The 139,048-nt window shown below is 51.8% G+C and overlaps 2 protein-coding genes and 2 long non-coding RNA genes across 4 annotated transcripts; 1 reads left to right on the top strand and 3 right to left on the bottom strand.

The window, feature by feature from the left end:
• Positions 1-20,478: 20,478 nt before the first annotated feature.
• On the bottom strand, positions 20,479-26,067 carry LOC142915848 (uncharacterized). Its single transcript, XR_012936131.1, has 2 exons — positions 25,224-26,067; positions 20,479-20,620 (listed from the first exon to the last, which is right to left on the bottom strand). It is a non-coding gene; the product is annotated as an uncharacterized LOC142915848 (long non-coding RNA).
• A 12,622-nt stretch (positions 26,068-38,689) lies between these two features.
• On the bottom strand, positions 38,690-41,420 carry LOC142915847 (uncharacterized). Its single transcript, XR_012936130.1, has 2 exons — positions 41,324-41,420; positions 38,690-40,955 (listed from the first exon to the last, which is right to left on the bottom strand). It is a non-coding gene; the product is annotated as an uncharacterized LOC142915847 (long non-coding RNA).
• Positions 41,421-61,631: 20,211 nt separating this feature from the next.
• LOC142915856 (neuronal cell adhesion molecule-like) lies at positions 61,632-120,079 on the top strand. Its single transcript, XM_076061486.1, has 14 exons — positions 61,632-61,808; positions 63,780-63,982; positions 64,607-64,712; positions 77,242-77,465; positions 77,634-77,756; positions 78,452-78,619; positions 80,757-80,865; positions 84,287-84,471; positions 84,963-85,097; positions 89,284-89,427; positions 89,832-89,943; positions 91,409-91,575; positions 92,930-93,418; positions 119,877-120,079. Exons 2-14 carry the CDS (start codon positions 63,895-63,897, stop codon positions 120,077-120,079), a joined length of 2,253 nt encoding a protein of 750 aa, XP_075917601.1. The 5' UTR covers positions 61,632-61,808; positions 63,780-63,894.
• Positions 120,080-122,752: 2,673 nt separating this feature from the next.
• LOC142915876 (induced myeloid leukemia cell differentiation protein Mcl-1 homolog) lies at positions 122,753-127,507 on the bottom strand. The gene is made up of 2 exons (XM_076061510.1): positions 126,840-127,507; positions 122,753-125,457 (listed from the first exon to the last, which is right to left on the bottom strand). The coding sequence occupies exons 1-2, from the start codon at positions 127,461-127,463 to the stop codon at positions 125,320-125,322; spliced, it is 762 nt and encodes a 253-aa protein (XP_075917625.1). The 5' UTR covers positions 127,464-127,507; the 3' UTR covers positions 122,753-125,319.
• Positions 127,508-139,048: the final 11,541 nt, after the last annotated feature.

Genomic DNA, 139,048 nt, shown 5'->3' with positions numbered 1-139,048 from the left:
CACAGAGACCCCTACTCACAGAGAACCACACTCATAGAGACCCATACTCATAGAGACCCACAGAGACCCATACTCACAGAGAACCACACTCACAGAGACCCATACTCACAGAGACCCATACTCATAGAGACCCACAGAGACCTATACTCACAGAGACTCATACTCATAGAGACCCACAGAGACCCATACTCACAGAGACCCATACTCACAGAGAACCACACCCACAGAGACCCATACTCACAGAGACCCACAGAGACCCATACTCACAGAGACCCATACTCACAGAGACTCATACTCATAGAGACCCACAGAGACCCATACTCACAGAGACCCATACTCACAGAGACCCATACTCATAGAGACCCATGCTCATAGAGACTCAGAGAAAACCACACTCACAGAGACCCATACTCACAGAGACCCACACTTATAGAGACCCATACTCATAGAGACCCATACTCACAGAGACCCATACTCATAGAGACCCATACTCACAGAGACCCATACTCACAGAGAACCACACTCATAGAGACCCATACTCATAGAGACCCACAGAGACCCATACTCACAGAGACCCATACTCACAGAGACCCATACTCACAGAGACCCACACTCACAGAGACCCACAGAGACCCATACTCACAGAGACCCACACTCACAGAGACCCATACTCACAGAGACCCACAGAGACCCACACTCACAGAGACCCATACTCACAGAGACCCACAGAGACCCACACTCACAGAGACCCACAGAGACCCATACTCACAGAGAACCACACTCACAAAGACCCCTACTCACAGAGACTCACAGAGACCCACATTCACAGAGACCCACAGAGACCCACAGAGACCCACACTCACAGAGACCCACAGAGACCCACAGAGACCCACACGCACAAAGACCCACAGAGACCCACACTCACAGAGACCCACAGAGACCCACACTCACAGATACCCACAGAGACCCACAGAGACCCACACTCACAGAGACCCACAGAGACCCACACTCACAGAGACCCACAGAGACCCATACTCACAGAGACCCACAGAGACCCATACTCACAGAGACCCACAGAGACCCACCCTCACAGAGACCAACCCTCATATGGAACCATACTCACAGAGACCCACCGAGACCCACACTCACAGAGACCCACAGAGACCCACACTCACAGAGACCCACTGCTTGTGACACAGGAGGGCCGAGCGAGAATCCGAGCGGTGACAACCGCCGGCCATGGACAGGGGCCGAGGCGGCGGCGGAGGCGGAGGAGGCGGAGGAGGCGGAGGAGGCGGAGGAGGAGGAGACCCGAGAAGGATCACCGACATCTCGGCCAGGCTGAGGCAGCTGATTGTCCCCGACAGGGGGCGGCCACTGGCCAGGGAGGGCCGGCACCCGGAGGGCGCCGGCGGAGCCACGGGCCGCGGGGAATCGAGGCGGGAGAGGAGCGAACGAGCGAGGCAGAGGGACGCGGCGGAGCGGGCGAGGGAGGCGAGGGAGCACGACGCCTTCCTGAGGGAGCAGCATGCGATGAACCAGAGGTTCGCCGAGAGGCGACGGGAGCTCGTGAGCCGGGGGGTCAACGTTTACTTCAATCCAGCGGAGGAGGCGTGGACGGCCGCCGGGGGGGGCATGGCGGGGCGGGGGGGGAGAGGGGGGGGGAGGAGCAGAGCGGGGGGAGGGGGGGTGAGAGAGGAGGCGGCGAGAGGAGGGGCGGGGGGAGCGGAGGGAGGGGTGGGGGGACGGGCGAGGGGGGAGGCGCAGAGAAGATCGGGGAGGGAGGCGGGGGGTGGAGCGGGGGGAGGAGGGAGAGCCGAGGGAGGAGGGGGCAGGGAGAGGGGTGGGAGGGTGGGTGAGTGGATGGACCGACTGAGACAGGTCGTGACGCCGAGATGGAATCGTCATTCCGGGAGGGGGGGGTCAGGAGGGGCGGGCACTGGGTGAGGGAGGGGGTTCACTCTGACATGGGAGAGGCCAGTTCACCATGGGGGGGAGGGAGGGGGTTCACTCTGACATGGGTCAGGCCAGTTCACCATGGGGGGGAGGGAGGGGGTGTAGGTGTGCGGCTCGCTCCAAGCGTCTCGGCTTCGCACCGTGCTGTTTGGTGTCGTGATGTCTCCAAGTTCTTTCGGTAAAGTCATCACGTAGGTAGGTATAAAATCAAATAAATTAAATCACGTGACGTTTTGGGCGCAACACAACAAGCGTCCGTCATCAGGTGGGACAACCATAGCAAGAGACAATTGCTGAAGTGGGCAAAAGGGTTGCCGTGACAAGAGGCTATGTAGGTAAGAGGGGGGGGAGGAGCCAGGGAGGAGAGATAGAGAGAGGGGGGCATGGGGTAGGGGGAGTGGAGTGCTGCTAGAGGGATTAAGAAACTAGCAATGAAATGCCGGGGGGGGGGGAGTGGGCGGGGCTGGGAGTGGGAGGCTGAAGAAACTGGAGATGCGGATATGAAGGCAACATCCTTCCAATGATTGCTCAATTTGTATCCATCTTCTCGGTTGAAGTTACGTCTAAGTTTATATATCTGGACGGCTTCATGAACAAACCTTTGATAGTAGCCTGAAGGTTTGCAGAGTACCGTGTTCTCGGAAAAAACGAAATCATGAGAGCCCACAGCGTTATAGCAATGGTCAGCCACGGCCGTGTTTCAGATCTGACTTGTGCTCGCGAACACGGTCCGAGATATGTCGTTTCGTTTCCCCAATGTAACAGCCACCACAGGTGCAACTTCGTTTGTAGACTCCAGGATATTGCATGTCAGGAATGACATCCTTTACCGATGGGATTAGATCACGGATTTTGTGTGCTGTACTGAATTGGACCTGGATCTTGTGTTTAAGATTTTGGAAAACTTTTTGGTAACGCCTGCTATGTATGATAACGTGATGGTTTTGATCGGCGTCTCAGGGGGTTGTTGCTCCATGGTTGGAGAAACATGATTGGAGAAACACGGTTGGAGAAACAGCTTTGCGAGTACCCATTCATCTTGAGGGCCTGGTGTACGTGTTCCAGTTCACTGGCTAGGTGGTGTTGGTCAGAAATACAGTGGGCCCTATGGTGTAGTGTTTTGATGAGGGAATGGGTACTCGGACCGTATTATTCGCAAAGTTGTTTCTCCAACCATGGAGAAACAACCCCCTGAGACGCCGATCAACACCATGACGTTACCATACATAGCAGGCGTTACCAAAAATATTTCCAAAATCTTAAACACAAGATCCAGGTCCGATTCAGTACAGTACACAAAATCCGTGATCTAATCCCATCGGTGAAGGATGTCATTCCTGACATGCAATATCCTCGAGTCTTCAAACTAAGTTGCACCTGTGGTGGCTGTTACATTTGGGAAACGAAACGACATATCTCGGACCGTGTTCGCGAGCACAAGTCAGATCTGAAACACGGCAGAACCAATACCTCCGCCGTGGCTGACCATTGCTATAACGCTGTGGGCTCTCATGATTTAGTTTTTTTCCAAGACCAAGGTACTCTGCAAACCACTATCAAAGGTTTGTTCATGAAGCCATCCAGATATCTAAACATAGACATAACTTCAACTGAGAAGATGTATACAAATTGAGCAATCATTGGAAGGATGTTATTAACCAGGTAAAACCTTAACTGCTTTATGGTGTTGCCTTCATATCCGCATCTCCAGTTTCTTCAGCCTCCCACTCCCTGACCCGCTCACTCCCCCCCCACCCCCCCCCCGGCATTTCCTTGCTAGTTTCCTAATCCCTCTAGCAGCACTCCACTCCCCTACCCCCCACACCCCCCTCTCTATCTCTCCTCCCTGGCTCCTCCTCCCTCTCTTACCTACGTAGCCTCTTGTCACGGCAACCCTTTTGCCCACTTCAGCAACTGTCTCTTGCTGTGGTTGTCCCACCTGATGACGGACGCTTGTCGTGTTGCACCCGAAACGTCACGTGATTTAATTTACTTTATTTTATACTTACCTGACATTATACCTACGTGATGACTTTTACCGAAAGAACCAAAGGGTGTGGCTCCCCTGCAGTCACGAAAACCTAGAATCTTGATTGAATGCCTCCAAGTGTCCCCAGGTCTCCGCGTGGAACCCTGAGGAGGTTTCCGCCTCTTTGCGTTCGGTCGCCTCGGACGTCGCATGGCCGCCGCCGTCGGCGGTCGCCGCCGTTGCGAGCCGGCGAGGGGGCCGGAGCGGGAGAGGGGTGAACGCGCCGATTGTCGCTGGGCGCGCGTTGATTAAAAGCGGTGCAAAATGTGTGGAGGGTAGAACTAGATTGTGTTCGTTGTGGACACGAAGGCCGCCTCGTTCCTACGGTGGGGCTGGTTGACTTCACTCGCAGAAAGTGGTGCTCGCTTCGCGACGGCCGGGAGGTGTCGACGACGGTGACGATGGCGGGCCGAGTCGACCCCCGACCGGGGATTGAACTGACACCCTTCATCGTCGTTCGACGGTTATCATTTGTTGACGGCGATTGTTTTAACGTCACGTTTGAAGTTGCCTTTGCTGAACGCGCCGATTGTCGCTGGGCGCGCGTTGATTAAAAGCAGTGCAAAATGTGTGGAGGGTAGAACTAGATTGCCGATATGGAGTTTTACGTAAAACCTAGGGAGCATAACCCCAACGCTCGACTTGATGTTCAGGTTAAGGTTCAGAGGAAATTATTTGGTGGTTGCTAAAAACTATTTTGAGTTTCAAATATTCTGTCTTCAAAAGGTCGACCGAACATGCAAAACTGGTGGCCAACTACAAGAAACGTCTGACCTCTGTGATTGCCAACAAGGGTTTTGCAACCAAGTACTAAGTCATGTTTTGCAGAGGGGTCAAATACTTATTTCCCTTATTAAAATGCAAATACATTTTTGACATGCGTTTTCTGGATTTTGTTGTTGTTATTCTGTCTCTCACTGTTCAAATAAACCTACCATTAAAATTATAGACTGATCATTTCTTTGTCAGTGGGCAAACGTACAAAATCAGCAGGGGGATCAAATACTTTTTTTCCCTCACCGTAAGGAGGGGTAACACTAACAGGAATGTGCGCTAACGCAATTTACCTAACAGGGAGGGCTACCGAACGTTCGAAACAAAAACCCTTTTAACGATTAACCCCTGAACCGCGAGGGAAGCGTAACAATTTCCGACGGATCAACCAGAGGCCACGGCCCGGCTCGCGGCTGCGACCACCCGCCAGACGGCGTGGGAACACAATTGAATGACAGGAGGGAGCGGTCCAGCGGACCGAAGCAACTCTTTGCACGAGCCATCGCCGCCAGTCCCCCCATCTCGAGCAGGAACTTGCGCGCTGGGGACCACTGGGACATTACGCAGATGGCCTAATGGGCGCAGCCCCTGCCTTGGAGGAGAAGATGGCAACCCGGCCTCCACACGTGGTCCATCACAGGGAGTGATGGGATCCTGCGGGCGACGCAGCAGAATCCTCCTGAAGCACAACTTCCGGGCTCACCCGCCCCGGCACGTCGGACGCATCAGACACCCGCCGCTCTGGAGCCGGAGACGAACCGTCTACATGTGGCGGGATGTAGGGGGGGGCTTTAACCACGACGGAGGCACAAACCAGCGGCGGCAAGCGACCTGCGTACGGACGCGCTGCGGCCCCTTGGCCTCGATCACCTCGACAGGGCCCTGCCACGCTCGGTGTAATTTAGGCGATGTACCCAAGGGCACCTGGGGAAAATGCGGCCCCGCCTTAGCCCCAGTGGTCCACGGGGTCCTGGACCTCCCGCGGTCCCACCGGCTTCTCGTTTGCGGCCTGCCGTTTGGCCGAATTCCCCCGAGACGCCTCCCACGCCTCCGTCAAACGCCCGAGTGTGGCCTGCATGGGCATGACGGCTCTCTTCCCTCCCAAATCCATGCCCGGCTGAGCTTGCATGGGTGGCTCATTCTCCCTCCCATACACGAGGTAAAACGGGGAGAATCCTGTTGAGGCATTAATGGGCCATGCTATATAGTGGGCAGGACACCGGGAATGTGCAAACCCCAGTTCGCCTCATTGATCCGTTGGCACAACGTGGACGTATGGGTTCTGTGGAAGCGCTCCGCCACCCCGTCCGTCTGAGGATGGTGGGGCAGGGTCCTGATTTGTTTTTGCACCCAGGGAGTTGCACACCTCCCGTAACAATCGAGAAGAACAATTCCGCCCCTGGTCTGCAGGAAGTTGTTCAGGAGCCCCCTTGTCCATGACGTAGCCGTGCAAGAACGTGTCCGCAATGGATGCGGCTGGCTGGTCTGGCAGAGGCGATGCCACCGGCCGCCGGAACAGGTATTCTACCCCGACCAGGATACATTTGTTTCCCCTCTGAATGGCAGGGAACGGCCCGAGAATGTCCAGTGCGATGAGCTCATTGATATGAGACACCGTGATAGATCGTAACGGAGGCTGGGCCTGCCTCGTTGGTGGCTTGCGGGGTGTGCAATCAGTACAACCTTTTACCATGTGGTATACTTTGTCCGTCACCAAGGGCCAATAGAAGTCAACGCTTTAGTGTCAGCAAGGTTTCACGGATTCTGAGGTGCATTAATTTCTCATGGGACCACCCGGCGCGTGAGTTTACCCTGCAGAGCATTCGGCACCACCGTGCAATAACACTGTAGCTCTTCAACCCGTCTTATCAAAAGTCATTCGTGGAGGACTATTAGGGACATGCATCCCCGATGGCTTGCTTTTACTGCCTCTCGTACCAACGCGGTGGAGCAATTTCAACAGCGAGGCGTCCTCCATCTGGAGGCGTCCCCATTCAGCGCGCGTGAGACCCAACGTGCCGTCACCTACGTGCATCCGCCTCGGGTGGCGGCGCGTCGACAGATGCCACTACAGCACGTGGCAACCTCGCGCACGATGGCTTACGTCAACCAGCACCCATTAAGCACGCACGCTGGTCACTCGGTGGTAAACGGCCACCGAGGGGTCGGCGCGCTGACGAGGCCTTCGCGCGAGGCGACAAACGCGGCCTCCTCCCCCCACCCCCCCCCCCCCACCGAAATCTCTGGCCCTTAGCAGCGAGCGTGTGGAGCGGTTTTGGGATCGTCGCGAACTTGGGGAACAAAGTGGTGATAATGACGTGAAACCCCGACAAAATTGGGAACTTCACCCACCGACTTGGGGGTTGGCCATGTGTGCACGCGCGCCGTTTTGTCGGGAGCCATGGCTAACCCGGACTCGCTAACGATGTGGCCCAAATACTGCATCGATGTTTGCAAGAGGTGGCACTTTTGCAAGTTTAAATTTGAGATTGGCTGCCTGCACTTTGGCAAACACGGACCGCAGTTGCTGCAAATGCTGCTGATACGTGTGCCCGAACATAATGACGGGCGTTCGATACTTCATGCTGCCTTAACGTGCACTTAGCCTGGCACAAGCGCCGTGGTGACGTCACCGACACTTGTGGCGAATGGCGGTTGTTGTTGTGTATAACCAGCGGGTGGGGTGTAACTGAGTCGCAGACATCTTAGGAGCAACACGATTATTAACTATTAACACAACACACTCCAGGCTATTGACACAACACACTCCAGGCTATTAACACAACACACTCCAGGCTATTAACACAACACACTCCAGGCTATTAACACAACACACTCCAGGGCTATTAACACAACACACTCCAGGCTATTAACACAACAAGCTCCAGGCTATTAACACAACACACTCCAGGCTATTAAGACAACATACTCCAAGTATTAACACAACATACTCCAGGCTATTAACACAACATACTCCAGGCTATTAACACAACACACTCCAGGCTATTAACACAACACACTCCAGGCTATTTACACAACACACTCCAGGCTAATAACACAACACACTCCAGGCTATTAACACAACACACTCCAGGCTATTAACACAACATACTCCAGGCTATTAACACAACACACTCCAGGCTATTAACACAACACACTCCAGGCTATTAACACAACACACTCCAGGGCTATTAACACAACACACTCCAGGGCTATTAACACAACACACTCCAGGCTATTTACATAACACACTCCAGGCTATTAACACAACACACTCCAGGCTATTAACACAACACACTCCAGGCTATTAAGACAACACACTCCAGGCTAGTAACACAACACACTCCAGGCAATTAACACAACACACTACAGGCTATTAACACAACATATTCCAGGCTATTAACACAAACACTCCAGGGCTATTAACACAACACCAGGCTATTAACACAACACACTACAGGGCTATTAACACAACACACTACAGGGCTATTAACACAAGACACTACAGGCTATTAACACAACACACTCCAGGCTATTAACACAACACACTATAGGGCTATTGACACAACAAACTCTGGGGTGGTGACCACCCAACTAACCACGCTACGGCAGAACTAGACACGGCTCCACTATCCCGGTCCGGACCAAAAGCTGGGTCCCGGACCACGTGGCTGGAGGCTTCTTCAAGCTTGACGTGGATCTGCTGCCTCTCCAACAGTAAGGGCCCCGAGCCCCTCCCAGGGCCCCCCCCCCCTTATATGGGGCTGGCTCCGCCTCTTGCCCCGCCCACCTTCTAGAACTCTCTCGCCCTTGCCTGAAAGCTCTCGAGAGTTCTTCCCGGACCACGTGACCACCCATTGGCCCCCCTCCGCCGGTGGCCCCCCTCCAGTATAATCCGGTCACGCGTCCCCAGGTCAGCCAGAGGTACCACGCCCCCAACGTAACCCTGGCTGGGCTGACGCTCTCTCGCTCTCTCAACGGGAGCCACGGCGCTTAACCAGCGCTCACCCGAGCCCCCCACTAGGGCTGTGCTACACCACGTGTGTCCGGGGTGTACCCACGACAGTGTCCATCCCGCCGTGGCCTCGCAGGCCCGGCACCACACACAGTGACATCTCCAGTCGCCGCACCATTATACTTTTTATTTTGTTGATCATAACGCTTTAACTAACGTAGGGCGGGCTTGGGAGCGGCGTTGACGATGTGTTTTGGCGTTGCACCAACCCAGCACCTTTGCATTCAGAAGTTGGAGGTGCTTTGATTGTTACAGCGAGAGGTGGAATCATCACCGCCATGGGTTTAAGTGGGCACGGAGCCCGTCAAGGGAATGGGTAGGTAGAGGAATGGGGTTGGAGAGTATACACAACTTGCATTTCTAGTCATTTCAACAATTTATGGGCATGCGCATCATTAACAGTATCCTGATTGATGAGCAAAACAAAATCGCAATTTAATCGTGAATCTATTGTCATAAATGAGTCTGAAATATCAATAGTCATGCTCAAAACCGCATTCCTATTATAAAAAATAATTGAACTCCCATTCATGATGACAATTCCAATATGGTCATTATGATGCTCAGAATTAGTTATATTCTCAGAATCATGAACATTTATTAAAACAGCGGTATGCTCAAAATGCAAATTGACCAATTTCAACATGTACACAATCAATTCCAAGATTCTAATCAAAGTAAGTCCTATGTATCGTGGTGTTTTCATGCTTATCCATTATTTGGGCCCCCCCCAAAAAAATATATATACAAAAGTGTATTTTTATGTTTGCATGGTGTACAGTCTGGAAATTACCCACATGGCAAATTTCAAGCTTGGTGCGTATCGGCAAGTACGCTAAACATTTTGAACAGACACACATTCACAACTTGCCTTTGATATATATGGAGATTGGTAATAAATTGTTAATTTAACTACTTTCATGTTGACGGATTAGAAATACGAATAGCACTGGCTCACCACGGGGCTTATTGCGTGGTATCTGGGCACTTTATTTGAAACGTAAACCCCACAGTTTGTGAGTACAATTCCTCGCAAGTTTCGTCCACAGAGACAGACAATGACGTTTCTAGGTAAGAGTAAGAAATGAATCTACGTGTCGAGGAGAGACGAGAGAGCCAAGAGGTCACCTCGGGAGACGGTGGCGGGGCGTCAACCTTAGTCACGTGACTGAAGGAGTGTGGGCGTGCCGCGCGTGTGTACCGTGCGTGTGTGTCGTGCGTGTGTATTGTGTGTGTGTACTGTGCGTGTGTGTGTACTGTGAGTTTGTGTGTGCGTGTGTACTGTGCGTGTGTGCACCGTGTGTGTGTACTTTGTGTCTGTGTGTACCGTGCATGTGTGTGTACTGTGCGTGTGTGTGTACTGTGCGTGTGTGTACTGTGTGTGTGTACTGTGTGTACTGTGTGTGCACCGTGTGTGTGTGCTGTGTGTGTGTGTACTGTGTGTGTGTGTAACGTGTGTGGCGGTAGTCTAGCGGTTAGCGCTACGCTGCTCTACGAACATAACGACCCGAGTTTGATTCCCGCTCACAGCCAACACCCAGTGACGATTATTTGAACCGGTTCTGGGCCTCCCCTAGGTCGAGTCAGCCTCAAATGAGTACCCGGTGCGGTGTGTAAATATCATTACTGGGGAGACAAAGGCGGTCGGGCACGGTGCTGGCCACCCACCCCCTCGTGTACCGTTCCGGCCTTCATAGGTGGTGCTGCTACTTGCTAACAACACTTGCCCCAACAGTCTGTTAAGGCTACACGGGGGATCTTTGTCTTTGTATCACCACCCAGAAGTCACGGAGCTTTTGAGGCTCCGAGCCACGTGGGGATCCACAACAGCGTGAGGCGGTGCCACTCAGGTGAGACTCGGGGATATGTGATTTCTAATCGATAGCCATCCGTCAGTTAACCCATCGCAACTGCTGAGACTGTCACGCGACTTCCTCCTTCCAGCGAGCCTTTGACGCTTCACGTGGCCTCAAAGTTTACACAGTGTGTACGTATACACAATAATGTCCACGTTGTTGTTGCTGAGTTCACGCACTCAAGGGAGGGGGCAATGGAAAATTAATCTAAATCAACTTAAACTCCATCCCCATGACCTCATCGGCATGAAGTGCCAGCTGGAGGTGTACCTCGCTAGTGACGTCATGTTACCAAGGTATTCACACTTCCCCAACCCCGTCCACGGCGCTCTTGAGCGTGACGTCACCTCCGCTTGGGTCACTGCCGATATCAATCCAGTGGCAATCCTTATTTGGGCAAAGCTACGCCGAGTGACTGGCGGTTCATTAACATAATGTATTTGAAGCCGTGGAGTGTTTATTGCGACGGGTTCAGCAGCCACGCCCCATCACTCGACATATGGGCCGGGTTCATTAACATAATTTATTCAGTTACAGTGCGGCTCATTGTGGGAGGGGCGTGTCCCTTACCGCGGAAGTGACGTCATGTTACCTGCTTACACGCGTTATGTCGCGAGGTAACAGGAGGCTGCCGATCTGCGCTTGCACTGAAATCCGAGGTTAGAAATTCTCATGCTGGTGGTAGTGGTGGTTGTTGTTGTGGTTGTTGTTTACCAAGGTAGAGCCTCTCTCGTAGGGATGTCAGTTGAGTAGCAGCGAGCATGGGAATCGACGTCCAGGTTGGAACTTTACAACGCGGGGCCTAGCCACGCGGGGCCTTGCCTCCTGCCCTCGCCTGATTGCGCTCACTTTAATTATCTCGCTTAAGTTTAATTTGTCTTCACCCGGCTCGCCACTTTGTAACTTTGTTTTATTGTAAATATTCACACAGTTTTTATTTTCTTTTGTTACCAGGCCAAGCCCGCTTGAGCTGCTATACCGCTCTTGTTATCAGAAGCGACCTGCCCACAACAACACAAGGTGAGGCTTTGTCAACGTGTGTGAATGTTTTGACTTAAAACTTTGGTGACTGCAGGAATTAATATTCTTGGTTCTTTCGGTAAAGTCACGTAGATAGAAAATTAAATAAAAATAATAAAATAAATGAATAATTCCAAATAAAGCAAAAAACTCACGTCGTTTTGATCGCAACACAAGTGGTCTTTATTTAATGTAATTGTATTATCAGTTATTGTTAGTTTCTATCTACGTAACTTTACCGAAAGAAACAAGAATACGTGTGTCAATGTCTATCGGTCAAAGACACTCAGCGGAGAGACTCGCAAACTCCAAATATACAGCAGGCGTCAGGGTCGGGATCGAACCCACGACTTCCTGTATACCAAGTGAGGTAGCTAACATCTCACCACGGAGAGAGACACGCAAACTCCAGTTAGCCTCAGCTATGTTCGTTGATCCTCAATTCATTACTTGGTGGAGTGAGGAAGCATTCATGCCAAGCAGATGAAGGTGGCCAGGCGTGATTCTAGACACGCCACCACCTGTTTACCCAGTGACATTGTACAGTTTGTGTTTGCAGTAACGTCTATTAACTCTGTTGAATACGGAGGTTATAGCGTAACAATAGTTTACTTTTGTTTTCCTCTGGAACTCTTTATAAGAATGGAAACAGGAGGTGAACACAGCACACACATGCAGCTGAAGTCGGAACTGTTCATCCCAGCATTTAAGGACATCTGAGCCTGGATTCACACCTCTAAGTTGCGATTGAACATTAATTTATGCATAACACAATTAGGATTGTTTTCAACGAGACCCTTGGGGTGCGAGCCGCCGGTAACATTGCGGGGTTGGTGGGGGGCCAAGTGGTGAGCGCCCGGACCCCCCTGGACCCCCTTTGTCTCCCCGGCGAGCAGTGCGGCGTGACCCCCGCCCCCCCCGCACGGAGCCCCTCGACACCCCGCGGGGGTCAAGGTCACCGTGACCTTGACCCCCGCGGGGAGCGGCGAGCGAGGAGTCGGTCCTGGGCCTCCCCCTGGGGTCGACTCAGGCTAAAACTAAAATAGAGACACCGGGGGGCGCCGTGGCGAAGTTGGCGGCCGGGGGGAGACAAAGGCGGCCGGGCAGGGGGGCGGCGCCGGTGGCCCCCTTCGTAAGCGCCGCTGCTGCTGCTGCTCGCCACTAGCGGCACTCGCTCCGACAGCCTCCAAGGCTACGTGGGGGATCTTTGTCTTTGTGTTTGCCTCTAAAATCTCATTCATGGACTACTCACACAGAGACCCACAGACTACTCACACAGAGACCCATAGACTCACCACACAGAGACCCATAGACTACTCACACAGAGACCCATAGACTACTCACACAGAGACCCATAGACTACTCACACAGAGACCCACAGACTACTCACACAGAGACCCATAGACTCACCACACAGAGACCCATAGACTACTCACACAGAGACCCATAGACTACTCACACAGAGACCCATAGACTACTCACACAGAGACCCATAGACTACTCACACAGAGACCCATAGACTCACCACACAGAGATCCATAGACTCACCACACAGAGACCCATAGACTCACCACATAGAGACCCATAGACTCACCACACAGAGACCCATAGACTCACCACGCAGAGACCCATAGACTACTCACACAGAGACCCATAGACTACTCACACAGAGACCCATAGACTCACCACACAGAGATCCATAGACTCACCACACAGAGACCCATAGACTCACCACATAGAGACCCATAGACTCACCACACAGAGACCCATAGACTCACCACGCAGAGACCCATGGACTACTCACACAGAGACCCATAGACTACTCACACAGAGACCCATAGACTCACCACACAGAGACCCATAGACTCACCACACAGAGACCCACAGACTACTCACACAGAGACCCATAGACTCATCACACAGAGACCCATAGACTCACCACACAGAGACCCATAGACTCACCACACAGAGACCCATAGACTCATCACACAGAGACCCACAGACTACTCACACAGAGACCCATAGACTCACCACACAGAGACCCATAGACTCACCACACAGAGATCCACAGACTCACACAGAGACCCATAGACTACTCACACAGAGACCCATAGACTACTCACACAGAGACCCATAGACTACTCACACAGAGACCCACAGACTCACACAGAGAATATTAGACTCACACAGAGAAATTAGACTCACAGAGAGAAAAATTAGACTCACACAGAGAAAATTAGACTCACACAGAGACCCATTGACTCGCATAGATACCCATAGACTCACACAAAGACCCATAAACTACTCTCACAAAGACCCATAGACTACTCACACAAAGTCCCATAGACTCACACAGAGACCCATAGACTACTCACACAGAGACCCATAGACTACTCACACAAAGTCCCATAAACTCACACAGAGACCCATAGACTACTCACACAGAGACCCACAGACTACTCACACAGAGACCCACAGACTCACACAGAGAAAATTAGACTCACACAGAGACCCACTGACTAGCATAGAGACCCATTGACTCACACAAAGTCCCATAAACTCACACAGAGACCCATAGACTACTCACACAGAGACCCATAGACTACTCACACAGAGACCCATTGACTACTCACACAGAGACCCACTGACTAGAATAGAGACCCATTGACTCACCCAAAGACCCATAGACTCACCACACAGAGACCCATAGACTACTCACACAGAGACCCACAGACTCACACAGAGAAAATTAGACTCACACAGAGACCCATTGACTCGCATAGAGACCCATTGACTCACACAGATACCCATAGACTACTCACACAGAGACCCATAGACTACTCACACAGATACCCATAGACTCATCACACAGACACCCATAGACTACTCACACAGAGACCCATAGACTACTCACACAGATACCCATAGACTCACACAAAGACCCATAGACTACTCACACAAAGTCCCAAAAACTCACACAGAGACCCATAGACTACTCACACAGAGATCCACAGACTCACACAGAGACCCATAGACTACTCACACAGAGACCCAGACTCACACAGAGACCCATAGACTCACACAAAGACCCATAGACTACTCACACAAAGACCCATAAACTCACACAGAGACCCACTGACTCACACAGAGACCCACAGACTACTCACACAGAGAAAATTAGACTCACACAGAGACCCATAGACTACTCACACAGAGACCCACAGACTCACACAGAGAAAATTAGACTCACACAGAGACCCATTGACTCGCATAGAGACCCATTGACTCACACAGATACCCATAGACTACTCACACAGAGACCCATAGACTACTCACACAGATACCCATAGACTCATCACACAGACACCCATAGACTACTCACACAGAGACCCATAGACTACTCACACAGATACCCATAGACTCACACAAAGACCCATAGACTACTCACACAAAGTCCCAAAAACTCACACAGAGACCCATAGACTACTCACACAGAGATCCACAGACTCACACAGAGACCCATAGACTACTCACACAGAGACCCAGACTCACACAGAGACCCATAGACTCACACAAAGACCCATAGACTACTCACACAAAGACCCATAAACTCACACAGAGACCCACTGACTCACACAGAGACCCACAGACTACTCACACAGAGAAAATTAGACTCACACAGAGACCCATAGACTACTCACACAGAGACCCACAGACTACTCACACAGAGACCCATAGACTACTCACACAGAGACCCATAGACTACTCACACAGAGACCCATAGACTACTCACACAGAGACCCATAGACTACGCACACAGAGACCCATAGACTCACCACACAGAGATCCACAGACTCACACAGAGACCCATAGACTACGCACACAGAGATCCACAGACTCACACAGAGACCCACTGACTCGCATAGAGACCCATTGACTCACACAGAGACCCATAGACTACTCACACAAAGATCCACAGACTCACACAGAGAAAATTAGACTCACACAGATACCCCTAGACTCACACAAAGACCCATAGACTACTCACACAAAGTCCCATAAACTCACACAGAGACCCATAGACTACTCACACAGAGATCCACAGACTCACACAGAGATTATTAGACTCACACAGAGAATATTAGACTCACACAGAGAAAATTAGACTCACACAGAGACCCATTGACTCGCATAGAGACCCATAGACTCACACAAAGACCCATAGACTACTCACACAGAGACCCATAGACTACTCACACAAAGATCCACAGACTCGCACAGGGAAAATTAGACTCACACAGAGACCCACTGACTCACACAGAGACCCATTGACTCACACAGATACCCATAGACTCACACAAAGACCCATAGACTAATGACACAAAGTCCCATAAACTCACACAGAGACCCATAGACTACTCACACAGAGACCCATAGACTACTCACACAAAGACCCATAGACTCACCACACAGAGACCCACAGACTCATCACACAGAGACCCATAGACTCACCACACAGAGACCCATAGACTCACCACACAGAGACCCATGGACTTAACACACAGAGACCCATAGACTCATCACACAGAGACCCACAGACTCACCACACAGACACCCATAGACTCACCACACAGAGACCCATAGACTCATCACACAGAGACCCATAGACTCACCACACAGAGACCCATAGACTCACCACACAGAGACCCATAGACTCACCACGCAGAGACCCATAGACTCACCACACAGAGACCCATAGACTACTCACACAGAGACCCACAGACTACTCACACAGAGACCCATAGACTCACCACACAGAGACCCATAGACTCACCACACAGAGACCCATAGACTACTCACACAGAGACCCACAGACTACTCACACAAAGACCCATAGACTCACCACACAGAGACCCATAGACTCATCACACAGAGACCCACAGACTCCCCACACAGAGACCCATAGACTCATCACACAGACACCCACAGACTCACCACACAGACACCCATAGACTCCCCACACAGAGACCCATAGACTCCCCACACAGAGACCCATAGACTCATCACACAGAGACCCATAGACTCACCACACAGAGACCCATAGACTCACCACACAGAGACCCATAGACTCACCACATAGAGACCCATAGACTCATCACACAGACACCCATAGACTACTCACACAGAGGCCCATAGACTACTCACACAGAGACCCACAGACTCACACAGAGACCCATAGACTACTCACACAGAGACCCATAGACTACTCACACAGAGACCCATAGACTACTCACACAGAGATCCACAGACTCACACAGAGAAAATTAGACTCACACAGAGACCCACTGACTCGCATAGAGACCCATTGACTCACACAGAGACCCATAGACTACTCACACAAAGTCCCATAAACTCACACAGAGACCCATAGACTACTCACACAGAGACCCACAGACTACTCACACAGAGACCCACAGACTCACACAGAGAAAATTAGACTCACACAGATACCCATTGACTCACACAGAGACCCACAGACTCACACAGAGAAAATTAGACTCACACAGAGACCCATTGACTCACACAGAGACCCATTGACTCACACAGAGACCCATAGACTCACACAAAGACCCATATACTACTCACACAAAGTCCCATAAACTCACACAAAGACCCATAGACTATTCACACAGAGACCCACAGACTCACACAGAGAATATTAGACTCACACAGAAAATTAGACTCACAGAGAGAAAATTAGACTCACACAGAGAAAATTAGACTCACACAGAGACCCATTGACTCGCATAGATACCCATAGACTCACACAAAGACCCATAAACTACTCACACAAAGACCCATAGACTCACACAGAGACCCATAGACTACTCACACAGCGACCCACAGACGACTCACACAGAGACCCACAGAATCACACAGAGAAAATTAGACTCACACAGATACCCATTGACTCACACAGAGACCCACAGACTCACACAGAGAAAATTATGCTCACACAGAGACCCATTGACTCACACAGAGACCCATTGACTCACACAGAGACCCATAGACTCACACAGAGACCCATAAACTACTCACACAGAGACCCATAGACTACTCACACAGAGACCCATAGACTCACCACACAGAGACCCACAGATTACTCACACAGAGACCCATAGACTCATCACACAGAGACCCATAGACTCACACAGAGACCCACTGACTCGCATAGAGACCCATTGACTCACACAGATACCCATAGACTACTCACACAGAGATCCACAGACTCACACAGAGAAAATTAGACTCACACAGAGACCCACTGACTAGCATAGAGACCCATTGACTCACACAAAGTCCCATAAACTCACACAGAGACCCATTGACTACTCACACAGAGACCCACTGACTAGCATAGAGACCCATTGACCCACACAAAGACCCATAGACTCACACAGAGACCCATAGACTACTCACACAGAGACCCACAGACTCACACAGAGAAAATTAGACTCACACAGAGACCCATTGACTTGCATAGAGACCCATTGACTCACACAGATACCCATAGACTACTCACACAGAGACCCATAGACTACTCACACAGATACCCATAGACTCACACAAAGACCCATAGACTACTCACACAAAGTCCCAAAAACTCACACAGAGACCCATAGACTACTCACACAGAGATCCACAGACTCACACAGAGACCCATAGACTACTCACACAGAGACCCAGACTCACACAGAGACCCATAGACTCACACAAAGACCCATAGACTACTCACACAAAGACCCATAAACTCACACAGAGACCCACTGACTCACACAGAGACCCACAGACTACTCACACAGAGAAAATTAGACTCACACAGAGACCCATAGACTACTCACACAGAGACCCACAGACTACTCACACAGAGACCCATAGACTACTCACACAGAGACCCATAGACTACTCACACAGAGACCCATAGACTACTCACACAGAGACCCATAGACTACGCACACAGAGACCCATAGACTCACCACACAGAGATCCACAGACTCACACAGAGACCCATAGACTACTCACACAAAGATCTACAGACTCACACAGAGAAAATTAGACTCACACAGATACCCATAGACTCACACAAAGACCCATAGACTACTCACACAAAGTCCCATAAACTCACACAGAGACCCATAGACTACTCACACAGAGATCCACAGACTCACACAGAGATTATTAGACTCACACAGAGAAAATTAGACTCACACAGAGAAAATTAGACTCACACAGAGACCCATTGACTCGCATAGAGACCCATAGACTCACACAAAGACCCATAGACTACTCACACAGAGACCCATAGACTACTCACACAGAGATCCACAGACTCGCACAGAGAAAATTAGACTCACACAGAGACCCACTGACTCACACAGAGACCCATTGACTCAAACAGATACCCATAGACTCACACAAAGACCCATAGACTAATGACACAAAGTCCCATAAACTCACACAGAGACCCATAGACTACTCACACAGAGACCCATAAACTCACACAGAGACCCATAGACTACTCACACAAAGACCCATAAACTCACACAGAGACCCATAGACTACTCACACAAAGACCCATAGACTACTCACACAGAGACCCACTGACTCACACAAAGACCCATAGACTACTCACACAAAGTCCCAAAAACTCACACAGAGACCCATAGACTACTCACACAGAGATCCACAGACTCACACAGAGACCCATAGACTACTCACACAGAGACCCAGACTCACACAGAGACCCACAGACTCACACAGAGACCCACTGACTCACACAGAGACCCACTGACTCGCATAGAGACCCAATGACTCACACAGAGACCCACAGACTACTCACACAGAGAAAATTAGACTCACACAGAGACCCATAGACTACTCACACAGAGACCCACAGACTACTCACACAGAGACCCATAGACTACTCACACAGAGACCCATAGACTACTCACACAGAGACCCATAGACTACTCACACAGAGACCCATAGACTACGCACACAGAGACCCATAGACTCACCACACAGAGACCCACAGACTCACACAGAGACCCATAGACTACGCACACAGAGATCCACAGACTCACACAGAGACCCACTGACTCGCATAGAGACCCATTGACTCACACAGAGACCCATAGACTACTCACACAAAGTCCCATAAACTCACACAGAGACCCATAGACTACTCACACAGAGACCCATTGACTCACACAAAGACCCATAGACTACTCACACAGAGACCCATAGACTACGCACACAGAGACCCATAGACTCACCACACAGAGACCCACAGACTCACACAGAGACCCATAGACTACGCACACAGAGATCCACAGACTCACACAGAGACCCACTGACTCGCATAGAGACCCATTGACTCACACAAAGACCCATAGACTACTCACACAAAGTCCCATAAACTCACACAGAGACCCATAGACTACTCACACAGAGACCCATTGACTCACACAAAGACCCATAGACTACTCACACAAAAACCCATAGACTACTCACACAAAGTCCCATAAACTCACACAGAGACCCATAGACTACTCACACAGAGACCCATAGACTACTCACACAAAGACCCATAGACTACTCACACAAAGACCCATAGACTACTCACACAAAGTCCCATAAACTCACACAGAGACCCATAGACTACTCACACAGAGACCCATAGACTACTCACACAGAGACCCATAGACTCACACAGAGACCCACAGACTCACATAGAGACCCAGTGACTCACACAGAGACCCGTAGAGTATCTTCTTTGGTTCTTTCGGTATTAAAGTCACCATCACCACGTAGAATGAGAATAATAAAATAATAAAATAAAACACAATAAAATTCTCACGACGTTTCGGCCACGACACAAGCGGCCTTCTTCAGGTGAAAGGAACAAACCTGTCGGGACGACAGAGCCACAATAATGACGGAGCTTCAATAATGAAGCCCTTAGCACAGACTGACGTTGTGACACGTGGTGCACGTGGTGTCTGTGTGTGTGTCTGTCTGTGTGTCTGTGTGTGTCTGTGTGTGTGTGTGTCTGTGTGTGTGTCTGTCTGTGTGTGTGTCTGTGTGTGTGTCTGTCTGTGTGTGTGTCTGTCTGTGTGTCTGTCTGTGTGTGTGTCTGTGTGTGTGTCTGTGTGTGTGTCTGTGTGTGTGTGTGTCTGTGTGTGTGTCTGTGTGTGTGTGTCTGTCTGTGTGTGTCTGTGTGTGTGTCTGTCTGTGTGTCTGTCTGTGTGTGTCTGTGTGTTTCTGTGTGTCTGTGTGTCTGTGTGTCTGTGTGTATGTCTGTCTGTGTGTGTGTCTGTGTGTGTGTCTGTGTCTGTGTGTGTGTCTGTGTGTGTGTCTGTGTGTCTGTCTGTCTGTGTGTCTGTGTGTGTGTCTGTGTGTCTGTCTGTGTGTCTGTGTGTATGTGTCTGTCTGTGTGTCTGTGTGTGTGTCTGTGTGTGTGTCTGTGTGTCTGTGTATGTGTGTGTGTGTGTCTGTGTGTGTGTCTGTGTGTCTGTCTGTGTCTGTGTGTATGTGTCTGTCTGTGTGTCTGTGTGTGTGTCTGTGTGTGTGTGTCTGTGTGTGTGTCTGTGTGTGTGTCTGTGTGTCTGTCTGTGTGTGTCTGTGTGTGTGTCTGTCTGTGTGTCTGTCTGTGTGTGTCTGTGTGTGTGTGTGTCTGTGTGTCTGTGTATGTGACTGTGTGTGTGTGACTGTGTGTGTACTGTGTGTGGGGAGCGATAGTGTAGCGGTTAGCGCTACGCTGCGCTATGAACCTGGCGACCCGGGTTCGATTCCCGCTCACGGCCAACACCAGTGACGATTATCTGAACCGGTCCCGGGCCTCCCCTAGGTCGACTCAGCCTCAAATGAGTACCTGGTGCGGTGTGTAAACATCGCGACTGGGGAGACAAAGGCGGTCGGGCGTGGTGCTGGCCACCCACCCCCTCGTGTACCGTTCCGGCCTTCATAGGTGCTCGCTAACAGCACTTGCCCCTACAGTCTGTTAAGGCTATATGGGGGATCTTTGTCTTTGTGTGTCTGTGTGTGTGTCTGTGTGTCTGTGTATGTGTCTGTGTGAAGAGCGGTGGGACAGCGGTCAGTGCGCGCGCGCAAATAATTAATTAATTATTAATTATTGATCTATTCGGGGAACCATTGGCTTGTTGACACAAGGGCTTAGTAGGAGTTTTTAATTAACTCTGAGCAGCCGTCAGTCAAACCATTACGTCATCCGCGCGCGGTTGAAGCGCGAGTGGGGGGATGACGTCATTGACCCTCCCCCCCCCCAAATGGCGGGTGGGGGGGAGGGCATCGGCCCCCACCTAATGGGGAGTGGCGAGTGGGGCATTAGCCCCCACTCACTCACCCATCCACTCACCCCCTCACTCACCCCCTCACCAACCCCCTCACTCACCCCTCACCAACCCCCCCCACTCACTCACCCATCCACTCACTCACCCCCTCACTAAACCCCTCACTCACCCACCCCCTCACTCACTCACCCCCTCACCAACCCCCTCACTCACTCACTCACCCCCTCACTCACTCACCCCCTCACTCACCCCCTCACTCATCCCCTCACCAACCCCCTCACTCACCCCCTCACTCACTCACCCCCTCACTAAACCCCTCACTCACCCACCCCCTCACTCACTCACCCCCTCACCCACCCCCTCACTCACCCCCTCACCAACCCCCTCACTCACTCACCCCTTCACCAACCCCCTCACTCACCCCCTCACTCACCCCTCACCAACCCCCTCACTCACCCCCTCACTCACCCCCTCACCAACCCCCTCACTCACTCACCCACTCATCCCCTCACTCACCCCCTCACCAACCCCCTCACTCACTCACCCCCTCACCAACCCCCTCACTCACCTACCCCCTCACCCACTCACCCCCTCACTCATCCCCTCACCAACCCCCTCACTCACCCCCTCACTCACCCCCTCACTCACCCCCTCACCCACCCCCTCACTCACCCCCTCACCAACCCCCTCACTCACCCCCTCACTCACTCACCCCCTCACTCACCCCCTCACTCACTCACCCCTTCACCAACCCCCTCACCCCCTCACTCACCCCCTCACCAATCCCCTCACTCACTCACCCCCTCACCAACCCCCTTACTCACCCCCTCACTCACCCACCCCTCACTCACCCCCTCACTCACCCCCTCACCAATCCCCTCACTCACTCACCCCCTCACCAACCCCCTCACTCACCCCCTCACCAACCCCCTCAGTCACCCCCTCACTCACCCCCTCACTCACCCCCTCACCAACCCCCTCACTCACTCACCCCTTCACCAACCCCCTCGCTCACCCCCTCACTCACCCCCTCACCAACCCCCTCACTCACCCCCTCACTCACCCCCTCACCAACCCCCTCACTCACTCACCCCCTCATCCCCTCACTCACCCCCTCACCAACCCCCTCACTCACTCACCCCCTCACCAACCCCCTCACTCACCTACCCCCTCACCCCCTCACTCATCCCCTCACCAACCCCCTCACTCACCCCCTCACTCACCCCCTCACTCACCCCTTCACCAACCCCCTCACCCCCTCACTCACCCCCTCACCAATCCCCTCACTCACTCACCCCCTCACCAACCCCCTTACTCACCCCCTCACTCACCCACCCCTCACTCACCCCCTCACTCACCCCCTCACCAATCCCCTCACTCACTCACCCCCTCACCAACCCCCTCAGTCACCCCCTCACTCACCCCCTCACTCACCCCCTCACCAATCCCCTCACTCACTCACCCCCTCACCAACCCCCTCACCAACCCCCTCACTCACCCCCTCACCAACCCCCTCACTCACCCCCTCACTCACCCCCTCACTCACCCCTTCACCAATCCCCTCACTCACTCACCCCCTCACAAACCCCCTCACTCACCCCCTCATCCCCTCACTCACCAACCCCCTCACTCACTCACCCCCTCACTCACCCCCTCACCAATCCCCTCACTCACTCACCCCCTCACCAACCCCCTCACCCCCTCACCAACCCCCTCGGTCACCCCCTCACTCACCGCCTCACTCACCCCCTCACCAATCCCCTCACTCACTCACCCCCTCACCAACCCCCTCACCAACCCCCTCACTCACCCCGTCACCAACCCCCTCACTCACCCCCTCACTCACCCCCTCACCAACCCCCTCACTCACCCCCTCACTCACCCCCTCACCAACCCCCTCACTCACTCACCCCCTCATCCCCTCACTCACCCCCTCACCAACCCCCTCACTCACCCCCTCACCAACCCCCTCACTCACCTACCCCCTCACCCCCTCACTCATCCCCTCACCAACCCCCTCACTCACCCCCTCACTCACCCCCTCACCCACCCCCTCACTCACCCCCTCACCAACCCCCTCACTCACCCCCTCACTCACCCCCTCACTCACTCACCCCTTCACCAACCCCCTCACCCCCTCACTCACCCCCTCACCAATCCCCTCACTCACTCACCCCCTCACCAACCCCCTTACTCACCCCCTCACTCACCCCCTCACCAATCCCCTCACTCACTCACCCCCTCACCAACCCCCTCACTCACCCCCTCACCAACCCCCTCACTCACTCACCCCCTCACTCACTCACCCCCTCACCAACCCCCTCACTCACCCCTCACCAACCCCCTCAGTCACCCCCTCACTCACCCCCTCACTCACCCCCTCACCAATCCCCTCACTCACTCACCCCCTCACCAACCCCCTCACCAACCCCCTCACTCACCCCCTCACCAACCCCCTCACTCACCCCCTCACTCACCCCCTCACTCACCCCTTCACCAATCCCCTCACTCACTCACCCCCTCACCAATCCCCTCACTCACTCACCCCCTCACCTACCCCCTTACTCACCCCCTCACTCACCCACCCCTCACTCACCCCCTCACTCACCCCCTCACCAATCCCCTCACTCACTCACCCCCTCACCAACCCCCTCACTCACCCCCTCACCAACCCCCTCAGTCACCCCCTCACTCACCCCCTCACCAATCCCCTCACTCACTCACCCCCTCACGAACCCCCTCACCAACCCCCTCACTCACCCCCTCACCTACCCCCTCACTCACCCCCTCACCAATCCCCTCACTCACTCACCCCCTCACTCACCCCCTCACCAACCCCCTCACCTACCCCCTCACTCACCCCCTCACCCCCTCACTCACCCCCTCACCAACCCCCTCACCAACCCCCTCACTCACCCCCTCACCTACCCCCTCACTCACCCCCTCACCCCCTCACTCACCCCCTCACCAACCCCCTCACTCACTCACCCCCTCACAAACCCCCTCACTCACTCACCCCCTCATCCCCTCACTCACCCCCTCACCAACCCCCTCACTCACTCACCCCCTCACTCACTCACCCCCTCATCCCCTCACTCACCCCCTCACCAACCCCCTCACCCCCTCACCCCCTCACTCACCCCCTCACCAACCCCCTCACTCACTCACCCCCTCACTCACTCAGCCACCCACCCACTCACCGTCGTGGTGTGTTTATACACGAAACAATGTCCTCTTGTGGAGTGCAGGAGGTCCGACGTTCCGTGCCGCTAACACGGACAGGCGACTGCGCGCGGCTGTGATCACGTGACGCATTCGCAGGGCGGCAGAGTCTTCCGGAAGATGTCCCGCGCCACGCGTGAGACGGCCGGAAGAGTCTTCCGGAAGATGTCCCGCGCCACGCTTGAGACGGCCGGAAGAGTCTTCCGGAAGACGTCCCGCGCCACGCGTGAGACGGCCGGAAGAGTCTTCCGGAAGACGTCCAGCGCCACGCTTGAGACGGCCGGAAGAGTCTTCCGGAAGATGGCCCGCGAGTCTTGAAGGGCACGTGACACGTGAGACAACCCGCTGGGAGGTGTAACAGCAACGATAACAACAACAGCAGAAACAACAACAGCAGAAACAACAACCACAACAGCAGAAACAACAGCAGCAGTAGAGGCGCCGTTCCACGTGTGGAACGGCCGAGTGGGTCACCCACGTGGATAGAGCCTGGGGCGGGCCTAGAACTGGTCGGTGACTGTGTGTGTGGTGTGTGTGGTGTGATGTGTGTGGTGTGTGTGTGGTGTGTGACTGTGTGTGTGGTGTGTGTGTGACTGTGTGTGTGGTGTGTGTGGTGTGTGTGTGGTGTGTGTGTGGTGTGTGTGTGACTGTGTGTGTGGTGTGTGTGTGTGTGGTCTGTGTGTGTGTGGTGTGTGTGTGGTGTGTGTGTGGTGTCTGTGAGTGTGTGTGGTGTCTGTGTGTGGTGTGTGTGTGGTGTGTGTGTGTGGTGTATGTGTGGGGTGTGTGTGTGACTGTGTGTGTGGTGTGTGTGACTGTGTGGTGTGTGTGATGTGACTGTGTGTGGTGTGTGTGTGGTGTGTGTGTGTGATGTGTCTGTGGTGTGTGTGTGATGTGTGTGACTGTGTGTGTGGTGTATGACTGTGTGTGGTGTGTGTGTGGTGTGTATGTGTGATGTGTCTGTGGTGTGTGTGTGATGTGTGTGACTGTGTGTGTGGTGTGTGACTGTGTGTGGTGTGTGTGTGGTGTGTGACTGTGTGTGGTGTGTGTGATGTGTCTGTGGTGTGTGTGACTGTGTGTGGTGTGTGACTGTGTGTGGTGTGTGTGTGATGTGTGACTGTGTATGTGGTGTGTAACTGTGTGTGATGTTTCTGTGGTGTGTGTGGTGTGTGTGATGTGTCTGTGGTGTGTGTGACTGTGTGTGTGTGGTGTGTGTCTGTGTGTGTGTGTGTCTGTGTGTGTGTCTGTGTGTGTGTGTCTGTCTGTGTGTGTCTGTGTGTGTGTCTGTCTGTGTGTCTGTCTGTGTGTGTCTGTGTGTTTCTGTGTGTCTGTGGTGTGTGTGACTGTGTGTGTGTGGTGTGTGTCTGTGTGTGTGTGTGTCTGTGTGTGTGTCTGTGTGTGTGTGTCTGTCTGTGTGTGTCTGTGTGTGTGTCTGTCTGTGTATCTGTCTGTGTGTGTCTGTGTGTTTCTGTGTGTCTGTGTGTCTGTGTGTATGTCTGTCTGTGTGTGTGTCTGTGTGTGTGTCTGTGTCTGTGTGTGTGTCTGTGTGTGTGTCTGTGTGTCTGTCTGTCTGTGTGTCTGTGTGTGTGTCTGTGTGTCTGTCTGTGTGTCTGTGTGTATGTGTCTGTCTGTGTGTCTGTGTGTGTGTCTGTGTGTGTGTCTGGGGAGCGATAGTGTAGCGGTTAGCGCGCTGCGCTATGAACCTGGCGACCCGGGTTCGATTCCCGCTCACGGCCAACACCAGTGACGATTATCTGAACCGGTCCCAGGCCTCCCCTAGGTCGACTCAGCCTCAAATGAGTACCTGGTGCGGTGTGTAAACATTGCCACTAGGGAGACAAAGGCGGTCGGGCGTGGTGCTGGCCACCCACCCCCTCGTGTACCGTTCCGGCCTTCATAGGTGCTCGCTAACAGCACTTGCCCCTACAGTCTGTTAAGGCTATATGGGGGATCTTTGTTTGTCTTTGTGTCTGTGTGTGTGTGTATGTGTGTGTGTCTGTGTGTGTGTCTGTGTGTCTGTCTGTGTCTGTGTGTATGTGTCTGTCTGTGTGTCTGTGTGTGTGTCTGTGTGTGTGTGTCTGTCTGTGTATGTGTGTGTGTCTGTGTGTGTGTCTGTGTGTGTGTCTGTGTGTCTGTCTGTGTCTGTGTGTCTGTGTGTGTGTCTGTGTGTCTGTCTGTGTGTCTGTGTGTATGTCTGTGTGTCTGTGTGTGTGTCTGTGTGTGTGTCTGTGTGTCTGTGTATGTGTGTGTGTCTGTGTCTGTGTGTCTGTCTGTGTCTGTGTGTATGTGTCTGTCTGTGTGTCTGTGTGTGTGTCTGTGTGTGTGTGTCTGTCTGTGTGTGTCTGTGTGTGTGTCTGTCTGTGTGTGTGTCTGTCTGTCTGTGTGTCTGTGTGTGTGTCTGTGTGTCTGTCTGTGTGTCTGTGTGTATGTGTCTGTCTGTGTGTCTGTGTGTGTGTCTGTGTGTGTGTCTGTGTGTCTGTGTATGTGTGTGTGTCTGTGTGTGTGTCTGTGTGTGTGTCTGTGTGTGTGTCTGTCTGTGTCTGTGTGTATGTGTCTGTCTGTGTGTCTGTGTGTGTGTCTGTGTGTCTGTGTGTGTGTCTGTGTGTCTGTCTGTGTGTCTGTGTGTATGTGTCTGTCTGTGTGTCTGTGTGTGTGTCTGTGTGTGTGTCTGTGTGTCTGTGTATGTGACTGTGTGTGTGTGACTGTGTGTGTACTGTGTGTGGGGAGCGATAGTGTAGCGGTTAGCGCTACGCTGCGCTATGAACCTGGCGACCCGGGTTCGATTCCCGCTCACGGCCAACACCAGTGACGATTATCTGAACCGGTCCCGGGCCTCCCCTAGGTCGACTCAGCCTCAAATGAGTACCTGGTGCGGTGTGTAAACATCGCGACTGGGGAGACAAAGGCGGTCGGGCGTGGTGCTGGCCACCCACCCCCTCGTGTACCGTTCCGGCCTTCATAGGTGCTCGCTAACAGCACTTGCCCCTACAGTCTGTTAAGGCTATATGGGGGATCTTTGTCTTTGTGTGTCTGTGTGTGTGTCTGTGTGTCTGTGTATGTGTCTGTGTGAAGAGCGGTGGGACAGCGGTCAGTGCGCGCGCGCAAATAATTAATTAATTATTAATTATTGATCTATTCGGGGAACCATTGGCTTGTTGACACAAGGGCTTAGTAGGAGTTTTTAATTAACTCTGAGCAGCCGTCAGTCAAACCATTACGTCATCCGCGCGCGGTTGAAGCGCGAGTGGGGGGATGACGTCATTGACCCTCCCCCCCCCCCAAATGGCGGGTGGGGGGGAGGGCATCGGCCCCCACCTAATGGGGAGTGGCGAGTGGGGCATTAGCCCCCACTCACTCACCCATCCACTCACCCCCTCACTCACCCCCTCACCAACCCCCTCACTCACCCCTCACCAACCCCCCCCACTCACTCACCCATCCACTCACTCACCCCCTCACTAAACCCCTCACTCACCCACCCCCTCACTCACTCACCCCCTCACCAACCCCCTCACTCACTCACTCACCCCCTCACTCACTCACCCCCTCACTCACCCCCTCACTCATCCCCTCACCAACCCCCTCACTCACCCCCTCACTCACTCACCCCCTCACTAAACCCCTCACTCACCCACCCCCTCACTCACTCACCCCCTCACCCACCCCCTCACTCACCCCCTCACCAACCCCCTCACTCACTCACCCCTTCACCAACCCCCTCACTCACTCCCTCACTCACCCCCTCACCAACCCCCTCACTCACCCCCTCACCAACCCCCTCACTCACTCACCCACTCATCCCCTCACTCACCCCCTCACCAACCCCCTCACTCACTCACCCCCTCACCAACCCCCTCACTCACCTACCCCCTCACCCACTCACCCCCTCACTCATCCCCTCACCAACCCCCTCACTCACCCCCTCACTCACCCCCTCACTCACCCCCTCACCCACCCCCTCACTCACCCCCTCACCAACCCCCTCACTCACCCCCTCACTCACTCACCCCCTCACTCACCCCCTCACTCACTCACCCCTTCACCAACCCCCTCACCCCCTCACTCACCCCCTCACCAATCCCCTCACTCACTCACCCCCTCACCAACCCCCTTACTCACCCCCTCACTCACCCACCCCTCACTCACCCCCTCACTCACCCCCTCACCAATCCCCTCACTCACTCACCCCCTCACCAACCCCCTCACTCACCCCCTCACCAACCCCCTCAGTCACCCCCTCACTCACCCCCTCACTCACCCCCTCACCAACCCCCTCACTCACTCACCCCTTCACCAACCCCCTCGCTCACCCCCTCACTCACCCCCTCACCAACCCCCTCACTCACCCCCTCACTCACCCCCTCACCAACCCCCTCACTCACTCACCCCCTCATCCCCTCACTCACCCCCTCACCAACCCCCTCACTCACTCACCCCCTCACCAACCCCCTCACTCACCTACCCCCTCACCCCCTCACTCATCCCCTCACCAACCCCCTCACCAACCCCCTCACTCACTCACCCCCTCACCAACCCCCTTACTCCCCAAACTTTGGAAACCTCATTTGCCAGTAACAAAATGATAATTGGTTTTTTACCCTTTTATCTGGCAACAAAACTGACACCTTTTTTACAAGGAGTCATGTTTACATTGACCACAATACCTGCGGTCAGAATGCAAACAAAAAACAACAACTCTGATAATGTATGTGGCACTGTCCTTGAAATTGATTGGTCCACACCCGAGACAACTTTCTTTAGAGCCTCGTCTCATGTTGGTGTTGGACCAGAAGACGCCAAAAAGAAAGTTGTTTCGGTGTAAAAAAACAATTATCAAGTCCCACCTTGTTGTTGTTATTGTTGTTGTGGGCAGGTCGCTTCTGATAACAAGAGCGGTATAGCAGCTCAAGCGGGCTTGGCCTGGTGGAAAAAATAAAAACTGCTTGAATATTTACAATAAAACAAAGTTACAAAGTGGCGAGCCGGGTGAAGACAAATTAAACTTAAGCGAGATAATTAAAGTAAACGCAATCAGGCGAGGGCAGGAGGCAAGGCCCCGCGTGGCTAGGCCCTGCGTTGTAAAGTTCCAACCTGGACATCGATTCCCATGCTCGCTGCTACTCAACTGACATCCCTACGAGAGAGGCTCTACCTTGGTAAACAACAACAACCACCACAACCGCCACACCACAATCGCAATGAGAAGTTCTCACCTCGGATTTCAGTGCAGTGTTACCTCGTGACGTCACGCGGCAGCAGGTGACGTGACGTCAGATCCGGGGAACGATACACGCTCCTCCCACAATGAGCGGGTCCGTAACTAAATAGTGAATAAATTATGTTAATATTACTTGTCCCATGTGTCGTGGACAATGATCTTGTCGGCTTTAACGAATAAATTATGTTAATGAGTTGCCGTCACTGGGCGTAGCTTTGCCCAAATAAGGATTGGCACTGGAACGCAATCGGCAGTGACACAAGCGGAGCTGACGTCACGCTCAAGAGCGCGGTGTAATACCTTGTTGACATGACGTCACTAGCGAGGTACACCTCCCCCTGGCGTTTCACGCCGATGAAGTAATGCTGAGTGGTGACGTCACAGAGCGGGATTGGAGTTTAAGTTGATTTAGATTCATTTTCATTGCTCCCTCCCTTGGGTGCGTGGGCTCAGCTACAACAACGTGGACATTATTGTGTGTACACTGTGTGTATATACTGTGTGTACACTGTGTGTGTGTACACAGTGTGTGTGTACACAGTGTGTGTACACTGTGTGTACACTGTGTGTGTACACTGTGTGTGTGTGTACACTGTGTGTGCACAGTGTGTACACTGTGTGTGTACACTGTGTGTGTACACAATGTGTGTGTGTGTACATGTGTGTGTGTACACAATGTGTGTGTACACTCTGTGTGTGTACACTGTGTGTTTACACTGTGTGTTTACACTGTGTGTGTACACTCTGTGTTTACACTGTGTGTGTGTGTACACTCTGTGTGTGTTTATACTGTGTGTTTACACTGTGTGTGTACACTGTGTGTGTGTACACTGTGTGTGTTTACACTGTGTGTGTACACTGTGTGTGTACACTCTATGTGTGTTTACACTGTGTGTGTGTACACTGTCTGTGTGTGTACACTGTGTCTGTGTACACTGTGTGTGTGTACACTGTGTGTGTACAGTGTGTGTGTGTACACTGTGTGTGTGTGTACACTGTGTCTGTGTACACTGTGTGTGTGTACACTGTGTTTACACTGTGTGTGTGTACACTGTGTGTGTACACTCTATGTGTGTTTACACTGTGTGTGTGTACACTGTCTGTGTACAGTGTGTGTGTGTGTACACTGTGTGTGTACACTGTGTCTGTGTACACTGTGTGTGTGTACACTGTGTGTGTACAGTGTGTGTGTGTACACTGTGTGTGTATACACTGTGTGTGTACACTGTGTGTGTGTACACTCTGTGAATGTACAATCTGTGTGTGTACACTGTGTGTGTGTACAATGTCTGTGTGTGTACACACACAGACACAACCTCTACCGTCAGCAGTGGATGGGTGTAGCGAGGTGCAATGCCCCCCCCCCCCCCATCTGTGTGATTAAAACACACAAACACCACTAGCCTATAATAATAATAAAGTGACCAAAAAGGACAAAGAGTACGTTTGACCTGTCAACTGATATAAATTCCACATTTATATGGCGTAGCCCAGTCTCTCCATTGGATGACTCCTGTTAACCTCACACAGAGTAGTACTCAATTTATTGAGCTCTGATGCCCAAACTGTATTTTGAAATTGCAACCTTTAAAACTGCGAGACAAACGTTTTAACCACATCACTTTCCAGCCAGATATCTCTGCCCAAGTTGGAGCACTCTACCAAATGAATCCAGTCATCTGAAATGAACGTTATTGTAACATGCATTCGGAATTCCTTTGGTCGCCCAAATGAGCCTCCGCACCTTGGCATGGATAGCGAGTCCTGCACTCACATCAGAAGCAATAACGTCCAGATATTTTATTTCAGCATGGCAGATTTTAAGCCACGTTGACTTGGGATAAACCTCCCCAGGTACTTGGTCCGATTGAAACTGTAAAAATAAAATTGTACCCTTAGGGGTTAGCGTAATGCATCAAAGCAGCACTCCCATCTCGCTGGGTTTGTACAAAATATCTGTGCTATACACCATACTACTTTACAGTAATATACTACTATACTTTAGCTGGAATGTAGCATGTTTATGGTAGAGTGGATTATTTGTAAATTTTGATTGAAAATCCAAAGTGTCTTCAGTTATAAGACTCCATCATTCTTCAAGCTGCATACCAATGTTGAACAAACATTTACATTGCTAAAGGACATTTGCAGATAATACATTATTAATGTTTGAGACAGAGGGACATGCCAATGCACGTGAATGTTTTTCAATAAAACATATCAAAACTATACAGTTGCAATGATATTAAAATTAAATCCAAGCAACATTACCATTTTCCCTGCTCCTTGAGTTTGTGCTCAACACTTTAACGTGTACAGGGCCATGGCGGTGTGGGGGCCGACGTCCACCCCACCGCCCTCGCTGGGCAGGTGGGGCGCGACGTCCGCCCCTTCCGCCGCCTCCTCCACTGCGTCGGTCGGCTCCCGCCGGGCCCCCGCCGACCGAGCGATCGGGCCCCCCGCGCTAGCGCCCTCTCCGAGGGACAGACTCGTGCTGCTGGCTCACGGCCGCACGGAGTAAACCCACGCACCCCCGCGCGCACCGCAGCCGTCCTTAACATGGGGCCCGAACGGTCTCGCACCTGCGGGCGATTATCTCAACGCGCGTCCGTGCACGCCGCGCGCCCACTACGGCTGACGCTGACGCAGCACGCGGCGGCCCACTCGGGTCCACGCCGACGAGCGATGATCTCAACGCGCGAGCTCCGGCCGCGGCTCCGCCCTCGCTCTCGCCGCGCATCTGCCCACACAGCCGCTCCGCACAGGGATCACACACGCACCACACCGATGCTCTCTTCTAACTTTTATTCGTGGCGCAAACCCCGCACCGCCCGGAGGGAATATTCTACGAGTGGAGCCTAGGCCTACCGCTACCCAAGTCCGCAAATGCTCGCAGGCCCCATCACGTACCTCGCGGCCGTGCTCACGGCGTCGCGCGGACGCCGTGAGAGTCGGAGGGACGAAGACGAAAGGGAACTTTGCCTATCGCCGCCTCGTAGCGGTGCTCGCCGGCGTCGCACGGATGCCGCGAGCGGATCGAGAAGGCGGGGAGCGTCGCGTGCGACTCGTCGCCGCCGACCCGGCGAACCTTCGCGCGCCCAAACAATTTGAAGCCAACTCAGGGGTGCCGCAATGTGACTTGCTCTGCGAGGGTCGGCCATTCTCCTGGCACCGGGAAACCGCGGGACTTTCATCCCAGAGACCCTTCGGATGAAAACCCGTCGTGACGGGCAAACCCCCGCCAGGACTCTACGTGTGCGCGCTGCAGGTGCGTGCTCGGTGTGGGGGGCCACGGGGGAGTCGAGGCGATGGCGGAGTTGCTCCGAGACCGTGGCACCACAACGGATCGGGAATTGCGTTTAAATCCGGCTCACGCAAAAGCACAAAAGGGGCGACCCAACGGGACCCGAAATCAAATCGATTCGCCGAGTCGACAAATGTGCATATTGCCCCGGGGATGGCAACTGACAGTCGAGTACGGAAAAGCGTGATGTGCACCGATTCTGTTTATGTGCGACACAACTTCACGCCACATGGTCCCACGGGGAAAGACGGTGGCATAAGTAAATACAAAAACGAACCAGTAAACCATTGGTGATTGATCAAAGCTATGAAGGTGATGATCCAGGAAAATTATATTATGATGCTGTGGTAAAAGGTAATAAGTTACTCTAAAGTGCATGGCCATGGGAACGTTGGTAATGATCAGGAAAATGCCCTAACAAAACAGGGAAGTCTGAAATATGTTGGCATGCAAATCAGCATATCAGATTAAATCCACAGAGGAGGGAAAGAAGGATCCCAAGCATGCGACACTCAGAACCAAAAGTGGCAGAGACTCGGCCGAGAGAGTGGAGAGAGAGAGAGGAAGAGACTTTTCAGGACTTTATTTCCACTAACAAAAATTAACAAAAAAACAATACAGAAAAAAAACACCTAAATTGAAAATCAATAAAACATCAAACTCTTAACAGCGGTATGTGCATGAAATACAAATGGCACCGGGATAGAGGCTGTGGAAACGAGGCGGTGCACGGACATCTCCGTGTGCAGCAAAGTTGTTCAAGGGTTTTTCAATTTTATAAAGAATCAAATGTTTTGACATCAGAATGCGATGTGCACAATATATATTTTTCTCCCCTACATTTTCAAAACGAAATGGCGTTGACATCTCAAACACATGAATTCGTTTTTTCTTCAAGGATTCTGTTGTCGTAGCTACGTATGCAGTCTGCAAGATTTTTACGTGGGCACGTGCAAATATTGTCTGTGTCCTAGACACTATATTTGTAAATTAATAAAAGTAGAATTTAAACATTAACACAATGTAGATTTGTATATTGTAGGGTAGAAATATATTTATCATAGCGATGATCTAATATTGGTTTAATACAATTTATATTTTTACTTAGAAGACTTTAGACATGCAATAGACTAAATATAATGCTTGTGTTTTTAAATAAATAATATATTTACCAGGATTAAAGTTGTGCGAAATATGTTATAAAATCTGAGGCTTGGAGAATTGCATGCTGGGAATTAAATTGAGACAGAAAGGGGTTAATGCATGCCTTGCAGAGCAAGCGCACGTTTCAGAGATCATTGACAAAACAGAATGCGATGTGAACAATATATATTTTTCTCCTCTACATTTTCAAAACGAAATGGCGTTGACATGTCAAACACCTGAATTAGTTTTTTCTTCAAGGATTCTGTTGTCGGCTTTCATTAAAGTGCAATGACAGGGTAACACCTGCTGACATCACAGGGTGACACCTGCTGACATCACAGGGTGACACCCGCTGACATCACAGGGTGACACCTGCTGACATCACAGGGTGACACCCGCTGACATCACAGGGTGACACCTGCTGACATCACAGGGTGACACCTGCTGACATCACAGGGTGATACCTGCTGACATCACAGGGTGACACCTGCTGACTTGACAGGGTAACACCTGCTGACATGACAGGGTGACACCCGCTGGCCTGGGAAGAGCTTCACGGGTACGGCCACAGAGGTAACAACCAATCAGGGAAGGAGGCGTATCTGGGGCAAAGGCAACAGGTGGGGCTAGCCGAGTTACTCCGGTAACCTGCTGGAAGGTTTCACGAGAGGGCGTGGCCGGAGGCGGGGCCTAGCCACGCCTCTGGCCACGCCCTCTCGTGTAACCTGCTCCAAAGGTTCCACGAGAGGGCGTGGCCGGAGGCGGAGCCTAGCCACGCCTGGGGGGATATAAGGGGGAGGGGACCCAGAGCTCAGGGCTCGTGCGTGGGGTCCCGGGTCCTGGCGTGTCACTGTTCGCCGGCATCTCTCTCCGTCGCCGTCACGCCGCCAGCCGGAATCATGGCCAAGAAGGGCCGGCATAGTCACGAGATGTTAACGTGGAAAGTCATTTGGTGAGACGTGCGTAGCGAGCGAGGTAGCGGCGCGTGGTCCGGTGAGAAGGAGCGAACGAGGACGCGTGCGGGGCGACGAGTCAAATGAGAGAGGCACACCTCCTCCTCCACCACCACCACCTCCTACTCTCTCTCTCTCTCCCCACACCTCCTCCTCCACGACCACCACCACCACCACCTCCTCCTCTCTCTCTCCCTGCACCTCCTGCGACCTTTCCCTGGCCCCTGCTCTCAACTCGCCCCTCCCTCGCCTCTTTTCCTCCCCCACCAACCCCTGCCGCCCACGGATATGACGGCTCCGCTATCTCGCGCCGTTGTTGCCGAGGATCGCTTTATAACGACGATGACGACGTTATAATGGGCACGGGCGATGTCTAATTAACATGCTAAGAGATGTCAGCATGGGCATTCAAAACACAAACACGTTTCAACTCTGGATTATACGAGTCCAGATATCCTCCCTGAATGCCCCCCCAAAACAGGAACCATTTAAGCCAGGAAAACATCATGGCACAAAGTGGGGATGACCCTGCTGAGGCTGCGGTGCCTCAAATATTGGAAGAAGTCACCCCCTGTGAGTGGCTGGCTGAGGTGCCATCTGTTGAGGAAGTACTGAAGGCGATCCGGAGTCTGAGACCAGGAAAGGCAGCGGGCAGAGATGATCTCCCAAGCAAAATGCTGAGGGAGGGCGGCGTTTGTGCACAGACTGCCCTATATGACATCATAACAACAGTCTGGACCACTGGATGGGTTCCGCAGGATTGGAAGGATGCCCTGGTGGTCCCCCTTTTCAAGAAAGGGGACCGCACAGACTGTAACAACTACAGGGGCATATCACTCCTCAGTGTGCCGGGAAAGGTCCTGGCGAGGATTATTCAACATCGCCTTGCCAGGCACGCTGAGGAGAGGCTTGCGGAGCCCCAATGTGGTTTCAGTAAAGGGCGGTCCTGCACAGATGCCATATTTTCTGTCCGTCTGCTACAGCAGAGGTGTAGGGAATTCCAACAAGACCTACATCTCTGCTTTATTGACCTGGTCAAGGCCTATGATACCATCAGTAGGCCTGGGCTCTGGGTTGTTCTTCGTGCTTTTGGAGTACCTGACCCTCTGCTCACGATCATTAAGGACCTTCATGATGGTGAGCGGGCCCGGGTAAAACTACGTGGCCGGGAGTCAGAGCCATTCCCTGTACACCTTGGGATGCGACAGGGATGTCCTCTGGCTCCCACATTATTTAACATCTATTTTGACAACGTAGTTCATGAAGCCTTCAATTGCTGTACCGGGGGAATCTCCATATGGTACAAATATAATGGGAGGCTGATCGTAGCCCGGGTGCGGTCAAGGGATGGCCTCTTATTGCTTAACCACGTTATATATGCTGATGATTTGGTAATAGCTGCTCATTCAGAGGAGGAGTTGGAGACGCTGCTGCTGAGACTGGAGCGTGCCACTAAGATATGAGGCCTTACCATCAGCCTCACCAAAACTAAGCACCTTCCTGGGTATTTTGTACCATCGGACACTCCACCCCCACAACTCCCAATCGGTGATGGGGCAGTTGTGGAGAGAATGGAGAGTTTCCCATACCTGGGCAGTGTGCTTATGACCGGCTCCAGTTTAACAGCAGGGGTCTCACTCCAAATCAGTCGAGCGGCAATATCTTTTTATCGGTTGCGTAACGCTGTGTGGAAGCTACCTGGTCTGTCGCTCCGCACTAAGCTTCAGGTCTTCTCGGCCACGGTCATTCCCTCCCTTCTCTACGCTTGCGAAACGTGGACCCCCGTAATGGAACATCTTCGCCGGTTAGAAACATTTAGGCTGGCCTGCCTACGATCCATCCTGGGTTTAACCAGACTGGAATGTGTGAGGAGCTCACAAATCCTTGAAAGATCTGGGCAAGGTCCCATTGGTGAGCTCCTCTGGCGGGCAAGGCTGCGATGGCTGGGTCATGTAGCCCGCATGCCCAGCCACCGCATGCGGAAACAGATTTTGCTCGGCCGGATCGAGGGGGCTAAACGGGCGCGGCACGGGCTAGAGAAGAGATGGAGTGATGTGGTACAGGAGGACGTGGAGCTGAGTGGACTTGCCGATGACTGGTACCAGCGGTGTCAAGATCGGCCTCTGTGGAGGAGGCTCGTGAAGGACGCTACTGGGCAGTTGGAGGTAGTCGCCCTCCAACAACAACGGAGGGCGGAGGAGCGACGCTCACAACGAGCGGAGCGCCGGGTGGCTAAAGCACAGCAGGTTGGCACAGTAGGGGGCACAGGTGGTGCATCAGCCAGTCATCTCAGTCAGTCGACCCATGGCACCTGGGTCTGCCCCACGTGGCCTCAAGGTGCACATGTCCTGGCACAAGGGTCGTGGTGACGTCACCGCCACTTAGTGGCGAATGACGGTTGTTGTCACTGTGTGTCTGTACACTGTGTGTGTGTCACTGTGTGTGTGTACACTGTGTGTGTGTCACTGTGTGTGTGAACACTGTGTGTATACAGTGTGTGTACCCTGTGTGTGTACACTGTGTGTGTGTACAGTGTGTGTACACTGTATGTGTACACTGTATGTGTGTACACTGTGTGTACACTGTGTGTGTTTACACTGTGTACACTGTGTGTGTACATTGTGTGTACACTGTGTAAAAACTGTGTGTATACACTGTGTGTGTACATTGTGTGGGTGTACATTGTGTGTACACTGTATGTGTACACTGTGTGTGTGTACATTGTGTGTGTGTACACTGTTTGTGTCCGCATTGAACCGAACCCCCGGCAAGGCCATCTACTTAATTACGAAAGAAAATTCACACGAAATGTCCTTTGCAATGAAGTCTTCCAGATGTAAATTGATACAAGCTTTTAATGAAGAAATTAAAATCATCTAATTCAAAACACAACACAATTCAAAGATGTTTAATTTTAAATCTTCAAAACGGAGCAAGGGGTACTTGCGTGAATGCGTCCTTCGTGTGCAAATGTTGTGACTTTCCTGGCCTGAAGGCCGTCAATGTGATGGACCATTAAATGGTGCACAGCGTCTCAACAACAGCAGTGGGGTTTGCTTCAACCGATGGTTACGAACATCCAGACGTCAATCAGCAAGGAGCACTTCTAGTCCTAGTTAGACAAAATCTACGTCAACACGTAAGAAAAAACTACAATTCGTGTTGTAGAGAATGTACCTCCTCCTATACGTGTAACTTTCAAGTGGTATGCCTTGTAACTGATGAATGATCCGAGCGTGCTCACTATTTCAAAGACAATGAGTTGCTCCAGAGGCAGACGCTTCGTGAAACACAAAAGTACCCTTTGACCTGTATCACAAGAACAACGGGTCTCACCTGAGTTCTCTGTACAGGTTACTTCCAAAAACACACACACACTTTGTCCTAACATCACTTATTCAATGTTTGACCCCCAGACAAAATGTTACATGCACACGCACAATCAGACAAGTATTCATTCTAAATTATTGACAGGCATTTTAACAAAATTGAATTACTGCAGTGAAATAGACTGCATCAGGTTACATCGTATTAACAATAAGCTATTTTTTTTAATATATGCGCCGTCTGCTTAACAGTGTATGTACAACGTACTATTGCCATTTTCACGCTGGCATCTCGGTCACAATTGATAACATTCCAAACATTACCTACAAAGTCACGTAGAAGGGAAATAATTAAAAAAACAATAAAATAAAATTCTCACGACGTTCGCAAGCAGCCGAAACGTCGTGAGAATTTTATTTTATGTTTCATTTTTATCTCATTATTTCCCTTCTACGTGGTGACTTTACCGAAAGAACCAAGAAGATGAATCCCTGCAGTCACGAAAGCTTTAAATCGAAAAATTACCTACAAACTACACAGCTAAGATGCCACATCAACCAACGCCCCCTACTGACAGGCTCTTGTTCACATGCAGGCCGGTGCAGGGCCACCACCTTGTACCACACAGGGGCAGCTGCTACTTGGGGATGCTCTTCGAGTGTTTGAGACGGGATACAAAACTCCGAGTTGCTGAGACAATCTTGATTTGAAGTTTGTGGCTGCAGGGATCCATACTCCTTGGTTCTTTCGGTAAAGTCACGTAGAGGCGATTAAGCAGGCACCATATAAATGCAATTGATAAAATGGTGAATGCTTGGGAGCTTATTGGCTCTCGCTCCTGGTTAGAGATCAACCCAACCCACAGGTCCACAAAGACTGGCCTCTCTTACTCTGCAGGTTGAACCTAGGAATTGAGTGTTCAACTTCACATTCTTGTCATTAAAGGCCTGTGACAAAGGTGCATCTATTGGGGCAACATCGTCTCTGGCTTACACATCTACCGGGTCTCCACTTGACTTTGTATTGTCTAGGAGCAAGTCCACCCACACCTCCACTTCCACAAACTGCTGGGAGTTGCCTCGCTCTGCCTCAGTCAGAATTATCCTGCTTCACGTTGCCTCCATCGATGTGAAGGTCCCATTTTGGAGTTGAATCTTCATCTTCACATTTCACCTTCACTTCTTCCATCTTCACCATCACTTCTTCACTCTTCACCATCACTTCTTCACATTTCACCATCACCTCTTCATATTTCACCTCGATAACTTTAAAAGTGTCCAAGCTGGGATTTTTTCCGGTTCGTGTTTCATGAGGGATGGGCTCATGGTGGCACTTTGACTATCACAAGCTGATTTCAGACTGCACTCCTTGTGGATCTTCTGATGCGTGTGCGTTCTCTGGTGTACTTGAAGATTTGATGAATGTGCAAACGCCTTCCTGCACAGAGTGCACTTGAAGGGTTTCTCTCCTGTGTGTGTTCTCTGGTGTATTACAAGATTAGACGAACATGCAAATGCCTTCCCACACACAGTGCACTTGAAGGGTTTCTCTCCCGTGTGTGTTCTCTGGTGTTTTTTAACAACAGATGAACATGCAAACGCTTTCCCACACACAGTGCACTTGCAGGGTTTCTCTCCTGTGTGAGTTCTCTGGTGCCGTGTCAAATTTCCAGTCCGATCCGTGCTGTATGCACACCGGTCGCATTGGAGCCTTGTTGTACCGAGCTGCTGTGCTGAGTGCATTTGCTCCATCAGACCAGCATCAGCTGCAGACAGAAAAAAATATCCACACCATCTACACGACAGTATCGAGGCACAGAGGAATGCATATATAGTCACATGTGACTTACACGTCTATACTTATTCATATATTCAGGATGTAGTAAAAACGTTTCCCAAATTCATCACAGGGCTGTTATGGCACACAATGAGAGGGCAAATGGTTAAAAACATGCCTGGAAGCCCTCGTATCTTCAAAATGAATGTTCACCAAAAACTCCGAGCACACAATTTCAGCTGTCTGGCTACAAAAGGAATATTTATGAGAGCTAAATTCAGCTGACATAGCAAAGGGTGTTGAAAACAAAACTATTTGTGTTAGGCAGAAATGCATGAATTAATGTTCAATCGCAACTTAGAGGTGTGAATCCAGGCTCGGATGTCCTTGAATGCTGCGGATGAACAGTTCCGACTTCAGCTGCATGTGTGTGCTGTGTTCACCTCCTGTTTCCATTCTTACAAAGAGTTCCAGAGGAAAACAAAAATAAACTACTGTTTTGATATAACCTCCGTGTGCAATAGAGTTAATAGACGTTACTGCAAACACAAACTTGACACTGTCACACACTGCCGTGAGTAAACAGGTGGTGGTGTGACCAGAACCATGCCTGGCCACCTTTATCTGCTCAGCATTAATTCTTCCTCACTCCACCAAGTAATGAATCGAGGATCAATCAACATAGCCGAGGCTATCCGTGTCTCTGTCTCTCTCTCCCCGTGGTGAAGGTGTTCCCCTCCACACATTCAGAGTCAACAGCGGCACGCGCTTAGCGTCTTTGACCGATAGATACATTGACACACGTATTGTTGGTTCTTTCAGTAAAGTCACGTAGATAGAAAATAAAAATAACAGATTAAATTCAATAAGATAAAGACCACTTGTGTTGAGATCGAAACGTCGTGGGTTTTTTGCTTCATTAAAAAAATACCTATTTTTCATTTAATTTATTATCTGTTATTTTTATTTTATTTTCTATCTACGTGACTTTACCAAAAGAACCAAGAATATTAATTCCTGCAGTTACCAAAGTTTTAAGTCAAAACATTCACACACGTTGACAAAGCCTCACCTTGTGTTGTTGTGGGCAGGTCGCTTCTGATAACAAGAGCGGTATAGCAGCTCAAGCGGGCTTGGCCTGGTGAAAACAAAAGAAAATAAAAACTGCGTGAATATTTACAATAAAACAAAGTTACAAAGTGACGAGCCGGGTGAAGACAAATTAAACTTAAGCGAGATAATTAAAGTGAATGCAATCAGGCGAGGGCAGGAGGCAAGGCCCCGCGTGGCTAGGACCCACGTTGTAAAGTTCCAACCTGGAAATCGATTCCCATGCTCGCTGCTACTCAACTGACATCCCTACGAGAGCGAGGCTCTACCTTGGTAAACAACAACAACAACCACCACCACCACAACGATGAGAATTTCTCACCTCGGATGTCAGTGCAAGCGCACACACGGCAGCTTCCTGTTGTCTCGCGACAGCAGGAAGTAGTATGACGTCCCTTCCCTCCCACAATCGACTAACTGGATAAATTATATTTTGATTTAAAGCTTTCGTGACTGCAGTAATTCATATTCTTAGTTTTTTCGGTAAAGTCACGTTGAAGAGAAACAACAAAATAATAATTTTTTATTGTTTTATATATATTTTATTATTTTGTTGTTTCCCTTCAACGTGACTTTTGTGTTCTCTGGTGTACTTGAAGATTTGATGAATGTGCAAATGCATTCCCGCACACACTGCACTTGAAGGGTTTCTCTCTCGTGTGTGTTCTTTGGTGTAATACGAGATTATATGACTGTGTAAACGCCATCCCACACATCGTGCACCTGAAGGGTTTCTCTCCCGTGTGTGTTCTCTGGTGTACTACAAGATCAGATGACTGTGCAAATGCCTTCACGCACACACTGCACTTGAAGGGTTTCTCTCCTGTGTGTGTTCTCTGGTGTTACAAGATTACATGACTGTGTAAACGCCATTCCGCACATCGTGCACCTGAAGGGTTTCTCTGCCGTGTGTGTTCTCTGATGTTTTACAAGATCAGATGACTGTGCAAATGCCTTCACGCACACACTGCACTTGAAGGGTTTCTCTCCTGTGTGTGTTCTCTGGTGTTTTTTAAGAGTAGATAAATCTGAAAATGCCTTCCCACACACACTGCACTTGAAGGGTTTCTCTCCCGTGTGTGTTCTCTGGTGTTTTTTAAGAGTAGATGAATCTGAAAATGTCTTCCCACACACAGTGCACCTGAAGGGTTTCTCTCCCGTGTGTGTTCTCTGGTGTTTTTTAAGAGTAGATGAATCTGAAAATGTCTTCCCACACACAGTGCACCGGAAGGGTTTCTGTCCTCTGCGAGTTCTCTGGTGCTGTGTCAAATTTCCAGTCCGATCCGTGCTGTATGCACGCTGGTCGCATTGTTGACTTGTCGTAAGAAGCTGCTGTGCTGAGGCCCTTTGCTCCAGCGTCAGCTGCAGACAGAAAATAAGAATATCCACACCATCTACACGTCAGTATCGAGCCATGGAGGAATGAATATAAACAGTCACACGTGACCTACACGTCTATATTCATTCATGTATTCACGACTAGCTGTACTATCCGGCTTCGCCCGGGACTTGGATCCACCACGTCCGGCCGCCTTTGTCTCCCCAGTGGCGATGTTCACACCGCAACAGTTACTCGTTTGAGGCTGAGTCGACCTAGGGGAGGCCCAGAAGCGGTTCAAATAATCGTCACCGTTGGTGGCCGTGAGCGGGAATCGAACTCGGGTCGCTGGGTTCGTAGCGCGGCGTAGCGCTAACCACTACACTACAATGAGTTACGCTTACACACACACACACACACAGACACACACACACAGACACACATAGACACACACAGACACACACAACAACAACCGCCATTCGCCACTAAGTGGCGGTGACGTCACCACAACGCTTGTGCCAGGCTATGTGCACCCTGAGGCCACGTGAAGTGTCGAACGCCCGCTGGCAGGAGGTCACGGGGCAGACCCAGCAGGTGCCACGGGTCGACTGACTGAGATGACTGGCTGATGCACCACATGTGCCCCCTATTGTGCCAACCTGCTGTGCTTTAGCCACCCGGCGCTCCGCTCGTTGTTCTGAGCGTCGGTCCTCCGCCCTCCGTTGTTGTTGGAGGGCGACTACCTCCAACTGCCCAGTAGCATCCTTCACGAGCCTCCTCCACAGAGGCCGATCTTGACACCACTGGTACCAGTCACCGGCAAGTCCACTCAGCTCCACATCCTCCTGTACCGCATCACTCCATCTCTTCTCTAGCCCGTGCCGCGCTCGCTTAGCCCCCTCAATCCGGCCGAACAAAAGCTGTTTCGGCATGCGGTGGCTGGGCATGCGGGCTACATGACCCAGCCATCGCAGCCTTGCCCGCCGGAGGAGCTCACTGATGGGACCTTGCCCAGATCTTTCAAGGATTTGTGAGCTCCTCACACAATCCAGTCTGGTTAAACCCATGATGGATCGTAGGCAGGCCAGCCTAAATGTTTCTAACCGGCGAAGATGTTCCATTAGGGGGGTCCACGTTTCGCAAGCGTAGAGAAGGGAGGGAATGACCGTGGCCGAGAAGACCCGAAGCTTAGTGCGGAGCGACAGACCAGGTAGCTTCCACACAGCGTTACGCAACCGATGAAAAGATATTGCCGCTCGACTGATTCGGAATGAGACCTCTGCTGTTAAACTGGAGCCAGTCATAAGCACACTGCCCAGGTATGGGAAACTCTCCACTCTCTCCACAACTGCTCCATCACCGATTGGGAGTTGTGGGGGTGGAGTGTCTGATGGTACAAAATACCCAGGCAGTTGCTTAGTTTTGGTGGGGCTGATGGTAAGGCCCCACCTCTTAGTGGCACAATCCAGTCTCAGCAGCAGCGTCTCCAACTCCTCCTCTGACTGAGCAGCTATTACCAAATCATCAGCATACATAACGTGGTTGAGCAATAGGGAGCCATCCCTTGACCGCACCCGGGCATCGATCAGCCTCCCATTATATCTGTACCATATGGAGATTCCCCCGGTACAGCTATTGAAGGCTTCACAAACTACGTGGTCAAAATAGATGTTAAATAATGTGGGAGCCAGAGGACATCCCTGTCGCAGCCCAAGGTGTACAGGGAATGGCTCTGACTCCCGGCCACGTAGTTTTACCCGGGCCCGCTCACCATCATGAAGGTCCTTAATGATCGTGAGCAGAGGGTCAGGTACTCCAAAAGCACGAAGAACGACCCAGAGCCCAGGCCTACTGATGGTATCATAGGCCTTGACCAGGTCAATAAAGCAGAGATGTAGGTCTTGTTGGAATTCCCTACACCTCTGCTGTAGCAGACGGACAGAAAATATGGCATCTGTGCAGGACCGCCCTTTCCTGAAACCGCATTGGGGCTCCGCAAGCCTCTCCTCAGCGTGCCTGGCAAGGCGATGCTTAATAATCCTTGCCAGGACCTTTCCCGGCACACTGAGGAGTGAGATGCCCCTGTAGTTGTTACAGTCTGTGCGGTCCCTCTTCTTAAAAAGGGGGACCACTAGGGCATCCTTCCAATCCTGTGGAACCCGTCCAGTGGTCCAGACTGTTGTTATGATGTCATATAGGGCAGTCTGTGCACAAACGCCACCCTCCCTCAGCATTTCGCTTGGGAGATCATCTCTGCCCGCTGCCTTTCCTGGTCTCAGACTCCGGATCGCCTTCAGTACTTCCTCAGCAGATGGCACCTCAGCCAGCCACTCACAGGGGGTGACTTCTTCCAATATTTGATGCACCGCAGCCTCAGCAGGGTCATCCTCACTTTGTGCCACGATGTTTTCCTGGCTGAGGGATTTTCCCTCCCCCAGGACCTCACAGAAATGCTCAGCAAATCTGCAAACCTGTTCCTGGGGATCGGAGATTGGATCACCGTTTTTTCCCCTAATGATGGTAATAGGTGTGGCGCTGCAGGTTACTTTTTTGATGGAGTTAAATAGAGATTTGTGATCACGGGCCACTGAGGCAGACTCCATCTCCTCAGCAACCCGCGACCACCACCCATCCTTGCAGCGCCTCATGGCTCTCCGAACCTCCGAGCGAAGGCTGAGGTAGCCGATGACAGTGGGCCTGTCGCTTTTTCTCAACCATCCTGAACACCTCCTCTGTCAGCCAGGGTCTCTGGGGAGGTCTGGACCACGTACCTAAAGCAGCAATTGCAGCTGCATGAGTCACAGTCCTAAACCTCGCCCATTTACCCTCGACATCAAGAGGAGTCGGGGACGATGCCAATCCCAGCCGCAAGCGATGGTGAAATTCTCGCTTGCAACTTTCATCAGATAACTGAGACCAGGCCACTTTAGGTCGGAATGGGGTCCTGGGTGTACACCCACCACCGGAGTGGAAGAATGGCAGGCGCATCTTACAGATGACTAGTCGATGGTCAGAGGGCAGATCAGCTCCACGGTAGGTCCTGGTGTCAAGAACATGGGCTCGCATTCGCTGGTCCGTCACTATGTAGTCCAGCAGATGTTCTTGCTTGGACCCGGCATGCATCCATGATGTTGTGTGGATGCGCCGATGCCGGAACAGCGTGTTGGTAATTACAAGCCCATGGGCTGCACAAAAGTCTAGCAGCCTCCTACCATTGTTATTGAGCTGATCTGGCCCATGCCTTCCAATCACTCCAGACCAGGTGCCAGTATCATGACCAACTCGGGCATTGAAGTCACCCAACATGATGACTCTATCCCGAGGGGCCACTTTAGCCAGCACCTGTGACAGGTCATAGAAGGCATCTGACTCATCAGCTTTGCCTGCATCCCTCCAGACACACCCAGACACACACACACAGACACACACACAGACAACGCTAACCACTACACTACAATGCGTTACACTTCCACGTGCGAGGGTCACGTGACAGATTTGACGTCACAGCTCACTTGCCGTGCAAAAAATCTATATATTATTGAGCTCCCCTCCCCCCCCTAAAAAAAACACAAAAGTGTATTTGTATAATGTTTGCACGGTGTACAGTCTGGAAAGTACCCATATGGTAAATTTCCAGTTTGTTGCATGTCGGGAAGTACGCTAAACATTTTGAACAGACACACACAATCACAACTTTGCCTTTTATATATATTTGGAGATGCAGTGAAAAACTTTCCCAAAATTCATCACGCGGTTTCAGTTTTCACACACACACTGCACTGGAAGGGTTTCTCTCCCGTGTGTTTTCTCTGGTGAATTTTAAGAGCAGATGCCTGTGAAAATGACTTCCCACACACAGTGCACTTGAAGGGTTTCTCTCCTGTGTCTGTTCTCTGGTGGGTCTCAAGAACTGATGGCCATGCAAATGCCTTGTCACACACAGTGCACTTGAAGGGTTTCTCTCCTGTGCGAGTTCTCTGGTGCCGTGTCAAATTTCCAGTCCGATCCGTGCTGTATGCACGCTGGTCGCATTGTTGACTTGTCGTACCGAGCTGGTGTGCTGAGGGCCTTTGCTCCATCAGACCAGCCTCAGCTGCAGACAGAAAATAAGAATATCCACACCATCTACACGTCAGTATCGAGCCATGGAAGAATGAATATAAACAGTCACACGTGACTTACACGTCTATATTCATTCATATATTCACGACTAGCTGTACTACCCGGCTTCGCCCGGGACTTGGATCCACCACGTCCGGCCGCCTTTGTCTCCCCAGTGGCGATGTTCACACCACAGCAGTTACTCGTTTGAGGCTGAGTCGACCTAGGGGAGGCCCAGAAGCGGTTCAAATAATCGTCGCCGGTGGTGGCCGTGAGCGGGAATTGAACTCGGGTCGCCGGGTTCGTAGCGCGGCGTAGCGCTAACCGCTACACTGCAATGCGTTACGCTTACACACACAGACACACACACAGACACACACACACAGACACACACAGACACACACACACAGACACACACACACAGACACACACAGACACACACACAGACAACGCTAACCGCTACACTACAATGCGTTACTCTTCCACACACACACAGACACACACACACAGATACACACACACAGACACACACACAGACACACACAGATACACACAGACACACACACACAGACAACGCTAACCGCTACACTACAATGAGTGACGCTTCCACATACGAGGGTCACGTGACAGATTTGACGTCACAGCTCACTTGCCGTGCAAAAAATCTATACATTATTGAGCTCCCCCCCCCGCCCCCTAGAAACAAAAGTGTATTTGTATAATGTTCGCACGGTGTACAGTCTGGAAAGTACCCACATGGCAAATTTCCAGTTTGTTGCATGTCAGGAAGTACGCTAAACATTTTGAACAGACAACACACACAATCACAACTTTGCCTTTTATATGTATTTGGAGATGCAGTGAAAAAGCTTTCCCAAATTCATCACGCGGTTTCAGTTTTTTGATTTTCAATTTGATTTATTTTGGTTATAGTCCCGTGTGCCATTCAGCTCTTGAATCGGGTGCAACCACAACAAGCAACGAAACAAAAACACGATCAAGAAAAACATCTTACAGTGACTATGTGTGACTGTGCAAACAGCACTGTCATGGCACGCAATGAGAGGGCAAATGTCATAAATATTCCTGTAAGCCCTCGCATCTTCAACATTAATGTTGCATCATGCAGGGGAGCGATCTCGGCCCGGGGGGTCGGGCCGACCCGCCAGGCCAGATCCTGCTTGTCCTCGGGGAGGCCAGGGTCCTCCGCCCACAGTGCAAACACCGAATCGTTAGAGTGGTGCGCGTGCAAGGGGTGTATGGTGGCTACTGTGGTGCGTCGTCGTAGCATCGCTGGGGTACTGTGTGGGTTAAACACCCGCATGAACAGTCGGCCCCCATCTGCGTTTACCAGCGTGGCTGACCCTACCACTCCGTACCGTGCTGCCAACTCCGGGTGAGGAGTTAGCATTACCTCGCCCGATGGTCGGTGTGGGGGGTCGGTGGAGGGGGTTGCCACTGGCACCAGCATCTCGGCGAGTGGCCCGATGGTGACGGCCGACACCAGCGTAGCGGCCACGGGTGTGAAGCGAGGGCGATTCGTTCCGGGTCCCAGGAACGGAATCCGCTCCCCGCTGCCCTCCGCGGTGGCGTCTCGCTGGCGGGGCTGCACGTTGAGCCCCAGCTTTTCCAGGAGGTCCGTACCTGCAATACACTCGTGGCATAACACATTCGAGACGTAGAATTCCTGGGTGCACACCTGGTTTCCGAGACGGACCTCGAGGGAGATCCTTCCCAGCAACCCCATCCCGGCTCCGCTCGTTGTGTGCAGCGCGCGATCCGGGGCCTGCAGGCGGCTCACGTCAACCCCGAGCACGCTGCAGTGCGCGGCGCTCACGAGTGAGGCTACGGCCCCCGTGTCCAGTAGGATCCGGGTGCGCTGCCCTGTCCTTCCACCAGCGACGTGGCCCCCGTGATTCCTGCTACCAGCTCCCGCAGCCAGTCGCCCGTCCTCACCGCGTCCTTGGGTGTTGTGGTCGGAACCTGTGTGGGGGTCACTCACTCACCATTATTATTATTGCCGTTTTGTTTCGGGACCTCATTGATTGCACCCCTAGGTGGTCCATTCTCTAGGGGGCATTGGTGTTTTAACTCTGGCGCCTTTCTAGCACGGGCGATCTGGGGACAGTCCCTCATGAGATGCCCTCGCTGGTCGCACAGGTAACATGCTCGGGGAAGGGCGGCAGCCCCGTAGGAGCCTCCCTGCCCGCTCCCTCTTTCCCCTCCCATACGCCGCTGCCCAGACTCCGCCTCTAGTCGGGCTACCCTCCCAGCTAGCCCCCCCACCGTGGAGCGCAGCTCCCCCATCTCGGACTGGATGGTCTCGGCGGAGGCCTGCAGCTTGGTCATATCTCGGCCCATTTTGTCCTCCATCCCCCCCGATGCTGGCCTGTATCCCGGCTACCCATCCGGGTACTGTCTCCTGGGGTCTCGGGGGCTCCCTTGCCTGTCCCCTTGTCGCGATGGCGAGCTCCTTCTCCTCCTCGTCGGAGAGTAAGCTCGCCACGGCGCACTCCCGTCCCCGCCCTCGGGGCTGCGTGCGTTCACCAGAGAGCTTCTCACATTTACGCGCGCGCTCGACAAGGGTGTCAAAGGGGAGGCGCGCCCCGTCTACATTTGGTTGCCACCACGGGGTACGCACCAAATATCGCTGTACCTTCACGGCAGCGAGGTCATCAATTATTTTCGCCTCATACTCCGGGTGCGCGATCTGGGTTAGCATCTCCAGCTGCTGCAACGCCTCCGCGTCCGTCCAAGCATTAAAATTCTTTGCACCTCTGATGCTGCGGGCAAACGATTTCCATGACGGAATCCCCTTGCCCGTGAACGTGCATTTTATCTTAGCCTGGGGTGGGGCGCCTCTCTCCCTTGGAGGTGCGGGGGATCGTACCAACTCTGACACCATTATGTGGGGGCTACCGTCCCCCGCCATCACTGAATTGTCGGGGCCGTTGCCCACCGACTCCCCCGTTGCATTCATACCGCTACCTCCCCGGCTGCTCTGTCAGGTCTAGACTACCGACCCCTAATGCCTCGTCCCCCTGTACCTCTGCCTGGGGTGTCGACCGCGTTTGCGTAGCTTAATTAGCGGCTCGTGCGCTTTGCGCTCGCGATGCGCTACCCTGTTCAACGGCGGCGTGTCGCGGTGAGCGCGCTCGCAAAGTAAAACCCCGTCCTGCACGGGAATAAACAGGCGCGGCATGCCCCCGTGGGATTCCCTCCCACCCACGCTCCACGCGCTTAAGCCAAAACAAACATGCTGCGATTACTTTGCTCCGATTTAACGGGTTGTTTACACAGCTGCGTATTCGCACACACCAGGCGCTTAATTCGCTATTAGACAATAGCGCGAGTGCGCGCCCGCCACCCCGTCACACAGACGCGCAAGCGCAAAGTGCTACTGTAGGCTATTGCGCAGGTACACGAGCGCTGGGCACCACCGAAGATATTCGTGTAGGTACGCGCGCGCTGAACAATACTGTAAACGATCGTACATGTACCGGCACTAAGCACGTTCTACTCCCTTATTCGCTGCAAACAGCCGCGTATGCGCGCGAACACAAAACACTCTGTACACACTCGTACCGATATGCGAACACCAAACACTCCGTCTCCCGCCTCGCACTCACAGTGACCACGACACAGCTTTATCCTATTAGTGGTTTTATTCCCCGCGAGTATCGAACTAGACTGTGCGTGTCAGTACGGACCAGCAGGACAGGTCTAACCTATCTCGCTACTGCCTGATACTTAATGGACCTGTCTGCCCTCTATTTTCTCTCCGAATTTCGTCCCTTTGTCTTACCTCTCTCCCTCGTACTTACGGTCCGACCTCGCAGCGATGGAGGTCGCGGATAGATGATGCTGTAAACAGAATCTGGCTGTTCTCTGCCCCGTCACCTGACTGCGAGTAACAGTCAGGTGACGGCTCCGCGATCCCTCCCTCCTGTTGATCTCCAGTCAAATGAAAATGGCCCCGTGCTTCCCCAAAGCGTCCCTTTTTATGCTCCTTTCAAAGCCACCGCACCGCCCATCCGCGGTGCATCACGGGTCAGGCCATTAATCCGCGGTGCATCACGGGTCAGGCCGTTAATCCGTGGTGCATCATGGGTAGGGCCGTTAATCCGCGGTGCATCATGGGTAGAGACGCTAGTCCGCGGTGCACCATGGGTAGAGACGCTTAACCCACGCTGCCCCGCTCCCCACCTGTCTGCTGATCCGTGTGTGTCTTGGGCATCTCCTCACTGCGGTTCTCAGTGGGTTTGCCGTGGTCATTTAATTCTAAGTTAAGCCACGGCGCCGCAGTGCCATTTGGCCTGGGGGGGGGTGCCTGCCAATTCCCTGACCCTGAGAAACCGTGGAGCACCCCCACGAGGGGGCCTCTTGGGTAAAAACTCAGGGCAGGTGCCCCCCTCCCCTCCCTCCCCATGAGGCCCTACTTGAGTGTGTGTGTGTTTAGGTGGGGGGGGGGGGGTGGCGGGGGAAGTGCTGTGATGGGAGCCGGGTGGCTTCTCGGTCGCAGCAGATGGCCCGATGGCTGGCGCAGCTGCAGGAGTACAACCTGCAAATCGAGTACTGTGCTGGACGTACGCGCACCAACACGGACGCCTTGTCGAGGCGGCCCACGGTGTGCGCCGAGACAAGGGTGGAGGAAGCTTGCCCGTGCTTCACGGGGGGCCGTTGTCGGCAGGTGGTGGACCCCCAGGAGCGCACCGAGACTAACCCTTCCCTGGTGAGAGGCAGTGCAGTATGTGCCAAAGGCGGACACGGAGCCCACACCCCGGGGCCCGACGGGTCGCTCAACCCCACCCGATCGGATCCAGGAGGACGTCGGCTGCGCCTTCCCGAGCCTGGACGACAAGCAGCTGAGGCGGATCCAGCTTCGGGATCCAGATCTGGCGGCGGTGGAGGCGGCCCTACGGGAGAAAGAGGACACCCTACCGGGGCCCTGGAGTGGTTTGTATGCCCGATTGTGCGTGCAGAACGGGGTGGTATGGGAGCTAACCGAAGCTGGCCAGCCGGAATGCATCTGCGTGCCCGCCCAGGTGCGACCCCAGCTGCTGAGACTAGTGCACGACCACCCGCTCGGGGGCCATGATGGAGAACGGCGCACTCGTGAAACCCTGCGCCGCCAGTATCTCTGGCCCAAGTTGGCACAAGACGTGGCCGCCTGGGTGCAGGGCTGCCGCGCGTGTCAGCAATGCGGGCCGAAACCGGCGCGATACCAGGTATCCCTGAGGCCGTTCCACGTCAGCCAGATGAACCAGTTGGTCGGGATCGACCTGCAGGGGCCATTTCCGCGATCCCACCGGGGCAACCAATATATTCTCGTAGCGGTGGAGTACTTCACACGCTATCCCGTAGCGGTAGCCATCCCCGATAAGACAGCCCTCGTAGTAGCCCGAGCGATCGTGGAACACTACGTACTTAAGCACGGGATCCCCGAACGAGTCATTACTGACCAGGGTAGTGAGTTTGAGGCAGAGCTATTCCAGGCACTGTGCCGGGAGTTCGGGATCCAGAAGGACCGAACTACGGCGTATCACCCCCAGGCAAATGGGATAGTAGAGAGAATGAACCAGACTCTAGCAAGGAAGCTTAAACGCATGGCGGCCACGAATCAACGGGACTGGGACGAACACCTCCCCTATGCTCTGTTCGCCTACGCCACCAGAGTACACACATCCACAGGACAGACCCCGCTCGTAATGATGTTTGGTCGCGAGTCTCGCCTGCCTACAGATCTGCTGTTCGGTGTCCCTCCGCCGCAACGGGAGGAAGGGAGCCGCCCCGTGGAGCACCTGATGGGGACCCTGCGAGAAGCTAGGGTCCGTGCCTACCCGCAAGGCGAGACCGCACACCGGCGGCAGGAGCAGGGCGCCCGACCCCGGATGGAGCCCCCTTTCTACTCGGCGGGCTCTAAGGTGTGGCTGCACACCCCTCGCGTCGGGGCCGGGCAGGTGGGGAAGTTAACCACCTACTGGCGGGGACCCTGGACGGTTGGGCGACAGATCTCCCCCTGGACAGTACTGATTCAGGGGGGAGAGAGGGGCCGGGAGATGGTAGTTAATATTCGGCGACTAAAACCATGGAGGGCGGCCCCAGCGAGGGAGAACCCCGCCGTTCGAGGACCCCGAAACCCCGGGGTCCCCACACCCCCGATACCCAGGGGCCTCGCACGGTATATGGGCCCCACGGGGTCCCGGGCCCCAGGGGGTCCCGGCCCAAGCCAGGAGAGACGGGGACGGCGCCCCCTGAACCCTACCACCCCCGAGTTTGTCTCCCAGCCCGCAGGTAGCCAGGGCCAGAGGGAACCATTGAAGTGGAGAAGGAGACTGCCGCTGAAACCCCGAGAGACGGAGCCACCACCCCCGAGACACAGCCACGAGAGCCGGGCGAGTCCCGCGGACCCCGCGGTGCTACCTTGTAGGGTCAACCCAGGCGAGGTGCTCCAGCCAACCCGGGACGGGGACTGGCACCTTGGGGGGCTGTGTGGTGCCGCCGCAGCAGAGCCGCTCCAGCGGAGCCGTGCCCACTGCCGCGACGCCGTCACCGAGGCCTCGGATTTCCCGCCACTCTCCCGTGGCCGGTGCCTTCTCAGACGTCCGCGTTTTGCCCACTGCACAGTCGTGAGGCCGCCGCAGCAGAGCCGCTCTGCCAAGGTCGTGCCCACCACCGTGAAGCCGCCACCGGGGGATGCCGACGCCGACGCGGAGCACCCTCGCCACCCCCCCCCCCCCCCCCCGCACGAACGCACACACGCCCCACGTAGAGCCGGGAGGGGAGGTCACCCGGCCGACAGGTTTTTGTCCAGAAGTCCCTAGTGGGATCGAACTTCATGGTTTCCTGCGGCCGGGAAATTGGGCGATCTTCCCCCTGTAGCTGACATGCACTGCGGCGCCGCGACCTAATATTAAAGTGGCATAGTCACGGCAAGGGCCATCGAGCCACCGCGAGTGGAACCACACACGCACAAGCACGGGTCAGTGGACTGGTAGCGGGAGAACAGAGAGCGGACGTCGGTGAGATCACTGCGGCGACGTCACCCGAGCTGGGATCCGGGTATCGAAAGGGCGGGAAAATCCGAGCCCCTGATTGGACGGGAGGCCAAGAGACCGAAACGGCGAAATTCCTTTGTTGTAGGTAGGATAAAGGGAGGGGGATTCAGGTAGCAAGTCAGTTCTTCTTCAAGTTCATCGCGGTTCCAGGAGCAGCAGAGTAAGCCGTCCGAGACGTCCGTGAGACGTAATCCAGCACCGCCAGGCTCGCCCCTCTACAGAGACAACTCGCCGCCTCGTCCCCTTACAGCGGTCAGCACAGCAGGGTGGAAGTAAGTGCGAGGGAGAGAGGCGTAAGTTTAAGTGTTTTTAATCCAGGGTAAAGAGCGGGGCGATCGGTAGGAGAAATTGAATCGAAGACCTCCGATGGATAGACTAGCGTCCACTGACCCACACCATCACACTTAGATTAAATTGGTTACTCGCGGCAAATAAAATCGCTAGCTGGAGGATAAAACTGCGTCGTGCGGTCTTTGAGAGCGTGGAGCGTGCTTGGTGTCCCCGCATCTGTACGATCACTTACAATAGTGCTTAGCGCTCGCGCTCCGGTGTGACTGGGTTACGATCGCTCGCCTGTACGAGTGTCTATAGCGAGGTAGCGAGCGACGCGCCAGGCATACGCGTATTCGCGCGGCGGTTTAAACGGCCCCTTTAAATCAGAACGCAGGGATCCCCTTCAACCAGCGTAGCGCGCTGCAAGCGTAGAGCGTACCGCCCCGCTAATAGAAATATGCCAACGCGGGCAGCAACAAAGGCAGGGGTACAGGGAGGCGAGGGAGTTGAGGCCGGTAGCCCGGACCCCACAGAATAGCCAGGGGGTAACGGTACGAGCGTCACGGGGGAATCGGGAGACAGCGGCCCCGACAATTCGGTGATGGCGGGGGACGGTAGCCCCCACACATCCACAGCAGCATGTACAGTTTCAGTTTTTTTTTTAGTTTAGTATAGCCCTGTGAGCCATTCGGCTCTTGAATCGGGTGCAGCCACAACAAACAAAAAAACACGAACAAGAAAACATCTTAAAGTGACTACTACGTGTGACTGTGTAAAAACATAAAATCCATGAAAAAAACCCCATCAAAATATTCACCAACAATGCTGTGTGCAAAAAAATCCCCAGCTGGTAAATGTCACACGCACTCGCGCACTCACGCAGCGCTCAGCTGCAGTGAGTGCGACTGGTTATGTTTCTATATTTTACAAAAATTGTATTCCGATTGTACGGGCCAGTTCGTGACACGGGGAAGGAGTGTCCGTTCAGAGGACTAGCAGGGCAGTGCTAACAACGTGTTTTTCGAGAACGGCCTGTGGAAGGAGATATCACAGAACTACTGCTTAGATCCCTTCACATTCCCACATGCCCTCAAGAAGAGGTTCATCGCATTGCAGTAAAATCTTTTTCTTTTAAATCTCTGAGCCGGATATTTTTTTCGCCAATTTAAGAAAAACTAATTTGATAGCGTGGAATGATCTTGTGATGTCATTGGTGACCGGCCCGAGACCATCTATTCCCTTCACTTAACAACATTTGAAAATGGGCCGCTCAAACCCCACGTTTGACCCCAGGAATTTGAGCCTGGGCCACTCAGCGCTCAGATCTGTGACCTCCCCGAACACCTCCACGCGCGGAAATTCATCTCTCACAGTGCTGGTGCCAGTCCATGGGGGGGCTTAAGCAGACATTATTTGGGCCACCTCCCTTTGTCTTCAACATCCAGGTGTCCAACCTGTGTCAGTTCCTGCCTCAGGTGAGCAGTGGTGGTGAGGGTGGTGGTGGTGGTGGTTAGCGTGGTGGTGAGGGTGGTGGTGGTGAGGGTGGTGGTGATGATGTTAATGACGATGGTGTCGATGACGATGTTGACGTTGGTGATGATGTTGATGTTGATGATGTTGACGATGTTGACGTTGACAATGATGATGTTGATGATGTTGCAGGAGAAAGTGAGAGAGTTTGCCAAACTCTCTCGCGTTGACCGTCTAAAAGCGATGTAGAAGTCCGTGGGATCCATTAACCTCTACGATCTCCACCAGAGACTCAAGGTCCTCCAGAAGTCACGCGGCAACACCGCCATCACCACCACCGCCACACTCTGGGAGCGATTTCTACGCGAGTGTTTGGGGGCGTGACCCCCCCCATCCCGCACCGTTGGGACCGTTTCGCTCGGCGTTAGAGATAGGGCTCGAAGCATGGCATCCTGAGCTACCCGTAGTGGTAGTAACGCGGTGTTAGCGATAGTAATGCGGTGTTAGCGGTAGCTACGCGGTGTTAGCGGTAGCAGCGCGGTGTTAGCGGTAGCAACGCGGTGTTAGCAGTAGCAACGCGGTGTTAGCGGTAGCAATGCGGTGTTAGCGGTAGTAACGCTGTGTTAGCGGTAGTAACGCTGTGTTAGCGGTAGTAACGCGGTGTTAGCGGTAGTAACGCGGTGTTAGTGGTTATTCCCATGACTTGCTACCTTTTTTAGGATTTTAGTTACTTCCTTTTTTTAGGGGTTTTTCATCATCGTGTCTCGTTTAAAGGTTTGTTCAGCTCGCGATTCTCGTTTCGCCGGTATTCGTTTGACGCTGTTGCGCGGGTGTAGTGAACTATCATTTTTTTGCCAGTTAATAATTAAATTGATAGCCTCGTGTCATCGACTGTGATATTAGCAGGGCTTGAATCATCAGACACCAAATCCTTTCTTTTTTCGTTTCGTCAAAGCGGCTTACACGGCCCATATTTTACAACAACAACAACAACTAACACAACTGTGTGGGCATACATGCACTTGTATCGATGTGCAAATGGAGGAATATTTAACGCTCAATGTGCGAACCTCTGCCTCAAAAGTACAGAAAGTGGCTGCTATTATTATTCCCCACAGACTTTGCTTTTGCGACCAAGACAGTGATATTTTGAAATGTACCTATTTTCAATGAGAAAATGGGCGAATAAAAATTAACATGTATTTATACTAAAGTAAGAACAAAAATTGCTACAAAAGATTTATAAGCAAGTAGTTTTTCGAGATTTATGATTTTACTGTCAATCACTTTCACGAATCAGCCCCCAAAATATAGTCTCCCATCATGTTCTCGTTATACTGCTGCGAAGGGTCGGGCCCTCTCGACCACGTGTTCGCCCCCTCCCTGACGAGTCGAGGGCGGGCACCGTCGCCGTGTGGATTCACTGCCGGCGAGCGCCCCCCCCCCCGCCCCCGCCCCGGACGAGGTTCTCGGCTCTCGCCGCCGTTAGAAGCCACGACAGCGCGAATCGTCGGTGCTGCTGCTGGCGTGATGAACACTCCGCGCGCTCCGCTCGGCCCCCCTCCGTGGCGTCGCGGGGGGCACTGCACCCGCGCCCGAACTCGGCGAGTCACCGGGGTGACCGCGTGCAGGTGGCCGCGCTCTATGCTTTAAACGCGTCTTGAAAAACGGCGTCGAAATTCGTGCAATCGCGCCTCGAAATGCTGCTGAATTTGTAACGTGCACGGTTTTCGCACCGAGGCCACTTGCGTGAAAAGCGAGAGGCAAGCTAGAAGGGAGCCATATCCAGTGAAATAAATGTCCAAGCTCTGCGCTTCTACACTGCGACGTTCAGCCAAATCCATGAATGACTATACACTACTATACACTACACTACACACTAGTGCTGTACTAGTACACTACACTATACACCACTATACACTACACACTAGTGCTGTACTAGTACACTACACTATACACCACTATACACTACACACTAGTGCTGTACTAGTACACTACACTATACACCACTATACACTACACACTAGTGCTGTACTAGTACACTACACTATACACCACTATACACTACACACTAGTGCTGTACTAGTACACTATACTATACACCACTATACACTACACACTAGTGCTGTACTAGTACACTACACTATACACCACTATACACTACACACTAGTGCTGTACTAGTACACTACACTATACACTACACTATACACTACACACTCGTGCTGTACTAGTACACTACACTATACACTACACTACACACTAGTGCTGTACTAGTACACTACACTATACACTACACTATACACTACACACTCGTGCTGTACTAGTACACTACACTATATACTACACTACACACTAGTGCTGTACTAGTACACTACACTATACACCACTATACACTACACACTAGTGCTGTACTAGTACACTACACTATACACCACTATACACTACACACTAGTGCTGTACTAGTACACTACACTATACACCACTATACACTACACACTAGTGCTGTACTAGTACACTACACTATACACCACTATACACTACACACTAGTGCTGTACTAGTACACTATACTATACACCACTATACACTACACACTAGTGCTGTACTAGTACACTACACTATACACCACTATACACTACACACTAGTGCTGTACTAGTACACTACACTATACACTACACTATACACTACACACTCGTGCTGTACTAGTACACTACACTATACACTACACTACACACTAGTGCTGTACTAGTACACTACACTATACACTACACTATACACTACACACTCGTGCTGTACTAGTACACTACACTATATACTACACTACACACTAGTGCTGTACTAGTACACTACACTATACACCACTATACACTACACACTAGTGCTGTACTAGTACACTACACTATACACCACTATACACTACACACTAGTGCTGTACTAGTACACTACACTATACACCACTATACACTACACACTAGTGCTGTACTAGTACACTACACTATACACTACACTATACACTACACACTCGTGCTGTGCTAGTGACGAATTGGCACGTTCTGTTTACGTGACAACCCTTACTCGTTGGCTGTGTCGGGTGGTGGTGGGTTTTTACGACGCAACATTTATCTATTTCCGCGATCTAACCAAACCAACAGAAACCTCTGTTGTGGATGACGGAGGCCTTTGCCCAGCAATGGGAATGTACTGGCTGACAACAATAACAACAAACAAACAACAACAACAAACCGGATGTCTCCGGTCAATGTTGCCCCAGAGCCCCATGCGGTTCTGACCTGCACGGTTGGCTACACGCGATGCGAAAGACGTTCCAACGTCCACGCACGGAGCAGTTGCATCGCCTGTCACATTCGATAGCTACGCCACTGCTCAAAGTTCAGCTCCAGCTGTTTGTGTCGGGGTCAGCTGCAACCCCACACTGCCCCCTCCCCACTGCACACACCCACACACGAGAATTCCCCACACACTGCCCCCTCCCCACTGCACACACCCACACACGAGAATTCCTAGGCGGGGGTTTCGATGCCCTTTTATTTTGCATCTCTTCTCTACGTGGGCCGAGATGCCTGCTGTGTCGCAGCTGCGGTTTGACTGTGAAGAGCCACGTGGCACGATAGATGTTGTGCACGCTACCCGCTTGCCGACAGCGCTTTGACGAACCGGGGGGGGGGGGGGGGGGGGCTCAGGGGCAATGCTCTGAGGCTGCACTGCTCAGTTTCTGCTTTTTAATCTGAGCAAGCTGCCCGTGATCAAATTTTGCTCGCGCAAGGGTTGTGAGTGAATGGTCACTGCCTGGTCACCAATGACTCAAACACACACACAATAATACGTCATCATAATCATGTACGTTTGTATTCTTGGGTCTTTCGGTAAAGTCACGTAGACTTTTTTGTCATTTTCTTTGAAGCTATCGACGTGACTTTACTGAAAGACCCAAAGAATGTGAATTCCTGCAGTCACGAAAGCTTTAAGTCAAGATTTAATGTATGTTTGTTTCACCAATTGTGGCTTATTCCTGCTCTGAAACGAATGTATATGTACACGTTTTATTGACATGTGGCGGACACAGCAGGGCACGTAACTAGTGTGCCCGGGGCTTCATCTCTCACCAAAATACTTTCCAAGCTGCTGGTAGACTGGAGTGGGTGCACGACGACAAGAGACGGAGCTAAATAGAGAGGTATACTGGATGTGGTGTGCTGGGTGCAGGAACAATGTCTCTGCCGCCGATCCGGACACACCCAGATGAAATGAAGTCCTCGTGTGGATACAGTCCAGTGCGGATGGATTAAGAGGCCAATTCCAGTGATTTCAGCAGTAGTTCTGACGTCATCTCTCACGGTCCTTGTCTGAAGCGGAGTGATGATTCATTGCTCGCTATACAATATAACAGAATCGAGATTGATATCGCGACTAAAAACCAACGCATCTTTGAGCTCCAAATGGAAATGTGTTAGTCTCAAGACATAACGTCGATATTACAATTGCAATATGAATGTCAAAAAATTTAAAATTATACTCCTGCGTAGGTTTTGTTTTTGCTTTAAGGGTTCTGCTGTAGAGCTCTCAATTATATTTTCCGGTTGTGCCACGTGTTGTGGGGCACGGTGACCGACGTTTCGCTCCACGCGCTGGCATCTTCAGGAACTGGATGCAGTTCCTGTACAGCATGCGGTAAACAACCCACAAAACGGATAAGGCCCCAAAATATGCATATCTCTATATATATAAGACACGAGCTTTACTACTACACGGCTTCGCCCGAGACTTGGATTATTGTCTTGGATTAATACAGGCCCTACGCGGAGGGGGGGGGGATGCGTGACGTCAGCAGGCACACTGCGTGACGCTGTCGCATGCGGGTGACGTCACAAATGTGACGTCACAGATGTGACATCACCGCTCACTTGCCGTGCAAAATATATCCATTGTTGCGCTCCCCCCCCAAAACAGAAAAGTCTATTTTATACTTTTTGCATTGTGTACAGTCTGGAAGCTACCCACGTGCCAAATTTCAAGTTTGTTGCATGTCGGGAAGTATGCTAAACATTTCGAACAGACACACATTCACAACTTTGCCTTTTATATATATAGATTATAGGTTCACGTTAATCCTCGCCTACTTAAACAGTTTTTTTCTTCTTGCTGTGGTTGTCCCACCTGATGACGGTTGCTTGTGTTACGATCGAAACGTCGTCATCTGTTATTTTTCTACCTACGTGACTCTATGGGGCAGTGTTGTCAATGGGCGGTGCTTATCAGTTCTACGGATTGTGATTCATGCTCGCCCTCACGTGTTCTCCTATCCGCGCTACGTTTTCTAAAAGCGCCCTGCTAAGGCCTCACGTGATCACAGCCGCGCGCAGTCGCCTGCCCGTGTTAGAGGCACGAAACGTCGGATTTCCTCCACCACCACCACACGAGGACACAGAAAAGAGCTCAAGACCCCCCCCAGACATCTACGCAGCGTTGCGCTGGTGAGGGCCGCGTTGCGCTGGTGAGTGCCGCGTCGAGGCCTAGTCCCGGGGAGTGATGCCGCTCTCGGCTAGATTGCCCAGCCGGCCGAGGTGGCACCCTGGCCGGCTACGGAGCCGCTGTCACTCGATGAACCCTATTAGAGACCTGTCAGATGGTCTAGGTATGTAGCAGGGAGCAAGCTTCTAAATATGTATTAAGGCTGCTTATAGGCTTTTGTAACGAATCGTAGCTGCATTTTTTAAACTTGCATTGTTTGCAATGCACACGCATAAATGCGTGTGCATTGCTCAAATACTTCACTTGAGCACGTCGTGTTCAAACTCACTTTGTCCTATTCATATTCTTAGTTTTTTCGGTAAAGTCACGTTGAAGAGAAACAACAAAATAACAAAATATATATAAAACAATAAAAATTCTCACGACGTTTCGACCATAACTCAAACGGTCATCATCAGGTGTGTCGGTTTGCATAATTTTATTGTTTATATATATTTTGTTATTTTGTTGTTTCTCTTCAACGTGACTTTACCGAAAAAACTAACCGACACACCTGATGATGACCGTTTGAGTTATGGTCGAAACGTCGTGAGAATTTTTATTGTTTTATATATATTTTGTTATTTTGTTGTTTCTCTTCAACGTGACTTTACCGAAAAAACTAAGAATATGAATTACTGCAGTCACGAAAGCTTTAAATCAAAATTCACTTTGTCCTATTTAGGAGCTTACAAACTGCCGCCTATAAAGTCACGTAGGTAAAAAATAAAATAAAAATAAATGAAAACAACTAAATTAAATCACGGCGTTTCGGAGGCAACACAAGCTTCCTTCATCAGGTGTAAAAAAAGCACAGTTATTTTTGCTGTGCCTTTTTTTATTAGACCGAGTAACCTGCTTGAACAAGTAACACATCCATAAACTCTGCCAGTACTGTATCTCGTTTTATTCACAGTCCGTGTTTACAAGGACGACAAAAATGCACGTAATTATCAGTACGTCGACCTTGCGGTGATGCTTTGCCAGGAGCCCTTTCATATCAACTTTATATTTGTTTTCATCACAATTGTTTCACACAGCACTTGCACAGACGTGCAGCCGTGTTGGTTTTTATCCTGGAGGGTGTTCTCACTCCGGGGGGGGTGCTGTTTAAGTGATGGGAGAAACCTGAGCTGTGGCTGTTACAGCGTTGCCCTGTTTCCTGGGGTATCAATGTTGATTTTTATTTATCTGGTTTAAAAAATCGGCACGAGCATTGGTGCCAAAATAAGACTGTTTCCTCAACTTTAGTATTCTGCAGTGGCGAAATGCAGCCTCAGTGAAATGAGCACGTAAACATGATGAACGCAGGAGCACGTGTCCATCAATTAGGAGCACGTGTCCATCAATTAGGAGCACGTGTCCATCAATTAGGAGCACGTGTCCATCAAGTAGGAGCACGTGTCCATCAATTAGGAGCACGTGTCCATCAATTAGGAGCACGTGTCCATCAAGTAGGAGCGTGCATCCAAGTGTCCCTTGCAAAGGAGATCTTTAACCTGACATGGTTGTCACCTGGTGTACTGGAGGTCGTGGGTTTGATACCGACTGACACTACCTGCTGTATATTTGGAGTTTACGTGTCTCACTCCCCGTGGTCACGTGGAATTTACTCCGGGTCCTCCTGTGTTTCCGTCCACATTCAGAAACACCACACGTTTACAGTATTTGTCTATACTGCTATAAATGTCCACTTGATGATATCAGCCACCAGTTGTGGCCAGATCTCTGGGCTTCGTGTGGCAAGATCATGCATGGGTTAGTTTTATTAGTATATATTTGTAAAGTGGTTTGTTTACTCTTCCTGTACTCTGCCCCTCACATCGTGTTTGTTGTTGTGATGTTCTGACCCAGTGCCCCAGCTGGACATATATGAAAAATAGCTTCATAGCTCTTTGGATTCCTACTCCTGCGGTCTTAATAAATATCATTCCTCCTGCTCCACCTCCTCCAGCTCCCTCCCTCCCTTCCCCCCTCCTGCTACCTCCCTCCCCCTACTGCTCCCTCCCTTCTACCCCCTCCTCCTAGCCAAGTGAAGGAAGCCCCCGGTCCGACCATCTGCTCCCCCGATGGACGCCTTCACCACCGCACGCTTTGTGGCGCTGCTATTGGCTGTGCTGGGCGACCGTCACCACCCACTCGCCCTGCCCCTTGACCGTGAGTAGCAAACTCTGCCACGCCACCCCATTTGAGAGGATGCCCCCCTCTCTCAACTTTACACCCACCAATCGTCCACTAAAGACCATCGGCTAAACTCGACTCGTTAGACTTCACCGGGCAATGCCCACCGAGCTACGTGGCTCCTTTCTTTCAGAAGCGACCCCGGCGGTCGCAAATGATAGCCGCAAAGAAGCGGCACGACGTTCATAGCGGCGGCCCGAACACTCTGAACGCCTGACGCCGACTCTTCGCGCGGAGGGAAAAACTGGTGCCCAGAAATGTACGAAGCCAACTTCGTCTTACGGGATTTTGGGTCCTCGTGTGTCGCTCAACGTCCAGCGTTGCTGGATGCTGCTGGCGTTGAGGGGTGCCGTGCAAAATCTTCTTCTTCCGCGCAGCCGATGCGGATGCAGAGCGACAACTGCGATTTTACGTGCAGGTGGTCAAGGCCAGACCGCCGTATCAGGAATTAGAGGCGTGGTGGCCGTGACATCTCCTCCGTGCTTCTCGATCGGGGCAAACTTCTACCGGAGAGTTTCACATTTTTCATTTGTGCACCGGGTCTCCTCCGCGTCTGTTTGCTGCAAGCTATGCTTCTATTAACCCGTCGATCTCTTGCAGTTACTCACCCTCCGTCCATCAGGCGGCATTCGCCATTGAATTACATCGTGGAACCGCAGGACAACATTGTGATGGAGTGTGAGGCCCAAGGCAACCCAACGCCCAAGTACGCTCCCTACCTCCCTCCCTCTCTTTTTTTCACATTTTATTTACGCTTCAACATTGACAAGCTGCGTTGACCATCAAACACAATTCAACTCGCACATTCCCATTATGACGATGAAACTGTCAGCGAATCGGCATACAAAACCATCCACGGCAAAATAACAGTACATTATTATTATTTGTATCGGTGGCAGTTGGTGGGACAACACCGCTGTTGTCGCTGTTATTTCACAGAGCACGTTGACGCACGCAATGGGAAAACTAACAAACGTGATCAAACGTTCGCTCCGCTCCGACCCGAACTGAGCGTGCCGAACTGAGCGTGCCGCAACGTTAGCCCTCCCTGTTTGACTTGTTAAGCAAACTTTATTACCTCGGCCGCAAACAATGCGCTGGGGCGATTTCAATGTTGGGTCGTGCGTGAATCACCAGACAAAGACAAACAACAGGTCACGCGCTCAACATCACTCCCTCCCCCACTCCCTCACTCCCTCCCCCTCCTCCCTCTCTCTTTTTTGCGTGGCATCACAGCATCAGTGAAACATATGCAACACCTCTGCCATTTCATTTAATTATGAGCATCTTCAAAAACAGTTTTGTTAAACACATTGAAGCGTACACAAGTTGAAAAAAAGCCTTCTACATCACCATCATCATCAAAACCAGTTGTTTTAACCGAACGTTACTTCACGTAAGTTTTTTAAAATCTATTTACGCAGGCTTTCAGGCTACGGGTTAGAAATAAAATAAAAAATCAAAGTTTAACATTTTTCACAGGGTAAAGGTGAAATTTTTGCCAACCAAACTTTTACATTTCTGCACTTGCTGCCCTCGCTGCAAACGTTGTTACAACAAGGCTTGAACAAAGGCCGGTGTCCTAAAACAACAACCAACTAACCGCTTTCCCCACCGACAATTTGGTACTGAATTCCTCCTTCCCTCTCAACTGCACAGCACAGCGGTGTAAGAAACTCTGGCGAAAGACAATTTACAAGGTTGGCCGTTTAAAATTAAAATCAAATTAAAATTAAACTCCCTCCCTCTCTCTCTCTCCCTCCCTCCCTCTCTCACTACCTCCCTCCCTCCCTCACTCCCTCCCTCCCTGCCTCCCTCCCTCCCTCCCTCACTCCCTCACTCCCTCCCTCCCTCTCTCACTCCCTGCCTCACTCCCTCCCTGCCTCCCTCCCTCACTCCCTCACTCCCTCCCTCTCTCACTCCCTCCCTCCCTCACTCCCTCTCTCTTTTTTTTACGATCAGAGGAAACAAGAAGATGCTCGGTGTAGTCGGCACTTTGCTCCATTCATCATTTCTTTTTTTGTTTTATTATGCTTTGCTTTATGTAAACCCCCCCCTCCCTTTTAAATGAAAGACCCAACACATTTTTTTTCTTTTTTTCTGCTCTCCTTTCCTCTTCCCTCTCTCTCTACCCCCCTCTCTGCCCCCCCCCTCTCTCTCTACCCCCCTCTCTGCCTCTCCTCTCTCTCTACCTCCCTCTCCGCCCCTTCTCTCTCTCTGCCTGCTCTCTTCCTACTCCATTTGGCTCTCTCTCGCTCTCTTTTTTCTTTATAACTACAACAAGTGCTGCATCTGCACGCAGCCCTTCCCACAGTCAAACGGCCTTCGACGGGTAGCTTAGATCTGCATGCAGAGCTCTCCGTCATCTGCCACCGAGCACACGGCCTCCTCCAGAGCCCACTGCTCCTTGAAGGCCGGCACGGCGTGGGTCAGCCGCGCATGGCGGAACTCCAGCCACACCCTGGCTCCGACCAGAGCGCGGAAGATGCCCAGGCTGCTGGCTGGACGTTGCCCCTCCAGGACCATCTTCCTCGCCCTGTATATGGCGAGCTTGGCGTAGCCGAAGAGCACGTTGACCAGCCCCTGAAGATGTTGGGGTCCGTCGCCCTTCGGGTATCCAAAGATGAGGACCGTCGGGGAGAAGTGGAGGCTGAACCTTAGAAGGATGTTTCTCAGGACCTTGAACAGCGAGTCCAGGCTCTTGCACTCCACGTATTGGTATGCCACCGTCTCCACTTGACCGCAGAACCGGCACTCCGGGGACGTGTCGGTGAAGCGCGCCAGGGAGACGTTGGTGGTGACGGTGCCATGGGCGATGCTCCAGTTGAGATCGCCGATGCGGTTGTACGTCGGCCTGCAGTAGAGTTGCCTCCAGCGAGAGACGCAGGGCAGGGCTTTCCTCCAGGCATGGTCCTTGTGGCTCCTCAGGGTGTCCTGTTGGTGGAACCGGACCATGTAGGAGTAGAGCACCTTCCTCTTTACATTTGCGAAGGCCACCTCCGGTAGGTCTTCTAGCCGGCACAGGTTGTGATCCGCCTTGGTTTGTCGGTATTGGCGATGCAGTGGCACGACTGAGAGCTCCGGTGGAGGGGGATCGAGAGGGGCCTCGTCATCCCCAACGCCGATGGGGGGCGTTCTCCCCACTGCCGCTGAGAAGGCCCCCTTGGCTTCGGCCAGGATCCGGGCAGCCACCCGGAGCGACTGCAGCCCTGTCTTTGCGGCCATGTCTGCTGGTCCGAGCCACTGGCCCCGTGTTTCAGGCTCCACCAGATCCCCCATCCTGGTGAGCCGCGCGTTGGCGAGGCGCCTCTCCGTGCCAGGGGTGGTGGTGGTGGATGGCAGCTTTGTCTGTGGGTTCCTGAGGATCGGTTCGAAGACCAGATCCTCGGCCGATCGCGGTTGGTTCAGCCTCCTGACGGCGAGGGAGCTCCATGTCTGCAGGACGCTTCTGTAGAAGGGTGGCAGCTGTCCCAGTGGGAGGCCCTGCAGGTCCATGTAGAATAGTTGCTTGGAGTACTGCAGACCCCCCAGCTGTTTCAGGAGGAAAGAGGCCGTGACTCTCCAGGCCGGTGCAGGGGCGGCATGCAGGAACTTTTGCGCCGCCTGCAGTCGGAAGGTGGCCAGCTGACTCCGCACGCACACCAGCCCGTGACTGCCCTCGTCCAGTGGCAGGGCCAGGACCCCAGCCGCGACCCGGTGTCCTCCACCCCACCAGAAGAAGTCGAGGGCTCACTTCTGAAGTGCGTTGACGAGGCTCATGGGGGGGTGCAGGGAGAAAAGTCGGTGCCACAGCATGGACGTCACGAGCTGGTTCACCACCAACGTCTTTGTCCTGAAGGTGAGGAACTTGCACAGGCGACCCCAGTTGCCCAGCCGCTCCTTCACCTTCTCCTCCAGCTCGACCCAGTTCCTCTGCGGTGGTTCCTCCTCTGGTCCGAGGAACATTCCCAGGTGGTGCAGCGATGTTGTGCTCCAATTGATGGCTTTTGCCTTCTCGGGACACTCGGTCATGTCCCACGCTCCAACCAGCAGGCCGCTGCACTTTTGCCAGTTCATTTTTGATGAGGAGGCTTTCGAAAAGACCTCCTGGCATTCATGCAGCAGGGCGACATCAGCCAGGGAGCGCAGGATGAGGAGGACGTCGTCGGCGTATACCGTCAGGACCGACTTGACGCTTGGTTCCCTCAGCACCAGGCCGCTGAGTCTCCACCTTATGAGACTCAGGAAAGGCTCTAATGCCAGGGCATAAAGTTGGCCCGACAATGGGCATCCCTGTCTCACTCCTCGTTCGAATTTGACCGGGGCAGTGAGGGCGCCGTTGATCTTAATCATGCACTCCGCCTTGGTGTAAAGTAGGCGGATCGTTCGGACAAAGGCATCCCCAAAACCCAAGGTCTTGAGGGTTCCCAGCAGGTACTTGTGGTCCATTCTGTCAAAAGCCTTTTCCTGGTCAAGAGCCAGAAACGCGATTGGGATTCCCAACCTCTGGGACACCGCGATGAGGTCCCTGACCAGTAGGATGCCGTCGTGGATGGTTCGTCCGGGGATGGTGTAGGACTGGTCCCCGTTTACGACTTGTGCAATTACCCCTTTCAGTCGCAGGGAGAGAGCCTTCGTCAATATTTTGTAGTCTGTGTTCAGGAGGGACACCGGATGCCAGTTTTGTAGGTGCCTCACATCTCCGTTTTTGGGAAGCAGAGTGAGCACCGCCCTCCTCCAAGACTGAGGCATCACCCCGGTGACTGAGGCTTCCTCCAGCACCTCTCTGTAGTCCTCCCGCAGGGATGACCAAAAAGCGGCGTAAAACTCCCCTGTTAGGCTGTCTAACCCTGGGGATTTATTCGGGGCCAGTCCTCTTACGGCTGCGTCAAGGTCAGTCCTGGTGAGCTTTTGCTCTAGCAGCTCTCTCCCATCTTCCCCCAGGGTGGGTAGACCACTCCATGCCTCCGCCTGGGCCGGTTCCGATGTTTCTTCAGGGGAGAACAGGTTGCCGTAGAAGTCTCTGATGATGGTCGACTTCTGCTGGAGTTCGTGCACCAGGACACCGTCACCATCAAAGAGGCACTCCATGGATTTGCGTCTCCCATTCTGCCTCCCGAGGGAGTAGAAAAGCGGGGATCCCGTGTCGAGGTCCGTGATGAGCTTCACCCGGGATCGCACAAACGCTCCCCTCGTCTGCTCCTCCTCTAGCCCTTTGAGACGCTCCCTATTCTCCTCGTATTCTTGGAGAAGAGCAGGGTCGCTGTCCTCGGCGAGGCGACCCTCCAAATTGAGGACTCGGGCTTCCATGTCGGTGATGTCCACGTTCTTCAGTCTGGTGCTCCCCCAGGTGTATTGTTGGCACAACAGCCTGGTGTGCACTTTGCCCACATCCCACCATTGGGCCAGAGAGTTGAACTGCATTTTGGTTTTTCGCCACTCTTCCCAGAAGTCCTCGAACATTTCTAAGAAGGTGCCATCCTCCAGCAGTGAGTTGTTAAAATGCCAGCGGGACGTGCCCTCACGGGCCCTCTCCAGCCTGACACGGAGCACGATGAGGTTGTGGTCCGTGAAGGGTGCCGCCCTGATGCCAGACGTTGTGGCGCACGTCACAAAGCTCTTAGAGATGTAAAATCTGTCGAGCCTGGACTGCGTCACCGAGCCATCGCGCCTCGTCCTCGTGTACGTGAACTAGCGTTGGCCCGGGTGATGTATGCGCCACACATCCACCAAGGCGGCGTCCTCCAGGAGTCCCTGCATTTCCCTCTTAGGCCCTACTCCCCCTGGCTGCCCCCCCGAACGATCCAGGGCGCCGAGTGTGCAGTTGTGGTCGCCACCCACAATCACGCACGCATCGTCCGGGATCCCGGCCAGGTGCCTCCTCAGGAGGTGCAGAAACGGGATCTTCTCCTTGTTGGTCACCGGCGCGTACACATTCAGTAGGTGGGTGGTGACATCGCCCACCCTGACCGTTACCGCGAGCAGCCTTCCCTTCACCACTTCGGTGTGGGTGATGAGTTCGGGATGAAACCCTTTAGCGAACAGGGTCGCGACTCCACAGGAGGTGTTGTCAAGGTGACTGTAGAAGGAGTCCCCTCCCCACTCCTTCCTCCAGTCATCCTTGTCCTCGACCGTGAGATGCGTCTCGTGAATGAAGAAGACAGAGGCAGCGTGTTTCCTCGCAAGAGACATTGCGGAAAACCTCCGCACTGCCTCCCTGCACCCGTTCACATTCAGGGAGCCGATGTACATAGGCATTGCCTGTTCCTTTCCCCCGTGGCCTCCCACCTTATAATTTGTTTGCGGAAAAATCTCAGCTTTGCCCTGTCCTTGCCCCAGAACTCGAGTCTCTGCTTGGCAAGGAATCTCTCTGCTTGAGTCACAGAGGCCTTTATTGCCTTGCTGTCCTTCCAACGAGCCAAGGCAATGTCCGCTCTGTCCTTCCTCATGTTGGTCTCGTTGAGGAATTTCCAGAGATCTTCCGAGGAGATCAGGGGAGTCTGAGGGTCAAGGAGTGTAGACCTCTGGCTGCTCTCGCTCCCCATGCTGAAGCAGTCGTCCCGATCTGAATCGATTTCCTCGGCGTCCGGCTCCGCTGGAAGAGCTGCAGCGGCTGAGCTGGCGCATGGCCCAGCGGCGTCCTCTCCCCCGGTGTTAGGGATGGCCTGGGATGGCTCCTGCTCAGGCTCTTCGGGTGGATGGCCCGGTGTCTCTTCCGCTGGTTTTAGATCAGCAGTGGTACGGGGACCTTCCTCCTCATTCCCATCCATTTCGTCCTTGCCCATAGTGAGTGTTTCTCCGCCAACTTCTTCCTCTTGGTCAAGGGCTTCCTGTATAGCTGGTGGGGAGTGAGTCTCTATGACAACAGTAGGCGGGTCGATTTCCGTGGTGATGTCGCCTTCATCGTCGACGGTCTCCTGCTGTAGAAACCCTTCCCCAGACGCACGCTGCTTCTTCCTCTTGGCGGGTTTCTTCCTCGCCGCCCGCGCGTCACTCGGCGTGGCGTCTGGGAAGGCAAAAACCGCGTCTTCGGCATCTGGCAGCTGTTCTGCTTCATCCCCTCGTGTGGGGGGTTTCACCGCTTCTTCCTGTTCGAGGTCTGGGAGGGGTTCCTCCTCTGAATTTGACCCTTGAGATCCGGGTCCTTCTGTATTCTTCCTCTTGCAATTTGTCGCTTGAGGCGGCGAAGTTGGGGCCACGACTTGAGGTGTAGGAGGCTGCGTGGCTGGCGGGTCTGGTGTGGGCTGTTGGGGGGCTTGTTGCAATAGGGGCTCTTGCTGCTTTGCCCCCCTTGCTCTGCCTCCCTCCTCCCCGCTCTTTTCTCCGACCCTCGCCGTCGTCGGTTTAGGGCAATCCCTTCGGAAGTGCCCCTCTTCTTTGCAGAGATTGCATCTGATGGAATCTTTGGCATAAAACAGTCTATGGGCAATGCCTGCATTGACAATGACAAACGAGCCCTCTTCCTGCTGTCCGTGAGTCAGCAGGACGTGCACCTGCCTCTTGAAAGATAAAATGTGATTGAGAGCAGGCTTTCTGCACCCCAGTGCCAGAGCACGTACTGGCACCACGATGGTGCCCAGCTTGGACACGTGCTCCAACACGGCCTTGTCGGGGATGTAGGGCGGCACGTTCGAAATGACTATTCGCGCCGCCACCGAAGCGATGGGTTCCAGCTGGACGTGGAGTCCCCCCACGGTCATCCCCTTCTCGACGGCCGCATCGGCCACCTTCTTCGTCGTCAGGAAGAAGACGGCTTTCCCGCTGACCTTCGAGGCGTGGGTGATGGTGGCCGGCGGGACGATGGCGGCCAGGGCCTCGACGTACGCCTCGATCGTGACGGAGCTCGAGGCGTAGCAACGGATGCCGTTCGCGCGCAGCGGCAGTGGTCACAAATTGGGGGGGTTGGCCTTGGAGCAGAGGCCCTAGTGGGGGGCCTCGTGACTCCAGGCAGATTGGCAGCTGCGACCTTTGCGTAAGTGGCCATTTTGTTCCTGCTACCTTCAATTTCTACCTGACTGTGGTGCTGCGCTTCTATACAGAGCTCCCCTTGAGAGAATGTAAACTGAGGATGAATAATGAATCCTCGCTTAAGAAAATAATGAAAGGAAAAAAGAAAGGAAAGAGATATATTTATTTATTCAATAAACTATTTTTATTGAATAAATTATGAAGCAGTAAATGAAAAAATAATTTGATAGTGATATCTAATAATACATTTGCGTGTTAAATAAATGAATGTATTTTGCAAACAAATCTACTTTTTAGAAAAATGTGTTTATTAAATGCATTCACTCATCGTTAAATAAATATAACTTAGAGTCCTTGCACACTCGTGGAGGCAAACAAAAAAAACGCAGTGTGTTAAGGAATCATTAACTAATAGATTGCTTTAGCCTCAAAGTAAACAATTACTTGTGTGGCCTTAAATTTCTGCGCTACAGTGTGGATGCCTCCACGTGGCTCACACAAAATGTAAGTTATAACAAATCTCAAATAGTTTGAGATTCGTAAACCGAGATTAAAAACATAAGCAGAAGAATAAAGGAACAATAAGTAGAGTATAAAAATACCTGTAAAGTATGAAAACGATGCTTTAATTAACTATGGGATTGAGCCCATCGCCTAAGAAACACCAACGTGTTTCAAAAGGCTATGGCCTCACCCTGAACTGTTAAGCTTAAAAAAGTAAAGAAAAATGAGCAACACAAAAAGTACTACTTGTGTGTGCAAAAGGCAGAATACTTACTCCTGATGAGTAAAAACTTGAAGAAAAGAAATTAATTAGAAGAGGGTATGTTAGATTTATAAAGTTACCACGAGGAGCTCAAACGAAGCACGTCCTCTCTCTCTCTTTCTCTCCCTCACTCCCTCCCTCTCTCACTCCCTCACTCCCTCCCTCACTCCCTCTCTCACTCCCTCCCTCACTCCCTCCCTCTCTCACTCCCTCACTATCTCCCTCCCTCCCTCACTCCCTCCCTCTCTCCCTCCCTCCCTCCCTCTCCCTCAATCCCTCTCCTCCCTCACTCCCTCCCTCTCCTCCCTCCTTTTTTATTTTTATTTAACGATCAGAAGAAACAGAAAGATGCTCGGTCTTTCGGCACTTTGCTTCGTTCATCATGTCGTCTTTTTTCGTCTTTTTTGTTTGCTTACGTGCCCCCTTTTAAAAAAAAATTAAAGATATAACACGGTTTTCCCATGTAACATAAATCGCATTGTCTGCTACTGTGTTCGTAAACACCATAAAAAAAAATTCAACCTTAAAAACCCATCACCACCAGATCCCCTGCTTTTGTCACATTACACAAAGCACCCTCGGTAGCCCAACGCGTCGAGAAAGACGTGTCGCCCCCCGTCAACTGAGCGTACCGAAATTCCAGCCAAATTCTGCCAGAAACCAGGGCCTTGAAGATGCGGCAGTGGCTGGGGACGCCGCTCCCGTCAATTGCGCATTTCCTGGCCCTATAGATGGCCAGTTTGGCGTTGTTCATGATGAAGTCCGTCAACCCCTCGATATCCTTGGTACCCTCGTGCCCCCTATATCCAAAAATAAGAATTGTGGGGGAGAAATGAAGATTGAATTTCAGTAGAATATTGCGTAACAGCTTATAGAGTGAGTCTAGGCTTTTGCGGCGTACGTATTGATGCGCCACTGTTTCGAGCTCACCACAGAATCCGCGTTCACGATTTGCGTCTGTGAAAAGTGCCAGGAATGTGTTCGTGGTCACAGTCCCATGGGCAGTGCTCCAGCTAAGATCACTGTGGTGCTTGTACGATGGATTTGAGTAAAACAGCTCCCAATGAGGCCTCAAGCGATCACCGCAGGGGCATCGTGTCCCTCCAAGCGTAGCCCTAACGTGACGTTATTATTTGTTGATGGTGGAAATCGACCATTTGGGCGTACAGCTTTTTCCGGTCTACACCTGAGAAGCACCCCTCCTGGCCATTCCCCGTGGCGTGCCCCCCGTGCTGCCGTGAGGAAGAGAGGCGAGTGTGCTCCCGTGCTGGGACGACATTCAGCTTTGGTGGCACTGGGCCACCGCCGGCTGACTCGTCGCCAACGCTCGCAGCAGGCGCGCTCCCCACTGCTGTTGAGAAGGACCTTCATACCTCATTCACGAGTTTTGCGGCGAGTCTCACCGAGCGCATCTTGGTCATCGCAGTTATCTCGGCAGGGAGAAGCCATTGCCCCCCCCCCCCCCACAGTGCCCGGTTTCACAAAATCGCCCACCCTCATGAGACGTGCGTCCACCACGCGTTTCTCCATGGCAAGGCCCACAAGAGAGGGTAGTGCCGTGTGGGGGTTCCGTAACAGCAGCTCGTGAGCAAATTCTGATGCCGACTGGGGTGTGTTCAGTCGGGCGGTGACAAGGAAACCCAATGTATCTAGGATACTCCTGTAGAAGTGGGGAATCTGCGTGAGTGGAATACCCGTAATGTCCACGAAGAAGAGCTGCTTGCTGCGCTGAAGGCCCCCCGAGGTTATTCAGAAAAAAAAGATGCTGTGGAGCACCACACGGGTGATGGGGCCGTGTAGAGAAACCTCTGTACGGCTTGTAGACGAAAAGTAGAGAGTTGGCTCAGTACACACACCAGACCGTGCCCGCCCTCCCGCAGTGGCAAGGCCAAGACACCGGCAGCCACACGGTGCTTCCTCTGCGACCAGAAGAAGGCAGCTTTCAGTCTCTGAAGTTTTGCTAAGAGCTATGTGGGTGGAGTGAGGGAAAAGAAGCGGTGCCACAAGGTGGTACCCTCCGTCGATGCTTTATTGGGCGATGCCGCTTGCCCCTCCACTGATGACCCTCCATCGTCCTCGTCCCGGTCACCGCGCGTAGTTTGGTCAGTCGGGTCCTGTTTGGGCTCCTCTGTGCTCTCGGCCGCTCGCGTTTCCTGGGAGCCCTCGGCCGCCTCGCAGGGCGCGTCGTCGCGGTCTGAAGCGCGACCCTCTTCACTGGTTTCCTCCGTCACTGCACAGGTTGCGTTTCCCCCCCCGCTTACATTTCAGGCTGCAGATTTTCTTCAGGCGTCCCGCGCTTGAGCTTGGTTCCCGCACGGGGCTTCTTCCCTGTTGCGTGTCCCGCCTCTAGGGGCGTCTGGGACGGTGAAGACTTCCGTCCTTGCCACCGGCAGCTCTCTGCGTCTCCCCCAGGCGTTGGTGCGATGTCCGACTCCAACTCTGGGAGATCTTTAAAGGGACTGACCTCATCCCCGCTTGACTCTGGGGACGACGAAGCCGAATCCCCCTATAAATTTCCTCTTCAGAGGTCCGGCTGTCAATGATGGCTGGGTGGCTGGCTGAGCCTCGGTCTCCATGGCAGTAGCTGGTGTCGGAGCGGGGTCTACCGCCATCTCGGGTGATCTCCGTGGTGAGGGACCCTCTTCTGGGTCACTTGTTGGGTGTGCTTCTTTAGCACCCTTTTCCACCGTTGCCTCGCTGTTGGATTGGGCATTTGCTGTCTTTGGTGCAGTGTTTTTTTAATATGCCCCTCTACTTTGCATAGGTTGAATTTTAGCACGTCCCTGCAGTAAAACAGCCTATGGGCCCTTCCTCCATGCATGACGACAAAGGAGCCCTCCCTCAAGCTGCCCATTGGGCACCAGCATGTAGACCTGCCTTCTAAATGACAAGACATGCCTCAAGGCAGGATTTTTGAGGCCCAGAGGCACACGCTGTAGGTTGGAAGTCAGCGTACCCAACTTAGCCAGGTTATCTTGGATGTCTTTATCGGGAATGTAGGGGGGGGACGTTGGATGCGATCACTCGTACCGATGGCGACGACAGTGGCTCCAAGGTGAGGTGCCAATTGTCAACCGTCAGCCCCTTCTCCATGGTGGCGTTTGCCACCTTTTCGGACTGCATGAAGAAAACCACCCTTCCGCTCACCTTGGAGGCATACTTTATCGAGCCCTCAGGCACGATGGCGCCCAGCGCTTCCGCGTAAACTTCGAGCGGGACATCGGTGGAAGCCGGGCGGCGGATCCCAGCCTTCGCGTGGAGGCTCCAGCTGCTGCTGCTGCTGCTGCGGGCGCCTTACAGGCCCCAAGAGACCGGCCTTGCGTAGGCGTGGTAGCTTTCTCGTGTGAGACGTCGCACACAAACTGCTAAAGCAAACCTCTCTTACTTTCTAAAGCCGAGAAAATTATTGACAAAAAAACAAGAAACGAAGATGAATGTTTATAAAGATGGTCAAACCTGTGTTATGACCACCTTCTCATAATTACTATTACTGCTGTCCACCCAAAGCTCCCATGGAGAGGGTAAAATTACTTAATGTAGAAAAAAAGCACACCAATAAAAATAAAAAAATGCTGTAAACACGCTTGCAGTACAACACAAGAGGGGTCTAAAGGGGATGTCGGCACTGCACTCACACCGGCCGGCGTGGGTACAGTGCCAACACATGGTGCGTGTAACACGTGGAGGCACGCGAGACAAAGGAACGAACAGAAAACACGAAAAACGCACACAATTCTAAAAATTGCTTGAGGAACAAAGGAACTCAAAATCGAATTGACAACAAAGAAAAGCGTGATTATGAAATCGACTATCAAGTAAAAGTGGAGGATTGTGCGGAGAGCGAAGACACCTGTACACTGCAGAGAGCGCAGCCGCGCCCTGAACGGTGAAAACAACATAAAGGAACGAGGAAAGAAGGACGAAGGAAGTCCAAATAAATAAAGAAAGTGATCACAAATTGTGTGTAAAGCAAGACACTGTTGGTGAAAATACATCCTGAAAAAAGGGTGAGAAAAATAAAAGTTTTAGAGGTAAGGCCAGGAGCTTCGGGTGAAACACGTCTCTCTCCATCCCCTCCCTCCCTCCCTCCCTCCCTCCCTCCCTCCCTCCCCTCCCCTCCCCTCCCTCCCTCCCTCTCCTCCCTCCCTCCCTCCCTCCCTCTCCTCCCTTCCTCCCTCCCTCCCTCCCCTCCCCTCCCTCCCTCCCTCCCCTCCCTCCCCTCCCTTCCTCCCTCCCCTCCCTCCCCTCCCTCCCTCTCCTCCCTCCCTCCCTCCCCTCCCTCTCCTCCCTCCCTCCCCTCCCCTCCCCTCCCTCCCCTCCCTCCCTCCCTCCCTCCCTTCCTCCCTCCCTCCCTCCCTCCCTCCCTCCCTCCCTCCCTCCCTCCCTCCCTCCCTCCCCTCCCCTCCCTTCCTCCCTCCCTCCCTCCCTCCCTCCCTCCCTCCCTCCCTCTCCTCCCTCCCTCCCTCTCCTCCCTCCCTCTCCTCCCCTCCCTCCCTTCCCTCCCCTCCCATTTGCGCTTCAGGTTCCGGTGGAGCAAAGACGGCCGGCGTTTTGACCCAGGCTGGGACCCCAACGTGAAGCAACACGGGAATGGCTCCGGCACTTTCACCGTGGACACGGCGGCGGTGTTGGCTGCATCCGGCGGCCAACACGACGCTATGGAGGCCTACGAGGGGGTCTACCGCTGCTTGGCGGAGAACCGGCATGGAACGGCCCTCACCGCCAACATCGCCGTGCGGCTGGCTCGTGAGTAGGGGGACGAGCACCCCGGCGCGGCGCGCGGTAAACCAGCCGGCCCGGCGTGCGCCGCAGTGCCGGCCTTGCAAAGGTGCCGCTCGCTGACAGCGCTTGCCCCGACGATCTGTTAAGGCTACACGGGGGGGCGGGGGCGGCGTCTTTGTTTTTGTGCTGCAGGTGCCCCAGCGTGGCCCCTTGAGGACCTGAGCCCCGTATTCACCGTGGAGGGCTCCCCGGCCGTGCTGCGCTGTAACCCTCCCCACGGCTTTCCCCCTCCCGACATCTTCTGGTTGGACGGCTGTGAGTACCACGGTGGATAGGAAGATGTTGACTACCTCTCCTGGTACGCGGGAGGTCGTGGGTTTGATCCCGACCCTGACGACGCCTGCTGCTGCGTATTTGGAGTTTGAGGTGTCTCTCATCATCATTGCGATGGCTAGGAGATGTTGACTACCTTGCCTGGTATGCAGGGCTTCTTGCTCTTTCCTACTGATGCTGATGTAAATGCAGAGACGACGACTACAATTTCACATTCAGGTTGTCGAGCCAGGCAAGCGAGAAGTGGAGTGCATCATTGCCATGATGTATCCTTCCAGATTTGTGAAACGGGGGGGCAGTGCGTCGTTATACGTTGTACAGGGGCTCTTCTGCTGCCATGACTTGCGCGGCGGATGATGCTGCTGATGATGCTGATGATGATGCTGATGATGAAGCTGCTGATGATGATGCTGCTGATGATGATGCTGTTGATGATGCTGATGATACTGCTGATGATGCTGATGATGATGCTGATAATGATGCTGCTGATGATGATCCTGATGATGCTGCTGATGATGATACTGATGATGACGCTGATGCGGATTTAGTGGTGGACTTCTGTTACAATTCAGTTTCATGGCTCATCGGATTCCTCCTCCTGCAGTCTAAAGATTCTCGTTCCGATCCCCTTTCATCCCCCCCCCCCCCTTACCCCCGGCGTGCTGCTGGCGCTGCAGCCATGCAGAGAGTGCGGCTGGATGCTCGAGTGTCCCAGAGCCTGGATGGCGACCTGTACTTTGCCAACGTGCTCCCCGGGGACGTGGACTACTACGTGTGCTGCACCCGCTATCCGCGCACTGGAACCATCCAGCAGAAGGAGCCGATTTGGCTGATCGTTAAACCCGGTGAGCGGCGGTGGTGGCAGCGATCGCCGGCAGGGCACGTGTGTGTACGTGCGTGCGTCTGTGTGTACGTGTGTACGTGTGTGTGTGCACGTGTGTGTGTACCTGGTGCGACGTGTAAATATCACCATTTGGAGAGACAAAGGCGGTTGGGCGTGGTGCTGGCCACCAACCCCCTCGTGTGCCATGCCGGCCTTCATAGGTGCTGCTCGCTAACAGCACTTGCCCCAACAGTCTGTTACAGGCTATATGGGGGCATCCTTCCAATCCTGTGGAACCTGTCCAGTGCCCAGACTGATTATGATGTCATGTAGGGCAGTCTGAGCACAATAGCCACCCTCCCTCAGCATTTCACTTGGGAGATCATCTCTTCCTGGTCATCCCCACTTTGCCTCATGATGTTTTCCAGGCTGAAGGATTTCCCCTCCCCCAAGACCTCACAGAAATGCTCAGCAATTCTGCAAACCTGTTCCTGGGGGTCGAACATCGGATCACTTTTCTTTCCCCTAATGATGGTGATGGGTATGGTGCTGCAAGTTACTTTTTTGATGGAGTTAAAGAGTGATATGTGATCGCGGGCCACTGAGGCCGATTCCATCGCCTCAATAACCGAGGGAAGGCTGCGGTAAGCCTCCTCATTTTCTGACGTGGGATGCTCTAGACCAGGGGTCTCCAACCCCCGGACCGGTACCGGTATCGGTCCGTGGGCTGTTAGGAACTGGGCCGCACAGCAGCAGGAGGTGAGCGGTGAGTCCACGCGTGGCCCGCCCCCAATATTTTATTATTTACCACTTTCGTCCGCGCCTCTTTCCCACACTGCGCACTCAGGCACAGTGTTGGTATAAAGCCCACAAGCTCTAACCCCTAGTAGCCACAAGGAGTAAGCCCACAAGCTCTAACCCCTAGTAGCCACAAGGAGTAAGCCCACAAGCTCTAACCCCTAGTAGCCACAATGAGTAAGCCCACAAGCTCTAACCCCTAGTAGCCACAATGAGTTTAAAAACAAATGTCGCTGGAGAGCTTCTTTGAAAAGGGGGAAAGACCCAATGATGAACCACCCCCCCGGTCCGTGAGTAAATCGTCTTCCACGAAACCGGTCCCTGGTCCCAAAAAGGTCGGGGGGCTGCTGCTCTAGGCGATGAAAGTGGGCCTGGATCATCTTTTGTGGGGGCATAAGTAATCTCGACCACAACTCCTCGCCTCTGGTTGATGGGAAGGCGAGCTCAAAGTAGCCTGGGGCTTACGGCTTCCCACGCCTCACCGCCACGCTCCCACACCCCCTTCATTATTTTGCTCAGAAGAAGAGCCACTCCCTGTTGTTTGGCAGTCTCCTGCCCCGAGTAGAAGGTTGTTTACCCCTCATGGTGGCAGGAGCCAGAGCCGGTCCACCGGACCTCCTGAGTACCACAGAGATCCAGGCGGTATTTGTCCAGCTCTCGGCAGAGTAGTGGCAGCCTCTCATCCGCAGTCAGCGTTGGAACATTCCACGTGACCACCCGCAGTAGCTTTTTGTTATTTCTGGAGGAACCCCAAGGGTAAGGATTCAGTCTCCTGGCTCCGTCAAATGGGGTTTGGCCAGGAGACGTCATAGTCGCCTGTCCCCCCGCTAGAATATTTTTTATGGTTTTGTGCTAATTAATTGAAGGTGGAGGGGTGACCAGCCCCTTGCACCCGTTCAGAGCCCCCATTTGGCCGCTGTGGTGGTTACAAACGCCACGAGGGAAATGTTCGATTGAAATTGGTCCTCCCCCCATGGCACTGCTCACCGCAGCGTTACCGTCCGGCACCAACGAGGAGGTAGGGGGTTGTTTCGCTCGACTTGACAAAGATCAACCCCGTATGGCCTTAACAGACTGTTGTTAGTGAGCACCTGTGAAGGCCGACACGGGACACAAGGGGGTGGCTAACACCACGCCCGGCCGCCTTTGTCTCCCCGGTGGCGATGTTTACTACAAAACGCACCAGGCACTCGTTTGAGGCTGATTCGACCTAAGGTACGCCCAGGATCGATTCAGATAATCAAAATGTTGGCTGTGAGCGAGAATCAAACTCGGGTCAGCGGGGTCGGAGCGCAGCATAGTGCTAACCACTACACTACCTATCCACCCACCCACTCCCCTACACACGCACACACACACAGCTCATCCGTCGAAGAGACGTCCGGTGTTTGTGGAGCCTGGGGGTGAGACAAGCAGCAAGCTGGTGCTTCAGGGAGAAACGCTACTGCTGGGGTGCATCGTTCAAGGGCTGTACGTACACACACAACAACAACCGCCATTCACCACTAAGTAGCGGTGACGTCACCACGATGCTTGTGCCAGGCTATGTGCACGTTGAGGCCACGTGAAGTGTCGAACGCCCGCTGGCAAGAGGTCACGGGGCAGACCCAGGTGCCACGGGTCGACTGACTGAGATGACTGGCTGATGCACCACCTGTGCCCCCTACTGTGCCAACCTGCTGTGCTTTAGCCACCCGGCGCTCCGCTCGTTGTTGAGAGCATCGCTCCTCCGCCCTCCGTTGTTGTTGAGGGCGACTGCCTCCAAATGCCCAGTAGCGTCCTTCACGAGCCTCCTCCACAGAGGCCGATCTTGACACCGCTGGTACCAGTCATCGGCAACTCCACTCAGCTCCACGTCCTCCTGTACCACATCACTCCATCTCTTCTCTAGCCCATGCCGCGCCCGTATAGCCCCCTCGATCCGGCCGAAGAAAATCTGTTTAGGCATGCTCTTGGGTCTTTCGGTAAAGTCACGTAGATAGAAAAATATAAAATAAATCACGACGTTTCGATCGCAACAGAAGCAAATATATTTCTCCTGCCTCAGCAGTTTGCCTGCTGTATTTTTTCACCTCAAGATGATTGCTTGTGTTGCGATCGAAACGTCGTGATTTTTAAAATTATTTTTCTATCTACGTGACTTTACCGACAGACCCAAGAGGTTGAATTCCTGCAGTCACGAAAGCTGTTTAGGCATGCGGTATCTGGGCATGCAGGCTACATGACCCAGCCAACGCAGCCGTGCCTGCCAGAGGAGCTCACCGATGGGACTTTGTCCAGATCTTTCAAGGATTTGTGAGCTCACACAATCCAGCCTGGTTAAACCCAGGATGGATCGTAGGCAGGCCAGCCTAAATGTTTCTAACCGGCAAATATGTTCCATTAGGGGATCCACGTTTCGCAAGCGTAGAGAAGGGAGGGAATGACTGTGGCCGAGAAGACCTGAAGCTTCGTGCGGAGCGACAGACCAGGTAGCTTCCACACAGCGTTAGGCAACCAATGAAAATACATTGCCGCTCGACTGATTCGAAGTGAGACCTCTGCTGCCAAACCGGAGCCGGTCATGAGCACACTCCCAGGTATGAGAAACTCTTCACTCTTTCTACAACTGCCCTATCACCAATTGGGAGTTGTGGGGGTGGAGTGTCTGATGGGACAACATACCCAGGCAGGTGCTTAGTTTTAGTGGGGCTGATGGTAAGGCCCAACCTCTTAGTGGCAAGCTCCGGGTTCAGCAGCAGCGCCTCCAACTCCTCCTCTGAGTGAGCAGCAATTACCAGATCATCGGCTGTTGAGCAATAGGGCGCCATCCCTTGACCGCACCTGGGCATCGATCAGCCTCCCATTGTATCTGTACCAGATGGAAATTTCTCCGGTACAGCCACCGAAGGTTTTACGAACTACGTGGTCGAAATTGATGTTTAATAATGTGGGAGCCAGAGGACATCCCTGTGGCACAACAAGGTAAAAAGGGAATGACTCCGACTCCCAGTCACTTAGTTTTACCCGGTGCCCGCTCACCATCATGAAGGTCCTTAATAATTGTGAGCAGAGGGTCAGGGACTCCAAATGTACGAAGAATAACCCAAAGCCCAGGCCTACTGATGGTATCATAGGCCTTGACCAGGTCAATAAAGCAAAGATGTAGATCTTGTTGGAATTGCCTATACCTCTGCTGTAGCAGACAGACAGAAAATATGGCATCTGTGCAGGACCGCCCTTTCCTGAAACCGCATTGGGGCTCCGCAAGCCTCTCCTCAGCGTGCATGGCAAGGCAATGTTGAATAATCCTTGCCAGGACCTTTCCCAACACACTGAGGAGTGAGATGCCCTTGTAGTTGTTACAGTCTGTGCAGTCCCCCTTCTTAAGGAGGGGGACCACCAGGGCATCCTTCCAATCCTGCGGAACCCGTCCAGTAGTCCAGACTGTTATGATGTCATGGAGGGCAGTCTGTGCACACTCACTTTGTGCCACGGTGTTTTCCAGGCTGAGGGATTTCCCCTCCCCCAGGACCTCACAGAAATGCTCAGCAAATCTGCAAAACTGTTCCTGCGGGTCGGAGATTGGATCGCTGTTCTTTCCCCTGATGAGGGTAATAGGTGTGGCGCTGCAGGTAAATTTTTTGATGGAGTGAAAGAGCAATTTGTGAATGCGGGCCATTAAGGCAGACTCCATCTCCTTAGCAACCTGCGACCACCACCCATCCTTGCAGCACCTCACGGCTCTCCGAACCTCCGAGCGAAGGCTGCGGTAAGCCTCGTCATTCTCTGACGTGGGATGCTGTAGACGGTGAGAGTGGGCCTGTCGCTTTTTCTCAGTCAGCCTGAACACCTGTCAGCCTGGGTCTCTGGGGAGGTCTGGACCGTGTACCCAAAGCAGCTATTGCAGCTGCATGAGCCACAGTCCTAAACCTCGCCCATTTCCCCTCGACATCAGGAGGAGTGGGGGACGATGCCAACCCCAGCCGCAAGCGATGATGAAATTCTCGCTTGCAACTTTCATCAGATAACTGAGACCAGGCCACTTTAGGTTGGAATGGGGTCCTGGGTGTACACCCACCACCGGAGTGGAAGAATGGCAGGCGCATCTTACAGATGACAAGTCGATGGTCAATGGGCAGATCAGCTCCACGGTAGATCCTGGTGTCAAGGACATGGGCTCGCATCCGCTGTTCCGTCACTATGTAGTCCAGCAGATGTTCTTGCTTGGACCCGGCATGCATCCATGATGTTGTGTGGATGCTCCGATGCCGGAACGGCTTGTTGGTAATTACAAGCCCATGGGCTGCACAAAAATCTAGCAGCCTCCTGTTGTTATTGAGCTGATCTGGCCCATGCCCTCCAATCACCCCAGACCAGGTGCCAGCATCATTATCAACGCGGGCATTGAAGTCACCCAACAAGATGACTATCCCGAGGGGCCACTTTAGCCAGCACCTGTGACAGGAGGTCATAGAAGGCATCTGACTCGTCGGCTTTGCTTGCATCCCTCCATGGATGTTCGTCTTCGGTGGGGGCATATGTAACCACGACCACCACTCCTCGTCTCCGGTTGATGGGAAGGCGAGCCTTCTTTTGAACAAAAGAATGAAGGGGGCGTGGGAGCGTGGCGGTGAGGTGTGGGAAGCTGAAAGCCCCAGGCTACGTACACACACACACATACATACACGCACGTACACACACGTACACACACACACGCACGTACACACACGCGACACGACTATTCACTTCACTACTGTACACTACACTGCTATGCACCACACTTTACACTACACTACGTAATATCCTACGCTAGTTTCGCACGCACACCCACGAATGTGTGTGCGCGTGCGTGTGAGTACACGTGCATGCGCATCCACGTGCGTGCATTCCCCCGCTTGCGTGCGCGCAGCCCCACACCGCAGCTTCGCTGGGCCAAGGTGGACGGGGAGCTTCCAAGTGGCCGCATCACCTTCGGTGCCTTCAACCAGACGCTGGTGATCCGCCACGTGTTGGCGGCCCACGCCGGTGACTACCGGTGCCACGCCAGCAACAGCGAGGGCAGAGCCCTGCACACCTTCACCGTCACCGTGGAAGGTGCCTCAGGGGCGACGGAGGGAGCGGTGGCACGGCAGTTAGCGAACCCTGCGGCCCAAGTCGTGGCGACGATTATCTCGACCGGTACCCGGGCCTCTGCTAGCTCGACTCGACCTCAAATGAGTACCCCCCCCCTCCTTCCCCCCTCCTTCCCCCTCCTTCCCCCCTCCTTCCCCCCTCCTTCCCCCTCCTTGCCCCCTCCTTGCCCCCTCCTTGCCCCCTCCATCCCCTCTCCTTCCCCCTCCTCCCCCCCTCCTTCCCCCTCCTTCCCCCTCCTTCCCCCCTCCTTCTCCCCTCCTTCCCCCCTCCTTCCCCCTCCTTGCCCCCTCCTTGCCCCCTCCTTGCCCCCTCCTTCCCCTCTCCTTCCCCCTCCTTCACCCCCTCCTTCCCCCTCCTTCCCCTCTCCTTCCCCTCTCCTTCCCCCCTCCTTCCCCCTCCTTCCCCCCCCTCCCCCCCTCCTCCTCCTCCTCGTGTTTTCCCGACCGCTGCAGCCAAGCCTTACTGGATCGCTCCCGAGCCAGAGAGCCGCGTCTACGCTCCGTGGGACACCGTGGAGCTCGCCTGCCTCGCCGACGGAATCCCCAAACCGCTCGTCCGCTGGTTCTTCAACGGCATCCCCGTCAACGGTGTGTTGCCTCCTTACCCGCTCGTCCAACCTACGCGCTTGCTCACTACCCACTGACTTTGCTCGTCCACACGCTCATCCACTCTCGTACGCTCGCTCACTCGCTGACAGCTTATCACACGCTCGCTCACTCGCTGACAGCCTATCACACGCTCGCTCACTCACAGCCTATCACACGCTCGCACACTCACAGCCTATCACACGCTCGCATACTCACAGCCTATCACACGCTCGCACACTCACAGTCTATCACACGCTCGCACACTCATAGTCTATTACACGCTCACTCACGCATAGCCTATCAACAACAACAACAACCGCCATTCGCCACTAAGTGGCGGTGACGTCACCACGACGCTTGTGCCAGGCTATGTGCACCCTGAGGCCACGTGAAGTGTCGAACGCCCACTGGCAGGAGATCACAGGGCAGACCCAGGTGCCACGGGTCGACTGACTGAGATGACTGGCTGATGCACCACCTGTGCCCCCTACTGTGCCAACCCGCTGTGCTTCAGCCACCCGGCGCTCTGCTCGTTGTTGTGAGCATCGCTCCTCCGCCCTCCGTTGTTGTTGGAGGGTGACTACCTCCAACTGCCCAGTAGCGTCTTTCACGAGCCTCCTCCACAGAGGCCGATCTTGACACCGCTGGTACCAGTCATCGGCAAGTCCATTCAGCTTCACGTCCTCCTGTACCACATCACTCCATCTCTAATCTAGCCCGTGCCGCGCCTGTTTAGCCCCCTCAATCCGGCCGAACAAAAGCTGTTTCGCAAGCGGTGGCTGGGCATGCGGGCTTCATGACCCAGCCATCGCAGCCTTGCCCGCCAGAGGAGCTCACCGATGGGACCTTGCCCAGATCTTTCAAGGATTTGTGAGCTCTTCACACAATCCAGTCTGGTTAAACCCAGGATGGATCGTAGGCAGGCCAGCCTAAATGTTTCTAAGCGGCGAAGATGTTCCATTAGGGGGGTCCACGTTTTGCAAGCGTAGAGAAGGGAGGGAATGACCGTGGCCGAGAAGACCTGAAGCTTAGTGCGGAGCGACAGAGCAGGTAGCTTCCACACAGCGTTACGCAACCGATGAAAAGATATTGCCGCTCGACTGATTCGGAGTGAGACCTCTGCTGTTAAACTGCAGCCGGTCATAAGCACACTGCCCAGGTATGGGAAACTCTCCAATCTCTCCACAACTGCCCCATCACCGATTGGGAGTTGTGGGGGTGGAGTGTCCGATGGTACAAAATACCCAGGCAGGTGCTTAGTTTTGGTGGGGCTGATGGTAAGGCCCAACCTCTTAGTGGCACGCTCCAGTCTCAGCAGCAGCGTCTCCTATTCCTCCTCTGAATTAGCAGCTATTACCAAATCATCAGCATACATAACGTGGTTGAGCAATAGGGAGCCATCCCTTGACCGCACCCGGGCATCGATCAGCCTCCCATTATATCTGTACCATATGGAGATTCCCCCGGTACAGCTATTGAAGGCTTCACAAACTACGTGGTCAAAATAGATGTTAAATACTGTGGGAGCCAGAGGACATCCCTGTCGCACCCCAAGGTGTACAGGGAATGGCTCTGACTCCCGGCCACGTAGTTTTACCCGGGCCCGCTCACCATCATGAAGGTCCTTAATGATCGTGAGCAGAGGGTCAGGTACTCCAAAAGCACGAAGAACAACCCAGAGCCCAGGCCTACTGATGGTATCATAGGCCTTGACCAGGTCAATAAAGCAGAGATGTAGGTCTTGTTGGAATTCCCTACACCTCTGCTGTAGCAGACAGACAGAAAATATGGCATCTGTGCAGGACCGCCCTTTCCTGAAACCGCATTGGGGCTCCGCAAGCCTCTCCTCAGCGTGCCTGGCAAGGCGATGTTGAATAATCCTTGCCCCTGTAGTTGTTACAGTCTGTGCGGTCCCTCTTCTTAAAGAGGGGGACCACCAGGGCATCCTTCCAATCCTGCAGAACCCGTCCAGTGGTCCAGACTGTTGAATAGATGTCATATAGGGCAGTCTGTGCACAAACGCCACCCTCCCTCAGCATTTCGCTTGGGAGATCATCTCTGCCCGCTGCCTTTCCTGGTCTCAGACTCCGGATCGCCTTCAGTACTTCCTCAACAGATGGCACCTCAGCCAGCCACTCACAGGAGGTGACTTCTTCCAATATTTGAGGCACCGCAGCCTCAGCAGGGTCATTCTCACTTTGTGCCATGATGTTTTCCTGGCTGAGGAATTTTCCCTCCCCCAGGACCTCACAGAAATGCTCAGCAAATCTGCAAACCTGTTCCTGGGGGTCGGAGATTGGATCACCGTTTTTTCCCCTAATGATGGTAATAGGTGTGGTGCTGCAGGTTACTTTTTTGATGGAGTTAAATCGAGATTTGTGATCACGGGCCACGGAGGCAGACTCCATCTCCTCAGCAACCCACGACCACCACCTATCCTTGCAGCGCCTCACGGCTCTCCGAACCTCCGAGCGAAGGCTGCGGTAAGCCTCCTCATTCTCTGACGTGGGATTCTGTAGCCGATGACAGTGGGCCTGTTGCTTTTTCTCAACCATCCTGAACAACTCCTCTGTCAGCCAGGGTCTCTGGGGAGGTCTGGACTGCGTACCCAAAGCAGCCATTGCAGCTGCATGAGTCACAGTCCTAGACCTCGCCCATTTACCCTCAACATCAGGAGGAGTCGGGGACGATGCCAATCCCAGCCGCAAGCGATGATGAAATTCTCGCTTGCAACTTTCATCAGATAACTGAGACCAGGCCACTTTAGGTTGGAATGGGGTCCTGGGTGTACACCCACCACCGGAGTGGAAGAATGGCAGGCGCATCTTACAGATGACTAGTCGATGGTCAGAGGGCAGATCAGCTCCACGGTAGGTCCTGGTGTCAAGGACATGGGCTCGCATCCGCTGGTCCGTCACTATGTAGTCCAGCAGGTGTTCTTGCTTGGACCCGGCATGTATCCATGATGTTGTGTCGATGCGCCGATGCCGGAACAAGCCCATAGGCTGCACACAAATCTAGCAGCCTCCTACCATTGTTATTGAGCTGATCTGGCCCATGCCCTCCAATCACTCCAGACCAGGTGCCAGCATCATGACCAACTCGGGCATTGAAGTCACCGAACATGATGACTCTATCCCGAGGGGCCACTTTAGCCAGCAACTGTGACAGGAGGTCATAGAAGGCATCTGACTCGGCTTTGCCTGCATCCCTCCACGGATGTTCATCTTCTGTGGGGGCATAAGTAACCATGACCACCATTCCTCGTCTCCGGTTGATGGGAAGGCGAGCCCAAAGTAGCCTGGGGCTTACAGCTTCCCACACCTCACCGCCACGCTCCCACGCCCCCTTCATTCTTTTGTTCAAAAGAAGAGCCACACCCTGTTGTTTGGCAGTCTGCTGCCCCGAGCAGAGGACTGTCCACCCCTCATGGTGGCAGGAGCCAGAGCCAGTCCACCGGACCTCCTGAATGCCACACAGATCCAGGCGGTACCGGTCCAGCTCCCGACAGAGGAGTGACAGCCTCTCCTCCGCAGTGAGCGATCCAACATTCCACGTGGCCACCTGTGGTGGTTTTTCGTTGTTTCTGGAGCAGCCCCGAGAGTAGATATTCAATCTCCTGGCTCCGCCAATTGGGGTTTGGCCAGGAGACGTCATAGACGCCTGGCCCCCCGGGGCCTCCGGCACAAGAATATTAGTTATATACTTAATTCGCGGTTTAGTGGTAATTAATTGAAGGTGGAGGGGTTACCAGCCCCTCGCACCCGTCTAGAGCCCCCGTTTAGCCCCTGTGGTGGACACAGATGCCATGAGGGGAGGTGCCAATCGAGATTGGAACTCCCCCCACAGCACTGTCCACGACAGAGTTGCCCGTCCGGCTCCGCGAGGAGGTAGGGGGTTGTTTTGCCGGACTCATAGTCTATCACACGCTCACTCACTCACAACCTATCACTTGCTCACTCACTCATAGCCTGAGAATAGGTTTTCCCCTTTTTTCTGACAACAATACAGCTGTGTTAAGATGTTAAAACACCAAACTGAAACCTTTTACAAGGAATCATGTCTGCATTAACCACAACATATACTGGTGGTCAGAATGCAAACAAAAACATACTCTGAATCGTGTCAAGGCTCCACACACACACAAAGAGTGCCGGGTGTCGTGTGTCGCTGCGCGGTGGAGCAGAGGCCCCCGTGGTGTCCGGGCGGAGCGTGGACGGCGACTCCCTGTCCCTGAGGCGGCTGGACGGGGGAGCCACCGGCGTGTACCAGTGTGAGGCCTCAAACCGGCATGGCACCATCCTGGCCAACGCCTACGTCAAAGTGCCAGGTGAGCGGGGGGCGGGGGGGAGTGACTGGGAGGGGGAAGGAGGAGGAGGACGGAGGACGAGGAGGGAGGTAGGAAGAGGGAGGAGGAGTATGGGGAGGAGGAGGAGTATGGAGAGGAGGAGGAGTATGGGGAGGAGGTGGGAGGAGGAGGAGTATGGGGAGGAGTATGGGGCGGAGGTGGAGGAGGAGTATGGGGAAGAGGAGGAGTATGGGGAGGAGGAGTATGGGGAGGAGGAGGAGTATGGGGAGGAGGAGGAGTATGGGGAGGAGGAGGAGAATGAGGAGGAGGAGGTCCTTGACTGGACAGACGGCTGTAGGTCGCCCCCCTCTAGGCAGGGCACTTTGGACCGACTCTGACGGACGACCCCTCCGGCTGGCTGTCTGTGCCCCCCACCCCTCCCACAGCCGTGCCCCCACAGATGCTGTCGGAGCAAGATAGGCTGTACGTGGCGAGGGAGGGAGAGGCGGTGTACATGGAGTGCGCGGTGTTTTCGTGGCCGCCCGCCGAGTTCCTGTGGTGAGACGGAACGCTGCCCTGGCTCCTTCCCTCTCCGTCTCTCTCTCTCTCTCCGCTCACTTAGACGATTGTTTATTTGAACCTTATGGTGGTTCCCCGGGGTATCATAGTACCTCGGCACTCACGTAATGTGCGTGATGCAGTCATTTTTAGTCTGGTGATGGCCGGCGATGCGGCAGTCGACTCATCTCGACGAGCCGCGCGTGATTCGCCGCTCAAAGTTAAATTTTAACGGTGACGGGTTTTTTTACGCTGATGTTTGGCGTTTCCAGATCGTGGAGTGTGGCACTGATTTCGGATCGATTGGTACCCCAGTCACGGAGTTAAGTAACACCCCGGTAAAAAAATAGCGTCCCAGAAATAAAAGATTCCAATCGCCTCGGCCATGTTCTTTGGGGGGTGTTTTCCAGTAAAGTCACGTAGATCGGTTCACATAAAAATAACGAAAAACCAAAAACTGCGACGTTTTGATCGCAACGCAAGCGGTCGTCTATAAGAGGGGTAGTCGGCGCGCGAAATGGCTGTGTCGGTGTAAATGCTGTGAACGCGCAAGTTTGAAATGGGCGTAAAATTCAACTAACTAAGGTGGTAGGATGGGAACATCATAGCCAGTCATGACTTGAACTGGTTGATAACGTCCTTCACTTTGTACCCATCTCCTCAGTTGAAATTGTGTCCGTTTCTATATGTATATGGATGGCTTCACGAACAAATATTTTGTTGATGGCCAGCGGGCTTGCAAAGTACCTTCGTCTTAGAGGAATCTACTTCGCGTGAGCCAGTTGGTATCATTCGCTACCGCGGGGGTACCGCCATGAGGATAGTTTCACCAGCTAATGGCCACTGAGCTACGGAGCGCTTTATACTGTGTAGGAACCTCCTGGTTGATTGTTGTTGTGTCCGTCAGTCGTGCATCCAATCATGGGAGGGGTGGGGCTGGGTGGGGAGGGTGGGGCTGGGTGGGGGGAGGGGCTGGGTGGGGAGGGGCTGGGTGGGGAGGGTGGGGCTGGGTGGGGGGAGGGGCTGGGTGGGGCTGGGTGTGGAGGGGCTGGTCACCCCGTGGTGCCCTTTTAAAACTCAACGTTTAACCTACTCACGCCGGCTTGTGCCCGCCCTCACAGTCGGAATGCACCACGTGGTGCCGCCATTGACCCTGGCCATTGACCGAGCAACCCAACGTTCCTACTACCAGCTCCCTCCCTCCGCAGGAGAATGTGTTATCAGAAGCAGCCATGTCGCAAACGACAGCCCCGACGAAGTGGCTCGTTTGTTCGGCAAAGGATGCCTCGGGCGCTCGTTGTGCCACGAGGGCTGTGCCTACGTCAGACTTCTTTCGCACCCTACGTGGCCAATCGTGCTCATCGGAGGTGCGGGAGTTTGGTCGATTTCGTGAATATCACCGGCAGGTTTCACTCTCTCCCCCCCTCCCCCTCTCTCTCTCTCTGCCTGCGCCACACACCGCCAGGTTCAAGGACTCACGGAACCTCCGCCTGCAGGACGAGCGCCACCGGACCTTCAACAACGGCACCCTGCGCGTCATTGCCGCGCGGCGTGAGGACACGGACTCGTACGTGTGCATCGCCGTCAACGACGTGGACTCCAGACTGCTGAGGGTGCACCTCCTCGTCGAAGGTTAGCAAAGCCCGGCCGGTCGCCTTTGTCTTCCCGGCGCTAACGACATTTACTACGCACCGCACCAGGTACTCGTTTGAGGCCGAGTCGACCTAGGGGAGGCCCAGGACCGGTTCAGGTAATGGTCACCGGGGTTTGTGGTCGTGAGCGGGAATCGAACTCGGGTCGCCGGGATCGTAGCGCAAACCACAACACCACCTCCACCACCACCACTACCACCCCCTCCACCATCATCATCAACACCACCACCACCACCACCCCCTCCACCACCCCCTCCACCATCATCATCAACACCACCTCCACCACCACCACCCCCCCCTCCACCATTATCATCAACACAACCTCAACCACCAGCACCACCCCCTCCACCACCCCCTCCACCATCATCATCAACACCACCTCCACCACCACCCCCTCCACCACCCCCTCCACCATCATCATCAACACCACCACCACCACCACCCTCTCCACCACCCCCTCCACCACCCCCTCCACCATCATCATCAACACCACCACCACCACTACCACCCCCTCCACCATCATCATCAACACCACCTCCACCACCACCACTACCACCCCCTCCACCATCATCATCAACACCACCTCCACCAGCACCACCACCACCCCCTCCACCATCATCATCAACACCACCTCCACCACCACCCCCTCCACCATCATCATCAACACCACCACCACCACTACCACCCCCTCCACCATCATCATCAACACCACCTCCACCAGCACCACCACCACCCCCTCCACCATCATCATCAACACCACCTCCACCACCACCCCCTCCACCATCATCATCAACACCACCTCCACCACCCCCACCACCCCCACCACCACCCCCTCCACCATCATCATCAACACCACCTCCACCACCACCACCACCCCCTCCACCACCCCCTCCACCATCATCATCAACACCACCACCACCCTCACCACCTCCACCACTACCACCTCCACCAGCACCACCCCCTCCACCACCCCCTCCACCATCATCATCACCACCCCATCACCTTGTTGTATATTTTTGGCCTTTTCCAAAATTTGTATTAAGCATAATTCTGCCAATATCTTTTTAAAAATAATCAATCGCGGTGTCGCTTGGGGCAAAAGGGAGTGATGCGAACCCCCTCCCCTCACACAGCAGCCGCCTTTCACACTCAGGACTAGGCAATTATACCTCCCTGATTAGCATAAATTACGTGCATAATTACATAAATTAGCATAAATTCGGATAATTAGACATTGTCCCATTTTTATTTTATTTCTATTAATTTTTCTAGACCCGACATATACAACAACCTCCACCCCCACCACCCCTAACACCACCACCACCCCCCCACAGTGGTGGATGATGGCGAGGAGGACCAGGAGGTGGAGGAGGATTATGGCGAGGAAGAGGGCAAGGAGGAGGAGAGCCAGGAGGATGATGAGGAGGAGCAGGGTGAAGAGGAGGGCCAGGAAGAGGGCAAGGAGGAGGACGATGAGGAGGAGCAGGGTGAAGAGGAGGGCCAGGAAGAGGGCAAGGAGGAGGACGATGAGGAGGAGCAGGGTGAAGAGGAGGGCCAGGAAGAGGTCAAAGCTGAGGAGGCGGAGAGCCAGGAGGATGATGAGGAGGAGCAGGGTGAAGAGGAGGGCCATGAAGAGGGCAAGGAGGAGGAGGAGGACGATGAGGAGGAGCAGGGTGAAGAGGAGGGCCAGGACGAGGGCAAGGAGGACTCTGCTGACAGGGCGGAGGCCACCACCGCCCCCGACGCCGGTGGCGGCCGTGACGGCGGTGCTGACGAGGGCGACGACGACGAGGGCGACGACGAGCTGTTAGCTACCTCGCCAGGTACGCGGGAGGGCGGTGGCTCCGATCGCCTGATCACCCTGACGATGCAAATGGCTGGGGTCAGCCCAATGCACTGGGTTTAAATGACCGGGTTTCAGCCACTCCGTGAATCTCCATTGGCTGGTCAGGTTCCCAAGTGCATGCTCCATTCATGTTTGGATTCAATGTTAAAGGCTCCCATAGACTTCAATGTTAAAGGCTCCCATAGACTTCAATGTTAAAGTCTCCCATAGACTTCAATGTTAAAAGCTCCCATAGACTTCAATGTTAAAGGCTCCCACAGACTTCAATGTTAAAGTCTCGAGTAGACTTCAATGTTAAAGGCTCCCATAGACTTCAATGTTAAAGGCTCCCATATACTTCAATGTTAAAGGCTCCCATATACTTCAATGTTCAAGGCTCCTATAGACTTCAATGTTAAAAGCTCCCATAGACTTCAATGTTAAAGGCTCCCATAGACTTCAATGTTAAAGTCTCACATAGACTTGAATGTTAAAGGCTCCCATAGACTTCAATGTTAAAGGCTCCCATATACTTCAATGTTAAAGGCTCCCATAGACTTCAATGTTAAAGGCTCACATAGACTTCAATGTTAAAGGCTCCCATATACTTCAATGTTAAAGGCTCCCATAGACTTCAATGTTAAAGGCACCCATAGACTTCAATGTTACAGGCTCCCATAGACTTCAATGCTACAGGCTCCCATAGACTTCAATGTTAAAGGCTCCCATAGACTTCAATGTTACAGGCTCCCATAGACTTCAATGCTACAGGCTCCCATAGACTTCAATGTTAAAGGCTCCCATAGACCTCAATGTTAAAGGCTCCCATAGACTTCAATGTTAAAAGCTCCCATAGACTGCAATGTTAAAGGCTCCAATAGACTTCAATGTTAAAGTCTCGCATAGACTTCAATGTTAAAGGCTCCCATAGACTTCAATGTTAAAGGCTCCCATAGACTTCAATGTTAAAAGCTCCCATAGACTGCAATGCTAAAGGCTCCCATAGACTTCAATGTTAAAGTCTCGCTTAGACTTCAATGTTAAAGGCTCCCATAGACTTCAATGTTAAAGGCTCCCATATACTTCAATGTTAAGGGCTCCCATAGACTTCAATGTTAAAGGCTCCAATAGACTTCAATGTTAAAGGCTCCCATATACTTCAATGTTAAAGGCTCCCATAGACTTCAATATTAAAGGCTCCCATAGACTTCAATGTTAAAGGCTCCCATAGACTTCAATGTTACAGGCTCCCATAGACTTCAATGCTACAGGCTCCCATAGACTTCAATGTTAAAGGCTCCCATAGACTTCAATGTTACAGGCTCCCATAGACTTCAATGCTACAGGCTCCCATAGACTTCAATTTTAAAGGCTCCCATAGACTTCAATGTTAAAGGGTCCCATAGACTTCAATGTTAAAGGTTCCCATAGACTTCAATGTTAAAGGCTCCCATATACTTCAATGTTAAATTCTCGCATAAACTTCAATGTTAAAGGCTCCCATAGACTTCAATGTTAAAGGCTCCCATAGACTTCAATGTTAAAGGCTCCCATAGACTTCAATGTTAAAGGCTCCCATAGACTTCAATGTTAAAGGCTCCCATATACTTCAATGTTAAAGTCTCGCATAGACTTCATTGTTAAAGGCTCCCATAGACTTCAATGTTAAAGGCTCCCATATACTTCAATGTTAAAGGCTCCCATAGACTTCAATGTTAAAGGCTCCCATATACTTCAATGTTAAAGGCTCCCATAGACTTCAATGTTAAAGGCTCCCATAGACTTCAATGTTACAGGCTCCCATATTCAATGTTAAAGGCTCCCATAGACTGCAATGCTACAGGCTCCCATAGACTTCAATGTTAAAGGCTCCCATAGACTTCAATGTTAAAGGCTCCCATAGACTTCAATGTTAAAAGCTCCCATAGACTTCAATGTTAAAGGCTCCCATAGACTTCAATGTTAAAGTTTCGCATAGACTTCAATGTTAAAGGCTCCCATAGACTTCAATGTTAAAGGCTTCCAAAGACTTCAATGTTAAAGGCTCCCATAGACTTCAATGTTAAAAGCTCCCATAGACTTCAATGCTAAAGGCTCCCATAGACTTCAATGTTAAAGGCTCCCATAGACTTCAATGTTAAAGGCTCCCATAGACTTCAATGTTAAAGGCTCCCATAGACTTCAATGTTAAAGGCTCCCATAGACTTCAATGTTAAAGGCTCCCATAGACGTCAATGTTAAAGGCTCCCATATACTTCAATGTTAAAGGCTCCCATAGACTTCAATGTTAAAGGCTCCCATAGACGTCAATGTTAAAGGCTCCCATAGACTTCAATGTTACAGGCTCCCATAGACTTCAATGTTAAAGGCTCCCATAGACTTCAATGTTAAAGGCTCCCATAGACTTCAATGTTAAAGGCTCCCATAGACTTCAATGTTAAAGGCTCCCATATACTTCAATGTTAGAGTCTCGCATAGACTTCAATGTTAAAGGCTCCCATAGACTTCAATGTTAAAGGCTCCCATAGACTTCAATGTTAAAGGCTCCCATAGACTTCAATGTTAAAGGCTCCCATAGACTTCAATGTTAAAGGCTCCCATAGACTTCAATGTTAAAGGCTCCCATAGACTTCAATGTTAAAGGCTCCCATATACTTCAATGTTAAAGGCTCCCATAGACTTCAATGTTAAAGGCTCCCATAGACTTCAATGTTACAGGCTCCCATAGACTTCAATGTTAAAGGCTCCCATATACTTCAATGTTAAAGGCTCCCATAGACTTCAATGTTAAAGGCTCCCATAGACTTCAATGTTAAAGGCTCCCATATACTTCAATGTTAAAGTCTCGCATAAACTTCAATGTTAAAGGCTCCCATAGACTTCAATGTTAAAGGCTCCCATAGACTGCAATGCTACAGGCTCCCATAGACTTCAATGTTAAAGGCTCCCATAGACTTCAATGTTAAAGGCTCCCATAGACTTCAATGTTAAAGGCTCCCATAGACTTCAATGTTAAAGACTCCCATATACTTCAATGTTAAAGTCTCGCATAGACTTCAATGTTAAAGGCTCCCATAGACTTCAGTGTTAAAGGCTCCCATAGACTTCAAAGGCTCCCATAGACTTCAATGTTAAAGGCTCCCATAGACTTCAATGTTAAAGGCTCCCATATACTTCAATGTTAAAGGCTCCCATAGACTTCAATGTTAAAGGCTCACATAGACTTCAATGTTAAAGGCTCCCATATACTTCAATGTTAAAGGCTCCCATAGACTTCAATGTTAAAGGCACCCATAGACTTCAATGTTACAGGCTCCCATAGACTTCAATGCTACAGGCTCCCATAGACTTCAATGTTAAAGGCTCCCATAGACTTCAATGTTACAGGCTCCCATAGACTTCAATGCTACAGGCTCCCATAGACTTCAATGTTAAAGGCTCCCATAGACCTCAATGTTAAAGGCTCCCATAGACTTCAATGTTAAAAGCTCCCATAGACTGCAATGTTAAAGGCTCCAATAGACTTCAATGTTAAAGTCTCGCATAGACTTCAATGTTAAAGGCTCCCATAGACTTCAATGTTAAAGGCTCCCATAGACTTCAATGTTAAAAGCTCCCATAGACTGCAATGCTAAAGGCTCCCATAGACTTCAATGTTAAAGTCTCGCTTAGACTTCAATGTTAAAGGCTCCCATAGACTTCAATGTTAAAGGCTCCCATATACTTCAATGTTAAGGGCTCCCATAGACTTCAATGTTAAAGGCTCCAATAGACTTCAATGTTAAAGGCTCCCATATACTTCAATGTTAAAGGCTCCCATAGACTTCAATATTAAAGGCTCCCATAGACTTCAATGTTAAAGGCTCCCATAGACTTCAATGTTACAGGCTCCCATAGACTTCAATGCTACAGGCTCCCATAGACTTCAATGTTAAAGGCTCCCATAGACTTCAATGTTACAGGCTCCCATAGACTTCAATGCTACAGGCTCCCATAGACTTCAATTTTAAAGGCTCCCATAGACTTCAATGTTAAAGGGTCCCATAGACTTCAATGTTAAAGGTTCCCATAGACTTCAATGTTAAAGGCTCCCATATACTTCAATGTTAAATTCTCGCATAAACTTCAATGTTAAAGGCTCCCATAGACTTCAATGTTAAAGGCTCCCATAGACTTCAATGTTAAAGGCTCCCATAGACTTCAATGTTAAAGGCTCCCATAGACTTCAATGTTAAAGGCTCCCATATACTTCAATGTTAAAGTCTCGCATAGACTTCATTGTTAAAGGCTCCCATAGACTTCAATGTTAAAGGCTCCCATATACTTCAATGTTAAAGGCTCCCATAGACTTCAATGTTAAAGGCTCCCATATACTTCAATGTTAAAGGCTCCCATAGACTTCAATGTTAAAGGCTCCCATAGACTTCAATGTTACAGGCTCCCATATTCAATGTTAAAGGCTCCCATAGACTGCAATGCTACAGGCTCCCATAGACTTCAATGTTAAAGGCTCCCATAGACTTCAATGTTAAAGGCTCCCATAGACTTCAATGTTAAAAGCTCCCATAGACTTCAATGTTAAAGGCTCCCATAGACTTCAATGTTAAAGTTTCGCATAGACTTCAATGTTAAAGGCTCCCATAGACTTCAATGTTAAAGGCTTCCAAAGACTTCAATGTTAAAGGCTCCCATAGACTTCAATGTTAAAAGCTCCCATAGACTTCAATGCTAAAGGCTCCCATAGACTTCAATGTTAAAGGCTCCCATAGACTTCAATGTTAAAGGCTCCCATAGACTTCAATGTTAAAGGCTCCCATAGACTTCAATGTTAAAGGCTCCCATAGACTTCAATGTTAAAGGCTCCCATAGACGTCAATGTTAAAGGCTCCCATATACTTCAATGTTACAGGCTCCCATAGACTTCAATGTTAAAGGCTCCCATAGACTTCAATGTTAAAGGCTCCCATAGACTTCAATGTTAAAGGCTCCCATAGACGTCAATGTTAAAGGCTCCCATAGACTTCAATGTTACAGGCTCCCATAGACTTCAATGTTAAAGGCTCCCATAGACTTCAATGTTAAAGGCTCCCATAGACTTCAATGTTAAAGGCTCCCATAGACTTCAATGTTAAAGGCTCCCATATACTTCAATGTTAGAGTCTCGCATAGACTTCAATGTTAAAGGCTCCCATAGACTTCAATGTTAAAGGCTCCCATAGACTTCAATGTTAAAGGCTCCCATAGACTTCAATGTTAAAGGCTCCCATAGACTTCAATGTTAAAGGCTCCCATAGACTTCAATGTTAAAGGCTCCCATAGACTTCAATGTTAAAGGCTCCCATATACTTCAATGTTAAAGGCTCCCATAGACTTCAATGTTAAAGGCTCCCATAGACTTCAATGTTACAGGCTCCCATAGACTTCAATGTTAAAGGCTCCCATATACTTCAATGTTAAAGGCTCCCATAGACTTCAATGTTAAAGGCTCCCATAGACTTCAATGTTAAAGGCTCCCATATACTTCAATGTTAAAGTCTCGCATAAACTTCAATGTTAAAGGCTCCCATAGACTTCAATGTTAAAGGCTCCCATAGACTGCAATGCTACAGGCTCCCATAGACTTCAATGTTAAAGGCTCCCATAGACTTCAATGTTAAAGGCTCCCATAGACTTCAATGTTAAAGGCTCCCATAGACTTCAATGTTAAAGACTCCCATATACTTCAATGTTAAAGTCTCGCATAGACTTCAATGTTAAAGGCTCCCATAGACTTCAGTGTTAAAGGCTCCCATAGACTTCAAAGGCTCCCATAGACTTCAATGTTAAAGGCTCCCATAGACTTCAATGTTACAGGCTCCCCATAGACTTCAATGCAACAGGCTCCCATAGACGTCAATGTTAAAGGCTCCTATAGACTCCAATGTTACAGGCTCCCATAGACTTCAATGTTAAAGGCTCCCATAGACTTCAATGTTAAAGGCTCCCATAGACTCCAATGTTACAGGCTCCCATAGACTTCAATGTTAAAGTCTCCCATAGACTTCAATGTTAAAGTCTCCCATAGACTTCAATGTTAAAGGCTCCCATAGACTTCAATGTTAAAGGCTCCCATAGACTTCAATGTTACAGGCTCCCATAGACTTCAATGCTACAGGCTCCGATAGACTTCAATGTTAAAGGCTCCCATAGACTTCAATGTTACAGGCTCCCATAGACTGCAATGCTACAGGCTCCCATAGACTTCAATGTTAAAGGCTCCCATAGACTTCAATGTTACAGGCTCCCATAGACTTCAATGTTAAAGGCTCCCATAGACTTCAATGTTAAAGGCTCCCATAGACTTCAATGTTAAAGGCTCCCATAGACTTCAATGTTACAGGCTCCCATAGACTTCAATGTTACAGGCTCCCATAGACTTCAATGTTAAAGGCTCCCATAGACTTCAATGTTAAAGGCTCCCATAGACTTCAATGTGAAAGGCTCCCATAGACTTCAATGTTAAAGGCTCCCATAGACTTCAATGTTACAGGCTCCCCATAGACTTCAATGCAACAGGCTCCCATAGACTTCAATGTTAAAGGCTCCCATAGACTGCAATGCTACAGGCTCTCATAGACTTCAATGTTAAAGGCTCCCATAGACTTCAATGTTAAAGGCTCCCATAGGCTTCAATGTTAAAAGCTCCCATAGACTTCAATGTTAAAGGCTCCCATAGACTTCAATGTTAAAGTTTCGCATAGACTTCAATGTTAAAGGCTCCCATAGACTTCAATGTTAAAGGCTTCCAAAGACTTCAATGTTAAAGGCTCCCATAGACTTCAATGTTAAAGGCTCCCATAGACTTCAATGTTAAAAGCTCCCATAGACTTCAATGCTAAAGGCTCCCATAGACTTCAATGTTAAAGGCTCCCATAGACTTCAATGTTAAAGGCTCCCATAGACTTCAATGTTAAAGGCTCCCATAGACGTCAATGTTAAAGGCTCCCATAGACTTCAATGTTACAGGCTCCCATAGACTTCAATGTTAAAGGCTCCCATATACTTCAATGTTAAAGGCTCCCATAGACTTCAATGTTAAAGGCTCCCATAGACTTCAATGTTAAAGGCTCCCATAGACTTCAATGTTACAGGCTCCCATAGACTTCAATGTTAAAGGCTCCCATAGACTTCAATGTTAAAGGCTCCCATAGACTTCAATGTTAAAGGCTCCCATAGACTTCAATGTTAAAGGCTCCCATATACTTCAATGTTAAAGGCTCCCATAGACTTCAATGTTAAAGGCTCCCATAGACTTCAATGTTACAGGCTCCCATAGACTTCAATGTTACAGGCTCCCATAGACTTCAATGTTAAAGGCTCCCATATACTTCAATGTTAAAGGCTCCCATAGACTTCAATGTTAAAGGCTCCCATAGACTTCAATGTTACAGGCTCCCATAGACTTCAATGTTACAGGCTCCCATAGACTTCAATGTTAAAGGCTCCCATAGACTTCAATGTTAAAGGCTCCCATAGACTTCAATGTTAAAGGCTCCCATAGACTTCAATGTTAAAGACTCCCATATACTTCAATGTTAAAGTCTCGCATAGACTTCAATGTTAAAGGCTCCCATAGACTTCAGTGTTAAAGGCTCCCATAGACTTCAATGTTAAAGGCTCCCATAGACTTCAATGTTAAAGGCTCCCATAGACTTCAATGTTACAGGCTCCCCATAGACTTCAATGCAACAGGCTCCCATAGACGTCAATGTTAAAGGCTCCTATAGACTCCAATGTTACAGGCTCCCATAGACTTCAATGTTAAAGGCTCCCATAGACTTCAATGTTAAAGGCTCCCATAGACTCCAATGTTACAGGCTCCCATAGACTTCAATGTTAAAGGCTCCCATAGACTTCAATGTTAAAGTCTCCCATAGACTTCAATGTTAAAGGCTCCCATAGACTTCAATGTTAAAGGCTCCCATAGACTTCAATGTTACAGGCTCCCATAGACTTCAATGCTACAGGCTCCGATAGACTTCAATGTTAAAGGCTCCCATAGACTTCAATGTTACAGGCTCCCATAGACTGCAATGCTACAGGCTCCCATAGACTTCAATGTTAAAGGCTCCCATAGACTTCAATGTTACAGGCTCCCATAGACTTCAATGTTAAAGGCTCCCATAGACTTCAATGTTAAAGGCTCCCATAGACTTCAATGTTAAAGGCTCCCATAGACTTCAATGTTACAGGCTCCCATAGACTTCAATGTTACAGGCTCCCATAGACTTCAATGTTAAAGGCTCCCATAGACTTCAATGTTAAAGGCTCCCATAGACTTCAATGTTAAAGGCTCCCATAGACTTCAATGTTAAAGGCACCCATAGACTTCAATGTTACAGGCTCCCCATAGACTTCAATGCAACAGGCTCCCATAGACTTCAATGTTACAGGCTCCCATAGACTTCAATGTTAAAGGCTCCCATAGACTTCAATGTTAAAGGCTCCCATAGACTTCAATGTTAAAGGCTCCCATAGACTTCAATGTTAAAGGCTCCCATAGACTTCAATGTTACAGGCTCCCCATAGACTTCAATGCAACAGGCTCCCATAGACTTCAATGTTAAAGGCTCCCATAGACTCCAATGTTACAGGCTCCCATAGACTTCAATGTTAAAGGCTCCCATAGACTTCAATGTTAAAGGCTCCCATAGACTCCAATGTTACAGGCTCCCATAGACTTCAATGTTAAAGGCTCCCATAGACTTCAATGTTAAAGGCTCCCATATACTTCAATGTTAGAGTCTCGCATAGACTTCAATGTTAAAGGCTCCCATAGACTTCAATGTTAAAGGCTCCCATAGACTTCAATGTTAAAGGCTCCCATAGACTTCAATGTTAAAGGCTCCCATAGACTTCAATGTTAAAGGCTCCCATAGACTTCAATGTTAAAGGCTCCCATAGACTTCAATGTTAAAGGCTCCCATATACTTCAATGTTAAAGGCTCCCATAGACTTCAATGTTAAAGGCTCCCATAGACTTCAATGTTACAGGCTCCCATAGACTTCAATGTTAAAGGCTCCCATATACTTCAATGTTAAAGGCTCCCATAGACTTCAATGTTAAAGGCTCCCATAGACTTCAATGTTAAAGGCTCCCATATACTTCAATGTTAAAGTCTCGCATAAACTTCAATGTTAAAGGCTCCCATAGACTTCAATGTTAAAGGCTCCCATAGACTGCAATGCTACAGGCTCCCATAGACTTCAATGTTAAAGGCTCCCATAGACTTCAATGTTAAAGGCTCCCATAGGCTTCAATGTTAAAAGCTCCCATAGACTTCAATGTTAAAGGCTCCCATAGACTTCAATGTTAAAGTTTCGCATAGACTTCAATGTTAAAGGCTCCCATAGACTTCAATGTTAAAGGCTTCCAAAGACTTCAATGTTAAAGGCTCCCATAGACTTCAATGTTAAAAGCTCCCATAGACTTCAATGCTAAAGGCTCCCATAGACTTCAATGTTAAAGGCTCCCATAGACTTCAATGTTAAAGGCTCCCATAGACTTCAATGTTAAAGGCTCCCATAGACGTCAATGTTAAAGGCTCCCATAGACTTCAATGTTACAGGCTCCCATAGACTTCAATGTTAAAGGCTCCCATATAATTCAATGTTAAAGGCTCCCATAGACTTCAATGTTAAAGGCTCCCATAGACTTCAATGTTAAAGGCTCCCATATACTTCAATGTTAAAGTCTCGCATAGACTTCAATGTTAAAGGCTCCCATAGACTTCAATGTTAAAGGCTCCCATAGACTTCAATGTTAAAGGCTCCCATAGACTTCAATGTTAAAGGCTCCCATAGACTTTAATGTTACAGGCTCCCATAGACTTCAATGTTAAAGGCTCCCATAGACTTCAATGTTAAAGGCTCCCATAGACTTCAATGTTAAAGGCTCCCATAGACTTCAATGTTAAAGGCTCCCATATACTTCAATGTTAAAGGCTCCCATAGACTTCAATGTTAAAGGCTCCCATAGACTTCAATGTTACAGGCTCCCATAGACTTCAATGTTACAGGCTCCCATAGACTTCAATGTTAAAGGCTCCCATATACTTCAATGTTAAAGGCTCCCATAGACTTCAATGTTAAAGGCTCCCATAGACTTCAATGTTACAGGCTCCCATAGACTTCAATGTTACAGGCTCCCATAGACTTCAATGTTAAAGGCTCCCATAGACTTCAATGTTAAAGGCTCCCATAGACTTCAATGTTAAAGGCTCCCATAGACTTCAATGTTAAAGACTCCCATATACTTCAATGTTAAAGTCTCGCATAGACTTCAATGTTAAAGGCTCCCATAGACTTCAGTGTTAAAGGCTCCCATAGACTTCAATGTTAAAGGCTCCCATAGACTTCAATGTTAAAGGCTCCCATAGACTTCAATGTTACAGGCTCCCCATAGACTTCAATGCAACAGGCTCCCATAGACGTCAATGTTAAAGGCTCCTATAGACTCCAATGTTACAGGCTCCCATAGACTTCAATGTTAAAGGCTCCCATAGACTTCAATGTTAAAGGCTCCCATAGACTCCAATGTTACAGGCTCCCATAGACTTCAATGTTAAAGGCTCCCATAGACTTCAATGTTAAAGTCTCCCATAGACTTCAATGTTAAAGGCTACCATAGACTTCAATGTTAAAGGCTCCCATAGACTTCAATGTTACAGGCTCCCATAGACTTCAATGCTACAGGCTCCGATAGACTTCAATGTTGAAGCCTCCCATAGACTTCAATGTTACAGGCTCCCATAGACTGCAATGCTACAGGCTCCCATAGACTTCAATGTTAAAGGCTCCCATAGACTTCAATGTTACAGGCTCCCATAGACTTCAATGTTAAAGGCTCCCATAGACTTCAATGTTAAAGGCTCCCATAGACTTCAATGTTAAAGGCTCCCATAGACTTCAATGTTACAGGCTCCCATAGACTTCAATGTTACAGGCTCCCATAGACTTCAATGTTAAAGGCTCCCATAGACTTCAATGTTAAAGGCTCCCATAGACTTCAATGTTAAAGGCTCCCATAGACTTCAATGTTAAAGGCACCCATAGACTTCAATGTTACAGGCTCCCCATAGACTTCAATGCAACAGGCTCCCATAGACTTCAATGTTACAGGCTCCCATAGACTTCAATGTTAAAGGCTCCCATAGACTTCAATGTTAAAGGCTCCCATAGACTTCAATGTTAAAGGCTCCCATAGACTTCAATGTTAAAGACTCCCATATACTTCAATGTTAAAGTCTCGCATAGAATTCAATGTTAAAGGCTCCCATAGACTTCAATGTTAAAGGCTCCCATAGACTTCAATGTTAAAGGCTCCCATAGACTTCAATGTTAAAGGCTCCCATAGACTTCAATGTTACAGGCTCCCCATAGACTTCAATGCAACAGGCTCCCATAGACTTCAATGTTAAAGGCTCCCATAGACTCCAATGTTACAGGCTCCCATAGACTTCAATGTTAAAGGCTCCCATAGACTTCAATGTTAAAGGCTCCCATAGACTCCAATGTTACAGGCTCCCATAGACTTCAATGTTAAAGGCTCCCATAGACTTCAATGTTAAAGGCTCCCATATACTTCAATGTTAGAGTCTCGCATAGACTTCAATGTTAAAGGCTCCCATAGACTTCAATGTTAAAGGCTCCCATAGACTTCAATGTTAAAGGCTCCCATAGACTTCAATGTTAAAGGCTCCCATAGACTTCAATGTTAAAGGCTCCCATAGACTTCAATGTTAAAGGCTCCCATAGACTTCAATGTTAAAGGCTCCCATATACTTCAATGTTAAAGGCTCCCATAGACTTCAATGTTAAAGGCTCCCATAGACTTCAATGTTACAGGCTCCCATAGACTTCAATGTTAAAGGCTCCCATATACTTCAATGTTAAAGGCTCCCATAGACTTCAATGTTAAAGGCTCCCATAGACTTCAATGTTAAAGGCTCCCATATACTTCAATGTTAAAGTCTCGCATAAACTTCAATGTTAAAGGCTCCCATAGACTTTGTGATGCCGCCGCCACGGAGCCGATCGGCGGGCGGCCCACCTGCGATCTCGCCGCTCCGAGCGACGAGGCCGACCTTGCTCCACCCCACCACCTCCCCACCCCCCCCCCCCCCCCACCGGAACACACACGCATGCACTCCCCCACCATTAGAGCGCGTGGGGAGACACCCTGGCCGACAGGTTTTCACCCAGAAGCCCTCGTAAAGGGATAATCTTCACGGTTTCCTGCAGCCAGGGAATTGGACGGTCTCCCCCGACGCTAACACCCACCGCGGCGCCGTGACTTTGGTTGTAATTACATGGTCACGACGGGGCTGCCGAGCCACCGCGGGTAGACAGCACACACAACACACACGGGTCAGCAGGCAGGTAGGAGGGCAGAGCCACGAGCGGCGGGAAAGCAGGGTCGCCCTCTGGCTGGAGGGTCGCTGAGCAGGTAAATTTAGATGCGGACGTCGCTGAAAGCAACGGCCCGGGGGATGCTGGGATACAGATGGGCCTACCGATTGGCGGGTGATCCCAGCGAGCTGATTGGCCCGCGAGTCGGCACCAGGTAGCCCCTTTGATGTAGAAAGAATAAAGCGGGTCAGGGCGAAGGAAAAAGGTTCTCTGGCTACTCGAGTCAACCCCAGGCCCGTCAACTCCCGAGTCCAGCCGCACGAACGTCCGTGGGACGTATCGACGCGCCGCGAGGACCAGACGGCAGTGACGACGAACCGTGAGTAAGAGAGAGAGAGAGAGGGAGTTGGGACTTAGCTTAAGAGCAAAACCGGAGAGGGTAAAGGGGAGAAGGACAGGTAGAGTGTAGTGCCGACTATCGAGAGATAGATCGGTCCTGCCCCGCTGATCCCGACTGACTCGGTTAAATAAGGGCTCGCCGACGTGGTGGAATAAATCGTCGGCGGTTACATAACGGACTGGTGTGGTTTTTGTGGAAGCGTGGGTGCGCTTGCTGTCGCGGTGGTCGTTACATAACAGACTGGTGTGGTTATTGCGGAAGCGTGGGTGCGCTTGCTGTCGCGGTGGTCGTTACATAACAGACTGGTGTGGTGGTTTTTGCGAGGGTGTGGAAAGAGAGTGGAAGCGTGGGTTCGCTTGCTGTTCTCGGTGGTCGCCGCGTGTGTGGAGCGGCGCCGCGTGGATTGTGTGCGCTACGAACCGTCGGCTGCGGACTCCTGCGTTGCGAGCGGATACCCGTCTCGCACGCATGCCCATCGCATAGCCCTTTAAACCCGTTTAAACCAATCCCCCCAAGCGTCGGAGTGAGCACGAACGACGTCGCTTACCCTCCGACCTTTGACCCCCTGTTACCCGCGTGTGATTGGTGCGTGGGACTGCGCGGGCGGGGAGCGTCGCGTTTGGGTGCCGGCGAAGCGCTAGCGGGTCCCAGGGGGGTCGAGTGGGATGTCCCACCGGCAGCAGACCCGGACTCGGGGGGGGACGGCACAGGGGGGGGAACAGGAGCGCGACGACCTTTCCCCGCCAGGGGAGGAGTGCGGCGGCGGCAGCTCCCACACTAGTGGAGAGTCTGGGAGCGTCGGTACTTCGCGGACAGGGTCGCAGGCAGGGGAGATCCCGGGGGCCGGCGACCCTAACAATATGGTGTCAGAAGCGGTACGAACCCCCGCGTTACCCCACGCGAAAATAAGGCATATATTCACTGGCCGGGGTACACCTTCGTGGAGAGCATTTGCCCGCAACGTCCTAGGGGCTAAGGAAATTAATGGGTGGACGGACGCGCAGACGCTACGTCAACTTAATATGAATCTGGATGGGCGGGCAGCCGATTTTGTGGAAGCCCTACCCGCAAGCGCGCAGACACAGCTAGAGGAGCTGATGCGCCGACTTGATCTGCGCTTCGGTACGCGCGATGAGGAGGAGGCAAAAGCGGCCTTAGAGGCACGCCGTCGCCAACCCGGCGAGGACCTGCGCGATTATGCCGAGGATGTGCGTGAGCTAACAAAGATCGCACGCCCGAGGCACACCACGGAAGCGATTGAGGAGCTGGCCACAGAGAAAATCCAGCGATACTTAATGCGCACGGCGTGGTGGCAGCCAGACGTGAACTGTACGCGCCTCTCCTTTGATGCCCTTGTCGAGCGCGCGCGCAAATGTGAAAGAATTTCTAGCGAACGCGCACAGCTCCGAGGACTGGGACGGGAGCGCACCATCGCAAGTCTGTCCACCGAGGAGGAAGAGGAGGAACAGGAGCTCACCAGGATGGTAGGGGGTCGGGAAAGGGGGCCTCCGGTATCCCGCGAGACCACCCCGGGATGGGTAGCGGGGATACAGGCGGGCATCGGGGGGATCGACAACAAAGTAACCCAAGTGGACAACAACGTAACCCAAGTACGGGCACATGTGACTACGCTGCAGACTACGGTAGAGACGATTCAGACCGAGTTGGGAGGGCTAGCTGGGAGGGTAGCCCGACTAGAAGCAGAGTCTGGGCAGCGGCGCACGGGGGGGAGAGGGAGCGGGCAGGGTGCCCACTATGGAGCCGCCACCCCCCCCCGGGCGTGTTATATGTGCGGCCGTCAGGGGCATCTCATGAGAGACTGCCCACAGATCGCCCGCGCTAGATATACCGAAGGGTTAAACGCCAACGCCCCCTAGAGAGTGGACCACCTAGGGGTGCAATCACCGAGGTCCCGAAACAAAACGACGATAATAATAATGGTAAGCAAGTGACACCCACACAGGTCACGGCCACAACACCCAAGGACGCGGTGAGGACGGGCGACTGGCTACGGGAGCTGGTGGCAGGAATCACGGGGGCCACGTCACTGGTGGAAGGACAGGTGAACGGGCAGCGCACCCGGATCCTACTGGACACGGGGGCCGTAGCCTCACTCGTGAGCGCCGCGCACTGCAGCGTGCTCGGGGTTGACGTGAGCCGCCTGCCGGCCCCGGATTGCGCGCTGCACACAGCGAGCGGAGCCGGGATGGGGTTGCTGGGAAGGATCTCCCTCGAGGTCCGTCTCGGAAACCAGGTGTGCACTCAGGAGTTCTACGTCTCGAGTGTGCTGTGCCACGAGTGTATCGCAGGTACCGACCTCCTGGAAAAGCTGGGGCTCAACGTGCAGCCCCGACAGCGGTGCGCCACCGTGGAAGGCAGCGGGGAACGGATTCCATTCCTGGGACGGGAGCCGAATCGCCCCCGCTTCACACCTGTGGCCGCTACCCTGACGACGGCCGTCACCATCGGGCCGCTCGCCGAGATGCTGGTACCTGTGGCGACACCCTCCACCGACCCCGCGCACCGACCATTGGGGGAGGTAATGCTAACTCCTCACCCGGAGTTGGCAAAACGATACGGGGTTGTGGGGTCAGCCACATTGGTAAACGCCGATGGGGGCCGATTGTTCATGCGTGTGTTTAACCCCCACGGCACCCCAGCAATACTACGACGGCGCACCACAGTAGCCACCGTGCACCCCCTACACGCGCGCCACTCCAGCGACTCGGTATTCGCACTCTGGGCGGAGGACCCCGGTCGCCCCGAGGACCAACAAGACCTGGCCTGGCGAGTCGGCCCGACTCCCCACGCCGAGGTCGTCCCCCTTCTTGACGCGGTACACGTACCTTGGGCAGATTTACCCAAGGGAGAGGCCGATCAGCTACGCGGGTTACTGCGGGAGTACGCCGACGTGTTCAGCGAACACGATTCAGACGTGGGTCGCACAGATCTCGTTAAGCACCAAATCGACACCGGGGCCGCCCGACCAATAAAACTCCCCGCGTACCGCGTGGGCGCACCCGAACGCGCCCAGATCAAAGAGGCGGTCAGGGACATGCTCCGCGATAACATAATTCAGCCCTCGGCGAGCCCCTGGTCTGCCCCGGTGGTGCTAGTAACAAAAAAGGACGGGTCAACCCGGTTTTGCGTCGATTACCGCAAACTAAACGCAGTCACCCTCGGCGACGCCTTCCCCATACCGCGCATCGACGACACCTTTGACAGCCTCGCCGGAGCGCGGTATTTTTCCACCCTCGATCTCGCGTCCGGGTACTGGCAGGTGGAGATGACGGAGGAGGATCGGCCAAAAACCGCATTCACCACCCCGATGGGGCTATTCGAGTTTCGAGTACTCCCGTTCGGGCTCACCAACGCGCCCGCGACGTTCCAGCGGCTGATGGAGTTGGTGATGCGGGGCTTGCAGTGGGAGCAATGCCTGATTTACCTGGATGATGTGATCGTGTTCAGTAGATCTCTGTCTGAGCACTGGTCCAGGTTACGGGAGGTGTTCCAGCGACTGCGAGCGGCTCATCTCAAGCTCAAGCCGCGTAAGTGTTACATCGCACAGCGCGAGGTGGGGTACCTCGGACATCGCGTCAGCGAGGCGGGGGTGCGCACCGATCCGGACAAGGTACGCGCCGTAGTGGATTGGCCACAGCCAAGAAACCTGTCGGAGATAAGGTCATTCTTGGGGCTCGCCACCTATTACCGTCGATTTGTAAAGGGATTCAGCGAGATTGCACGCCCCCTCACCCAACTCACTTCCCCCAAGAACCCCTATCAGTGGACGGAGGCCTGCCAGACGGCCTTCACCACCCTCAAAGACCACCTCACACACACCCCCACACTGGCTTTCCCCGATTTTACCACCGACTTTATTTTGGACACCGACGCCTGCAGCAGCGGGCTGGGTGCGGTGTTGTCGCAGGTGCAGGAAGGGGTGGAACGGGTGATTGCGTACGCCAGCCGGACCCTGAGCGGGGCCGAGCTGAACTACTGTGTGACCCGTCAGGAATTGTACGCTGTGATCTTCGCGTGTAAACAGTTTCGGCCGTATTTATACGGCAGGAAATGTCGAGTGCGCACGGACCATTATGCTCTGCAGTTCCTCCTCACCTTCAAGGAACCGCGGGGACAGATGGCCCGATGGCTGGCGCAGCTGCAGGAGTACAACCTGCAGATCGAATACCGGGCGGGGCGGACGCATGCAAACGCGGACGCATTATCACGGCGACCCGCGGTGTGTGCCGAGACGAGGGCGGAGGAGGCCTGCCCGTGCTTCACGGGGGGACGTTGCCGACAGGCAACGGACCCCCGGGAACCCGCTGAACCTAACCCCCCCCCGGCGAGAGAGAGTGCGGTATGCGCCACAGAGACCCCCACAGGTGGAGGCGCGGACCCAGTCGGCCGCCCGGCGAGCGCAGGGCCCACGACTCGGGACCCCGTGGACCACCCCGCCCCGATCGGACGGATCCAGGAGGACGTCGGCTGCGCCTTCCCGGGCCTGAGCGACGAGCAGCTGAGGCAGACCCAGCAGCGGGATCCGGATCTGGCGGCGGTGGAAGCGGCCCTGCGGGAGGGGAAAAGCACCCTACCAGGGCCCTGGAGCGGTTTGTATGCCCGGTTGTGTGTGCAGAACGGGGTGGTACGGGAGTTAACCGAGGCCGGCCAGCCGGGGTGCATCTGTGTTCCCGCCCAGGTGCGACCCCAGCTGCTACGGCTGGTACACGACCACCCGCTCGGGGGCCATGACGGGGAACGGCGCACTCGGGAGACTCTGCGTCGCCAGTATCTCTGGCCCAAATTGACGCAAGATGTGGCCGCCTGGGTACAGGGCTGCCGCGCTTGTCAGCAGTGCGGGCCGAAACCGGCACGATACCAAGTACCCCTAAGGCCGTTCCGCGTCAGTCGGACTAACCAGCTGGTCGGCATCGATCTCCAGGGGCCATTCCCACGATCCCACCGGGGCAACCGCTATATCCTCGTAGCGGTGGAATACTTCACCCGCTACCCCGTGGCGGTGGCCATCCCCGATAAAACGGCCCTGGTAGTAGCCCGGGCGTTCGTGGAGCACTATGTACTTAAGCACGGGATCCCGGAGCGAGTCCTTACCGACCAGGGTAGCGAGTTCGAGGCCGAGTTGTTTCAGGCGCTGTGCCGGGAGTTCGGGATCCAGAAAGACCGAACCACGGCGTACCACCCCCAGGCGAACGGTATGGTTGAACGTATGAATCAGACTCTGGCCGGAAAGCTCAAGCGTATGGCGGCCGCAAACCAACGGGATTGGGACGAACACCTCCCCTACGCCCTGTTCGCCTACGCCACCACGGTGCACACATCGACGGGACAAACCCCGTTCCTAATGATGTTTGGTCGTGAGTCTCGTCTACCCGCAGACTTGCTGTTCGGCATTCCTCCACCCCAAACGGAGGAAGGGAGTCGCCCCGTGGAACATCTGATGGAGACCCTACGAGGGGTCCGGGACCGGGCCTACCCGCAAGGGGAGGCCGCGCATCGGCGACAGGAACAGAGCACCCGACCCCGCGTGGAGCCCCCCCTTTTCTTGACAGGTACCAAGGTGTGGCTACACACCCCTCGCGTCGGGGCCGGACAGGTGGGGAAGCTGACCACCTACTGGCGGGGCCCCTGGACCGTGGTACGGCAGATCTCTCCCTGGACGGTATTAATCCAGGGTGGAGAGAGGGGCCGAGAAACGGTGGTTAACGTCCGCCGCTTAAAACCATGGAGGGCAGCCCCGGCGGGGGAGAACCTCGCTGCCCGAGTACCGCGAAACCCCGGTGCCCCTGCGCCACCCGTGCTCGGGGGCCTCGCGCACTACATGGGCCCCGCCGTGCCCCCAGCCCCGAGGCGTCCCGGCCCCGCCAGAGGACGGCGGGGACGCCGCCCTTTAAACCCCGCTGCCGCGGAGTTTGTCCCCCAGCCCCCAGGTGCCGAGGGATCGGAGGAGCCACTGGAGTGGAGAAGGAGACCGCTGCAGGAAACCCCGAGGACGGAGCCACCTCCCCCGAGGCCAGCCACGAGATCCGGGCGGATCCCCCGGACCCCGCAGCGCTACCTCGTGAGCGCGGCCCAGGCGAGGTGCTCCAGTCAACCCGGGACGGGGACTGGCACCTCGGGGGGCTATGTGATGCCGCCGCCACGGAGCCGATCGGCGGGCGGCCCACCTGCGATCTCGCCGCTCCGAGCGACGAGGCCGACCTTGCTCCACCCCACCACCTCCCCACCCCCCCCCCCCCCCCACCGGAACACACACGCACGCACTCCCCCACCATTAGAGCGCGTGGGGAGACACCCTGGCCGACAGGTTTTCACCCAGAAGCCCTCGTAAAGGGATAATCTTCACGGTTTCCTGCAGCCAGGGAATTGGACGGTCTCCCCCGACGCTAACACCCACCGCGGCGCCGTGACTTTGGTTGTAATTACATGGTCACGACGGGGCTGCCGAGCCACCGCGGGTAGACAGCACACACAACACACACGGGTCAGCAGGCAGGTAGGAGGGCAGAGCCACGAGCGGCGGGAAAGCAGGGTCGCCCTCTGGCTGGAGGGTCGCTGAGCAGGTAAATTTAGATGCGGACGTCGCTGAAAGCAACGGCCCGGGGGATGCTGGGATACAGATGGGCCTACCGATTGGCGGGTGATCCCAGCGAGCTGATTGGCCCGCGAGTCGGCACCAGGTAGCCCCTTTGATGTAGAAAGAATAAAGCGGGTCAGGGCGAAGGAAAAAGGTTCTCTGGCTACTCGAGTCAACCCCAGGCCCGTCAACTCCCGAGTCCAGCCGCACGAACGTCCGTGGGACGTATCGACGCGCCGCGAGGACCAGACGGCAGTGACGACGAACCGTGAGTAAGAGAGAGAGAGAGAGGGAGTTGGGACTTAGCTTAAGAGCAAAACCGGAGAGGGTAAAGGGGAGAAGGACAGGTAGAGTGTAGTGCCGACTATCGAGAGATAGATCGGTCCTGCCCCGCTGATCCCGACTGACTCGGTTAAATAAGGGCTCGCCGACGTGGTGGAATAAATCGTCGGCGGTTACATAACGGACTGGTGTGGTTTTTGTGGAAGCGTGGGTGCGCTTGCTGTCGCGGTGGTCGTTACATAACAGACTGGTGTGGTTATTGCGGAAGCGTGGGTGCGCTTGCTGTCGCGGTGGTCGTTACATAACAGACTGGTGTGGTGGTTTTTGCGAGGGTGTGGAAAGAGAGTGGAAGCGTGGGTTCGCTTGCTGTTCTCGGTGGTCGCCGCGTGTGTGGAGCGGCGCCGCGTGGATTGTGTGCGCTACGAACCGTCGGCTGCGGACTCCTGCGTTGCGAGCGGATACCCGTCTCGCACGCATGCCCATCGCATAGCCCTTTAAACCCGTTTAAACCAATCCCCCCAAGCGTCGGAGTGAGCACGAACGACGTCGCTTACCCTCCGACCTTTGACCCCCTGTTACCCGCGTGTGATTGGTGCGTGGGACTGCGCGGGCGGGGAGCGTCGCGTTTGGGTGCCGGCGAAGCGCTAGCGGGTCCCAGGGGGGTCGAGTGGGATGTCCCACCGGCAGCAGACCCGGACTCGGGGGGGGACGGCACAGGGGGGGGAACAGGAGCGCGACGACCTTTCCCCGCCAGGGGAGGAGTGCGGCGGCGGCAGCTCCCACACTAGTGGAGAGTCTGGGAGCGTCGGTACTTCGCGGACAGGGTCGCAGGCAGGGGAGATCCCGGGGGCCGGCGACCCTAACAACTTCAATGTTAAAGGCTCCCATAGACTGCAATGCTACAGGCTCCCATAGACTTCAATGTTAAAGGCTCCCATAGACTTCAATGTTAAAGGCTCCCATAGGCTTCAATGTTAAAAGCTCCCATAGACTTCAATGTTAAAGGCTCCCATAGACTTCAATGTTAAAGTTTCGCATAGACTTCAATGTTAAAGGCTCCCATAGACTTCAATGTTAAAGGCTTCCAAAGACTTCAATGTTAAAGGCTCCCATAGACTTCAATGTTAAAGGCTCCCATAGACTTCAATGTTAAAAGCTCCCATAGACTTCAATGCTAAAGGCTCCCATAGACTTCAATGTTAAAGGCTCCCATAGACTTCAATGTTAAAGGCTCCCATAGACTTCAATGTTAAAGGCTCCCATAGACGTCAATGTTAAAGGCTCCCATAGACTTCAATGTTACAGGCTCCCATAGACTTCAATGTTAAAGGCTCCCATATACTTCAATGTTAAAGGCTCCCATAGATTTCAATGTTAAAGGCTCCCATAGACTTCAATGTTAAAGGCTCCCATATACTTCAATGTTAAAGTCTCGCATAGACTTCAATGTTAAAGGCTCCCATAGACTTCAATGTTAAAGGCTCCCATAGACTTCAATGTTAAAGGCTCCCATAGACTTCAATGTTAAAGGCTCCCATAGACTTTAATGTTACAGGCTCCCATAGACTTCAATGTTAAAGGCTCCCATAGACTTCAATGTTAAAGGCTCCCATAGACTTCAATGTTAAAGGCTCCCATAGACTTCAATGTTAAAGGCTCCCATATACTTCAATGTTAAAGGCTCCCATAGACTTCAATGTTAAAGGCTCCCATAGACTTCAATGTTACAGGCTCCCATAGACTTCAATGTTACAGGCTCCCATAGACTTCAATGTTAAAGGCTCCCATATACTTCAATGTTAAAGGCTCCCATAGACTTCAATGTTAAAGGCTCCCATAGACTTCAATGTTACAGGCTCCCATAGACTTCAATGTTACAGGCTCCCATAGACTTCAATGTTAAAGGCTCCCATAGACTTCAATGTTAAAGGCTCCCATAGACTTCAATGTTAAAGGCTCCCATAGACTTCAATGTTAAAGGCTCCCATAGACTTCAGTGTTAAAGGCTCCCATATACTTCAATGTTAAAGGCTCCCATATACTTCAATGTTAAAGGCTCCCATAGACTTCAATGTTACAGGCTCCCCATAGACTTCAATGCAACAGGCTCCCATAGACGTCAATGTTAAAGGCTCCTATAGACTCCAATGTTACAGGCTCCCATAGACTTCAATGTTAAAGGCTCCCATAGACTTCAATGTTAAAGGCTCCCATAGACTCCAATGTTACAGGCTCCCATAGACTTCAATGTTAAAGGCTCCCATAGACTTCAATGTTAAAGGCTCCCATAGACTTCAATGTTAAAGGCTCCCATAGACTTCAATGTTAAAGGCTCCCATAGACTTCAGTGTTAAAGGCTCCCATATACTTCAATGTTAAAGGCTCCCATATACTTCAATGTTAAAGGCTCCCATAGACTTCAATGTTACAGGCTCCCCATAGACTTCAATGCAACAGGCTCCCATAGACGTCAATGTTAAAGGCTCCTATAGACTCCAATGTTACAGGCTCCCATAGACTTCAATGTTAAAGGCTCCCATAGACTTCAATGTTAAAGGCTCCCATAGACTCCAATGTTACAGGCTCCCATAGACTTCAATGTTAAAGGCTCCCATAGACTTCAATGTTAAAGTCTCCCATAGACTTCAATGTTAAAGGCTCCCATAGACTTCAATGTTAAAGGCTCCCATAGACTTCAATGTTACAGGCTCCCATAGACTTCAATGCTACAGGCTCCGATAGACTTCAATGTTAAAGGCTCCCATAGACTTCAATGTTACAGGCTCCCATAGACTGCAATGCTACAGGCTCCCATAGACTTCAATGTTAAAGGCTCCCATAGACTTCAATGTTACAGGCTCCCATAGACTTCAATGTTAAAGGCTCCCATAGACTTCAATGTTACAGGCTCCCATAGACTTCAATGTTAAAGGCTCCCATAGACTTCAATGTTAAAGGCTCCCATAGACTTCAATGTTACAGGCTCCCATAGACTTCAATGTTAAAGGCTCCCATAGACTGCAATGCTACAGGCTCCCATAGACTTCAATGTTAAAGGCTCCCATAGACTTCAATGTTAAAGGCTCCCATAGGCTTCAATGTTAAAAGCTCCCATAGACTTCAATGTTAAAGGCTCCCATAGACTTCAATGTTAAAGTTTCGCATAGACTTCAATGTTAAAGGCTCCCATAGACTTCAATGTTAAAGGCTTCCAAAGACTTCAATGTTAAAGGCTCCCATAGACTTCAATGTTAAAGGCTCCCATAGACTTCAATGTTAAAAGCTCCCATAGACTTCAATGCTAAAGGCTCCCATAGACTTCAATGTTAAAGGCTCCCATAGACTTCAATGTTAAAGGCTCCCATAGACTTCAATGTTAAAGGCTCCCATAGACGTCAATGTTAAAGGCTCCCATAGACTTCAATGTTACAGGCTCCCATAGACTTCAATGTTAAAGGCTCCCATATACTTCAATGTTAAAGGCTCCCATAGACTTCAATGTTAAAGGCTCCCATAGACTTCAATGTTAAAGGCTCCCATAGACTTCAATGTTAAAGGCTCCCATAGACTTCAATGTTAAAGGCTCCCATAGACTTCAATGTTACAGGCTCCCATAGACTTCAATGTTAAAGGCTCCCATAGACTTCAATGTTAAAGGCTCCCATAGACTTCAATGTTAAAGGCTCCCATAGACTTCAATGTTAAAGGCTCCCATATACTTCAATGTTAAAGGCTCCCATAGACTTCAATGTTAAAGGCTCCCATAGACTTCAATGTTACAGGCTCCCATAGACTTCAATGTTACAGGCTCCCATAGACTTCAATGTTAAAGGCTCCCATATACTTCAATGTTAAAGGCTCCCATAGACTTCAATGTTAAAGGCTCCCATAGACTTCAATGTTACAGGCTCCCATAGACTTCAATGTTACAGGCTCCCATAGACTTCAATGTTAAAGGCTCCCATAGACTTCAATGTTAAAGGCTCCCATAGACTTCAATGTTAAAGGCTCCCATAGACTTCAATGTTAAAGACTCCCATATACTTCAATGTTAAAGTCTCGCATAGACTTCAATGTTAAAGGCTCCCATAGACTTCAGTGTTAAAGGCTCCCATAGACTTCAATGTTAAAGGCTCCCATAGACTTCAATGTTAAAGGCTCCCATAGACTTCAATGTTACAGGCTCCCCATAGACTTCAATGCAACAGGCTCCCATAGACGTCAATGTTAAAGGCTCCTATAGACTCCAATGTTACAGGCTCCCATAGACTTCAATGTTAAAGGCTCCCATAGACTTCAATGTTAAAGGCTCCCATAGACTCCAATGTTACAGGCTCCCATAGACTTCAATGTTAAAGGCTCCCATAGACTTCAATGTTAAAGTCTCCCATAGACTTCAATGTTAAAGGCTCCCATAGACTTCAATGTTAAAGGCTCCCATAGACTTCAATGTTACAGGCTCCCATAGACTTCAATGCTACAGGCTCCGATAGACTTCAATGTTAAAGGCTCCCATAGACTTCAATGTTACAGGCTCCCATAGACTGCAATGCTACAGGCTCCCATAGACTTCAATGTTAAAGGCTCCCATAGACTTCAATGTTACAGGCTCCCATAGACTTCAATGTTAAAGGCTCCCATAGACTTCAATGTTAAAGGCTCCCATAGACTTCAATGTTAAAGGCTCCCATAGACTTCAATGTTACAGGCTCCCATAGACTTCAATGTTACAGGCTCCCATAGACTTCAATGTTAAAGGCTCCCATAGACTTCAATGTTAAAGGCTCCCATAGACTTCAATGTTAAAGGCTCCCATAGACTTCAATGTTAAAGGCACCCATAGACTTCAATGTTACAGGCTCCCCATAGACTTCAATGCAACAGGCTCCCATAGACTTCAATGTTACAGGCTCCCATAGACTTCAATGTTAAAGGCTCCCATAGACTTCAATGTTAAAGGCTCCCATAGACTTCAATGTTAAAGGCTCCCATAGACTTCAATGTTAAAGACTCCCATATACTTCAATGTTAAAGTCTCGCATAGACTTCAATGTTAAAGGCTCCCATAGACTTCAATGTTAAAGGCTCCCATAGACTTCAATGTTAAAGGCTCCCATAGACTTCAATGTTAAAGGCTCCCATAGACTTCAATGTTACAGGCTCCCCATAGACTTCAATGCAACAGGCTCCCATAGACTTCAATGTTAAAGGCTCCCATAGACTCCAATGTTACAGGCTCCCATAGACTTAAATGTTAAAGGCTCCCATAGACTTCAATGTTAAAGGCTCCCATAGACTCCAATGTTACAGGCTCCCATAGACTTCAATGTTAAATGCTCCCATAGACTTCAATGTTAAAGTCTCCCATAGACTTCAATGTTAAAGGCTCCCATAGACTTCAATGTTAAAGGCTCCCATAGACTTCAATGTTACAGGCTCCCATAGACTTCAATGCTACAGGCTCCCATAGACTTCAATGTTAAAGGCTCCCATAGACTTCAATGTTACAGGCTCCCATAGACTGCAATGCTACAGGCTCCCATAGACTTCAATGTTAAAGGCTCCCATAGACTTCAATGTTAAAGGCTCCCATAGACTTCAATGTTAAAGGCTCCCATAGACTTCAATGTTAAAGACTCCCATATACTTCAATGTTAAAGTCTCGCATAGACTTCAATGTTAAAGGCTCCCATAGACTTCAATGTTAAAGGCTCCCATAGACTTCAATGTTAAAGGCTCCCATAGACTTCAATGTTAAAGGCTCCCATAGACTTCAATGTTACAGGCTCCCCATAGACTTCAATGCAACAGGCTCCCATAGACTTCAATGTTAAAGGCTCCCATAGACTCCAATGTTACAGGCTCCCATAGACTTCAATGTTAAAGGCTCCCATAGACTTCAATGTTAAAGGCTCCCATAGACTCCAATGTTACAGGCTCCCATAGACTTCAATGTTAAATGCTCCCATAGACTTCAATGTTAAAGTCTCCCATAGACTTCAATGTTAAAGGCTCCCATAGACTTCAATGTTAAAGGCTCCCATAGACTTCAATGTTACAGGCTCCCATAGACTTCAATGCTACAGGCTCCCATAGACTTCAATGTTAAAGGCTCCCATAGACTTCAATGTTACAGGCTCCCATAGACTGCAATGCTACAGGCTCCCATAGACTTCAATGTTAAAGGCTCCCATAGACTTCAATGTTAAAGGCTCCCATAGACTTCAATGTTAAAGGCTCCCATAGACTTCAATGTTAAAGGCTCCCATAGACTAATGGAGATGCACACATCGAGGGCAGTCAACTAAATTGCAGGCAAAGGGAGACGGGAGAATGGTTTGACAATAAAAAATATATTCTCAGCATCGTAACTCTGGGCAGACTTTGCTGTTATGGCACAGAGCGTGGTGGGGGGTGGGGGGGTTGGTGCTCACCGCAGGAGTTCCCATCGGGCACCCAACGCCGATGTCACAGTCGGTCAAATTGCGGAAAATGCTGCGATGCGTTTCAATTCACCAGGTAGTTGAAATGGGGTTGTATGGATCGGTGAAAGATGGTGATGGCTTGTAAAGCCCTCTGGGCCTCCATCCGCCAAGCGGACACGTCGCAGGCCGCCGGATTCGGAAAGGACGGCACGGATAAACATTCCGATACCGAGGTGCAAAAACAACAACAAACGCACGGTCCCGTTTTCTTGATCGAGGTCAAAGGTCGCGGGGGTCGCACGTGGGCGAGACAACTTCCCCCGCGCATCTCTCGCCGCCCGCTCCTCTCCGCACCCTCCCGCAGGGGCGACGGCGGCGGCGGCGGCGAGGCGGGCGGCCGTCAGCAACGGGGTCCCGCGCCTCGGTGCCACGCCGGCCACGGCTCTGCTGCTCATGCTCGTGCCGACGGCGGCGCGCGCCGCGCTGCTCTGCGACGTCGCCGTCGCCACCGGGCTGGTTTGGCGAGCCGTTGGGGGCGTCGGGGTTTGCCGTCGCCTCGTCGCGTAGACGCCTGGGCGAGTTGTCTTTTGAAGGACGCTTTTCTTTCTCGCGCTCGCAGTCTTTACGATCGCGATGCCTCTTTACATTCAGCGTTGTTCCTCGCTCCACGTACATGAACATCGTCGAGTTTCATTGCAAAGAGTCGCACGCCGTGCGCCCGCGGCGTCTCGCAAAGAGCCACACTGTACAATTTTAAATGCGAGTTGTGACAGAGCCATTCCCTGAAGTTGTTCCGTGCTGCTGCTGCTGTGCTGAAGACGTAATAATAATAATAAAGGTGGCAAGTTTAAAACTTTATGGACTGGAACTCATTTCTTGGGTTTCTCTTTCAGTTTCTTGGAGTTCCCTTTCAGTTCATTGCAGTCATCAATGACGTCTATGATGGGACCATTTTGCTGCGGGAAATAATTACGGAGTTTGATACAAATGTGTCACTTATATTTAAAATTTATAATCAAAAGTTATCACAGGTCAAGCTAATTCTGAATTAAACTTTATTAATGTATATAAATGTCGGTCGTGAAAATCCTCCATTATGTCTAAGGAGAACTCATTCCAATGATTGGCTGTACATAATTTTCCTCTATCATAAGCTGCATGTTTTTGTATATACATATTTTCGTATCATCGCTCACGTTTGATATTATTTGTTTTAATACCTCAATGCGGTTTTAAACCTAATGCGTTATCGACCCACATCTCCTCTGTCGGAGTGTGCACGTCTGAAAGGCTACCCCTTTGGCAGGCGCTGTGTTGAGAACTTGTGGTTGTGAATAGTGCTGCTGCTGCTGCTGCCAAAAATATACAAGGTGATGGGGTGGTGATGATGATGGTGGAGAGGGGGTGGTGGTGGTGGTTGAGGTTGTGTTGATGATGGTGGAGGGGGTGGTGGTGGTCGTGCTGTTGGTGGTGGTGCTGGTGATGGTGGTGCTGGTGGTGGTAGTGCTGGTGGTGGTGCTGGTGGTAGTGCTGGTGGTGGTAGTGCTGGTGGTGCTGGTGGTTGTGGTAGTGCTGGTGGTAGTGCTGGTGGTGGTAGTGCTGGTGGTGTTGCTGCTGGTGGTGGTGGTGCTGGTGGTGGTGGTAGTGCTGGTGGTGGTGGTGGTAGTGCTGGTGGTGCTGGTGGTGCTGGCGGTGCTGGTGGTGGTGGTGGCAGTGCTCGTGGTGCTGGTGGTAGTGCTGGTGGTGGTGGCGTTGCTGGTGGTGGTGCTGGTAGTGCTGGTGGTGGACCTGAGTCACCCGAGTTTTTAATACGACCGCTCGTACGCGCACGTACGCAGGCATGTGTGTGTTTGTGTGTGTGTTTGTGTGTGTGTGTTTGCTGGCGTGTGTTTATCTTGGGACAATAAACCACTCAGAGAGGCCCCTCCCGCTCCGTGTTTGTCTTTACTCGGCTGCCCGCCTGTCTCTTGTGTAGCCGCTCAGGAATTTGCCGTGAGATGGATCTGTCGGCGGGCGTCATCATCTCTCCGTCGGCTCGAAGGGGGGGGGGGGGGTGCCCTGTGGGGGGGTGGTGGTGGTGCCCTGTGGGGGGGTGGTGGTGGTGCCCTGTGGGGTGGTGGTGCCCTTTCCTTCGTCTGCAGGGGGGGGGGGGGTTAGCGACGACAAACAAACCGCTTCGGTCAAAATTCAGGTCACGATTTCAATGAGAAGAATGCAGCCGTGTGCGGCGCGTTGCACGGGACGCTGGCTGGCTGGCTCCGGTCGGTGTAAATGCTGGCTGGCCCCCCGGTGTAAATGCTGGCGGTGAGTGAGTGGTGAGCGGTGAGTGAGTGGTAAGTGGTCAGTGAGTGGTGAGTGAACAGTGAGTGAGTGGTGAGTGAATGGTGAGCAGTGAGTGAGCGGTGAGTGGTGAGTGAGCTGTGAGTGGTGAGTGAGCTGTGAGTGGTGAGTGAGCGGTGAGTGGTGGGTGAGTGGTGAGTGAGCAGTGAGTGAGCGTGAGTGAGTGGGGAGTGAGTGGGGAGTGAGCGGAGAGTGAGTGGTGAGTGATGTGTAAACTCCTTTGTCGGGGTGCCTCTCTTCTCTCACCCAGCGTTCATTGGAGCTCTGTCATCCCGACAGTTTTGTTCCTTCACCTTAATCCCTCTCACACAGCTTATAGGTCGTAGTTTGAGCTTGGCTCTGTTTCACTCCAGCGCAGTCTTCGAGACAGTCTGTTCCCTTCACCTGATGAAGGCCACTTGTGTTGTGGCCGAAACGTCGTGATTTTTGTTGTTTTATTTTTTACCTACGTGACTTTACCGAATAGAACCAAAGAGTAGTGGTGAGTGAATTGTGAGTGAGTGGTAAGTGAGCGGTGAGTAGCACGGGGATGTCCTCATTCAGCAGCGGACTGAACAGCAAACAACTAGGTACACTGAAGGCGATGTTGTGCGTTGCCGAGCCTATTAAGTGTGGCAGCAGCCAAAAGAGGGACACCCCCCCACACCCCCCCCCCCCCCCGGGATGAGATGGAGCGACGAAATCGACTTCCGGATGGATTGTTACCATCGCAGGGCCGTAAGGTGGCGATGGGTTGGGGAGGCCTTCATCCAGCAGTGGATTGACCGTGGCCGGCGATTACGATAAACAAGACACACAATCTAAAAAAAACGCACACGTAAACTGAACGCCTTTCTTGGCCTCAATTCCACTTCAGCTACGATCGAATCAGCCCTGGCAGAGTAAAACATAAAACACGTGTCGGGCAAATAAACAAGACACTCTTTAATTGTTGTATTGAGAGAGACGGCGCGGGAACTGAAAGCACCAATAAGGTCTGAAGATTGTCGAGCATCATGCATGGTGATGGTAGCATCGTGCGTAGTGATGGTAGCATCGTGCGTAGTGATGGTAGCATCGTGCGTAATGATGGAAGCATCATGCGCAGTGATGGTAGCATCATGCGTATTGATGGTAGCGTCGTGCGTAGTGATGGTAGCATCGTGCGTAGTGATGGTAGCGTCGTGCGTAGTGATGGTAGCGTCATGCACAGTGATGGTAGCATCGTGTGTAGTGATGGTAGCGTCGTGCGTAGTGATGGTAGCGTCGTGCGTAGTGATGGTAGCGTCGTGCGTAGTGATGCTAGCATCGTGCGTAGTGATGGTAGCGTCGTGCGTAGTGATGGTAGCGTCATGCGTAGTGATGGTAGCATCGTGCGTAGTGATGGTAGCATCGTGCGTAGTGATGGTAGCATCGTGCGTAATGATGGTAGCATCGTGCGTAATGATGGAAGCATCATGCGCAGTGATGGTAGCATCATGCGTATTGATGGTAGCGTCGTGCGTAGTGATGGTAGCATCGTGCGTAGTGATGGTAGCGTCGTGTGTAGTGATGGTAGCGTCGTGCGTAGTGATGGTAGCATTGTGCGTAGTGATGGTAGCGTCGTGCGTAGTGATGGTAGCGTCGTGCGTAGTGATGGTAGCGTCGTGTGTAGTGATGGTAGCGTCGTGCGTAGTGATGGTAGCATTGTGCGTAGTGATGGTAGCGTCGTGCGTAGTGATGGTAGCGTCGTGCGTAGTGATGGTAGCGTCGTGCGTAGTGATGCTAGCATCGTGCGTAGTGATGGTAGCGTCGTGCGTAGTGATGGTAGCGTCATGCGTAGTGATGGTAGCATCACTACACATGCACAAGCACAGTGTCACCCGAATGCCTCTTGTTTCCCACTCGCAGGAACTGAGCCGTGCCCAGGGCTGAACAAGCCGTGGCCGCGTTGTTTTTTTTTCCTCACCGCAGAACTCTCAAGAGCTGTGCCGCCGCCGGCAAATTGCAGCGACCGCCTTGGGCTGCACGCCGGTGACGGCGGTGCGTTGCCACGATGGCGCCTGTGTCCCGCTGTGTCACCCAAGTAGAACTGCCACCATTGATTTACCTTAGGAAAATATCAAAGATCTATCCTGAACCAAGTAATTATTGCATGGTAAGGGTACACTCAAATATAATCCAGGACAGGGCAATGGGTAAAGGTTACCCAGAGTTCCATTTTAAACAGGGGGGAGGGGGGGTGGTGGGTTCTCTGTTTTCAATAATCTAAGTTGAGAAAAACTCCTGACAGGAATCCACAACCCCCCCCCCCCCCCCCCACCGGCCCGGCCACCTCACAACTCCAAAGTTTGGTTTGTAGTGGCACACACGTTGCAAGGCGACTTTATGGGGTAGCCCACTGCCGATTAACCAGACACCAGATACCAGACTTGTCGTTTCTAAACGCGGCTTTAAACTTAGACTGCCGCGCACCATAGGGCCCATCCAAGCTGCCTATCGTGTTCACCTGGCCACGCACAGGGAGGAGGATCCTGATGGGTTGGGAGCCGTCTCCTCGGTGTACCTTCTAGGCCCGCACTAATAATAGGGTACTATCGGTGTAACCACACAATCCTGATATTACATCATACGAGCAGAAAAAAAGTTAAACCTTTTGTGTTGCAAGTTGAGGCTTTGCTACCCTGCAAATTTCACACAAGGCGCTGCAGCGGCTGTTGCTGCCCGCTGCCAAATTCAACTCCCGCTTGCTCGAGTTGCGTGAAGACCAAAACAACGAGAACAGATTGCTCTGTTTATGGCCAAAACGCTGCCGTGATGGCAAGCGTCATTCAATTCCTAGCCGTGTTCGAGGTAGCAACTATATAACGCACGCGTTAACACGTTTCTAATCTTTCACCTTGTCCTGAAATTGTATTTAAATAAAATAATAATACAAATTATAAGTGCTTCCGAAATGCTCAATTTTACCAACACTTACAATGCTGCCTCATCGAGCCAGACTAACGTGAATTTAACGACTCTATTAAAGTAAAATAATTGCTGTCCAACAAGAGCAACGTGCGTCAATTTCCATTCGGCCGTCGGGTTTTTCTCGCTGGGAAGACGCAAAAACCTCGCTCGCACAGAGGTTCAAAATATTAACAAAGCATTGACAGGCCCCACGGAATGCAATCAACGATTTGGCACCACGCACCCCAGCAGCAATCGCTCCCATGCGGCAGGTTTAACGAAATGGAAACTAACGAACAGCGAAGATTGGCACGTGAAAAAAAAAGCGCATTTGCAGCTGCATCTTTGCAAAAATTCTACCGCCACGGAAGCGTTGAGCACCACAATTTAACTTTGCAGGGGTGGGGGGGGGCGTGCCGCGTCTGTTCAGAGTCTCGATGTTTTTCCCGCGGTCGCGGTAGCGGTGCTCCGTTTAGCTCGGCCGGAGGCGACGACGCCGTGGGGCACGCCGTGCGCGAGAGCCGGACACGATCGGGGCCTCGTCCCGCTTGGAAGGTTCAGCGGAAACCGCCGAGGATCTTGCGAACGCCCAACGCGGCCAGACCCGCCATGGCCCCGAACCCCGCGACGGCCACCAGCGTGTTTCTGAGCGTGCTGCCGGGCGTCTCCCGCTCATACTCCCGCACGAACCCGTCCTGCGTCCGGGGGAACACGAGCGCAATCCGCCGTCAGTACGGTCGTGCGTGCGCACGCGCGCGCGGTGTCGGTCCCGAAAACGGCAGTGGCACGGCTGGCGATTGTACAGGCGGTGCAACTGGGCGCTCGAGAGGCAGATGGGGCCCAGCTGCCGAGTTCGAAAAGAGGAGAGCGGGACATTTGCTCTGCAACGGCGTTTTCACAAACTTAATATGCAGGTCTTGGATTGACGAATTGGGGTTTTTTTTACACATTTGACCGCTTTAAACAAATGCTTCTCCTAAAACATGGACCCGCTGAAAACCCCACAGGCAATGGCGAGAAACACATACAGATGGTATGAACGACAGGGCGATTTCTGCCGTCCGAGAGAGGGGATTAGGCGTCTCTCACGATTTAACAAACACACAAGCCGCTCCACTGCCAGTCGCTCACTACTCTACACAGAAGCCCCAAGCTGTCTAAGCTGACGACATGTCGCAGCAACTTGGCAAAACTCAAATAAAAAAACTAATTAAATTTCTCTTCAGTCTCGCCTGGTAACAAAAAACAACAACCCCCACCCCCAATTCTCAATAATCCTCATGCCGTCTGAACCCATCACCAACGTCATAATCACCACCAAAATCACAGTTCCCACCATCTCCACTCACCACCACGAATCAATCACAACCAGGTCGCACATCTCCACTCACCACCAATAATCAATCACAACCAGGTCGCACATCTCCACTCACCACCACCACCACTAATCAATCACAACCACGTCACACATCTCCACTCACCACCACTAATCAATGACAACCACGTCACACATCTCCACTCACCACCACCACTAATCAATAACAACCACCAGGTCACACATCTCCACTCACCACCACCACTAATCAATGACAACCACGTCACACATCTCCATTCACCACCACCACCACTAATCAATGACAACCACATCACACATCTCCACTCACCACCACCATCACCACCACTAATCAATCACAACCACATCACACACCTCCACTCACCACCACCACCACCACTAATCAATGACAACCACGTCACACATCTCCACTCACCACCACCACCACTAATCAATGACAACCACGTCACACATCTCCACTCACCACCACCACTAATCAATGACAACCACGTCACACATCTCCACTCACCACCACCACCACTAATCAATGACAACCACATCACACATCTCCACTCACCACCACCACTAATCAATGACAACCACCAGGTCACACATCTCCACTCACCACCACCACCACTAATCAATGACCACCACCACCACCAGCAGCAGGTGGCACGTGTCCACAGCAGGTGGTGTCACGTGTCCACAGCAGGTGGTGTCACGTGTCCACAGCGCGTGTCTCACCCAGCCTCCCTGGCGCACGAACCAGGCCCTCCTGCTACTCCGCGAGGCCACCAGGAAAGCGGCCACCTCGTGGGCCACGGAGGCCCTCGCCTCGGCGTCTCTCCCCGCCCTCCGCTCCCCGCCGCCGGCGGCTTCCTTGAGCCTCTTGAGGAGCAGCGCGCAGAACACCGCCAGCGCCACCACGCGGCCCCAGCTCACGTGCCCGTCGGAGAACATCTCCCGGGCCACGGCGAGCGCCGAGCCACGCAGATCCTCGGCCTCCTCCGCCACCACCACCAGGCGGCTCACCATGGCCGAGAAGGCGGCGCGGTGCTGCTCCAGGAGAGAATCCCCGACGCTCTCCAGGAGCTGTGAAGCGGCACAAAGTTGCTGCTGCTGCGGTTGTTGTTGTTGCTGTTGTTGTTGCTGTTGTTGTTGCTCCGTCTGTGCCAGGTGAGCGGCGTAGCCGGAGATTAAATTTGCGGTCTGGACGGTGAGCTCGTCGTCATCGTCATCGTTGTTGTCATCGTCATCATCGTTGTTGTCGTCATCGTTGTTGTTGTCGTCATCGTTGTTGTCGTCATCGTTGTTGTTGTCGTCATCATCGCAGCGCCTCGCCACTCCGCCACTCCGCGCTGCCTCCATGGCCGCCGTCGGGAACGCGAGACGGAGTCGACGGAGGTCGGAGTCGCCTAATGGAATCGCGACGGTCGATTCAGCGACGGTCGAAAATCGCCGCGTTGCTGGGCGTAGAATCTCTTCGGCGATTGGTCGATTTCTCATCAAGCAGGCAGGATTCGACGGGAAGAGAAATCGCGCCGACTTTAGATGTCGAGGAATCGATGCGGCGATTGGCTTGCGACGGCAAGCGTCAGCTCAGCGAGTTTCAGAGTCACAGCAGACCCAGCAGCATCAGTGAGTGTGTTAATCTGCCTGTTTGTGTCTGTGTGTGTCTCTGTGTATGTGTGTGTGTACAGAGTCACAGCAGACCCAGCTATACCAGCAGCATCAGTGAGTGTGTTAATCTGCCTGTTTGTGTCTGTGTGTGTCTCTGTGTATGTGTGTACAGAGTCACAGCAGACCCAGCTATACCAGCAGCATCAGTGAGTGTGTTAATCTGTCTGTTTGTGTCTGTCTGTGTCTCTGTGTATGTATGTGTGTACAGAGTCACAGCAGACCCAGCTATACCAGCAGCATCAGTGAGTGTGTTAATCTGCCTGTTTGTGTCTGCGTGTGTCTCTGTGTATGTGTGTGTGTACAGAGTCACAGCAGACCCAGCAATACCAGCAGCATCAGTGAGTGTGTTAATCTGCCTGTTTGTGTCTGTGTGTGTCTCTGTGTATGTGTGTGTACAGAGTCACAGCAGACCCAGCTATACCAGCAGCATCAGTGAGTGTGTTAATCTGTCTCTTTGTGTCTGTGTGTGTCTCTGTGTATGTGTGTGTGTACAGTCACAGCAGACCCAGCTATACCAGCAGCATCAGTGAGTGTGTTAATCTGTCTGTTTGTGTCTGTGTGTGTCTCTGTGTATGTGTGTGTGTACAGAGTCACAGCAGACCCAGCTATACCAGCAACATCAGTGAGTGTGTTAATCTGCCTGTTTGTGTCTGTGTGTGTCTCTGTGTATGTGTGTGTACAGAGTCACAGCAGACCCAGCTATACCAGCAGCATCAGTGAGTGTGTTAATCTGTCTCTTTGTGTCTGTGTGTGTCTCTGTGTATGTGTGTGTGTACAGAGTCACAGCAGACCCAGCTATACCAGCAGCATCAGTGAGTGTGTTAATCTGTCTGTTTGTGTCTGTGTGTGTCTCTGTGTGTGTGTGTGTGTACAGAGTCACAGCAGACCCAGCTATACCAGCAGCATCAGTGAGTGTGTTAATCTGTCTCTTTGTGTCTGTGTGTGTCTCTGTGTATGTGTGTGTGTACAGAGTCAAAGCAGACCCAGCTATACCAGCAGCATCAGTGAGTGTGTTAATCTGTCTGTTTGTGTCTGTGTGTGTCTCTGTGTATGTGTGTGTGTACAGAGTCACAGCAGACCCAGCTATACCAGCAGCATCAGTGCGTGTGTTAATCTGTCTGTTTGCGTCTGTGTGTGTCTCTGTGTATGTGTGTGTGTGTACAGAGTCACAGCAGACCCAGCTATACCAGCAGCATCAGTGAGTGTGTTAATATGTCTCTTTGTGTCTGTGTGTGTCTCTGTGTGTGTGTGTGTACAGAGTCACAGCAGACCCAGCTATACCAGCAGCATCAGTGAGTGTGTTAATCTGTCTGTTTGTGTCTGTGTGTGTCTCTGTGTATGTGTGTGTGTACAGAGTCACAGCAGACCCAGCTATACCAGCAGCATCAGTGAGTGTGTTAATCTGCCTGTTTGTGTCTGTGTGTGTCTCTGTGTATGTGTGTGTGTACAGAGTCACAGCAGACCCAGCTATACCAGCAGCATCAGTGAGAGTGTTAATCTGTCTGTTTGTGTTTGTGTGTGTCTCTGTGTATGTGTGTGTGTACAGAGTCACAGCAGACCCAGCTATACCAGCAGCATCAGTGAGTGTGTTAATCTGTCTGTTTGTGTCTGTGTGTGTCTCTGTGTATGTGTGTGTACAGAGTCACAGCAGACCCAGCTATACCAGCAGCATCAGTGAGTGTGTTAATCTGCCTGTTTGTGTCTGTGTGTGTCTCTGTGTATGTGTGTGTGTGTACAGAGTCACAGCAGACCCAGCTATACCAGCAGCATCAGTGAGTGTGTTAATCTGCCTGTTTGTGTCTGTGTGTGTCTCTGTGTATGTGTGTGTGTACAGAGTCACAGCAGACCCAGCTATACCAGCAGCATCAGTGAGTGTGTTAATCTGTCTGTTTGTGTCTGTGTGTGTCTCTGTGTATGTGTGTGTGTACAGAGTCACAGCAGACCCAGCAATACCAGCAGCATCAGTGAGTGTGTTAATCTGCCTGTTTGTGTCTGTGTGTGTCTCTGTGTATGTGTGTGTACAGAGTCACAGCAGACCCAGCTATACCAGCAGCATCAGTGAGTGTGTTAATCTGTCTGTTTGTGTCTGTCTGTGTCTCTGTGTATGTGTGTGTGTACAGAGTCACAGCAGACCCAGCTATACCAGCAGCATCAGTGAGTGTGTTAATCTGCCTGTTTGTGTCTGCGTGTGTCTCTGTGTATGTGTGTGTGTACAGAGTCACAGCAGACCCAGCAATACCAGCAGCATCAGTGAGTGTGTTAATCTGCCTGTTTGTGTCTGTCTGTGTCTCTGTGTATGTGTGTGTACAGAGTCACAGCAGACCCAGCTATACCAGCAGCATCAGTGAGTGTGTTAATCTGTCTCTTTGTGTCTGTGTGTGTCTCTGTGTATGTGTGTGTGTACAGAGTCACAGCAGACCCAGCTATACCAGCAGCATCAGTGAGTGTGTTAATCTGTCTGTTTGTGTCTGTGTGTGCCTCTGTGTATGTGTGTGTGTGTACAGAGTCACAGCAGACCCAGCTATACCAGCAGCATCAGTGAGTGTGTTAATCTGCCTGTTTGTGTCTGTGTGTGTCTCTGTGTATGTGTGTGTGTACAGAGTCACAGCAGACCCAGCTATACCAGCAGCATCAGTGAGTGTGTTAATCTGTCTGTTTGTGTCTGTGTGTGTCTCTGTGTATGTGTGTGTGTACAGAGTCACAGCAGACCCAGCTATACCAGCAGCATCAGTGAGTGTGTTAATCTGTTTGTTTGTGTCTGTGTGTGTATCTGTGTATGTGTGTGTGTACAGAGTCACAGCAGACCCAGCTATACCAGCAGCATCAGTGAGTGTGTTAATCTGTTTGTTTGTGTCTGTGTGTGTCTCTGTGTATGTGTGTGTGTACAGAGTCACAGCAGACCCAGCTATACCAGCAGCATCAGTGAGTGTGTTAATCTGTCTGTTTGTGTCTGTGTGTGTCTCTGTGTATGTGTGTGTACAGAGTCACAGCAGACCCAGCTATACCAGCAGCATCAGTGAGTGTGTTAATCTGCCTGTTTGTGTCTGTGTGTGTCTCTGTGTATGTGTGTGTGTGTACAGAGTCACAGCAGACCCAGCTATACCAGCAGCATCAGTGAGTGTGTTAATCTGCCTGTTTGTGTCTGTGTGTGTCTCTGTGTATGTGTGTGTGTACAGAGTCACAGCAGACCCAGCTATACCAGCAGCATCAGTGAGTGTGTTAATCTGTTTGTTTGTGTCTGTGTGTGTCTCTGTGTATGTGTGTGTGTACAGAGTCACAGCAGACCCAGCTATACCAGCAGCATCAGTGAGTGTGTTAATCTGTTTGTTTGTGTCTGTGTGTGTCTCTGTGTATGTGTGTGTGTACAGAGTCACAGCAGACCCAGCTATACCAGCAGCATCAGTGAGTGTGTTAATCTGTCTGTTTGTGTCTGTGTGTGTCTCTGTGTATGTGTGTGTACAGAGTCACAGCAGACCCAGCTATACCAGCAGCATCAGTGAGTGTGTTAATCTGTCTGTTTGTGTCTGTGTGTGTCTCTGTGTGTGTGTACAGTTACAGCAGACCCAGCTATACCAGCAGCATCAGTGAGTGTGTTAATCTGTCTGTTTGTGTCTGTGTGTGTCTCTGTGTATGTGTGTGTGTACAGAGTCACAGCAGACCCAGCTATACCAGCAGCATCAGTGAGTGTGTTAATCTGTCTGTGTCTGTGTGTGTCTCTGTGTATGTGTGTGTGTACAGAGTCACAGCAGACCCAGCTATGCCAGCAGCATCAGTGAGTGTGTTAATCTGCCTGTTTGTGTCTGCGTGTGTCTCTGCGTATGTGTGTGTGTACAGAGTCACAGCAGACCCAGCTATACCAGCAGCATCAGTGAGTGTGTTAATCTGCCTGTTTGTGTCTGTGTGTGTCTCTGTGTATGTGTGTGTGTACAGAGTCACAGCAGACCCAGCTATACCAGCAGCATCAGTGAGTGTGTTAATCTATCTGTTTGTGTCTGTCTGTGTCTATGTGTGTGTGTACAGAGTCACAGCAGACCCAGCTATACCAGCAGCACCAGTGAGTGTGTTAATCTGTCTCTTTGTGTCTGTGTGTGTCTCTGTGTATGTGTGTGTACAGAGTCACAGCAGACCCAGCTATACCAGCAGCATCAGTGAGTGTGTTAATCTGCCTGTTTGTGTCTGTGTGTGTCTCTGTGTATGTGTGTGTACAGAGTCACAGCAGACCCAGCTATACCAGCAGCATCAGTGAGTGTGTTAATCTGCCTGTTTGTGTCTGTGTGTGTCTCTGTGTATGTGTGTGTGTACAGAGTCACAGCAGACCCAGCTATACCAGCAGCATCAGTGAGTGTGTTAATCTGTCTGTTTGTGTCTGTGTGTGTCTCTTTGTGTGTGTGTGTGTACAGAGTCACAGCAGACCCAGCTATACCAGCAGCATCAGTGAGTGTGTTAATCTATCTCTTTGTGTCTGTGTGTGTCTCTGTGTATGTGTGTGTACAGAGTCAAAGCAGACCCAGCTATACCAGCAGCATCAGTGAGTGTGTTAATCTGTCTGTTTGTGTCTGTGTGTGTCTCTGTGTATGTGTGTGTGTACAGAGTCACAGCAGACCCAGCTATACCAGCAGCATCAGTGAGTGTGTTAATCTGTCTGTTTGTGTCTGTGTGTGTCTCTGTGTATGTGTGTGTGTACAGAGTCACAGCAGACCCAGCTATACCAGCAGCATCAGTGAGTGTGTTAATCTGTTTGTTTGTGTCTGTGTGTGTATCTGTGTATGTGTGTGTGTACAGAGTCACAGCAGACCCAGCTATACCAGCAGCATCAGTGAGTGTGTTAATCTGTTTGTTTGTGTCTGTGTGTGTCTCTGTGTATGTGTGTGTGTACAGAGTCACAGCAGACCCAGCTATACCAGCAGCATCAGTGAGTGTGTTAATCTGTCTGTTTGTGTCTGTGTGTGTCTCTGTGTATGTGTGTGTACAGAGTCACAGCAGACCCAGCTATACCAGCAGCATCAGTGAGTGTGTTAATCTGCCTGTTTGTGTCTGTGTGTGTCTCTGTGTATGTGTGTGTGTGTACAGAGTCACAGCAGACCCAGCTATACCAGCAGCATCAGTGAGTGTGTTAATCTGCCTGTTTGTGTCTGTGTGTGTCTCTGTGTATGTGTGTGTGTACAGAGTCACAGCAGACCCAGCTATACCAGCAGCATCAGTGAGTGTGTTAATCTGTTTGTTTGTGTCTGTGTGTGTCTCTGTGTATGTGTGTGTGTACAGAGTCACAGCAGACCCAGCTATACCAGCAGCATCAGTGAGTGTGTTAATCTGTTTGTTTGTGTCTGTGTGTGTCTCTGTGTATGTGTGTGTGTACAGAGTCACAGCAGACCCAGCTATACCAGCAGCATCAGTGAGTGTGTTAATCTGTCTGTTTGTGTCTGTGTGTGTCTCTGTGTATGTGTGTGTGTACAGAGTCACAGCAGACCCAGCTATACCAGCAGCATCAGTGAGTGTGTTAATCTGTCTGTTTGTGTCTGTGTGTGTCTCTGTGTGTGTGTACAGTTACAGCAGACCCAGCTATACCAGCAGCATCAGTGAGTGTGTTAATCTGTCTGTTTGTGTCTGTGTGTGTCTCTGTGTATGTGTGTGTGTACAGAGTCACAGCAGACCCAGCTATGCCAGCAGCATCAGTGAGTGTGTTAATCTGCCTGTTTGTGTCTGCGTGTGTCTCTGCGTATGTGTGTGTGTACAGAGTCACAGCAGACCCAGCTATACCAGCAGCATCAGTGAGTGTGTTAATCTGCCTGTTTGTGTCTGTGTGTGTCTCTGTGTATGTGTGTGTGTACAGAGTCACAGCAGACCCAGCTATACCAGCAGCATCAGTGAGTGTGTTAATCTATCTGTTTGTGTCTGTCTGTGTCTATGTGTGTGTGTACAGAGTCACAGCAGACCCAGCTATACCAGCAGCACCAGTGAGTGTGTTAATCTGTCTCTTTGTGTCTGTGTGTGTCTCTGTGTATGTGTGTGTACAGAGTCACAGCAGACCCAGCTATACCAGCAGCATCAGTGAGTGTGTTAATCTGCCTGTTTGTGTCTGTGTGTGTCTCTGTGTATGTGTGTGTACAGAGTCACAGCAGACCCAGCTATACCAGCAGCATCAGTGAGTGTGTTAATCTGCCTGTTTGTGTCTGTGTGTGTCTCTGTGTATGTGTGTGTGTACAGAGTCACAGCAGACCCAGCTATACCAGCAGCATCAGTGAGTGTGTTAATCTGTCTGTTTGTGTCTGTGTGTGTCTCTTTGTGTGTGTGTGTGTACAGAGTCACAGCAGACCCAGCTATACCAGCAGCATCAGTGAGTGTGTTAATCTGTCTCTTTGTGTCTGTGTGTGTCTCTGTGTATGTGTGTGTACAGAGTCAAAGCAGACCCAGCTATACCAGCAGCATCAGTGAGTGTGTTAATCTGTCTGTTTGTGTCTGTGTGTGTCTCTGTGTATGTGTGTGTGTACAGAGTCACAGCAGACCCAGCTATACCAGCAGCATCAGTGAGTGTGTTAATCTGCCTGTTTGTGTCTGTGTGTGTCTCTGTGTATGTGTGTGTGTACAGAGTCACAGCAGACCCAGCTATACCAGCAGCATCAGTGAGTGTGTTAATCTGTCTGTTTGTGTTTGTGTGTGTCTCTGTGTATGTGTGTGTGTACAGAGTCACAGCAGACCCAGCTATACCAGCAGCATCAGTGAGTGTGTTAATCTGTCTGTTTGTGTCTGTGTGTGTCTCTGTGTATGTGTGTGTACAGAGTCACAGCAGACCCAGCTATACCAGCAGCATCAGTGAGTGTGTTAATCTGCCTGTTTGTGTCTGTGTGTGTCTCTGTGTATGTGTGTGTACAGAGTCACAGCAGACCCAGCTATACCAGCAGCATCAGTGAGTGTGTTAATCTGCCTGTTTGTGTCTGTGTGTGTCTCTGTGTATGTGTGTGTGTGTACAGAGTCACAGCAGACCCAGCTATACCAGCAGCATCAGTGAGTGTGTTAATCTGCCTGTTTGTGTCTGTGTGTGTCTCTGTGTATGTGTGTGTGTACAGAGTCACAGCAGACCCAGCTATACCAGCAGCATCAGTGAGTGTGTTAATCTGTTTGTTTGTGTCTGTGTGTGTCTCTGTGTATGTGTGTGTGTACAGAGTCACAGCAGACCCAGCTATACCAGCAGCATCAGTGAGTGTGTTAATCTGTTTGTTTGTGTCTGTGTGTGTCTCTGTGTATGTGTGTGTGTACAGAGTCACAGCAGACCCAGCTATACCAGCAGCATCAGTGAGTGTGTTAATCTGTTTGTTTGTGTCTGTGTGTGTCTCTGTGTATGTATGTGTGTACAGAGTCACAGCAGACCCAGCTATACCAGCAGCATCAGTGAGTGTGTTAATCTGTCTGTTTGTGTCTGTGTGTGTCTCTGTGTGTGTGTACAGTCACAGCAGACCCAGCTATACCAGCAGCATCAGTGAGTGTGTTAATCTGTCTGTTTGTGTCTGTGTGTGTCTCTGTGTATGTGTGTGTGTACAGAGTCACAGCAGACCCAGCTATACCAGCAGCATCAGTGAGTGTGTTAATCTGTCTGTTTGTGTTTGTGTGTGTCTCTGTGTATGTGTGTGTGTACAGAGTCACAGCAGACCCAGCTATACCAGCAGCATCAGTGAGTGTGTTAATCTGTCTGTTTGTGTCTGTGTGTGTCTCTGTCTATGTGTGTGTACAGAGTCACAGCAGACCCAGCTATACCAGCAGCATCAGTGAGTGTGTTAATCTGCCTGTTTGTGTCTGTGTGTGTCTCTGTGTATGTGTGTGTGTGTGTACAGAGTCACAGCAGACCCAGCTATACCAGCAGCATCAGTGAGTGTGTTAATCTGCCTGTTTGTGTCTGTGTGTGTCTCTGTGTATGTGTGTGTGTACAGAGTCACAGCAGATCCAGCTATACCAGCAGCATCAGTGAGTGTGTCAATCTGTCTGTTTGTGTCTGTGTGTGTCTCTGTGTATGTGTGTGTGTACAGAGTCACAGCAGACCCAGCTATACCAGCAGCATCAGTGAGTGTGTTAATCTGTTTGTTTGTGTCTGTGTGTGTCTCTGTGTATGTGTGTGTGTACAGAGTCACAGCAGACCCAGCTATACCAGCAGCATCAGTGAGTGTGTTAATCTGTTTGTTTGTGTCTGTGTGTGTCTCTGTGTATGTGTGTGTGTACAGAGTCACAGCAGACCCAGCTATACCAGCAGCATCAGTGAGTGTGTTAATCTGTCTGTTTGTGTCTGTGTGTGTCTCTGTGTGCGTGTACAGTCACAGCAGACCCAGCTATACCAGCAGCATCAGTGAGTGTGTTAATCTGTCTGTGTCTGTGTGTGTCTCTGTGTATGTGTGTGTGTGTACAGAGTCACAGCAGACCCAGCTATGCCAGCAGCATCAGTGAGTGTGTTAATCTGCCTGTTTGTGTCTGTGTGTGTCTCTGTATATGTGTGTGTGTACAGAGTCACAGCAGACCCAGCTATACCAGCAGCATCAGTGAATGTGTTAATCTGTTTGTTTGTGTCTGTGTGTGTCTCTGTGTATGTGTGTGTGTACAGAGTCACAGCAGACCCAGCTATACCAGCAGCATCAGTGAGTGTGTTAATCTGTCTGTTTGTGTCTGTGTGTGTCTCTGTGTGTGTGTACAGTTACAGCAGACCCAGCTATACCAGCAGCATCAGTGAGTGTGTTAATCTGTCTGTTTGTGTCTGTGTGTGTCTCTGTGTATGTGTGTGTGTACAGAGTCACAGCAGACCCAGCTATACCAGCAGCATCAGTGAGTGTGTTAATCTGTCTGTTTGTGTTTGTGTGTGTCTCTGTGTATGTGTGTGTGTACAGAGTCACAGCAGACCCAGCTATACCAGCAGCATCAGTGAGTGTGTTAATCTATCTGTTTGTGTCTGTGTGTGTCTCTGTCTATGTGTGTGTACAGAGTCACAGCAGACCCAGCTATACCAGCAGCATCAGTGAGTGTGTTAATCTGCCTGTTTGTGTCTGTGTGTGTCTCTGTGTATGTGTGTGTGTGTACAGAGTCACAGCAGACCCAGCTATACCAGCAGCATCAGTGAGTGTGTTAATCTGCCTGTTTGTGTCTGTGTGTGTCTCTGTGTATGTGTGTGTGTACAGAGTCACAGCAGACCCAGCTATACCAGCAGCATCAGTGAGTGTGTCAATCTGTCTGTTTGTGTCTGTGTGTGTCTCTGTGTATGTGTGTGTGTACAGAGTCACAGCAGACCCAGCTATACCAGCAGCATCAGTGAGTGTGTTAATCTGTTTGTTTGTGTCTGTGTGTGTCTCTGTGTATGTGTGTGTGTACAGAGTCACAGCAGACCCAGCTATACCAGCAGCATCAGTGAGTGTGTTAATCTGTTTGTTTGTGTCTGTGTGTGTCTCTGTGTATGTGTGTGTGTACAGAGTCACAGCAGACCCAGCTATACCAGCAGCATCAGTGAGTGTGTTAATCTGTCTGTTTGTGTCTGTGTGTGTCTCTGTGTGCGTGTACAGTCACAGCAGACCCAGCTATACCAGCAGCATCAGTGAGTGTGTTAATCTGTCTGTTTGTGTCTGTGTGTGTCTCTGTGTATGTGTGTGTGTACAGAGTCACATCAGACCCAGCTATACCAGCAGCATCAGTGAGTGTGTTAATCTGTCTGTGTCTGTGTGTGTCTCTGTGTATGTGTGTGTGTGTACAGAGTCACAGCAGACCCAGCTATGCCAGCAGCATCAGTGAGTGTGTTAATCTGCCTGTTTGTGTCTGTGTGTGTCTCTGTGTATGTGTGTGTGTACAGAGTCACAGCAGACCCAGCTATACCAGCAGCATCAGTGAGTGTGTTAATCTGTTTGTTTGTGTCTGTGTGTGTCTCTGTGTATGTGTGTGTGTACAGAGTCACAGCAGACCCAGCTATACCAGCAGCATCAGTGAGTGTGTTAATCTGTCTGTTTGTGTCTGTGTGTGTCTCTGTGTGTGTGTACAGTTACAGCAGACCCAGCTATACCAGCAGCATCAGTGAGTGTGTTAATCTGTCTGTTTGTGTCTGTGTGTGTCTCTGTGTATGTGTGTGTGTACAGAGTCACAGCAGACCCAGCTATACCAGCAGCATCAGTGAGTGTGTTAATCTGTCTGTGTCTGTGTGTGTCTCTGTGTATGTGTGTGTGTGTACAGAGTCACAGCAGACCCAGCTATGCCAGCAGCATCAGTGAGTGTGTTAATCTGCCTGTTTGTGTCTGCGTGTGTCTCTGCGTATGTGTGTGTGTACAGAGTCACAGCAGACCCAGCTATACCAGCAGCATCAGTGAGTGTGTTAATCTGCCTGTTTGTGTCTGTGTGTGTCTCTGTGTATGTGTGTGTGTACAGAGTCACAGCAGACCCAGCTATACCAGCCGCATCAGTGAGTGTGTTAATCTGCCTGTTTGTGTCTGTGTGTGTCTCTGTGTATGTGTGTGTGTACAGAGTCACAGCAGACCCAGCTATACCAGCAGCATCAGTGAGTGTGTTAATCTGTCTGTTTGTGTCTGTGTGTGTCTCTGTGTGTGTGTACAGTCACAGCAGACCCAGCTATACCAGCAGCATCAGTGAGTGTGTTAATCTGTCTGTTTGTGTCTGTGTGTGTCTCTGTGTATGTGTGTGTGTACAGAGTCACAGCAGACCCAGCTATACCAGCAGCATCAGTGAGTGTGTTAATCTGTCTGTTTGTGTTTGTGTGTGTCTCTGTGTATGTGTGTGTGTACAGAGTCACAGCAGACCCAGCTATACCAGCAGCATCAGTGAGTGTGTTAATCTGTCTGTTTGTGTCTGTGTGTGTCTCTGTCTATGTGTGTGTACAGAGTCACAGCAGACCCAGCTATACCAGCAGCATCAGTGAGTGTGTTAATCTGCCTGTTTGTGTCTGTGTGTGTCTCTGTGTATGTGTGTGTGTGTACAGAGTCACAGCAGACCCAGCTATACCAGCAGCATCAGTGAGTGTGTTAATCTGCCTGTTTGTGTCTGTGTGTGTCTCTGTGTATGTGTGTGTGTACAGAGTCACAGCAGACCCAGCTATACCAGCAGCATCAGTGAGTGTGTCAATCTGTCTGTTTGTGTCTGTGTGTGTCTCTGTGTATGTGTGTGTGTACAGAGTCACAGCAGACCCAGCTATACCAGCAGCATCAGTGAGTGTGTTAATCTGTTTGTTTGTGTCTGTGTGTGTCTCTGTGTATGTGTGTGTGTACAGAGTCACAGCAGACCCAGCTATACCAGCAGCATCAGTG

Source organism: Petromyzon marinus, unplaced genomic scaffold (genome assembly GCF_048934315.1).
Source record: "Petromyzon marinus isolate PM22_M1 ecotype Great Lakes invasive population unplaced genomic scaffold, UKy_Petmar_22M1.pri1.0 PM_G_Scaffold_36, whole genome shotgun sequence".
Lineage (NCBI taxonomy): Eukaryota > Metazoa > Chordata > Hyperoartia > Petromyzontiformes > Petromyzontidae > Petromyzon > Petromyzon marinus.
Note: the sequence above shows the minus strand (reverse complement) of the source record. Positions and strands in the feature narration are given on the sequence as shown.

What these genes read in the sequence shown, in the direction of transcription:
- LOC142915856 (XM_076061486.1), top strand. Translation starts at nt 63,895, where the DNA reads ATGGACGCCTTCACCACCGCACGCTTTGTGGCGCTGCTATTGGCTGTG. An exon ending in CATCGCCGTGCGGCTGGCTC is followed by an intron (nt 77,466 to 77,633) that starts GTGAGTAGGGGG and finishes TTTGTGCTGCAG; the next exon opens with GTGCCCCAGCGTGGCCCCTT. An exon ending in CTTCACCGTCACCGTGGAAG is followed by an intron (nt 84,472 to 84,962) that starts GTGCCTCAGGGG and finishes CGACCGCTGCAG; the next exon opens with CCAAGCCTTACTGGATCGCT.
- LOC142915876 (XM_076061510.1), bottom strand. Translation starts at nt 127,463, where the DNA reads ATGGAGGCAGCGCGGAGTGGCGGAGTGGCGAGGCGCTGCGATGATGAC. An exon ending in TCGTGCGCCAGGGAGGCTGG is followed by an intron (nt 125,458 to 126,839) that starts GTGAGACACGCG and finishes CCCCGGACGCAG; the next exon opens with GACGGGTTCGTGCGGGAGTA.